The sequence below is a fragment of the Scyliorhinus canicula genome, chromosome 18, assembly GCF_902713615.1.
Source record: "Scyliorhinus canicula chromosome 18, sScyCan1.1, whole genome shotgun sequence".
Taxonomy (NCBI): domain Eukaryota; kingdom Metazoa; phylum Chordata; class Chondrichthyes; order Carcharhiniformes; family Scyliorhinidae; genus Scyliorhinus; species Scyliorhinus canicula.
The window spans coordinates 79,546,865-79,671,136 of NC_052163.1; the positions used below are offsets into that span (position 1 = coordinate 79,546,865).

At 51.4% G+C, this 124,272-nt stretch overlaps 1 protein-coding gene across 3 annotated transcripts; it reads left to right on the forward strand.

Moving 5' to 3' along the window:
* Positions 1–47,353: 47,353 nt before the first annotated feature.
* Positions 47,354–121,129, forward strand: LOC119953323 (procathepsin L-like). 3 transcript variants are annotated; one of them, XM_038777483.1, is made up of 9 exons: positions 47,354–47,425; positions 60,163–60,213; positions 73,036–73,185; positions 86,584–86,706; positions 88,884–89,084; positions 96,154–96,369; positions 98,043–98,208; positions 116,444–116,542; positions 120,749–121,129. In XM_038777483.1, the coding sequence occupies exons 3-9, from the start codon at positions 73,054–73,056 to the stop codon at positions 120,760–120,762; spliced, it is 951 nt and encodes a 316-aa protein (XP_038633411.1). In that variant the 5' UTR covers positions 47,354–47,425; positions 60,163–60,213; positions 73,036–73,053; the 3' UTR covers positions 120,763–121,129. The 3 variants fall into 3 exon arrangements, with proteins under 3 accessions (XP_038633411.1, XP_038633409.1, XP_038633410.1); XM_038777481.1 differs by having other exon boundaries at positions 47,410–47,425; positions 73,035–73,185; positions 116,444–116,546; positions 120,752–121,129; XM_038777482.1 differs by lacking the exon at positions 47,354–47,425 and having other exon boundaries at positions 60,206–60,224; positions 116,444–116,546; positions 120,752–121,129.
* Positions 121,130–124,272: the final 3,143 nt, after the last annotated feature.

Below are 124,272 nucleotides of genomic sequence, written 5' to 3' on the forward strand. Positions count from 1 at the left end.
CATCCGCATACAACGAGACTCTGTGCTCCACCCCCCCCCCCCCCCCCCCCCCGACCCTGAACCAACCCCTTCCATCTCCTTGAGGCCCTCAGAGCAATTGGCAGCGGCTCTATCGCCAGCGCAATCAGCAGTGGGGAGACCTGTCTCGTCACCCAGTGCAGTCTGAAATATTCCAACGTCGTCCTATTTGTCCGTACACTAGCTACCGGTACAGCCTAACCCAGTCAACAAAGCCCCTTCCATACCCAAACTGCTCCGGCACCTCGAACCCTGGTCATGTCACACCGCTCGATCTGTGAGAGGCTATGGAGAGTATTAGCTCCACGCAGGCGGGGAAAGCGTCGGGACTGGATGTTTTCCCGCCAAACCTTTACAAAAGATTCACAACAGCACTGGGCCCACACCTGCGGGAGATATTCAGAGATTCACTGACGAGGGGCACACTGCCGCCTATTCTAGCACAAGCCTCAATCTCACTGATACCTAAAAAGGACAAAGATCCAACAGAATGCGGTTCATACATCTCGCTGTTAAACGCAGATGCAAAAATACCTGCAGGATCCGAGCCAGAAGGCTGGTTGACTGCGTACCAGAGGTGATAGCAGAAGACCAGACGAGCTTTGTCAAGGGTAGACTGCTAACATCGAACATCAGGCACCTGCTGAACGTGATCATGACCCCATCTGCGGAGAGAACACCTGAGGTGATCGTCTCCCTGGATGCTGAAAAGGCCTTTGACAGTGCCGAATAGAAGTAAAGGTACTGGAGCGGTTCAGGCTTGGAGCAAGATTCACCGCCTGGATGAAATTTCTTTACAGCGGTCCCACAGTGAGCATATGGACAAATACCACCAGCTCCACGTACTCCCAGCTGCACAGAGGCATGAGGCAGGGGTGCCAGTTGTCCCTTCTGCTGTTCGCCCTGGCGGTCAAACCACCAGCGATCGTGCTTAGGGTGGCAAAGAACTGGAAGGGCATCTGGAGAGGAGGCAGAGAGCATAGAGTCTCTCTCTACACGGATGACCTGCTCCTCTGCATCTCCGACCTGCGAAGCAGCATGGAAGGAATCATGGTGCTCCTGAAAGAGCTCAGAGCCTTCTCGGGCTAAAAATGTAACCTCAGCAAAAGCGAGATCTTCCCGGTGAACCCACAAGGGGGAGTGGCAGAGCTGGAGGGACTGCTGTTTAAACAGGCGCGACACAAATTCTGCTACCTGCAAATCTAAATTGCTCATTACTGGACAGAGATCCAGAACAGGAACCTGACGAGTCTGACGGAGGAAGAAAAAGCACCTGCAGAGATGGTACACACTCCCACTCTCCCAGGCCGGGAGGGTGCATGCGATGCAAATGAACATATTGCGCAGGTTCCTCTTCCTGTTAAGATCCATCCCGATTTACATCCCCAAGGCTTTTTTCAACTCATTAGACAAACTGATTGTGGAGTTTGTGGGAGGAGGGTAGAACACAAGGATCCTAAAGAGAGTACTGCAGAGAACGAGATCCATGAGGGGCCAGACCCTCCCAAATCTACAACGTTACCACTGGGTGGCAACAGCTGAATGGGTGCCCATGGAGATGTGCTCCTGCAGAGGAACCTCCCTCAGGCCCTGAGCCACTGCGGCACTCCCACCCCCACTGAATAAATATTCAATGAGCCCACTGGTGGTAGCAACACTGGTCATGGAAACAACTGTGACAACACTTCTGCCCAACTGGAATGTCCGGCAAGGCCCCCGTCTGCAACAATCGCAGGGTCTCGCCGGCGATCATGGACGCACCTTCAAAAGGTCGAGGCAGGGTGGGGGGACAGTTAGGGACTTCTACACTGACAACAGGCTGACAACGCTGACAGAAAAGTTCCAGCTGACGGGAGGGGACGAACTAAGGTACGTACAGATCAAAAACTTCTTAAGTAGGGAAACGAGGATGTACCCACAAGCACGACAACAATAACTGCTGGAGGACCTACTGGATGTGGACAACCCAGGGAAAGGGAACTGTGGCGATATGTATGGGTGACTAATAGGGAGGGCTAACGCCCAACTGGACAAGATGACGGAGAAATGGGAGGAGGACCTAGGGATCGAAATAGGGTGGGGATTCTGTAGCGAAGCACTGCACAGGGTCACCTCCACCTGCACATGCGCAAGGCTAAGCCTAATGCAGCTGACCATGGTACACAGAGCTCACTGAACCAGAACCCGAATGAGCAGGTTCTTCCCGGAGGTGGAGGACAAATGTGAACGGTGCCAAGGAGGCCAGGCCAACTATTCCCATGTTCTGGGCATGCCCCAGACTTGCCGGGTTTTGTACAGCCTTCTTTGGGGTGTTGCTCTGTTTACTTGCTATAAATATAGCAATCAATATGGTCGCCTTCCTTAATCCTAATTATGTTTGCTTTAGAGTCACCAGGTATCTCTCGATACCGCCATAAGCTTCAAACCCGAATACCGATCAAAGAGCCAATACACCAGTTAGTTACTTCAAAGTCAATACTATTTATTTACACACACAGTAAGATCTACTCATGCACAGCAGTACTACAAACTAAACACCTATACTTAACTTCCGTCTTAAGGTTATACTTAAGGTTGTCCGTCTGTTAGCGAGCGTTGACCTTGAACTTACTTGCTTCTGGTGTAGCTGGTGGACGGGTCTCTCCGCCTGAGAGCCAAGTCCAAGAGAGCGATTCACTCGTGGGGTTTCCTTCTTATACTTGGAGTGGCTTCACGCGCTTTTAGGCGGGCCTTAAACTTGGCCCCAATTAATTGGGCCGCTTCTCGATCATTGTTATCGATCTTAACCAATAAAGGGGTGGGTGCCCTGATGGCTGGGCATGTCCTAGGTTGCCGTTGGCCTTGCTTTGTTTGTGTCTTTCTGGCGCCGGGATGTCTGTAACAGTACCAACTATCTGAGCGTCTGTCCTTTGGCCCTCGGAGATGGGCCATCAATATGCTAATCGACGACTTCCGGTTGCGGCTATGCGGAGCTAAGCTGCACGTTCGGCAGCTCCCGCCAGGAACGGACTTTTGGGCTCTTTTTAGGGCCCCCAGCAGTACTTGATCAACGGTTCCCGACGTGGGAAGGTGTCAGGAGCAGATCCCCAGTGTTCTATAGTCTAGCCCAGGAGTGGAGCCAGCAAAATAGCGGTGGCAGCGCCTAGGAAAAAGTGGGGGGAAAAAACAAGATGGCGGCCGGCAGAGGCCTCGAGGAATGGAGGCAGTGGGCGCAGGAGCAGCAGGAGACTCTCCAGCGCTGTTTTCGGGAGCTAAAAGTGGAGCTGCTGGACTCGCTGAAGGCGAATGCGGACAAGCTGCTGGCAACGCAGACAGCCCAGGGGGTGGAGATCTGGGAGCTCCGACAACAAGCCTTTGAAAGAGAGGATTAGGATGCGGCCCTCACGGTAAAGGTGGAGATGCATGAGGCGCTCCATAAGAAGTGGCAGGAGCGGTTCGAGGAGATGGAGAACCGGTCGAGACGGAAAAATGTGCGGATCCTGGGCCTCACGGAGGAGCTGGAGGGGTCAGTCCTGGGGGCCTATGTGGTCATCTTGTTGAACTCGCTGATGGGAGCTGGGTACTTCCAGGGGCCCCTGGAGCTGGAGGGGGCCCACAGAATACTGGCCAGGAGGCCCAAGCTGAATGAGCCGCCACGGGCGGTGCTGGTGCGGTTCCACCGGTTCGTTGACCGAGAGTGCGTGCTTAGGTGGGCCAAGAAGGAGCGGAGTAGCAAGTGGGAGAACACGGTAGTGCGGATCTACCAAAACTGGAGTGCGGAGGTGGCTAAGCGGAGGGCCGGGTACAACCGGACAAAGGCGGTGCTCCACAGAAAGAGTGTGTAGTTTGGCATGTTACAGCCAGCGCGTCTGTGGGTCACCTACACGGTCCGGCACTTTTACTTTGAGTCCCCGGAGGAGGCGTGAGCCTTTGTGCAGGCCGAGAAGTTGGACTCTAACTGAGGGTCGGGGGTTTGTAAATAACTGTGTTAACTTTTGGTGGGGGGGTTCTCTGTTTCATGCTGTTTTATGCTGATTGCGTGTTTCTAGGGCGGGTGGGGCGCTGTCTTTTTGGGTGGGTTCGGTGGATGGGCTCGAGTTGGGGGGTAGACTTGGAGTGTGGGGAGCTGGTGGTGGGGGCCGACAAGGGGAGCTAACCTGGAGGAGTCGGGGTCGGGCAGGGGGAAAGCACGGGCTTTTCTTTTGTTTCCCACGCTGAGGGTGGATGGGGGCGGGTCGGAGCTGAGAAGCGCGGGCTTTTTTCCCGCGCGAGAGCGGGAGGGGGAAGAGAAGGGTCTGCTGATGGGCATGGGGGAGGAGAAGTAGCCCCATGTTGGGAGGGGTCGGAGGTGTGGCAGGAGTCGCCGGGGTCAGCAGAAGTTAGCTGGCTCATGGGAGTGCTATGGAGGGAGTAACGCAGCTGGGAGGGGTTCTAGCCTTGGGGGGGGGGGTACCGGGTTGCTGCTGAGCCCGGGTGTTTACACACCTGAAGGGGCTGAAGGCGGACGTGGCCATGCTCCAGGAGATGCACCTGAAGGTGGCGGACCAGGTTAGACTGAGGAAGGGATGGGTGGGCAAGTGTTTCATTCAGGGCTGGATGCAAAGAACCGGGGGGTGGCGATCCTGGTGGGGAAAAGGGTGTCGTTTGAGACGTCAAAGGTGGTGGCTGACAGTGGGGAGAGGTATGTGATGGTGAGCGGTAAGCTGCAAGGGGACCGGGTGGTGCTGGTGAATGTCTATGCCCCGAACTGGGACGATGCGGGTTTCATGCGGCGCATGTTGGGCCGCATTCCGCATCTGGAGACGGTGGGCCTGATATTGGGGGGGACTTTAATACGGTGCTGGATCCCCCATTGGATCGATCCATGTCCAGGACGGGCAGGAGGCCCGCGGCGGCTAAGGTATTGAGGGGTTTTATGGACCAGATGGGAGGGGTGGATCCTTGGAGGTTTGCGAGGCCGAGGGCCAGGGAGTATTCATTTTTCTCCCACGTGCATAATGCCTATTCCCGAATCAATTTTTTTGTTCTGAGCAGGGGGCTGATTTCGAGGGTGGAGGATGCCGAGTATTCGGCCATAGTCATTTCGGATCATGCCCCGCACTGGGTGGACCTTGAGCTGGGGGAGGAGAGGGACAAGCGCCCGCTCTGGCGCCTGGAGGTGGGGCCGCTGGCAGATGAGGAGGTGGGCGGGTGGGTTCGGGGGTGTATCAAGAGGTACTTAGAGGCCAATGATAATGGGGAGGTCCGAGTGGGGACGGTTTGGGAGGCATTGAAGGTGGTGATTAGAGGGGAGTTGATTTCCATCCGAGCCCATAGGGAGAGGGGAGAGCAAAGAGAGAGGGAGAGGTTGGTGGGGGAAATGGTGAGGGTGGACAGGAGATACGCGGAGGCTCCGGAGGAGGGATTGCTGGGGGAGCGGCGTAATCTTCAGGCCAAGTTCGACTTACTGACCACCAGAAAGGCGGAAGCTCAGTGGAGGAAGGCACAGGGAGCGGTGTGAAGGCCAGTAGGATGCTGGCGCAACAGCTCCATAAGCGGGACGCGGCCAGGGAGATTGGTGGAGTAAAGGGTAGGGGAGGAAATGTGGTGCGAAGGGGGGTGGACATTAATGGGGTCTTCAGGGACTGTTAAATGTGGATGCAAAGCTGTTGGCGAAGATCTTGGCCACAAGGATAGAGGACTGTGTGCCGGGGGTCATTCATGAGGACCAGACGGGGTTTGTGAAGGGAAGGCAACTGAACACGAATATACGTAGGCTTCTGAATGTTATAATGATGCCGGCGGTAGAAGGGGTAGCATTAGACGCGGAGAAGGCCTTTGATAGTGTTGAGTGGGGGTACTTATGGGAGGTGCTGGCAAGGTTTGGGTTTGGGGAGGGGTTTGTCAGTTGGGTGAGGCTGCTATATGAGGCCCCGATGGTGAGCGTAGCCACGAATAGGAGGAGATCGGAGTACTTTCAGTTGCACCGGGGGACGAGACAGGGGTGTCCCCTGTCCCCTTTGCTCTTTGCGTTGGCAATTGAGCCCCTGGCCATGGCGTTGAGGGAGTCGAGGAATTGGAGGGGTCTGGTGCAGGGTGGGGAGGAGCACCGAGTGTCACTTACACAGATGACTTGTTGCTATATGTGGCAGACCCAGTGGGGGGAATGCCGGAGGTGATGACGATTCTTAGGGATTTGGGGGCTTTTCTGGGTACAAGCTCAACCTGGGTAAGAGTGAGTTGTTCGTCGTGCACCCGGGGGATCAGGGGGAGGGGATTGGTAGGCTCCCACTGAAAAGGGCAGGGGGGAGCTTTAGGTACCTGGGAGTCCAGGTGGCTAGGAGCTGGGGGACCCTACACAAACTTAACCTCACAAGGCTGGTGGAGCAAATGGAGGAGGAGTTTAAAAGATGGGACATGTTGCCGCTGTCGCTGGCGGGCAGGGTGCAGTAGGTCAAGATGACGGTGCTCCCGAGGTTTTTGTTCCTGTTCCAGTGCCTTCTCATCCTTATCCCGAAGGCCTTTTTTAGGAGGGTCAACAGGAGTATTACGGGATTTGTGTGGGCGCATGGGACTCCGAGGGTGAGAAGGGTGTTTTTGGAGCGGGGCAGGGATGGGGGGGCTGGCGCTGCCCAACCTCTGTGGGTACTATTGGGCTGCCAACGCAGCGATGGTGCGTAAGTGGGTAATGGACGGGGAAGGGGCAGCATGGAAGAGGATGGAGATGGCACCCTGTGTGGACACGAGTCTGGAGGCACTGGTAACGGCGCCGTTGCCGCTCCCTCCAACGAGGTATACCACGAGCCCAGCGGCTACCCTCAAAATCTGGGGGCAATGGAGACGGCATAGGGGGGAGGTGGGGGGCTCGACGGAGTCCCCGATACGGGGGAACCACCGGTTTGTTCCAGGGAGCATTGATGGAGGGTTTCTTCGCTGGCACATGGTAGTTATTAGGATGTTGAGGGACCTGTTTGTGGATGGGAGGTTTGCGAGCCTGGGTGAGTTAGAGGGGAGGTTTGGGCTCCCCCCAGGGAACATGTTTAGGTACATGCAGGTTAGGGCATTTGCCAGGCAGCAGGTGGAGGTGCTGCCCCCACGTGGGGTACGGGACAGGGTGTTCTCGGGGGTATGGGTTGGAGGAGGGAGGATTTCGGACGTGTACCACATAATGCAGGAGGTAGATGAGGCCTCGGTGGAGGAGCTGAAGGGTAAATGGGAAGAAGAGCTGGGTGAGGAGATTGAGGAGGGGACGTGGGTGGATTCCCTGGAAAGAGTGAATTCCTCCTCTTCTTGTGCGCGGCTTAGCCTTATACAGTTCAAGGTGCTACATAGGGTTCACATGACCGGCACGAGGATGTTTGGTTTGGTTTTGGGGGTTATTTTCTTTTTTGTTGTTAATACTGTTTTGTTGTTGGTATTTTCTCTTTTTGATATTGATGGAACCATCAATTCACGAGACACGTGCTTTCAGATATGAAAAGTGGTTTTAATCTACTTACTTCAGAGCCAGCCTGTTACCTGTTGAACTCTCGATGAACTCAGGCTGGCTCTGGACACAGTTATTTATACAGCAGTCTAGGGGGAGGAGTCATGGGCGGAGCCAAGGGTAAAGCCCTGTACAAACTCCTGAGCATTCCCAAAGCTACTCCCCCTAGTGGTTGGATAACACTACTGCGCTTACAATAGTATTGGTAAATACAGTGTGAATTACTAAGTGACATTCGCCACATTCACCCTCCTGCAAAAAAATCAAGTCCGGCGGGTGTGGTGGTATACAAAGTAAGTCTGTCCGGTGGTCGAACTGTCCGCTGTGATCTGCGGAGCACCGGGGTTGCAGCCTCTTGCGGTGGCTGGATGGGTGTTGTATGCTGGGGTACAATGGCGGACTCCAGGGAGGGTTGTGTCCGAGCTTGATACTCTTCCGGATTCGACCGGGGACTGGGGGCGCTGGGGGCTGGCCGGCGTGGGTGCACGGAACTGGTGGAGCAAGCTCTTGGGTTCGGGAGCATGAGGAGGCGGCAGCATGGGATGTAGGGTGAGGGGTCCTTCTGTGGGGGTAGAGGGGGCACTGGATCCGGTGGGTGCCAGATCCTAGAGGGATACTGCGTCCTAGCGGCAGTCAGGGAACTCGACGAAGGCGTACTGGGGGTTGGAGTGGAGCACCTTCTCAACAAGGGGGTCGGTTTTGTGCGCCCTGACGTGTTTCCTCAGGAGTACCGGGCCCGGCGTCCTCAGCCATGCCGGAAGTGAGACCCCCGTGGTAGTGCCCCTGGAAAAAATGAAGAGCCTCTCGTGAGGGGTCTGATTTGTCGCTGTGCATAGGAGGGACCTAATAGCGTGGAGCGCGTCTGGGAGGACTTCCTGCCACTGGGAGACTTGGAGCTTTCTAGACCGGAGGGTCAGCAGGACGGTCTTCCAGACCGTCACATTCTCCCTCTCCACCTGCCCGTTCCCCCTGGGGTTGTAGCAAGTACTGACGCAGTTCGTCGTTCATAAAGGACGAACCCCGGTCACTGTGTATGTAGCTGGGGAAACCAAACAGGGTGAAGATACGATGCAGGGCCCAAATGACTTGTGGGAGGTCATGTCGGGGCACGGGATAGCAAATGGGAAACGGGAGAAGTCGTCTACGACGTTTAGAAAGTAAACGTTCTTGTTAGTTGAGGGGAGTGGCCCTTTGAAATCAATCGCGAGGCATTCAAAGGGCCTAGAAGCCTTGACCAGGTGGGCCCTGACTGGTCTATAGAAGTGCGGTTTGCACTCCGCACAGATAGGGCAATCCCTGGTGACCGCTTTTACCTCCTCGTTGGAGAAAGGCAGGTTTTGGGCTCTGATGTAGTGGGCGAGCCGGGTGACCCCCGGGTGGCAGAGGTCATTGTGGATGACTTTCAGTCAGTCAATCTGCGCGCTGGCGCACGCCCCGCAGGATAGGGCATCCGGAGGCTTGTTGAGCTTCCCGGGTCGATACTTAATATCGTAATTGTAGGTGGCGAGTTCGGTCCTCCACCGAAGAATTTTATCATTCTTTATTTTGCCCCTTTGCGAGTTGTCAAACATAAAGGCAACCGATCGTTGGTCAGTGATGAGGGTGAACCTCCTACCTGTGAGGTAGTGCCTCCAGTAACGAATAGCCTCCACAATGGCTTGTGCTTCTTTCTCGACTGAGGAGTGTCGGAGTTCTGAAGCGGAGAGGGTTCGGGAGAAAAATGCAACGGGCCTCCCTGCCTGATTAAAAGTGGCTGCGAGAGCTACCTCTGAGGCGTCGCTCTCAACCTGGAATGGAGTGGATTAATCCACTGCTCACATGGCCGCTTTGGCGATGTCGTCCTTGATGTAGTTGAAGGCCTGGCGTGCCTCAGCTGACAGGGGAAATCGTGCGGTCCTAAAGAGTGGGTGGGCTTGGTCCACATATTGAGGTACCCACTGGGTGTAGTCGGAGAAGAAGCCCAAGCACCGTTTGAGGGCCTTGGGGCAATGGGTGAGGGGGAGTTCTAAGAGGGGGCGCATACATAGAACATAGAACATAGAACATAGAACAGTACAGCACAGAACAGGCCCTTCGGCCCTCGATGTTGTGCCGAGCCATGATCACCCTACTCAAACCCACGTATCCACCCTCTACCCGTAACCCAACAACCCCCCCCCATTAACCTTACTTTTTTTAGGACACTACGGGCAATTTAACATGGCCAATCCACCTAACCCGCACATCTTTGGACTGTGGGAGGAAACCGGAGCACCCGGAGGAAACCCACGCACACAGGGGGAGGACGTGCAGACTCCACACAGACAGTGACCCAGCCAGGAATCGAACCTGGGACCCTGGAGCTGTGAAGCATTTATGCTAACCACCATGCTACCCTGCTGCCCCAACAGTTCCGGGTCTGGGCCCAGGACTCCGTTTTCCACGACGTAGCCGAGGATGGCCAGTCTGTTTGTGCGGAAAATGCACTTCTCTTTGTTGTAGGTGATGTTTAATTTCTGTGCCGTCTGGAAAAAACGGTGGAGGTTGGCGTCGTGGTCCTGCTGGTCATAGCCGCAGAAGGTGACATTGTCCAAGTACGGAAACGTGGCCCGCAGCCCGCACTGGTCCACCATTTGGTCCATTGCTCGTTGGAACACTAAGACCCCATTATTGACGCCGAAGGGGACCCAGAGGAAATGGAAGAGGCGGCCATCGGCCTCGAATGCCGTGTAGTGGCGGTCCTCCGGGCGGATTGGGAGCTGGTGGTATGCAGACTTCAGATCCACCGTGGAGAAGAGCCGATACTGGGCGATCTGATTTACCACGTCTGCAATCCTGGGGAGGAGATACGTGTCAAGGAGCGTAAATCTATTTATGGTCTGACTTTAGTCGACAACCATGTGGAATTTTCCCCCGGGCTTAACGACCACCACCTGAGCTCTCCAGGGACTATTGCTGGGCTCTATAATCCCCTCACTGAGAAGCCTTTGGACCTCTGTTCTGATAAATACCCTATCCTGCAGGCTATACCGCCTGCTACGAGTGGCTACGGGTTTACAGTCCTTTGTGAGAGTGTCAAAGAGGGGAGGGGGTGAGATTCGCAGCGTAGCGAGGCTGCAGATAGTGAGTGGGGGCAGGGGCCCGCTGAAGCTGAGGGTGAGGCTCTTAAGATTACATTGAAAATCTAGGCCTAGTAAGAGTGGCGCGCAGAGTTCGGGCAAGACGTAAAGTTGAAATTTTGCATAGCTGGCGCCTCGGATTTTGAGTGTCATGGCGGTGCGCCCCTGGATCTGGACAGAGTGGGAGCCTGAAGCGAGAGAGATAGTTTGCCGCACGGGGAAAACGGGGAGCGAACAGCGTCTTACCAGGTCTGGGTGTATGAAGCTCTCAGTACTCCCGGACTCGAAAAGGCATGGCGTGCTGTACCCGTTCATTTGGACCTCTGCCACCGAATTTCGCAGATGCTTCAGGCGCGATTGGTCCAGGGTGGCTGCGCTGAGTTGCGGGTAGTCGGCTGCTCAATCAGCTGTGCTGGAGTGGCCCCGTGATGACTGCCCTCTGGGTTCATAGTTGTACACTTGCAATGAATTGTCCGAGCGTGGAGATGCAGGTCGGGCCCGTGGACCGCATGTGGCGGGCGGCGAGGAAGATGGCGTCCAAGGTGGCGGCCCCCATGATTTGCATGTGGCCGGCCGCATGGTGGAGGCTTTCCAAGATGGCGGCCCCCATGGATCGCACGTGGCGGGAGGGGGCGGGGTCGGGGCATAGGGTGCAGCGTTTCGGGCCCCACGGGCCTGCGTGTGTGGGGAGCGATTACTTTGTGCCGCTGGGGAGTTGGAAGCTGGGGCCCTTTTTGCGAGGCACACTCTCGTGTAGTGGCCTTTCCGCCCGCTGCTGCTGCAGGTCACATTGCGGGCCGGGCAGTGCTGCTGCGGGTGCTGATTCTAGCCGCAGAAATGGCAGGCTGGAGCAACCTGGTGGCTGGGCGGCCACGTGGCACAGGCCTGGGGGAGTCGCTGGTCGGCGGCCCATGATTGGGTCCGCGGGGTCCGCGGGGAACGAGGTGAGGCTGCGGAAAGAGACCTCCATCGTGGTAGCAATTTCCGCAGTTGTTTCTAAGTCTTGGGCACCCTTTTCCGGCAGTCTTTGGCGCACATAATTAGACCTGAGGCCCGCTACAAAAACGAAGCGTACAGCAAGTTCTCTCTGTTCAGCCGCGGTAACCGCTTGATAGTTAGTCATTTGATAAATTATTGAGCTCTCTTAGAAATTCGGCGAGTGATTCTGTAGGCCGCTGCCGGCGAGTCGTGAACACATGGCGTGCGTAAACTTCATTAATGGGCCTTACATACATCTTATCGAGTATCACTAGCGATGCAGTGTATGAACAGGCCGAGTTTAATTGCGTAGAGATTTTGTGGCTCACCCTCGCGTGCAGTAGACTTAACTTCTGTTCCTCTGTTGTTTCGGCTGTGCTCGCTTCTGCCAGGTAGGCCTTAAAGCACCGCAGCCAGTGGGAGAAGATTTCTTTTGCCTCTGCATCCTGTGGGTCGAGTTTCAGGCATCCAGGCTTAAGGGCTGATTCCATGATCGATCCTGACTGTTCTTAAGTAGATTAAATTGATGGAACCATCAATTCATGAGACACGTGCTTTCAGATATGAACAGTGGTTTTAATCTACTTACTTCAGAGCCAGCCTGTTACCCGTTGAACTCTCGATGAACTCAGGCTGGCTCTGGACACGGTTATTTATACAGCAGTCTAGGGGGAGGAATCGTGGGCGGGGCCAAGGGTGGAGCCCTGTACAAACTCCTGAGCATTCCCAGAGCTACTCCCCCTAGTGGTCGGATAACGCTACTGCACTTACAATAGTATTGGTAAATACAGTGTGAATTACTAAGTGACATTCACCACAGATATTTGGTGAAAATCTCAATAAAAATTAATCGCTAATTGCTAATCGACCCAGAGTTTCGATTCCGTTTGGTAACTGCTTCCCAAATATACATTCAGGTACTGTGCCTGTTTGCTGTCTAGCATTGTCCACATTTCCCTACATTCTTTGTGAGCGTCCATTTTGTATTCTGGATGTGGCCATTCCAGATGACGACAGAGGCAATGTTCAAGGTGGTAGGGATGAGGGTAGAGCCTTGCCCAAGAGTGGCAGTTTTTGGGGTCTCAGAACAGCCAGATCTCTTCATAGGTAGGAGGGTTGATGCCCTTGCATTTGCCTCTCTAATCGCCGGCTGGAGAATCCTACTCGGCTGGCGATCAGCAGCACCACCCAAAGCTGCAGACTGGCTGTCTGGCTTATGAGAATTTCTTCAAATGGAGAAAATATAATTTGCCATCCGAGGGTCGGAGCAGGGCTTCCACAAAGTGTGGGAGCCATTCCCTCGGTTGTTCCAAGACCTGTTTGTAGCCAACAGCTAAGAAGTCAAATAATAGGAGAGGGTAATCATGACACAGCTAGGAGGGGGTGGGGGTGGGGCGTGCAGGGAGACATGGAACCCATTCATGCCCAATAAAAAACGTAAGTCGCAGCATCACAGCAACATAACTGAAGCAGGGTACAAGAACAGCTGAGGGAAGAAGGCAAGATAAAGGACCAGGGGGTGGGGGGCTGGAAACGAAAAGGGGAGGGGGAACAGGGGAAGCAGCTAGAATCAAAAAACTATTTGTCAGTATGCTCCTATTATGATCTCTTGATCCGTGGCCATTAAAACCTTCAGTCTCAGCCCTTATTATATAATAATGGAGTATATTCTTTGTGCCTTGCAGAGTATTGTAGGATATTGTACAGGATATTGTAGCCGCCACTGAACATAATGCAAGAAGAAGAATGATGTAAATAATAGAAACCGACCGATGTACAAATATTTTTCTTTATCCTCTATCTCCTACAGTTTGTTCAAGCTTATCTTTGTTTTCTGTATCACGAAATCTCAACAAAACATTAAAAAAAGAAAAGGCTTTACCCTTTGAACGTCCAGTTAATTTGTGATGTCTGAAGGCAAATCCTGCACGTTGTGTTGGGTACCCAGGGAACCTTCACAACTCTTACACTTTGAGTCAGTCACAGTTGCCACAGACATTTGAAGGAATTTGTGATTACAGGGCCAGCTCCTCAGGGGCAAGGGCTACCCTGGAAGACATGATGAGAAATGCCAATTCATCATCCACAGAGTACTTCTGTGGAGACTTACAATGCTGCGCATGTGCTCCACCAGGGCATTGATAGAATAGATTGCAGACCTCATCCAGATAAGGTTCAGATGTTTGGATTGCTGCAGTAGGGCTGTACAATACTCACCACAGGGAATGCCCTGGACTCTCATATGCTGCTGTGTTCTGCAAAGGGAGGATATCTTCCTGAGGGAGACATGGAGGATCAAGATGTCTCCTCAGACAAGGAGAATGCTGAATTGGATGGACCTCATGAGGGCCAAATTGTCAATGAACCACATGAAGCTGCCGCGTGAAGATGCTTTTAGCTTGTGGAGTCTAGATATAGTCTTCGGAGTGAATTGTTGTAACTTTTGAGATAATTTATAGTTCATAGATTTTGATAGTTTTCTCATTATTATCTGACCCACCTTATTGTTTAACAGTAACATTCAACTAGTCACGAACTAGACGTTCTTTGGTACACTAATTCCATCCAGCCATGCACCAGAACCTAACAGTCATGTCTGCCCATGCCTTCTTGCTGAGGTGGGGTGGCCTCCTCTTTCCATCCATGGGCATTAATATGTCCCTCCTGGCTGTGACTGCTTCAACCAGAGTTCTGAAGCAGTCATCCGGGAAATAAACGGCTTGATTGCCACTGGAACTCCCCTCCATCCTGCTCAGTGTCCCAGCGCTCGCCATTGTGCAGGTCGCTATGCCTCAGCGGCCTTTGCACAGCACAGTGTCCAATGGTAGGCTACCACAGGCCTGCCCTCACTAACCCACTGGCCCAATGCAGCCACGATTTACACTGGCTTGTACTTAAGTGACCAGCCAGCGCAATATTGCGATTCTCAATTGTTTTTGGGACCAGGATCCGCGGAAGCTTCTGGTTCTGCCCACCAAGCATGCATGCAGCATATGAAATTCTGCCCTGGCTGTCAAAATGTTATCTAAGCAATAATGATCATGAAACTACTGGGTTGACATAAAAACACATCTGTATCACTAAGGAAACTTGAACTCCTTATTTGGTCTAGCCTATAGTGATGTGGTTATCATTTAACGGCATATCCTGCCCAGTCCATTACTCCAAAGACCCTCTTCTGGAGCAGATCTTGCCCAAATTGGAATCATTGGGCACGATTTAATGGAAAAGATCCTAAGTGTGATAGTGAGCGGGAAATCTCGCGAGCTTCCCGTACGCTTGACCAGCGAGGCCTTCGCTGCTATAAAACATTAATTGGCCCGCTTAACGAGGCCCCATGGGATTCATGCTGTAAATCACGGTTCGCCAGCTGATTTTCCTGGGATCGCACTCGCCAGCCCCCCGACAACAAGTGACAGCAGCACGGTAGTGGCACAGTAGCACAGTGCTTAGCACTATTGCTTCACAGCTCCAGGTTTCCAGGTTCAATTCCCAGCTTGGGTCACTGTCTGTGCGGAGTCTGCATGTTCTCCCCGTGTCTGCGTGGGTTTCCTTTGGGTGCTCCAGTTTCCTCCCACAGTCCAAAGATGTGCAGGTTAGGTGGAGAGCCTGGTGCACGCCGTCAGCAGCATAGGTGGAGGTGTCCAAGGCGTGGCCCACTCGGCCATGACTGAGAGCTTCTGTAGAATGTCTGACTCGCTGGGGAACGTGACGCAGCACCAAGTGGATCTTGGTGAGGTGATGCGGAGCTTGTCCCAGTCTCAGGTGGGCATTGCCGAGTCCCTGCAAAGCATGGCCTAGTCCCTGAGGAGCTGCAGACATTGGGGAGCTACCAGGGTTGACAGAGCCAGGTGATGCAGGGGCAGCTCGGGTTGGACCATACCGAGGCGAACTCCAGGGCCCTATGGGTACTGATCGGGAGGAGGGATTGCTGGATGCCAATGCAGAACCATCCCACGGAGTGCCGTTGGCAGCCACCAGCTCCCTGGGGTCCACCCTTCTGACAATGCAGCATCTCACAGTCAGCACCCAGTACAGTGCGGCATGGCGGGGCATGTGCTGTGGAAAGTGTGCCGGGCCCCTCCGGCTCCAGAGCCCCCCAGAGGATGACCGACAGGGGCATCGAAGGCCATGGGATGCAGTAAGCAGCTGGCTGTCTCCACTTCTAACGTGCATCCTAGACGCAGCGGTGGAGCAAGGAAGGCTAAGCACATCGAGGATTACAGAGGGGGCACTGGGGGGAGGGGGGGGGAAGGGGTAGGTGGGGTTAAGGGTGGGAGTGTGCATTGGGGGAGGGGTGAGGGGAGGGTTGGGAGAGGTGGGGAAGGGGACGGCCCCATCGGGAGAGTGTGGCAGTGGTGGACACTCTGTGAAACCCATTAAAATATCACCACCTCAATCAGTATGAAGCCTCAGGCACTTTCTTCCACTATGCAGGTTGAGCACCAATCCCATGCTCCATCTCCTTTGACATGGGGGTCTTGGTCTCCTGCTGCTCTCCCCACCACACCATTCAGTTAATGGGTGTCAGTGAGCACTCAGCAATCAGGCAGTGGTCAGGCTATTGCACTGAATGTGGAGCTCCGGAGCTCAGCTCCCTGCAATTTATCATCACCCCCCCTGCCACTGGCAGTGACCCACTAGCAGTGCCAACCCAGTCCCTTCACCCTGGAGTGATGTTATTCAGACCCTGAGAGAGTGTGAAATGCTGGGGGGCAGGGGAGAGAGGGGAGGATTGTGATTGATTGACTGATTGATTTGATTTATTGTCGCATGTACCGAAGTACAGTGAAAAGTATTTTTCTGCGGCTGAGGAATGTACATAGTACCTACATAGTAGACACAAGAATAATCAACAGGGAACGTTGACAAATGGTACATCGACAAAACAGTCATTGGTTACAGTGTGGAACAAGGGGCCAAACAAAGCAAATACATGAGCAAGAGCAGCATAGGGTGTCGTGAATAGTGTTCTTACAGGGAACAGATCAGTCCAAGGGGGAGTCGTTGAGGAGTCTTGTAGTTGTGTAGACTTCTGTACCTTCTGCCTGATGGAAGGGTCTGGAAGAAGGCAATGCCTGGGTGGGAGGGGTCTCTGACAATGCTGTCTGCCTTCCTGAGTCAGCAGGAGGTGTATACAGAATCAATGTGGAGGTGGCATGTTTGTGTGAAGCGTTGGGCTGAGTTCACCACAGTCTGCAGTCTCTTGCGATCTTGGACTGAGCAGTTTCCATACCAGGCTGTAAGGCAGCCGGATTGGATGCTCTCTATTGTACATCTGTAGAACTTTGTAAGAGTCGACGTAGACATGACAAATTTCTTTAGCTTCCGTAGTAAGTAGAGACGTTGTTGGGCTTTTTTGACTGTTGCATCAATGTGAGTGAACCAGGACAGACTGTTGGTGATGGTGACCCCCAGGAACTTAAAGCTATCGACCATCTCCACTTCGGAGCCATTGATGCAGGCGAGAGTGTGTGTTGAGCTTCGCTTCCTGAAGTTGATGATCAGTTCCTTGGGCTTTCCAACATTTAGAGAGAGGTTGTTTTTGGTGCATCATGCAACCAAGTGATTTATCTCCCTCCTGTAGTCTGATTCTCCATTGTTTGAGATGTGGCCCACCACAGTCATACCATCCGCAAACTTATAGATTGAGTTGGAGTTAAATGTTGCCACACAGTCATGGGTGTATAGAGAGTACAGTAGAGGACTGAGCACACATCCTTGCGGGCCCCAGTGTTGAGGACTATTGTGGAGGAGGTGCTGTTGCCTATCCTGACAGATTGCAGTCTGTTGGTGAGGAAGTTGAGGATCCAGCTCCACAGGCAGGGGTCAAGTCCAAAATTGCGGAGTTTGGTTATTAGTCTTGGTGGGATAATGGTGCTGAAGGCGGAGCTGAAGTCAATGAACAGCAGTCTTACATAAGTGTCCTTGTTGTCGAGGTGCTTGAGTGTTGATTGCAGAGCCAGTGAGACAGCGTCTGCTGTGGACAGGTTGCGGCGATTGGCAAACTGCAGTGGATCAAGACCGTCTGGGCGGTTGGCAGTGATCCGCCTCATGACTAGCCGCTCGAAGCATTTCATGATAACAGACGTTAGGGCCACCGGTCGTTAGTCGTTGAGACAGGCTGCCTTGTTCTTCTTTAGTACTGGTATTAAGGTGGCCTTCTTGAAGGAGGTGGGGACCTCAGAGCGGAGGAGTGAGGTGGTGAAGATATCTGCAAAGACACTCGCCAGCTGGGCTGCGCAGGCTCTTTGGGACCACCCCATCACCTCCGACCACGCCGGCTAGCTGCAACTCGGCGCGGCCACCCTCGACCAGTCACAACCAAAACACCAGACTTGCTGACTACCACATGGTGTGTGCATTGACTATGTTCACGAGCTCTGACTATCCCAGAGGCTGGATCCCGAAAGAGCGGGAAAGCTGGTGCCCTCTGGCTTTATAGTGGTCGTGTCCTGTCTGGTGATTGGCTGCTGTCTTCTGTGTGTTTACTGGTCATCCTGTGTGTCAATCACTGCCTGTCTGCACTCCATTATATACATAGATGTATATTATGGCAGTCGGGGCCCGTCGCTTTCCACGGATTCACTTTCAAGAAAGCAGCCCTTACCTCTGAGGCTGTAATAGTGGGTATGGGTGTGTCCAGGGCTGTTGGGGCGGGTGGCACTGATACATTGGCTGACTGCTCAAAGCGGGCATAGAACTTGTTCAGATCATTGGGTAGGGATGCTCCAGCCCCAGATATTCCGCCTGGCCTTGCTTTATATCCTCTGAACTTGTGTCGGCCCTGCCATAGTCGTCGTGGGTTAGTGCCATTGGCCTGTTTGATGCAGTATTGTCTTTTTGCACCCCTGATGGCGTTCCGTAGTCATACCTGGATTTCTTATATAGGTCAGGGTCATCAGACTTGAAAGCCTCTGTCCAAAACTTCAGCAGGGAGTGAACCTTTTGGTTGAGCCAGGGTTTCGGATTGGGGAATACCCGTATTGTCTTCTTCGGTACATAGTCCTCGACACACTTACTGATGAAGTCTGTGACGGTGGTTGCGTACTCGTCCAGGTTGGCTGCCGCTGCCTTGAATATGGACCAATCCACAGTCTCCAAGCAGTCGTGGAGGATGACCTCAGATTCCTCGGACCAGCACTGCATGGTTTTCCAGACTGGCTCAGCACACTTCAGATGCTGTTTGTTAGCCGGAAGTAGGAATATCGGCTTCTGGTCGGAGTGTGGTCGGGGAATGGAGCGATAGGCTCCTTTGATGCTCATGTAGCAGTGGTCCAGGGTGTTTGCACCTCTGGTGGGGCAGGAGATATGTTGATGGAGTTTGGATAGAACCTTCCTGAGGTTGGTCTGGTTGAAGTCCCCAGCCACGATTGTCAGGGCTTCAGGGTGATTTGTTTCTTGGTTGTTGATGGTGGAGTGTAGTTCATCAAGTGCTCTCTTCACTTCCGCCTGGGGTGGGATATAGACTGCTGTGATGAGCACAGAGGTCAATTCACGTGGGAGATAGAAGGGGCGACACTTCACACTTAGGTATTCTAGGTCTGGGGAGCAATGGCGCGCTAGGGACACCACATCCCAGCACCAGGAGGTGTTGATCAGGAGGCATGTTGATCATCGCCTTTTGACTTGCCTGAGGCCTTCGTGTGATCCATTCGGTGGATTGAAAATCCTTCGGGTTGGATGGTACACTCTTATGTGGCTGGAGTGAGGCATGTCTCGGTGAAGCAGAGCACACAGCAGTTTCTCACTTCACTCTGGCAGGTGAGTCTAGTGTTGAGGTCATCCAGCTTGTTCTCAATCGCTTGGACGTTCGCCGGGGGTATGCTGGGGAGAGGAGTCATGAAGCCGCGTAATTTAAGTTTCACCTTCAGTCCGGTGCGTTTTCTCCTCTTCCTGGGTTGTTGGCTGCTCTCGGCTGGCAGGGCTGGCTTTGCGTAATGTAGGCGATTGTGTTCGGAGGGGTTGTGGATGGTGGCGGTGTCAGGGTCACTGGAGGGGGTCGTGCGTTTGGGGGGTATGCAGAGGGATGGGAGGGAGGGGTGGGGAGAGGGGGTATGACAGACGAGATCATGCCCTATTTGAAGCGGGCGAATGTGAGGCTTCCCTGGGCCTTTGGACACTTGCAGCTGCCACCTTTCCATGTGAGGAAGATAATGAAAATGTGTGTGGTGAACATATTGTATTAACCATTCACCATGTATTACACTATATCACATTGTTGCCCAAATGGGCTCCACCTATGGACCATTATACGATATTACTTAGAATGTATCAGGTTGGTGCCCTTGTGGGCTCCGCCCCTTGAGGGGAGGTATAAAGAGCAGCAGCCCTGTAGGCGGCTTTCAGTAGCAGAGCAGTCGCAGGCAGGCACTGTTCTAGTCGATTAAAGCCACTGTTCACTTCAACTCTCTGTCTTGTGTGAATTGATGGTCGCATCAATTTCATCGACTACAACACCACAATAGAATCTGCCCTCAAACCTGACCGACTGGAACTCGACCCACAGGCCGCGGAGGCCAAAGGGATTTTTTCGCACTGGTTCCGCTGTTTCGAGGCCTACCTCACCGCCTCCTCCTTGCCTTCCGTCAACAACGATCAGAGGCTGAGCCTCCTCCACGCCCGGGTGAGCCATCGAATCTCTGTACAACTCAAGGAATCCTCCACATACGCGGACACCCTCGCGATGCTGAAGCGCCTATACGTAAGGCTGGTGAACGAGGTGTACGCCCGGCATTGCCTCACCACTCTCCACCAACGCCCCGGGGAATCGCTGGAGGAGTACCTACGCGACCTCAAAGTCCTCGTACGAAGTTGCAACTACCAGGCCGTTACGGCCTCCCACCATATGGAACTCGCCGTCCGGGACGCCTAAGTGGTTGGAGTCAGGTCCAACTACGTCAGACAGCGCCTGCTCGAGAAAGATGCCCTCGACCTAGAAGAGATGGGAAAACTAGCCACCTCCCTAGAAGTAGCATTCCAAAGCCTCAACGCGTTCCCGTCTGATCATGCGACCCCCTCGTGGACCCCTGATCAGACAGTACCCCAGGCCTGGGCTGCGCGGCTACCCGCCCAACCCGGGGGGTACCCTGCTATTTCTGCGGCCAGCAACAGCACCCCAGGCAGCACTGCCCGGCTCGGAACGCGAACTGCAGCGACTGTGGCAAAAAGGGACACTTCGCCAAAGTTTGCCTGGCCAGGCACAAATCCTCTAAGTCCCAGACCTGACTCTCAGACTCACAGGCCTGCAGACCCCGCAATGTGGCTGCGTGCCTGCAGGCTCCGCCCCCTCCGGACGCGTCATCCGCCTCATGTTGTCCATGGGGGTAGCCATCTTCAAGCCCGCACAACATGTGCGACTCATGGGGGCCGCCATCTTGGCCACTGTCTCCCAAGCGGCCCGCCGTGTGCAACTTATGGGGCCCGCTATCTTGGATGGCATCTTCCTCGCCGTCTGACGCGTGCGACCGACGGGGGCCGCCATCTTGACCACCATCTGCAACGCCGCCCGACACGTGCGACTGACGGGAGCAGCCAAATTGGGACCACCCCATCACCTCCGACCACGCCGGCTAGCTGTAACTCGGCGCGGTCACCCTCAACCAGTCACGACCAAAACACCTCCGGAGCTCCATGATGACCGTCCGGGTTAATGGACACGAAACGCCTTGCCTGTTCGACTCCAGGAGCATGGACAGCTTCATTCATCCATACACTGTAAGGTGCTGCTCACTCCAAATCTTCCCTGCACTTCAAATGATCTCACTCGCTTCTGCATCGCACTCCGGGGAGACACTGCCGCAAACCTTGCCATTCAGGGTGCCGAGTACGCCAATTTTAAGCTATATGTCCTCTTCGACCTCTGCGACCCTCTCCTGTTGGGACTGGACTTCCAGTGCAATCTCAGGGGCCTAACCCTGAAGTTCGGTGGGCCCCTACCCCCACTCACCGTATGTAGCCTCCGGACCCTAAAGGTCGACCCTCCCCCGCTCTTCGCAAATCTCACCACCGACTGTAAGCCAGTCGCCACCAGAAGCTGGCGGGACAGCATCCAGGACAGGACGAGGTCCAGCGACTCTTGCGGGAAGGGATCATCGAGGCCAGTAATAGCCCCTGGAGAACCCAAGTGGTGGTCATCAGGACCGGGGAAAAGAACCGGATGGTTGTAGACTACAGCCAGACCATAAACCGGTACATGCACCTTGATGCGTACCCACTTCCCCAGATAGCAGACATGGTGAGTCCGATCACCCACTACCAGGTGTTCTTCACGGTGGATCTGATGTCTGCATACCGCCAGCTCCCAATCCGTCCGGAGGACCACCACTACCCAGCCTTTGAGGCAAACGGCCGCCTCTTCCCTACGGCGTCACAAACGGGGTCTCGGTCTTCCAAAGAACGATGGACCGAATGGTGGACCAGTACGGGCTGCAGGCCACATTTCCGTACTTGGACAACATCACCATCTGCGGCCACGACCAGCAGGACCACGACGCCAACCTCCAGAAATTTCTCCAAACCGCCCAAGCCCTCAACCTCACTTATAACAAGGAGAAATGCGTTTTCTGCACAACCAGACTAGCCATCCTCGGCTACGTCATGGAAAACAAGTTCTAGGACCCGACACCGACCGTATGCGCCCCCTCCTGCAACTCCCCCTCCCCCACTGCCCCAAGGCCCTGAAAAGGTGTCTCGGGTTCTTTTCCTATTACGCCCAGTGGGTCCCCAACTATGCGGGCAAAGCCTGCCCTCTGATCAAGGCTATCATCTTCCCACTGGCGGCTAAGGCCCACCAGGCCTTCAGCCGCATCAAGACAGATATTGCCAATGCTGCGATACGTGCGGTGGACGAGTCCGTCCCCTTCCAGGTGGAGAGCGACGCGTCAGAAGTCGCCCTCGCCGCCACCCTTAACCAGGCGGGCAGGCCAGTAGCATTTTTTTCCCGTACCCTCAACGCCTCTGAAATCCGGCACTCCTCAGTCGAAAAGGAGGCCCAAGCCATCGTGGCAGCTGTGCGGCACTGGAGGCACTACCTCGCTGGTAGGAGGTTTACCCTCGTCACCGATCAATGATCGGTAGCCTTCATGTTTGATAATACACAGCGGGGCAAGATCAAGAATGATAACATCTTGAGGTGGAGGATCGAACTCTCCACCTATAATTACAATATAGTATATCGTCCTGGGAAGCTCAACGAGCCCCCAGATGCCCTGTCCCATGGCACATGTGCCAGCACGTAAGCCGACCGACTCCAGGCCATCCACGATCTCCTCTGCCACCCGGGGGTCACCCGGCTTCTCCACTACATCAAGGCCTGTAACCTGTCCTACTCCACCGAGGAGGTCAGGGCCATGACCAGGGACTGCCAAATCTGCGTGGAGAGTATGCCGCACTTCTATCGACCGGGTAAGGCCCACCTGGTGAAGGCATCCCAGCCCTTTGAGCGCCTCAGTATCAACTCCAAAGCACCCCTCCCCTCTACCAACCGCAACACGTATTTCCTGAACATCGATGACGAGTTCTCCCGCTTCCCCTTTGCAATCCCCTGCCCCGACATGACTGCGGGATGGGAGGGAGGGGTGGGGAGAGGGGGAATAATGGACGAGACCATGCCCTATTTGAAGCGGGCGAATGTGAGGCTTCCCTGGGCCTTTGGGCTTGTCAGACACTTGCCGCTGCCGCCTTTCCATGTGAGGAAGATCATGAAAATTTGTGTGGTGAACGTATTGTATTAACCATTCACCATGTACTACACTAGACCACATTGTTGCCCATGTGGGCTCCACCTATGGATCATTGTACGATATTACATAGAATGTATCAGGTTGGTGCCCTTGTGGGCTCCGCCCCTGGCTCCGCCCCTTGAGGGGAGGTATAAAGAGCAGCAGCCCTGTAGGCGGCTCTCAGTAGCAGAGCAGTCGCAGGCAGGCACTGTTCTCATCGATTAAAGCCACAGTTCACTTCAACTCTCTGTCTTGCATGAATTGATGGTCGCATCAATGTGAAGTGTTGGATTTTAAACAACTGCAATCTTATTAAGAAAATGGGGAACTTCCATTGAGCTCAGATATACAACTATCTCTTCAACGAAGTGGGAAGAGACGGACAGACACTCAAGCGTCCCTGTCCACACTGTCCACCCTGGAGTGTGAAAGACCTGATGGCTTTGATCTCAAAATGGCTCCGGAGCATGGCGACTCTATACGAGCTCTCTCCCACAGATCCTCTTCTCACATCTCTTATACCAGTATTAACCTTTTAAAACTTCATTCTAACACTCTCGCTAACCTTTCTCTTTTATGTTCACTTGCAGGTCCAAATGTCCTCCGATGTCCATGGGCGAGCGCACATGACCTGACACGACCTGACCCAACAGGATCCTGCCAGCAACCCGACCCTGGCCTCAACCTGGAAGCGGGAGAGGTCCGATGGAATGGAAATTGATCGGTATTGCTCGTATGGAAATCGACCAGGCTCCCGGAGCACCCCACCTGGCCTAGGAAGCACCACCTGCCCCCGAAGGACACAACCCGGCTCCCGGAATGCCAAACCAGCGCCCGACCATGAAACCCGGCCCGACCCGGAGAGGCCTGCCCAGCGCCCCAACTTACTGGCAGATGGAGGAGAGGAGAATCAATGTGGAGGCCCGACGAGGCCTACTCTAAGTCCCGATTCTAGGAACGCCCGACCAGACCACCAATGCTGGAACCGAACACGTGACCTGGCCCACCCTGACCCAGGAAGACCCTGCCAGTGACCCAAACCCAGACTAAACACCCAAAACAGCGAAGACCCGACATGAGGATCTGAACACGCCAAAAGGTAGACCGTCCTCGCGGAACCCCGGAAGCCGAACGGATCGCGAACATGATGCCCCCTCCCCGCGAGCCCAAAATTGCAACCAGTGCACGGGACCCCGCCAGACGCAACCACTAACCTTCCACAAGGTCAGACTTCTCCCATCGGACCCCGGTACCATCCAAAAGCAGCCACCGACTTAGGAAGCGAGGGAAACGTGGCGGTGTGCAGGTGAGACTAAAACAACACGGTTTCAAGTCTCCTCTCCCCAGCATCCTCGTGCCAAACATCCAAACGATCGAAAACAAGCTGGATGAGCTGAACACTAGACTTACCTCTCAGAGGGGAATAAGAGACTGCTGTGTGCTCTGTTTTACAGAGACATGGTCCTTCCTCTGCTTCACCGGACTGTGCCAAACGGAAGATCGGTGGCCGTTTTGCGTAGAATTTTCAGTTGTAAAACGCCACTGTTCCCACGCCAGCGTCAGGACATAGAGTCAAAATCGGAGAATCCGGCCCCTGGACTCGCATCGGCTGATAATAGTGGGGTGGGTGGATTTTGGGGTTTTAGATCCAAGGTTAGAGACCTCAGAGCATCATTAGCATGTGGAATCCACTTCCCAGAGAGCAAAGACAGCACTGGGTATATTCACGGCAGAGTCAGATTATTATTTTTTTAATTAAGGGGCAATTTAGCGTGGCCAATCCAACTAACCTGCACATCTTTGGGTTGTGGGGGTGAAACCCACGCAGCCATAAGGGGAATGTGCAAACTCCACACGGACAGTGACCCAGAGCCGGGATTCAAACCCAGGTCCTCAGCGCCATTGGTGGCAGTGCTAACCACTGTGCCGCGTGCCGCCCCTCAGAGTCAGATTAATGTCTGATAGACAAGGAAACCAAGTGGAATGGGGGGGGCGGGCACGAAAGCAGGCTAGAGACCGCAACCAAATCAGCAATGATCCTCTAAAATGGTGGAGCATGCTTGAAGGGTGTAATGGCCTACGCCTGCCACATGTCCAATGTTCCTGTCATATGTTGCTTGGTTGTTACAATACACACACGGTAGGGCAGCACGGTAGCCCAGGTGGATAGCACTGTGGCTTCACAGCGCCAGGATCCCAGGTTCGATTCTCCGCTGGGTCACTGTCTGTGCCGAGTCTGCACGTTCTCCCTGTATCTGTGTGGGTTTCCTCCTGGTGCTCCGGTTTTCTCCCACAGTCCAAAGGTGTGCAGGTTAGGTGGATTGGCCATGATAAATTGCCCTTAATGACCGAAAAGGTTAGGAGGGTTTATTGGGTTACGGGGATAGGGTGGAAGTGAGGGCTTAATGTGGGCCTGTGCAGACTCGATCGGCCAAATGGCCTCCTTCTGCACTGTATGTTCTATGAACACACGACTATTTAAAAAGCTGCAGCTGCCATCTCAAGGAAAGGAACATTTTTTTCCCCGGAGAATTACCAGGAAGAAGATTTTGTGCGGAATTTCGCTATTTTTTGTCAAAGTGTCATCTCAGGCAGGAAAAGCGGAGGGTAACACACCGGCTGCGTTCCTGGGATTTCCTGCCGCATTTTTACACGCTTTACCAAAAAAATGAAAGGAGCGGATCCTAGCGGACATTTGGCTGGCAGAGTGGTCTCTGATTGAGGGGGCAATGCCAGGGAGCAGTGCCAGCACTTCACCCTCTCTCCTTTGGGGGCTGTACTCAACCTGTGTGTCCCCAACAGGTTCTGCTCACCAAGTGAACGCCGTGCCCTCATGCTGAGCTGCCCAGACAATATATCGTGAGAGGATTAATCCTGAAGACCTGACAATAACATGTACATTCACACAAATGAACATTCCGACTCTTAAGGTCAGGATTCACATTATGTCATTGGCGGGGACAATTGATAAGCTAAATCCCGCCAGTGTAAAAGCAGTTTGGGGACTGTTGCACTATTCCCTGCCCCCTCCACCATACCCGCCCCCTGAAATTGGGAGTGGAAAATCCGTCCCTCAGGTCTTTTTGTTATTAATTGCAGATTTTCATCTGAGCATCAACGTGACACTGTCTTCGCGATTTCTGATTCTGCAATAGAACGGCTGCTGCAAGCTGTGGGGAAATGAAGTGTTACAATTCAGGCAACTTCCTAATACTCTTAACATTCGTTAATTTATTTTGTTATAACCTCTAACCACAATTTCCAAACATTCTCCATTTCTTTTGCCAGTTCTCTGTTTGTATTTTCTAGCCTTTCTGTAACTGTTACAATTTCTACCAATGTCATTTGAGCTTCAAACATCAAAGAAATGAAAAGAGTGGAGACGCTGTGCGGGATGCTCCATCGGCCAACACCAAAATCAGGAAAACCAAATGGGCGGAGAATCGGTACCGATGCTAAAAACGTGGCGGGAGCCAATTTCACGCAAAATCGCCAATCTCCATTGCCTCGACAGTGGCATCAATGAATTCCAGAATGCACGTACAATAAACGCCATTGGCATATCATTAGGGGCCAGTGGTTGGGGATGGGAGGGGGAACATGAGGATGGGGCCTCACGGTAGCATGGTGGTTAGCATCAATGCTTCACAGCTCCAGGGTCCCAGGTTCGATTCCCGGCTGGGTCACTGTCTGTGTGGAGTCTGCACGTCCTCCCCGTGTGTGCGTGGGTTTCCTCCGGGTGCTCCGGTTTCCTCCCACAGTCCAAAGATGTGCGGGTTAGGTGGATTGGCCATGCTAAATTGCCCGTAGTGTAAGGTTAATGGGGGGATTGTTGGGTTACGGGTTATGTGGGTTTAAGTAGGGTGATCATTGCTCGGCACAACATCGAGGGCCGAAGGGCCTGTTCTGTGCTGTACTGTTCTATGGATTCTATGAGGGAGCAGAGGCCGCAGTGCCAATTGGGCACCTGTAGCCCGTTGGAGATGGTTGGGCACGGGACTATGCACCACGCTCACATGTCGGCCTTTCACCCCCTGCAGATAATGGATATTGGAATTCAACCAGCAAAGGTGGTCTTCCTCATAGTCGCCACAGCCCTGGGGATTGCCCTGTGGCTGTACAGGTTGGCACTGTTCGAGGGGGAGGAATCTGCAGCAGCAGAGCATGTAGCATGTGCAGCTGTGTATCATTCACTTCTGCGCCCGATACCTGGACAGTGTGCACGGCATCTTCGTCGTGGCGCACAGAAGTGGAGGCGGCCTGCTGTGATTCCCACCCTGTGACCTGGGTCCTGGTTGATGGCCTTCTTCTGGGGCGACCGGGCCTGGATGGGCCCGGCTGCAGCTCAGGTGTCCAAGGTGGCATGGTGCTGTCTCGGTCTGCCCACTGTCCACCAGATGTGCAAGGGAAAGGAGCTGTGGTGTTCCGGCACTTCCCCTGTGGGAGTCATCGGCACGGGCCCTATCACCTCCCCCTCCTTCAGGGTGCCTGATGGTCCCCGGGCTACTCCAATGGACGGGGTTGCAGCTTGAGGCTACCCCAACACTTGGCGCTGCCAGTTCTGGTGGCCCACTCTGGTCTCGACCAGGGTCTGCATGCTGGCGACAATGGAGCACAGGGAATGAACCTTCTCCGCCTGGGACTGGGATGGTGTGTGTGTGGAGGGAGAATTGAATTGCAGCTGCACCATGTCAGCCTCCTGAATGCCAATTGCGAAATCGGCGACTCCCGCACCGTTTCTCACTGGAATCGATTGTGCTCCACGTGGCGCCGGTGCTAGTCCCTTAACGGTAGCTGAATCGATCCAGGTGTGGCGCCAATTTTGCTGTCGTGAAACTCCACAAATTCTGCAGCGGCGTCAACACTTTGTCTGAGAAATGGAGAATCCCGCCCCTCATCTCCTAACACAAGAGGGACAATAAGCGATTTTCATTTCATAATTTCCTCAGGCCCTCTCCCGCTACACCATCATAAAATTAATGATTCCACTGGGGAATAACTCTAGGGAACTTGGACCCCAATAGGGACCTGGCAGAAATTGTAACAGTTACAGAAAGATCCAAAAAATACAAATAGAGAACTGGCAACAGGAATGGGGAATGTTTGCAAATTGTGGTTAGAGGTTATGACAAAGTAAATGAACAAACGTTAAGAATATTGGGAAGTTGCCTGAATTGCAACATTTCATTTCCCCATTTCTTACAGCAGCTGCTCTTTTGCAGAATCAGAAATCACTAAGGCACGGCCAGGATGTTTTCAGTGTACTCTGCACGCAGTACTACCTTTCACCAACACCTGCCGTCCTCCTCCACCTGCCTCTTCCCCCTTCCTAACCCCCCTTCTCCTCCTCCATCCACACTTCCTCCAGTTTACTTATCCTCTCCCCCCCTACCCCACTCATGTACCCCCGCCACTATATTCTTCCTCCTCCCCTTCACTCATCCATGCCTTCCCCTGTATTCCATCCCCCATTTTGACCATCCTTTTTCCCACTTCTCCCCTTCCCGACTTCCCCTTTTCCCTCAACCCATTTCACCTTCCCCATTTATCCCCTAACTTTTCTCCTAACCCTTACCCCTTCCCATTGTTAACATCCCTTCACCCCCTTCCTTTTCACCCCCTCCCTTCCACTTCCTCTTCTCGGGCGCGATTCTCCGCAACCACGATAGGTGGGAGAATAGCAGGTGGTCCGCTCCCGCACCTCCCGCTATTCTCCCACCCCCCCAAAATGGCGTGTCCGGTTTTGCGACACGCCGCTCGGAGAAATGGGGGCCGCCGTTTTTTACGGCGGCCCGCGATTCTCCGGCCCGGATGGACCGAGCGGCCTCCCGTTCCCAACCTGTTCACGACGGCGGCAACCACACCTGGTCGCTGCCGTCGTGAACATGGCGCGCCAGGTAAGTGTGGGGCCTGTGGGGGGCGGATCGGGGATCGAGCACCACGACCGTGTTCGGGAGGGGACGGGCCCGCGATCGGTGCCCACCGATCATCGGGCCCGCGTCTCAAGGGGACGCACTCTTTCCCCTCCGTCGCTCCACAAGATTAAGCCACCACGTTGTGTGAGGCGGCCGAGGGGAAGACGGAAACCGCGCATGCGCGGGTTTGAGCTGCCCAACCCGCGCATGCGCGGCTGATATCATTAGGCGCCGCCGCGGTGTCATTCTTGGTGCGCCGGGCCTTGAAGCCAGGGACAAGGCCCAGCGGCTGAGTTTCCCAGTACGGCCCTCCTATCCCCCCGGGTTTCAAGACGGCGTCGGGCCTTCCGGAGAATTCCGCCCCTCATCTTTTCCCACTTCGCCATCTCCCACCTTCTTCCCTCTCCTGCTTCCCCTGCTCAACCATTTCCCTCCTACTTCCCTAGATTTAGATTGATTGTCACGTGCACCGAGGTACAGTGAAAAGTATTGTTCTGCGTAGAGTCGAGACAGATCGCTGCATGCATGAAAAAACATAGGACATACGGTAAATACATAATGTATAGACATAGATATTGGGTGAAGCATACTGAGTGTAGTGCTATAACAGTGGAGAAAATACGTAGAGAGACCCTGCTGGAATTCCCTGATTTTGAGACTAAGTGCTGATGCCGTTGTGAAAACCGTGGAGTTTTACGACAGCAAAAACAGCGCGACAGGTGCATGTGTTCAGCCACTCCAAAGGGGCTAGCACGGGCATCACAGGAAATGCCACACTTTTCATGCGGAACAGGGGCGGATTCGTCGGTTCCGTGGTTGACGCACAGCTACAGCCGCACTTAAAAGATTGTGTTTCCCCCCCCCCCCCCGCCCCCCCCCCCCCCACGCACACCTTTGCAGCCAACGTGGCAGAAAAGAGAGCAGCGCCGCGCTTCTGTGATGCTGAGCTTGGAACCGCCCTGGCCGCGTGAAGCAGAGGTGGATGGTGCTCCACCCCAAGCCAGGAGGAAGGTCCTCAGGCGGCACCACTCGCCGTGCCTGGACGGAGGTGGGAATCGCCTTCAGTGCCGTCAAGGAAGTGGCCCGGACTGGCATCCAGTGCAGAAAGAAAGCTGCACGGCCTCCTCAGGGCGGCCAAGGTGAGTAGGCAGCGCTGGGCACCTGGCACTTACCCCCCTACCCCCACACACATGTGACCCCCCCCCACATGGGACGGCCGGACCCCCACCTTGCACAACATGCCAGCAGCTATGCGAGCCTCAATGGCCGGGTGCCCTGGCCACTGATGCCATCAGCCGGTGCTATGTCTTTTCGTCCGACGTCATTTCGTCCAACGACACTTCGTCCACGTCTTTTGGTCCAACGTCATTTTGTCCGATGATTTTTTTTGTCAAAGACTTTTTGTAACTTGACTTATATTGCCAGAGTTGATCTCTGCGTGGATTTTTGAAATAGGGATTATATAAACAGAACATTTGCTCAGTCTAAATTTGATCCGGCTCTGTAACTAGCAGTGGGGACATCACTGAAAACCGATGCTGCAATTTGTCATAATCACGCCATTCCTTGTGATACACCTTTCGTATGTGTTTTCTACAAGAGGGGTGTTTGCACTTTACCTAGCAGAGGGTTGAAATCTTATATTGAATAATGTATATTCCGATCATGTACGGATTGATTCAGATTTTGCTGTGTTAGTGTACTTACGGGAACTAGGTTCCTTCCGACAATCAGTTTAATATCTGCGAAACGCAAAGCTGTCATTTCACATTTTGCAAAGACCTTTGCATTAAAATATGCCAGGCGCCAGTGCCCCAAATGATGGATATATTTTAAAATGTCAATCACCGGAAAATCAAGTACACCCTGCATATGCCTCCCTTAATGAACTATCAAACGTTCATTTAACAGAAGTTCACAGGCGAAATGGAGAAACTAATAATCTTCGCGCAGCAGCCCACGCTGTTGGGACAAAATAGAAATAAGCTTTAATTCCGACCTAGAAGTGTTTGTTGCTGACACCGGATGGCAAAAGCGAAAACAATTCAATCCCCAGCACAAACATGTATAAAACGAAAAGTAAGTTTTTGTCACCGGGTTTAGATTTAGGAATGTGCTTCGTAGTTACTAATTTAAATGGATTGGTCGTAGCTGACATTTATCGTTCAGAAATACTTTCTAGTTTCATGCACTTAACAGTCAAATAAGAGCATTCGAACTCTAAACAAGTATTTCTAACAATGTTTGTAATGTTTTCCATATTGTCTGTGTTACTGCACTACATCGAAGATAATTTGCAGTTATTTCTAGTTAAGAAAAATCACCAGGTAAGTCCAGCTAAATTTGTAATTGGATAATTGGACAAAAAGACGTTGGACCAAAAGACGTGGACGAAGTGTCGTTGGACGAAGTGACGTCGGACGAAAAGACGCGACACGCATCAGCCACCCAACCCCTGGGCTGCATGAGCCGGACTGTCTACTAGTTATTTGTGTTCGCCCCCCCCCCCTCTCCAGATCAAGGCCGTGCACAACCGCCGGAAGCAGGAGAAGACCGTAGAGGGACCACCAGACCTGCGGACCCTCACCGTGCCCAAGCAGAGGGCACTGGACGTGGTCATTGGCCCGGAGGAGAGCGAGATCACCGAGGCAGATGTCGGTGGCACGTGACAAAGTGAGACCACCTGCCTAGTTACAGGTCCTTATGACATATGTGTGACCCCCTCCAACCTCCCCACCCCCACTCCTCACCTCAGCTTTCACCACCCCACGCCTCATCACCATTTGGCTGCCTAACCATACAAGACGTCTTGTGTTTTACAGGACATGCCGGAGATGGGGCCAGCCCATCTGTGCAGTCAGAGACCCAGGGACTATAGAAGGAGATGACGGCAGGCTTCCAGCACCTGCAGGGGCAGGTGGAGGAGTCCATACGCTGGCATGACCAGGGGGTGGTGCTGGTTATGCTTGCCACCCAGGCCGAAACCGCATGGGTGGCGTCCGCGGTGGAGGCAATGAGGGTGACAGTATCGGATATGGGTCAGCGTGTGAAAGGCCTGGGGCATTCTGTGCAGGGGGCGGGGGGGGGGGGGGCAGGACAGGGCTGCCCTCTCACAGGCAGCCATGTGCCAGAGACAGCTGTAGATTGCAGCGCTGCTCCTCAGTGTGGCCCAGTCACAGCAGGCCATTGCTGAGTGCGGCGGCGGCAAAGCCCAGGTGCAGGCCAGCATGGCACAGACACAGAGGGAGGTGATCCAGTCCCAGAGGGATGTGGCCCACTCACTGGCTGATGTGGCACAGACCCTCAGGGTGGTGGCACAGTTGCGGAGTGATGTGGTGCAGTCCCAGACGGAGATGGGCTAATCTCTGCGCTCCATGGCCGTGAGCGTTCAGGGGTGTGGGGCCGGCCGTCCCATGGGGAGGGGGGGGGGTGCGTGGGGGTGTCACATGTGCGTGGGGGGTAGGGGGGTAGTGCCAGGTGCCCAGCGCTACCTACTCACCTTTGCCGCCCTGAGGAGGCCATGCAGTTTATTTTCTGCACTGGATGCCAGTCCAGGCGACTTCGTTGACGGCGCTGACGGCGATTCCCACCTCCGTCCAGGCACGGCGAGTGGTGCCGCCCGAGATCCTTCCTCCTGGCTCGGGGTACAGCACCCAAAAAAATTACTAAGAGTGGGATTCTCCGGCCGAGTGCGCCCGGCAACCGGAAATTCCCACCTGAGGTCAATGGACCTTTACGTGGTCCTTGCCCTGCCTGTGGCGATCATGTGGCAGGCGGGGTGGATGAATCCAGCCCAAAGTGTCATTGAATAGCAGTGGAGAACTTGCTGGTAAAGCTGGTGGGAAACTCCCTGAAAAACCTACGACAAATGAAGTGTTTCCGTTGAATCGTGCCCAGATCTTTCTGTGTCATTATCTAAGTCGTTAATGAATAATGTGAACAAGGTCTGAAAGCAGACCCCTGTGGGACACCTCTGGTCACATCCTGCCAATTTGAGTATCTACCCATCACCTCTACTTTCTGTTACCTGCCCACTCAGATAATTTCCCAGCCATGTCAGTAATTTGCCCTCAATTCCTTGAACTTCTACTTCGTTAACAATCTCTTCTGTGGGAATTTATCAAATGCCTTATGGAAGTCCAGATGCACAACATTCCTCGACATTCCCCTGCCCAGTACCTTTGTCACCTCTCCAATAAATCCATTGAGGTTTGTCAGGCATGACCTGCCTGTCATGAATCTCCCTGATTAACTGAAAATGTTCAAGGTGTTCAGTTACCCGATCCTTGATTATAGATCTCGCAATTTCCCCACGACAGATATTAGGCCAACTGCTCTGTAATTCACTGCTTTCCCCCTTTTGTCCGTCTTAAAAAGTGGAGTGACATGTGCAATTTTGCAATCCGCCATGTGAATCCTGAATCTGGGGAACTCTGGAAGATTATGGTTCGGGCATAAAAATAATCTAATAATCTTTATTATTGTCACAAGTGAGGGCAACACGGTGGAGCAGTGGTTAGCACTGCTGCCTCACGGCGCCGAGGTCCCAGGTTTGATCCCGACTCTGGGCCACTGTCCGTGTGGAGTTTGCATATTCTCCCCGTGTCTGCGTGGGTTTTGCCTCAACAACCAAAAGATGTGCAGGGTAGGTGGATTGGACACATTAAATTGCCCCTTAATTATAAAAAATGTATTTGGTACTCTAAATTTATTTTTAAAATATTATTGTCACAAGTAGGCTTAGATTAACACTGCAGCGCTTGTTCGGGTACACAGATGGAGAATTCAGAATGTCCAATTCACCTAACAGCATGGGCTGGATTCTCCATTTGGGAGACTCAGTCCCCTTGCTGGCGTGAAAACGTGTTTTACGCCAGGAAAATTGGCACAAAATGGCCAGCGATTCCCTGCTCCAGGAGAGGCTAGCAGGGAGGCAGCGTAGAGTTCCCAGCTCTAGCTGCCAATATGGCGCGGAGCATTTCCGGGTCCATGGCCGCACGCGCACATGACGGCCTGCCGCGGCCGTACCGTGCAGCCGCACATACACATTACACTCCCCACACACACATCTGAGTCAAAAAGATGGCAACAGTTGTGCTAGAGTGTGCCCATACAACTGATGGGTCATCAGGGGCCAGAGAGCACCCAGGGGCGTGCCAGGGGGATACCTGTACGACCCGTGGCGCCAGGTTTAAAATGGGATGATAGCGGTGTGCGCAGCTGTATGGTAGTGTTGCAGGCTGCGGCAATGGTGCTCCGTGCCCATCCATCCCAACCCCATATCCCACCTCCTTGCCACCCCCTGCTACATGCACCCCCTCCGCCCCCCCCTCCCGGCCAGCGGCACAACTGTCAGCAAACTTTGGTGATGTTGGACACTTTCCGTACCCACTCTCTCTCCCTCAGCAGCCGCCACGCCGGTTTCACAACTTTTAAAAGCACAAGTGAACCACGCCATTGGGAACTCAACCCATCAGAGGTGGAAAATTGCAGAGAACACCAGGTCAGACCCGCTAATGACATGCAAGCTGTGTCTACTGTACGTGCGGAGTGAAACGCATTGACGCTGTTTTTGAGAATCATGATTTGGCATCAAATCGGAGCATGCCGCGATTTTGGCATGGGTAGCTATTCTGCACCCAATCACATTTCCTGATTTCGCCTCCGGCTAACGGAGAAACCAGCCCCAGATTCCTCAGCCCCAATGAGGAAAGGGCCCTGGAGATCACGGGATTGGCCGAGGGCAGATCGGTCACCTGCGTCAAAATGGGACTGCGCCGCAGTCAGGCCCCCACCCAGGTGACCTCTCACACGTGAGTTGCTCATGCCAGGCATAATGATCTTTCCTTCTCACTGAGCGCATATCCATTCTCCCGCAGGATCTCAACCCAGTGGTGCTGGCCCAGCCACTCCTGCTTCCCAAGAGGACACCTCGCAGGAGAGTTCCGAGAATGCCACAATCTATACGTCACGGCAGTCATCCCCACCCTCCACCAGTGCAGAGTGACTCACCTCGGTGGGTCAAAGCAGTGGACAGGTGCACCACACAGTTACCGATGCTCATCAGGTGGAGGAAGGAATGTCTACGGGAGACAGCAGTTGGGGATCCCAGGACCCAGCTGAATCGCAGTCAGGTGTCAAGCCTCTGGATTAGACTATCCCAGCGCAGTCGATAGGGTACAGTTGTGAGATTCAGAGTGGGATGTAAGCAACACTCCAGCGGGTTCATTTCCAATTGGAGGAGCCCAACCCTCGCTTCCTGCCTTCCGCATTTTAACCCTTTGACCTCCCATCCACCCAAACTGACTCTTCAATCCTCCTTAAAAAAAAATCAATAAACAGCTTCCACGTCCTTTGATCCCTCTGTCGATTCCCTCAAAGCAAACTTGGCCTTCTCCAGCCTCACGAATTCTGCCAGATCGCTCTTCCACACTCCTGCTTTTGGCGGCTCCGAGTCCCGCCACCCCAGCAAAATCCATCTCCAGGCTACCAGGAAGGCAAAGGCCAAATCATCGGCCTCTCTCATCCCCTGGACTCCAGGTCTTCTGACACCCCAAATATTGCCACCTCCGGACTCGAACCCACCTCCACACCCAGCACCTCGGACATTACGGGCGGGATTCTCTCTTCGCCGATGCCGAAATCGCAAAACGGGATTGGCCGCAGAATAGCTTCCCATGCCAAAATTGTGGTCGGCACCGGTTTGACACCAAATCGGGATGCTCCGACACCCCGTAAATGGCGTAAATGCATCGTTTGGCGCCGGGTTAAAGTACAGTAGGCATATTATTAGCCGGCCTGACACCCTGGGTGGGATTCTCCGAGCCTCCATGCCGAAATCGCGTTCGGAGCGGGGGCGGAGAATGGGCGTTCACCCAGGAATGCTGAAGCAATTCTCCGGTGCCCGAAGAATCACCGTAAATTGCATGCGCACGGTCTATGCGACGCGGGTAGGGGGCCATTGACAGAGGCCCGCTCTGCGATTCTCCGAGTGCAGCTGGCTGAGTTCCCAACGGTCGTAGATGGTTAGAACCATCAGCTGCCCTGGGGGAAGGGGGGGTTCCTTCACCGGGGTGGGAGGCCTCACAGACGGCCAGGCAAACAATCGGGTGGCACTGATCCGCGGGCGCGCGCAACCTGTTCTTACTTCGTTCATCATGGTCCGTGGTGTGAGTCCTCCATGTCCGCATTTGCGAATTCCCGACCGGAAGTGAGGGCCCCGTATCCACAGCCAAAGCTGCGAGGAGCACTCCGGGGCCCTGCTAGACCCCTGCAGGTAGGAGAATCATTTTGACGCTGGCGTGGGGACATAGCCCCAATTTTTGAGAATACAGCACCCTATTCTCCAGGGCCTCCGAGATTCACTGCCTCCGATGGGCTGTGTTCCACCGGCGTGGTTCATCTGTGCTCTCCAAAATCGAGAACCTGGCGTTGTGGCTGCTGGGCGAGAGAGAGGAGGTCGGAAATGACATGGAGTGGCTGCAGGCTGCCGGCCCAGACACCGGCTGCGTTGGCTGCCAGTGCCGGGGGAAGGGAGGGGTTAGGGGGGGAAACAGGCCGAGCAGCCAGGTTGCCCCCCCCCCCCCCCCCACAGGATACGGACGGTGCCCGGGCACTGAACGCCATTACTGTGGTCATCTTGCTGTGCATCCACTGACTTTCCACCTCGGCCCCTGTTTCTACACAGTGACACCAGACGTATGGATGCGCCCACCCCCGCACCGCCCCCCCCACGGCACAACATGCTCCTCCCTCTGCCCCTGAACACCCAGCTCAATCAGCCACAACCCACTAGTGGACCACTCAGGGCCACACCCGCGGCAGCCCCTCGTGAAGGCAATGCCAGAAAATGGTACCCATGGCAGCAGGGACGGCGCTAGGACCAGGGGCCCTCACAATGCCGTATACCGACAGGGCAGGGGTGCGGGGGTGGGGTAGGGACATACGTGGGCAGGGCCAGCAGTGCCAACCGGGGCCACCATGTAGCCCATGCAACCTGGCGGGGCACGGGAGTATGTGCCATGCTAACATGTAGGGCTTCCATCCCCTGCAGTTTGTAGGCGTTTGGAGTTCAACCAGCAAAACTAGCTGCCACAGCAATGGTCGCAGCTCGGCGAGATGCCCTGCGGCCACCATAGCGGGGGCCGCTCGGAGAGGAGGGGGAAGCTGCAACAGCAGAGCGGGCAGCAGCAGAGCGGGCAGCAGCGGAGCGGGCAGCAGCGGAACGGTCAGCAGAAGACTGGGCTGCAGGCAGCAGGCCACCCAACAGGCCAAGGAGGAGGAGGTGCCCCATGAGGCCTCGTGTGTACCGGCACCGCCTGCCATTCATGGACCCGCCGGACCGGGCATGCCAGCAGAGAGTCAGGATGAGCAGAGAGACATTTCAACGTATCTGCCAGGTGATGGCACCCCTGACACCGCGGGGTTATGGGGGAGGACACACTCTCCCAGTAATCGTCAAGGTGACAGTCGTCCTGAACTTCGATGCGATGGCGTCCTTCCAGTCACCGAGTGGAGATCTGACTGGGATCACACAGGCCTCAGTGCACAGGTGCATCCGCGCACCATGGTGGCTCTATAAGTACAAACGCCTCAATACATCCAGTTCCATATGGACAGAGTCCACCAGGATGCCCAGGCAGCAGGGTTCACTGCCATCGCAGGATGCCCTGGGTCCAAGGGCTGATAGACAAGATGCATGTCGCCCTACGGGTAGCTGCAGATAACAGGCCGCTCTACACTAACTGAAGGGGGTATCACTCGATGAACATCCAGCTGGTCTGTGACCATCAGCTGCACATCGTGCACCTCTGCACCCGATACCTGGGCAGTATGCACAACTGCTTCATCCTGACACAATAACGACACCCATGCAGCAACCAGGAATGGCATTGAGTGTATCGACGTCACAAAGATGTGGTTGCGATGCCTGGACTGCTCGCACATAGTCTTAGGAGGGTCTCCCACATCATGCTGGTCTGCTGGTCCTCCAGAAGATCGTGCTACAGAGGGGGACATCCTGAGGAAGGAGGAAGAGGAACAACAGGCCTCATCCGATAAGGAGGATGGCCAGCATGGGCAGGGCATTCCTTACATGTTCGAGGGGCACCTCCCCCAGCTGAGGGGTTGGTTCCTGGGTGACAGGGTGATGCACTATCAATTGACCACAGAAGCAAAGTTGTTTCCGAACTGAAGGCTTTAATAGACAAGATGTTTCCCCAGCAGCTCAGATACAGAAAGGAAGCTGTGGGGAACATACAGGTTCTTATACCCCGCCTTACAGCTCTAACCAATGGGCGACTAGTGTTAAGTACCATTGGGCCAATGAGCAGCGAGCCTTCTCCACCAATGGTGTCTCGGCATTGCTAGTTACCGTAATACCTCTAGTAATACTACCACATTCACCCCCTGTTGAAAAAGAATCCGGTGGGGGTTGGGGGCGGGGAGGTGGGGGTGGGGGTGGGGGGGGGGGGTTGGCGACTTGGTCACCCGACCAAAACTGCTGGTCTGTATGGGTTGAATAGCATACTGCAGTATGACTGTTGAGGTACTGCGGTACTTTCGTACTGCGTCTGCCCACTGGCCCATAACTATTTACAAAACATAACACAGTTTCACAATTACACAATTGGCCATGTACATGGCACATTAAAACGTCTATATACAGTTCATAGTGAAACAATCAGACGGTCAGGGGCCTTGGTTGTCCTTTGCGATCGACGGAGCTTCGGCGGAGACGTCGGTGGAGCTGCAGGCGTCAGTGATCCGGGAGCGTGGATCTATTCCCCGCAGCGGCTTCAACACCCCGAGATGGCGTTGGTGAGGGTGGCTGACCCGGGGAAGGGGCAGCCAGTCTTCTCACCGGCGCTGGTGGGGGGGGGGGGGGGGGGTTGACTGGCCAGTGAAGGGTGTGTCTGTAGAGTGCTGCGGTGGGCGGGGGGGGGGTCCAGGCAGGGCCTGCGGACAAAACGGTTGTCCAGGGCAGGGGGCAACAGTGAGGTGTGCCGGTGGAGGGGAAGGGTGGGGCTGGTGGCGGGGGTGGGGATCCTGTGGGCGCCAGGTCCCGTAGGGAGACCGTGTCTTGTCGCCCGTCGGGGTACTCCACGTACGCGTACTGGGGGTTAGCGTGGAGTAGATGGACCCTCTTGACCAACGGGTCCGGCTTGTGTGCGCGCATGTGTTCCCGGAGCAGGATGGGGCCGGGGGCTGCCAGCCAGGTCGGGAGCGAGGTCTCGGAGGAGGACTTCCTAGGGAAGACAAGGAGGCGTTCATGAGGTGTTTGGTTAGTTGCAGTGCAGAGCAGAGACCGGATAGAGTCGAGGGCATCTGGGAGGACCTCCTGCCAGCGGGGGACTGGGAGATTCCAGACCGTTCCATTCTCCCTCTCGACCTGTCCGTTACCCCGGGGGTTGTTGATGCAGTTCGTCCCCCATAAAAGAGGACCTCCTATCACTCTGTATGTAAGTGGGGAATCCGAACAGGGAGAAAATGCTGTGGAGGGCTTTGATGATGGCGGTTGTGGTCATGTCGGGGCAGGGGATGGCGAAGGGGAAGCAGGAGTACTCGCCAATCACGTTGAGGAAATACGTGTTGCGGTTGGTAGAGGGGAGGGGACCTTTGGAGTCCATGCTGAGGTGTTCAAAGGGACGGGAAGCCTTTATCAGATGCGCTTTCTCCGGACGGTAGAAGTGCGGCTTGCACTCCGCGCAGATGTGGCAGTTCCTAGTGACTGTCCTGACCTCCTCGATGGAGTAGGGCAGGTTGTTGGTCTTTATGAAATGGAAGAAACGAGTGACCCCCGGATGGCAGAGGTCCTCGTGAAGGGCTCGGAGGCGGTCCACTTGTGCGTTGGCACATGTGCCGCGGGACAGGGCATCAGGAGGCTCGTTTAGCTTCCCAGGACGATACAGGATCTCGTAGTTATAGGTGGATAATTCGATCCTCCACCGCAAGATCTTATCGTTCTTTATCTTGCCCTCTGTGCATTGTCGAACATGAAAGCTACCGACCGTTGGTCCGTGAGGAGGGTAAACTTCCTGCCGGCCAGGTAATGCCTCCAATGTCGCACAGCTTCTACTAAGGCCTGTGCGAAGAGTCGCGGATTTCGTAAACGTGGAGGGTACGCGAGAAGAAGGCCACGGGTCTGCCCGCTTGGTTGAGGGTGGCTGCCAGAGCTACGTCGGACGCGTCGCTCTCGACTTGGAAGGGGAGGGATTCGTCGATGGCGCGCATCGTGGCCTTTGCAATGACTGCTTTGATGCGGCTCCGATAGGGGGAAAGTAATAGTTTGGATGAGAGGATGGGCTTTGTCGGCGTAGTTGGGGACCCACTGAGCGTAGTAAGAGAAGAACACTTCAGGGCCTTGGAACAGTGGGGGAGGGGGAACTCCTTAAGCATGCGTTCTGGGTCGGGGCCTATCACCCCATTTCGCACTACGTAGCCGAGAATGGCTAGGCAGTCGGTGCTAAGCACACATTTATCCTTGTTATATGTTAGGTTAAGGATTTTCACGGTCTGGAGGAATTTTCGGAGGTTGGTGTCGTGGTCCTGCTGGTCGTGGCTGCAGATGGTGACATTATCGAGATACGGGAATGTTACCCTTAAACCGTATCGGTCGACCATTCGGTCCATCTCTCGCTGGAAGACCGAGACCCCATTAGTGACACTGAAAGGAACCCTTAAAAAGTGGTAGAGCCGCCCATCTGCCTCGAAGGCAGTGAAATTGCGATCACTCACGCGGATGGTGAGCTGGTGCTGGGCAGACTTGAGGTCCACTGTGGAGAAGACCTTGTATTGTGCGATCCTGTTTACCAGGTTGGATATGCGGGGGAGAGGGTACGCGTCCAGCTGCATAAACCTGTTGAAGGTCTGACTGTAGTCTATGACCATCCTATTCTTCTCCCCGGTCTTTACCACAACTACTTGAGCTCTCCAGGGGCTGTTGCTAGCCTCGATGACCCCCTTCCCTTAGGAGCTGTTGGACCTCGGACCTGATGAACGTCCGATCCTGGGCGCTGTACCGTCTGCTCCTAGTGGTGACGGGTTTGCAATCCAGGGTGAGGTTTGCAAACAGGTAGGGGGGATCGACCTTGAGGGTCGCGAGGCTGCAGACGGTGAGGGGGGTATAGGGTCGTCGAATTTGAAAGTTAGACTTTGGAGATTACACTGGAAATCTAACCCTAGGAGAGTGGCTGCGCAAAGGTGGGGGGAGAACGTAGAGCCTGTAGTTCTTGAACTCCCTCCCTTGGACCATGAGGTTCGCTACACAATACCCTTTGATTTCAACTGAATGGGAGACAGAGGCTAGGGCGATTTTTTGATTGACGGGGTGGACAGGAAGAGAGCAGCGCCTTACCGTGTCAGGGTGTACAAAGCTCTCAGTGCTCCCAGAGTTGAGTAGACAGGACGTCTCATGCCCGTTGATGAATACCATCGTTGTTGCTGTGGGGAGGGTGTGGGGTCGAGACTGGTTCAAGGTCACCGATGCCAAACATGGCAGAAGTTAGGAATTGTCTTCGGGTGGTGTGTAGTCACCCATGCTGGGGTCCTTGGGGCCTGTCCAAGATGGCGGCGCCCACTGGTCACACATGGCTGGGGGTGGACAAAATGGCGGTGCCCATCCCCCGAACGTGGCGCGGCAGAGCAAGATGGCGGTGCCCGGGGGCCCCACATGGCTCTGGGGGAGGAAGCTGGTGATGCCTTTGGGCCGCTCGGGGCCCGCAGATAGGTTTGGTGCGGCGATCCGCACTCGCTGCCCGGAACCGCAGCGACAGCCCGGGCCTGGTAGACCACCATGAAATGGCCCTTCTTGCTGCACCCCTTACACATTGCCGAACGAGCCGGGCAGCGCTGTCCGGGGTGTTTCGCCTGCCCGCAGGAATAACAATGGGGCCCAGCGGCGTTGCCGGGGCGTCTCGCAGCGCAGGCCTGGGGCGATTCCAAGTCCACTGAGGGGGGATTCCACGCTGCCCAGGGGGCCACCGCACGGTCGGGGGCGTAGGCGCGGGCATTCTGGGAGGCCACGTCCAGTGAATCAGTGAGGGCCCGTGCCTCCTTGAGGCCCAGAGTGTCTTTTTCGAGCAGTCTCTGACGGATTTGCGGGGACTGCATACCCGCAACAAAAGTGTCCAGGATCAATAGTTCAGTATGTTCGTTAGCCAAAACTTGTGGACAGCTGCAGTTTCTCCCTAGCACGAGGAGCGCACGATATAACTCGTCTAGTGACTCACCAGGGCTCTGCCGTCTCATTGTCAGTAGGTGCCGGGCGTAGACTGGGCGGATATAATGTCCTTTGAGTAGTTCCATTGCGGAATCGTAATCTGTAGCATCTTCGATGAGCGTGTAGATGTCCAGGTCCACTCTCGAGTGCAAGATCTGTAATTTCTGCTCCCTTATGGGTGTGCTTTCTGCCATGCCGAGGTAGCCGCTGAAACATGCTAACCAGTGCTTAAAGGTTGCTGCTGCGTTTGCTGCGTGGGGCAAATTATGCGGAGCTCCATCCTTTAAAACTTGTCTATTAAATTGATGCACTATCAATTGACCACAGAAGCGAAGTTGTAGTCCGAACTGAAGGCTTTAATAGACAAGATGTTTCCCCAGCAGCTCAGGTACAGAAAGGAAGCTGTGGGGAACACACGGGCTCTTATACCCCACCTTACAGGGCGGAGCTACCTTACAGCTCTAGCCAATGGGTGACTAGTGTTACATACCATTGGGCCAATGAACAGCGAGCCTTCTCCACCAATGGTGTCTCAGCATTACTAGTTACCATAATACCTCTAGTCATACTACCATACAGGGGTTACCCGCTGCGACCGTGGCTGATGACACCTATCCGGAAGTGACAGACCAACGTGGACACCTACTACAACGTTGGCCATACAGCGACCAGGAGTGTGATGGAGCGGTGCTTCAGCATCCTGAAGAAGCGCTAGTAGTGCCTGGACCGCTCTGGAGGTGCCCTCCAGTATGATGCTGTGAGGGTCGCCCGCATCGTGGTAGCCTGCTGCATCCTCCACAACATTGCGCAGCAGAAGGGCGATGTGCTGGAGAAGGAGGATTAAGAGGAAGGCCAGGCCTCGTCCAACAAGGAGGATGTGGGAAGGGGGACGATGAGCAGTACATGGGGCCTGCAGGCACGGGAGACCGCACAAAGTGATCTGCAGGGCCAACGCCAATGGGACGATCGGATTACCTTCAGGTTCTGGGGGAGGTGGGGTTTGGGGACGTGGAACATGGAGGCTGGGCTGTCAGTGGCCAGGCCTCCTAGTTGACGAACCTGGAAATGTTGAGGTTCCCCCGTGTGTGCCAGCCTCCTGTACCAGCCCAGGCCCCATGCTCTGCCCACGCTGGCCATCGTCCTCATCGGATGAGGCCTGTTGTTCCTTCTCCTCCTTCCTCAGGATGTCCCCCTCTGTAGCACGATCTTCTGGAGGACCAGCAGACCAGCATGATGTGGGAGACCCTCCCAAGACTATGTGCAAGGGCCCCTCCAGAGCAGCCCAGGCATCGGAACCACATCTTTGGGACGTCGATGCACCACTCAATGTCATTCCTGGTTGCTGCATGGGCGTCGTTATTGTGTCAGTCTGGTGTCACCGGACGGGCATCATTTGCCACTTCTGCAGCGGATAACCCTTGTCGCCAAGAACCAGCCCCTCACCCGAGGGGGCATCTCAAATGTGTCGGGTACCGTTAGGTTCACAAAGACGCATGCGCTGTGCACGCTGCCTGGATATCGGGTGCAGACGTGCATGATGTGCAGCAGGTGGTCATACACCACTTGCACATTCAGGGAGAGGAAGCCCTTCCGGTTGATGAAGGGCACCCCCTCATGTGTCGGTGCTCGTAGAGGTTAGAAGTCACAGGTGTCACCTCTCACCCCCTGGACTTGGGGCATGCCAGTGATGGTGGCGAATCCCACTGCTCGGGCATTCTGGTGGGCTCAGTCCACATTGAAGTTTGTATAGTACGCTGTCCGGTAATATAGGGCATCTGCGAAGGTGCAGATGCACCTGTGTACAGATGTCTGTGACATCACAGACAGGTACCCACTCAGTGCCTGGAAGGACCCTGTGGCAAAAGGTTAAGGGCGACCGGGAGTGGGTGTATTCCTCCATACCGCTGTCATTCCAGTCTCTCTAGTTACACAGCTTTTGGTTACACGCTCGGTGCGGCAATTCCTCGAAGGAAAGGTGCCGATTTTATACATGTGGCCTGATGCAACGCCTCCGTTACCTGCCCCCCTTTCCCCCGGCCTGTTGGTCGGCAGGTCCCCGGCCTCACCGGCTGGTGCCTGCTCCTTTGGGACAAGCTCTTGTTCTGCAGGGTCCTCCCAAGCAGCGCCTGTGCCTGCAGTCTCAGTGTGTCTGCGAGGGTTGCTGTGGCCAAGCAGAGGTCAGCCATTCCTGGCTATATTCCGAAGTTCATTCTCTGCAGGGGGCCAAAGGCAGACATGCTAGCAGGGAGCACTCCAATGCCCATCCAGGTCCAACAAGCTATGCACTGGCCCTGGGTTGCACTGCAGTTTCAGCCTCTGCATGTCCCCCCCCTCCCAGTACCACCCCTACCTTTCGGCCGTTTCCTTTCACCCTCCCCCTCCCCTGACACCTTGCCTTCCACAGCGAATCCCTGACCTGGTGACTTCTTTATTTCTATGTGAACCACAAGCTGTTTCTTCTACTGACCAAATGACCACACAACCAGTATATTGGTTCAAAAAACTGTTTATTAATAAACATAAGACTTATCTCTATATGTAATGATACACACGGCTACGCACTAAACTATACCTAATAACTATGATGACCTTTATTTACCTTTGGGGTGACCGGCTCTGTACGGGAGATAAGGCCTTAATCTGTGTCCCCGTGGGTCGGTTGGAAGTCGTCAGGTTTGTGTCGGCTGGGCTCGTCCTTCAGGTAGCGATCGCGGGTCCTTGAACTTGGCTGGTTGATATGTCACAGTTGGTCGCACGCAGGCTGGTCCAAAAGAGGCCGATCCCTAGTGCGTGGGGCTTATTATCCTCCTTCTCTTTCACGTCCTTTGGGGCGGTCCTAACTCCCGATCTAATGGATGGATAGGGTTTCGATCATCCTCTTTAATCCTGGCCAATTAGGGGGCGGTTACCTTAGTGGCTGAGCGGGTCCAAGCTGTCATTGTCCCAGGCACAAATGACTTTCAAAATAAGGGGAAGTGGCGCCGGTTAGTCTGCTACTGTTGCCATTCCTTGATTCGAGTTCTATTGTCTTGGGGATTGACCTTTAATAGGTGCAAGTTTCTGTCAGATCTGGCTTATTTGCACAATACACAGAGGCTGCGTACTTGTCTGTGCCCCAAGTTGACCACAATTCCCACGGTCCTTTTCAGGTGCCAATTTTAGATGGCTACAGGCCCCATCACCAGTCCCTGTTGGCAGGGATACCAGTGGCTGCCGCAACCCATGTCAGTGATACACTCTGTAGCCCCTGTTCTGCCCCCTTCAGTGGGGTCTACAGTGTGTACCCTCCTTGGGTGGGCTGAATGATACCTTGCCAGCAGAGTGGCACTTTGTTTTGTGGTAGGGGGATCCTCTGAACAGCCCAGGCTTTGTAGCGTGTGTGTGGGCAGAGCCCAAAGAATGCGCTTGGCAAGGGGTCCACTGTGCATGCATCCTCTGATCGGGGTGCAGTCTGCACTTCCCTTGCTCCTCCTGCAATGGGGCAGTGCTTCTGATGAGCACACTGGAGTGTGCCAACACCTGGTGGGCCACTGGTTGAGCTTGACCGTGCCCATCCTGCTGGTGGGTCAGCTGGGGTCGGATGGTTCCCACGGGGATGACCTGTGGCATTATGAATATTTACAGGACACGATGGGCAGTCAGCAGAGTGCGCAGCCAGGGGCCTGTAACCTGTGCACAATGGCTGTCTTGCAGACTGCAGCAATGGCGGTCTGTGCCCGGCCACCCCAACCTTGGGGGACATCCTGAACCCATGGTCCATCTCCCAGTCTTTTCCTGTCACTTCCCCCTGCCCCGGCAGACACCCCCCAGCCAGTGGGACACAACTGTCTGCACACTATTGCGAATGTGGAAACATTTTTGAAGTCGTATCTCTCCCTCAGAAACCACGGCGCCTGGTCTCCCCTTTTAAATACCTGTATTAAATCTCACCCGCATGACTTCCGTCTGGTGAGACAGAGCATCGCAGAGGCCCAGAGAATACTGGGCCGGACCCGGGAATGGTATGTTGGCGCATGCAAATGGCGATTTCGCATGCCAACGCTGGCACAGGCCATGTAGAGCATTGTCGCCACCACAGGGCCTCGGAGCATGGCGTCAGTTCGGCATCCGGTGCCAACCTTGATTTTCAGCAGATGCCCGATTCTCCAACCGATCGCGATCGCAGTTCTTACTTTGACTGGCGGCCCTAGCACCCAAATCACTATAACTAGGCCTTCCCACTTCACTCCTCCTGACCCCAACCTCTGCTCCCCCTTCGATCACTCCTCTATGCACGCAAACCACACCCCAAACGTTCAAAATAGTGGCACTCACCCTCTTAATAAAACCTCATTCTTCCAGCTAACGGCCTCCACGCAAGCTCCCATTCTCCTGCTCCCTTACCTTGTTTCCAAAGATCAACAAAGAAAATTGCTGACCTCAGACACAACTGTACAAAGCTGACTGGTGAACCCACATTTAACATGTACACCACTAACTTCATCTTGAAGTTGGGTGTAATTTACAAAGTTTTACACTAAAGAGAATACAAATATTTTACTAACACAAAGAGGATGGCTCACTCAGAAGTGTGTGGCTAATTCCATCTCTACTTCTCTACTTTGCCGGGGAATTGAAATGTAATTTTTTGTTTAAATCAGTCACACAACCTATTTACGCAGGTTCCGAAACCCACCCACCCATTAACCTAGCGTCTGTTGTCTTTAAAAATCTGGGCCATTTATCGATGGTGTCGAAATGCAGGTTAAGGACAGAAAGAGAAAATTACTCAACAATAAAAAGAGGTGGGTATGAGGATATAATATTGCATAGCATTGGAACACTGCATACTTTGAAAAGAGGGATCTTATTCTTTAGCAACATTCTAAAAGACATGAAACAATCCCACTTAATTGGTTTACTAATGTCTTCCATTTCCCAATCAATGATGTCACCACATACCTGAAGAGATGGATTCTGGAAGGCTGTGTGTGTATATAAGCTGGCAGCACACCAGTCATTCAGCACGACTGCCCGAGGATCAGTCCAAGGTGAGTTTGTTTAATATCTCAGAGGTAAAGGAACATAACTTTATTTAACTTTTTATCAAGTCCTGCTGAAGGCAGCCTGTCACTCCCAGTACAGTCCTTGCTGGGAGGACTAACCACACCAGGACTAACCTGCTTTGGGCCAGCTTTTATCTTTGTTCAGAATGAGCCCCAGATGGGCGGCCTCTACCGCCTATCTGGGAAGCTCATACTCCACAAGTCCCATGGAAAGATCAATGACAGTTTTCTCTTGGATCTCCTGGTGGTTATAACTGTTTGTTGATACAAAGTTTCTGTCTCGTTCCTTCCAGTGTTCATTGATTAATTGGGTGGATGGGATGGGTTCAGTTCACATTGTGTGTGTGCGTACAGAAAGAACGGGTACAAATTAACCAGTTTCAGTATTTTGGGAAAATGATTTAGCCTGCTTCAAATCACCAGGTTAATGAGCTCCTTCTCCTCTGTGTTCCTTAAAAATATTTGTTTTCAGGATGTGGTCCATAAGACCATAAGACATAGGAGCAGAATTAGGCCACTCGGCCCATTGAGTCTGCTCCGCCATTCAATCATGACTGATATTTTTCTCATCCCCATTTTACTGCTTTCTCTCCATAACCCCTGATCCCCTTATTAATCAAGAACCTATCTATCTCTGCCTTAAAGACACTCAGTGATTTGGCCTCCACAGCCTTCTGTGGCAAAGATATCCATAGATTCACCACTCTCTGGCTGAAGAAATTCCTCCTCATCTCTATTTTAAAGGATTGTCCCTTTAGACTGAGATTGTCTCCTCTGAATCTAGCTTGTCCTACAAGTGAAAACATCCTCTCCACGTGCACTCTATCCAAGCCTCGCAGAATCCTGTAAGTTTCAATAAGATCCCCCTCATTCTTCTAAACTCCAAATACAGAGCCAGAGTCCTCAACCGTTCCTCATACAACAAGCTCTTCATTCCAGGGATCATTCTTGTGAACCTCCTCTGGATCCTTTCCAAGGCCAGCACATCTTTCCTTAGATACGGGGCCCAAAACTACTCACAATACTCTAAATGGGGTCACAATACTCTAAATGGGGTCTGATCAGAGCCTTATACAGCCTCAGAAGTATATCCCTGGTCTTGTATTCTAACCCTCTTGACAGGAATGCTAATATTGCATTTGCCTTCCTAACTGCCGACTGAACCTGCACATTAACCTTAAGAGAATCGTGAACAAGGACTACCAAATCCCTTTGTGCTTCTGATTTCTAAGCATTTCCCCATTTAGAAAATAGTCTGCGCCTAAATTCCTCCTTCCAAAGTGCATAACCTCACATTTTTCAGTGGTCCAATGTCCAATGTCTATTTTTGCCTCCCTCTAATCTTTTATATATTGAAAAATAACTCTTCCTGTCTTCTTTCATATTACTAGCTAGCTTGCACTCACATTTCATCTTCTCTCCCCTTATTGCCTTTTTAGTTGTCCTCTGCTTGCTTTTAAAGGCTTCCCAATCCTCTGGCTTCTCACTATTCCTCACTACTTTGTATGCTTTTTCCCGAAGGGTTCCTTCACCTTAAGATCCCTAATAAAATCTGCCTCATTACACATCACCAAATCCAGAATTGCCTGTTCCCTAGTAGGCTCTGCCACAAGCTGCTCCATTAAACCGTCTCTTAAACATTCCACAAGTTCCTTTTCTTGGGATCCACTGCCAATCTGATTTTCCCAGTTCACCTGCATATTGAAGTCCCCCATGATTATTGGAATATTGCCTTTTTTACATGCTTTATCTATCTCCTGATTTATTTTCTGCCCCACATCCTGACTACTGCTAGGGGGCCTGTACATAACTCCCATCAGAGTCTTTTTATCTTTGCGATTCCACAGCTCTACCCACAGAGATTCTATGCCGTCTGATCCTATATCGCTCCTTGCTATCGATTTAACCTCATTCCTTACTAACGATGCAGCTCCACCCCCTTTGCCCATCTGCCTGTCCTTTCGATAGGACACATATCCTTGTATATTTAGATCCCAGCCCTGATCCCCATGCAGCCACGTCTCTGCGATGCCCACAACATTATTCCGGCCAATTTCAATGTGCGCAACAAGCATATTTACCTTGTTCCGTAGACTGCGCGCATTTAGGTGCAACACCCTCAATCCTGCATTGACCACCTCCCTTCTCACACTTGTCACCTTTTTTGCTCTGCCTGAAGATGATGATGTTCTCTTATTTTTATTATCTATTTTTTCTTCAGTTATTACACCTTCTAAGCTAACGCTCTGGTTCCCACCCCCCTGCCATACTAGTTTAAAGCCTCCCGAGTGACACTAGCAAACCTCCCAGCCAGGATATTGGTGCCCCTCGAGTTTAGATGCACAGTCCTTGTACAGGTCCTACCTGCCCCGGAAAAGATCCCGATGGTCCAGAAATGGACCATGCTGGTAAGGTCGGCATTTATCGCCCATCCCAAGCTGCCTTGAGAAGGTGGTGGGGAACCTCCTGTTAAAATTGTTGCAGTCCTTGTGGTGAAGGTGTTCTCACAATGCTCTTAAGTAGGAATTCTTCAGGCAATGACAATGACGAGAGAGCAGCAATATATGTCCAACTCAGGATGGTGCGTGACTTGGAGAGGAATGTGGAGCTGGAGTTGTGCCCAAGACACTACTGCACTTGTTCTTGGTGTTAGAGGTTGTAAAGGAAGAAATAACCTTGTTAATTTGCTGCAGTACATCCTGTAGATAGTACATACTGCAGCTGTAGTGTGGTAGACGGTGCAGGAGAAACTGAGTCTTGTAGAGCAGGAGCACCAATCAAGTGAAATGCTCCGACCTGGATGGTGTTGTGTTGTTGTGACTGCACCTTCCAGGCGAGTGGTGATGATTCCATCACACTCCTGACTTGGAGCTTGGAGATTTTGGAGAGACTGAATGGTCAGGAGGTGAAACACTTGTCTCAGAATACCCAGCGTCTGCCCTGCATGTGCAGCCAGAGTGTTGATACGGCTGCTCCAGTCCAACTTCTGCTCAATGGTGTACATTAGAAATTGGCAGAGTGAGAGCATAAGGAGGGTTCAATTTTTAAATAGAGAAACCAAGGTGAAAGGTTAATGGCCATCAAACATATTGTAAGTTTGTGAAAAATAGGAGGAAATGGAAACAAAATCAAGGAGGACTCGACAATCTCAAATTTGCAAAGTATTTCAATGTATTCACATCAAGGGAGATGGAAGATGAAATATGCAGACAAATTCAAAACCTTGGTAATTTATTCTTTCATGGCAAAGCCAGCATTTGTTGCCTATTTCTAATTGCCCTCGAGCATTTCAGGGTCAGTTAAGAGTCAGCCATATTGATGTAGATTTGGAGTCACAAATAGGCCATGTAAGTAGACTGGGTAAGGATGGCAGAGATCCTTCCCTAACGGACACCAATGAGTCAGATAGATTTCTTGAATATTCTGTGTAGTTTTGGCCTCTTTGTTTAAGGAAGGATGTAACTGCATTGGAAGTGCTTCAGAGGAGGTTCACTAGATTGATACCTGGAATGGGCATGTTGTCTTATGAGTGTAGGTTGAACAGACTGGGCTTGTTTTAACTGGAGTTTAGAAGAGTGTGGGGTGGAATGATTGAAGTATATAAGATTCTTAATAGTCTTGAGAAGGTGGACGTGGAAATGATGTTTCCTCTTATGGGTGAATCCAGAACTAGAGAGCACTGGTTAAAAATTGGGGTGATCCTTATAATAGAGATGAGAATTATTTTTCCCTCAGAGAGATGTATGACTGTGCAACTCTCTGTCTCAGGAAGTGATGGAGGCGGGGTCACTGAATATTATTTAAAGTTTCAAAACTAATTCTCAGCTCAGTGACTTTGTGAGTGGGTATCGGGAATCGAACCTCGCTTCATAAAATCTTGTATCATCTTTGACAAGAAGGGATCATAGAATTCTTGATATTGTTTGAAACAAAGATATTCTGGAATTGTAAGAGGACAGGCACAAATTCAGTATTTATGTTATTGTACAGTTATTTGTATATTCTGGCAATCACTAACCCATTAATTGGTCTTTTCTTCATTTTAGGACATGCAATCTGATTCAGTTTCTCTGCCTATTTTTCTATGACCCATGTTCCAAGCAGGACTAGGTTCTAGATTTTTTACAAGCTTGTGGCTCCATGATAAAGTACCTGTTTGTGCATCATTTCACTGTTTCTTGAAGTTCCTTCCTTAGCTTGAGCCAATTTAGTGACATGAGATCCCTACAAACATAAAGAAAACCAATCTTCTGCTCTGCTGATCCTTTGCCCAGTGTGAATGTAGGTGACATGATGGGGTGAATTCTCTGCTTCCCCAGCCACATGTTTCCCGGTGGCACGCCGCCACTGGCAGTGAGATTCTCCATTCCCTCCGCTGGCCAATGGGATTTTCCATTCTAGGCACCCCTACACCGCCGGGAAACCCGCAGGAGTGGGTGTGCTCCTGAAGGAACAGAGAATCCCACTGGCAGAGTCTCCATAACTCATGCAATTGCATTCAATTCTCAGTCCTTTCCATTCTTCAATTATAACTATTCTATAAACACTATTTGTGGCCCAGTCACATTTGCCACGAAAGAGGTCATGTTATTGTAGTTACACTGATAGCCAGTGAAATTACCAAAATTGGTTCAGTCACAGAGGGCAGGATTTATCAAGCATCCCGCTGTGTGTGTCACGGCGGCAGGTGGCAGCCCACCATTGGCCGACTGTGTGATCTTCTCATCCTGCTGTTGTCAATGGGATTTCCAGTTGAATGTATGCCTTGCCACTGGGAAACCTGTGGCGATGGCGCACCATCGGCGGGACCAAAGGATCCTGGCGGTGTTAACGGCCAGATTTTCCGGCCATTGTCCCTACAGGAGGTGGCAATAGTTCCAGGATTTCCCTCCCTTTTTATAAAATGCAGATCTTCAAGGAAATATTCCAGCAAATTGTTAATATCAGGCTACGCATCTGTAACAAAGTGTATTATTTACTCATTCACAGTTTTAAACTGATTAATATGGTACAGCTTTCTCATCTTTATTTCTGCCTTTCACAGGGGGCTGGTTTAGCTCACTGGGCTAAATCACTGGCTTTTAAAGCAGACCAAGCAGGCCAGCAGCACGGTTTGATTCCCATACCAGCCTCCCCGGACAGGCGCCGAAATGTGGCGACTAGGGGCTTTTCACAGTAAATTCATTGAAGCCTACTCATGAAAATAAGCGATTTTCAATTTTTTCAATTTTCACAGTGGTGACACGTTAGCCCATTGGTGATCTGTACACAACTTTTTAATCATGCCTCTAAAGTTCTGTTCCCTCTATCCACCACTCCAGAAAACTGTGGGTGGTGGTTGATGTAAAGTTTGCGTGTGATTCCAAATAATATTTACATTTGAGTCTTGCTTAAAACATGAACCTTGGTCACTATACAACTGCAGTTATAGCCCCACCTACAGATTACCTCAATCAGTAAAATCACTTCCAGAAATATTGCATATTCTAAGTTATTAACGTATCAGTATTCATGTCTCAACTATGAAATCAGATGAACTTAAAAGATTCTCCAGCTTTCTCTCTTTAAAACTGATTCCATTTTGTGGATATTGCTTACTAAAGTGTGATTACTTCCCAGACTTCATGGGCGGGATTCTCTGATCCCCCCGCCCAGTCGGAGAATCCCTGGAGGGGGGGGGGGGGGGGGGGGGGGGGGGGTGAATCCCGCCCCGACGCAGGCTGCCGTATTCTCCGAAACCAGTTTTTGGGTGGGGGCGGGGTTCACACCACGCCGGTCGGGGGCCGTTGGCAGCCCCCCCCCCCGGTACTTCTCCGGCCCCCGATGGGCCATGCGGCCGTCGGTTTCTGGCCAGTACCACCAGCGTGGATTAGACATGGTCCCACACTGCGGGACCTGGCAGGTAAGTCGGTTGGGGCGGTCCACGAGGGGGTGCGGGGAGATTCGACCCGAGGGGTGGGCCCCATGGTGGCCTGGCCCACGATCAGGGCCCACCGATCTGCAGGCGGGCCTGTGCCTTGGGGTCACTTCTTCCTTCCTGGCCAGCCCTTGTAGGGCTCCGCCATGGCCGGCCCTGAGAAGACACCCCACTGCGCATGCGGCAGAATACACCGGCAGTTCTGCGCCTGCTCGAGATCACGCCGGCCCTTTGGCGCATGCGCGGACTTGCGCAGTCCGGCTGGCGCGGCACCAACCCCTCCGGCATCCACCTAGCCCCGCTATTTCCGGTCGGCCCGCCAGTGGTTCGGGGTGTTTTTGACGCCGGTGTCGGGCTATCGTGCTGATTGCGGAGAATCCCCCTGCATTTGCCCCAATCCAAAGTTCATTTTGCTTTAATTTGACTTCCTTGACAATTACCATAGTGTATAATATGATTCAGATTGCTTTAAAGTCAGTTTTTTGATGGAGTGTGTGTCAGTGCCTTGATCATTTCAGGCTGTTGTCTCGCCCGACTGACCATGTTGATCATTCAATGCCAATTGTCAAGTAGCTGCAGATGACTGTACATTGTACAGTACATTGTACAGTACAGTACAGTACATTGCACACAGTATCTCCTGCCCTTTGAACCAGCCCATTTTTGATCTGATTCCCTGCATATTCTGTAGGTTACTTGACATGTTACACATCTGCACGTGAGTTCAGTGTCTCAATACCATGGCTACACATTCTTGACTCTCAGGTGATCTTTTCAAAAGAGTTTGTGTATCCCTCCATATATTATCGCAATGTTTTGGGTTGTGGCCAGATTGTCACATATATTTTGACCTTATAACTAAATATTTCACTGTGGCCAACAGCAAGGTTTCTAGTTTATAACTGAAAATGTTCATTGACTATAAAACACCAAATGTAATTTTGAAAGTTCACCCATTTCAAATTAAATAAAATGTTTATTTACAGTTCAAGCTGTATTTCTGCTGTTTCTCTCTGCAAGGCTAGCAACACAATTTCTGAAAAGGACAGTGCTCTCACTAAACAAAAAATGTTGTGGAGCTCATTTCCTATGCTTCAACTAACTCAACAATCACATTTATGCACAAATATGAACAGTTCTTTTGCATCTTATCCATTCTCTCTCCAATTCCATTTTAAAACTATCTACCAATTCTGAGTGACCCCATTTGATGAATCCCCATCTCATATTCACTTCAAGTGGATGATTGTCTTTCGCTGTTCCGAACTCCCTCATACAGTTTGCCCATCAGCTTGAGAAAGAGGTGCATCTGTGCTTTCTCACTTCTCATTTCACATGCATCTCTAGATATTACGAATACAGGAGTTGATGTTTCCTCAGAGGTAAGTGGGGATACATGACTGAAGGGACTAGGGGAGCCACGGGGTTTACACAAGGCAGTTCAGAGCTGGGTTCTGTTTTTGGTTCTGGGGGAAGATCGAGGACAGGTTCTCCACTCGTTTGCACAAAATAAATTGTACTTTTCCTTATTAACCTGCCATCCAGCTCTGAATGACCTTGCTTAATGCCTGCCCACTGCCTTTTCACATCCAGGGTGCTATCTCCATCATCAATTTTCCCCAATTCTTTGAGACAAGCTTGTACGTCAGTCAGGGAAAGACACTGATTGCACAATATCATTTACCTGCCCATCAGGATTTCTGACCATAGTGCAGGTCACTATCGCAATATGCTTTACTTCTGACTCCTTTACGAAGGGGAGTGAAGGATTTAAGGCTGGCAGATTAGAAGTGGCAGGAGGGTGCTGACGAGGGAAGGGAATCAATGTTTTCAAACACATATCTTTCAAGTTCGCTCCCTGTAACGATATGTATAATCTAAGAAGAGTAAAAGGTTAACAAGATGATGTTCATGTTTCTAAACACTAATAATCTTTATCTTTATTGTCACAAGTAGGCTTACACTGCAATGAAGTTACTGTGAAAATCCCTGGGTCACCACATTCCGGCGCCTGTTCGGGTACACAGTGGGAGAATTCAGAATTCTCAGCTGGCACGGGAATTGAACCGGTGCTGCTGGCCTTGTTCTGCATCACAAACCAGTTGTGTAGCCTAAATCAACTAAATCAGCCCCATGCCTACTGAGTAGTCTTATAAAAGGCTGCGTCTCTAAGCATTCTGGGAGAAACTGATGAAGAAGGATTGTGTGAGGTTGAGTTAGAGTGTTGCTTGTATTAGAGATAATTAGTTACTGTATCATAGATTCAATACTATAATTATGTTAGTTGTTACTCAGTAGAGTGTGCAAACCATTTCAAGTAGTGTAAAATAAACTAGCTTTGGTTTTGACATATAGCTCAATGTTCTTTGTAAACACTATGACTTTGGCTATCTTGGAGAATAATACAAGGAACATTACACTCCCTTCATTCAGTGTTGGTGGATCTGGCTGGGTCCATTCTGACACACATGCTTCAATGTCTGATGGAAAACCTGGAACTGGATTTCCTTGACAAACCACAGCGTTGAAAGCATGTTGCCTTTTCAATCATCATTCTAACTCATATATTTTTAATTGACAGTGAAAATAATCTACCCCACTCGGTGTTACCTTCAAATAATTCAAAGCAATTCTCAAGTCTTGAAATTCTAATTTGAGGCATGTATTCTATTGCTCAGCTTGAGAAAGTCTCTGTTTATGATTCTTCACTTCAACACTTGCTGAGGCTTCCTCTTTCAATCAAACAGATATATGTTATGAACCCCTCTGATGTTACCTGTGAAGGTATCTCAGAACTCCAAAGGATAACTTGAAACGCCGATTATTAGTGGTGCATATTTGTTTGGAATAATGTGAGGAACAAAGTACAAGTGAGTGAGGAACCAGACCAATCGTTGTGTAAATAATTAATAAAGAATATTTACTTAAGTAAAAGAAAAGAAAAAAATCACATGACAAAAGATGAATATATACTCTGGGCACGATCTTCCCAAAAGTGAATAAAGTTCCCGAGTGAGCACATTTAGCCATGTGTTTCCCGGCACTAGCAGTGCCGAGACAAACGTGGCTATTCAACGCAACTTGTGTTGAATAAGGAGCCTAAATGGGAAACATGTGGCTGAGACCGCACACAGCCCCATTTGTACAGCAGCTCCGCTTGCTGGAACTGCTCGTTGTAGCGAGAGATCAGTTCGCCATTTTTAAATGGCGCCCCGATCTCCAAAGCCCCCCCAAAAAAAGCTGACCTCCCCCTGAACGCAACATGGGAGGGCCCCCTGACCCCCGTCTCGCACCCCCAACACCCACGGTGGGCAACCCCGGCCCAATCGCACGCGTGCAAAAAATGCCATCCTGGTGCCTTGGCAGTGCCAACCTGGCAGTGCCCCTCCCAGCTGTCAGCACCACCTGAGCACCTTGGCAGTGCCAGGATGGCACCACGTGGCACTGGCAAGGTACCCAAGTGGCACCAGCTGTGTCAGGGTACCACCCTGCCCAAAAGTTATGCAGCTGAGGGCCTCCGATCCCTTCAGAGCCCCCACAAGTGCTGTTCCATCTGGTTCCTATTTGTGGGGACCAGTACCAAACGGCGCTCACCCGAGGAAAAGGGATTGTATCCCAAAGCCTCAGGTACCTTGCAAATCTGCACATTAGAGTAAGGCTCATCCCTCTGTCTGAATTATGCACCTACACCCTCCTTCTCCAAAGTGAAGTCATATGTGAAGTACTAATTTAAAACTGTAACAATGTCATCTAGCTCAATGCACAGATTACCATTTTGGTCCTTAATGGGCCCTACTCTTTCCCTGGTTTTTCTCTTTCTCTTGATATATTTATGGAATATCTTGTGATTCTCCCCAATCTTGCCCACCAGTGCTTTTTGATGTCCTGCCTTTGCTGTCCTAATTGTTTTTTTGAGTTTCCCCCTGCACTTTCTATATTCCAGGAGGGCCTCAGTAGATTTGCTTACTCTGTACCGGTTAGAAGCTTCTCTTCTCCTTCTTATTCATTCCTGAATATTTCTAGACATTCAGGGTTTACTGGACTTATTGCTCTTGCATTTCACCCTGAAGCGAACATGTTGGATCTGTACTGTTGCCAATTCAATTTTAAACAATCCCACCACTGTTCTACTGTAGATTTACCCAAAGTTAACCGTTCCCAGTATACTTTGGCCAGATCCAGCCTTATCTTATTAAAATCAACCTTCCCCCAATCCAAATCCCTTTTTTGTAGACTATATTTTCCCTTTACCATGACAAATTTAAAATGTATGATGTTGTGGTCGCTATCACTAAAATGCTCTGTTAGTTTTTGTTGCCCAGAACTACGTCCAGCAATGCACCATCCTGTGTTGGACCTTTGACATGTTGATATAAAAACCTCTCAGAAATACATTTCAAGAAATTTACTCCCATCTAAATCCTTTACAATGTGACTATCCCAATTAATGATGGGGAAGTTAGCATCCCCGAATATAATTACTCTATTATTGTTTTTACGCATCTCAGTGAATTGCCTACATATCAGCTTCTCTGTTGCCCACTAACTATTTGGTGGTCTATGAAACATTCCCAGCAGTGTGAATGGCCCCCTTTTATTCTTAAACTCTACCCACTAAGCCCCATTGGAAGACTCTTCCAAATATCATCCCTCCTTACTGCAGTAACAGACTGCTTAATTAATAATGTAACACTACCTTCTCTTTTGCACCCTCCCCTGTCCTGCCTGAAGATTATCCTGGAATGTTCAGCTGCCTGTCCTGCCCCTCCCTCGATCATGTCTCAGTATGCCAACAATATCACAACTTCACGTGACAATACACAATACATGCACTTAACTCATCAGTCTTACTAAGGATACTCCTAGCATCAAAGTAAAGGCCATCCAGGCTTGATTTACTCCCTTGAAAGTATACAATTTGTGGCCCTATTACATTAAAGCTTTGTGCCCCCTCCCTTGCCTAATTAGTTTAAATCCCTCGTAACAGCACTGGCAAACACACTTGCAAGGATGTTGGTCCCATTTTGGTTCAGGTGCAGGCCATCCCCCTTGTCCAGGTCCCACCTTCCCCAGAAAAAAATCCCAGTGATACAGGAATCTAAACCCCTCCCTTTATCTGCAACTCTTGAGCCACACATTCATCTTCCCTATTTTTCTATTTCTGTACTTGCTAGCATGTGGTACTTGGAGTAATCCAGAGTTTAACCTTTGAGGTCCAACTGATTAGTCTAATGCCTAGTTCCCATAACTATTCATGCAAGGTCTCATCCCTCATTCTACCTATATCATGGGTACCAATGTGTACCATGACCTCTGTCTTATCGCCCTCCCCTTCAGGATGCCTCGCATCCACTCAGTGACATCCCTGACCCTGACACCAGGGAGACTTAAATCTGGATCTGCTGAGCCCTATTCATGAACTTCGCTAATTACATAATCTTAAAGATATACCCCTTTACTTTAACTTTAGTATCATTCTCTTAGTCTCTAACTTTTTACTTATCCTTCACTTATCCTTTACTTATGCTTCTCAATTAATCCCTTAATAATCCTCAGTTTTTTGGGTGTTGGTCTGCAACAGCTCCTTCTGATCTGTGAAAGTCTTTGGGAAAGCAAGACAACAGGAAAGAAAAGAAAGAGAAAATCCAACTCACTCACTTACCAAACTGCCAACTCCACTCACTGATCATTGCACTCTGTGCTTGATGCCCTGAGACCCGCTAATTTAAACTCTGCCAGTAACTGGTTTAGTAACATTTAGTATTTAGTAATACTGGTTTAGTTCTAAAATGTCTTCTGGATGAGTTCAAAGTGGCTCCTGAACATGGTAGTTTATTAATTAACATATTGGGCTGAATTCTCCCATGTCCACAACAGTGATTTGAATGGCAGGTAGCGGGGGATGCGGCGGGAATCCCATCTTATTGTGAATGTACTTACACGTGTCCATGTGGAAACAAGCATTGAGGATAGATCAATCTCCCAGCGTCTTGTCCGCGTGTTTATTGATAATTTGCCTGAAGTGTAGTGTAGCTTCTTACAAGGCCTGTCCAGTTTCATGCCTAGGTTACTTTCCCACGGGATCTTCCACTGGTGATGACCATGGTGGATCGGGAAACCCGCTAGAGACCATTGTGAAACTGATTTGCATCCCACAGATGCAGGCCCAACAGGAATATTCCTCCCACACCAAACTCTCTGCGATGCCAGTGGGGAAACACACTGGCCCAGAACACGCCTAAAACAACAATTTATGCAGAAGTTGGAACTCGTCTGAACAATGCCTGGGGCTGTTCCCAGAGTTCAGGATGGAGCTGCCTTGCAACTCTGGATACTGAAACATCTTTCAGGTGTATATTCCAGCTTCAGTATCATCAAGGAGGTCCATCTTCCAGGTTCAGAATGTTCCTGGGGATCCATCTTTTTTTTCAGGAGGTTCATCTTCTATATTCAATTCTGAGTCAGTGATGTTGGGTGCCTTTTAATCATGGCACCCAGATATGACGGTGGGAATATGCCAACCTACCCTCCTTGTCGCAGATGCTAAACCCCCAGGTGCATAATGAATGAGGTTGGGGCGAGAATTTATGACATGGTTTCCGCTCATCCTCCACAATGGGAAAAATTCCCTGCCCCCGTCATCGCCAGACAGCTTTGTGCACGAGCGGTGGGAGAGGCCACATCTGGAGTGAGACACAGATTGAGTTCTAAACTTGGGAATTTGAAGCAGAGTGCAAATTTAGTGCAGTTCGGGAAGAGGTGTTCTTTGCTTTTTCTCATTGCTTTATAACTTTTAAATCTTCAGAGCGAGTTCTTGTCCTGCTGAAGCTGAGGCTACAAGGGAGAGAGCTGATTGGTAAGGAGTGGGTGAGGTTGGTTAGTCTTTACAACTTTTATTACTTATAATTTGAAAATATGTTTTGTGGTTTATAATCTGTAAGGGCTATAATTGGTAGTAACAAGGACATGGAAAAAAGGGCCACAGAGAATTGGATATAATCCAATCGAAAGCATCTTCCAAAGCTTTAATTTAAAAGGGTAAGTCATGGCAGGAGAACCCAAAGTCTTGGTTTGCTCCTCTTGCCGCATGTGGGAGGCCAGAAACATTTCCACTGCCCAGGGCTAGCATGTGTGCAGGATGTGTCTCTGGCTACAGCTCCTGGAAACCCAGGTTGTGAATCTTGACTGGCAGATGGGGACACTGTGGATCATCTGTGAGAGAGTGTCATTAATAGCATGTATAGAGAAGTGGTATACACCGCAGGCTCAGACTGCGCATCAAGAAGGGAATGGGTGACCACCAGGCAGAGCAAGAGAGCTAGACAGGCAGTGTAGGAATCTCCTGTGGCTATTCCACTGCAAAACAAATATACTGTTTGGATACTGTTGAGGCGAATGGGCACTCATGGGAAAGCAGCAGCAGCCAATTGTGTTGCACCACAATTAGTTCTGCTGAGTGGGGAGGAGTAAAAGTGTGGGAATGCAATAGCTATAGGGGGTTTGATGGTAAGGGGAATAGATGGGCATTTCTGTGGCCGCAAACAAGACTCCAAGATGGTACATTGCCTCCCTGCTGCTAGGGTCAAGGATGCCCAGGAGCGGTTAAAGGACATTCTGGAGGGGAAGGGTGATGAAGCCAGTGGTCATGGTACATATTGATACCAATAACATAAGTAACAGAAAAAGGATGAGGTCCTGAAAGCAGAATATAGGAAGTTCAAAGTTGGCAAGTCAGACCTCAAAGGTAGTGATCTCATGATTACTAGTAGTGCCATGTGCTAGTAAGTGTAGAAATAGTAAGATGCATCATATGAATACATGGCTGAAGAGATGTTGTGAGGGGGAGGGTTTCAGATTCATGGGGCATTGGGACCAGTTCTGGAGGAGGTGGGACCTGTACAAACTGGGGGGGGGGGGGGGGGGGGGGCACATGCTAGAGCAATTACAGAGGGTTTAAATTAAAATGGCAGAAGCGGTGAGGATCTATGTAAGGATTCTGAGCAGGGAGAATCAAGAACAAGAGAAAAAGACCAATCCACCTAGCCCGCACATGCGTTGTGGTGGCAAAACCCACGCAAACACGGGGAGAATGCACAAACGCCACACAGAAAGTGACCCAGTGCCAGGATCGAACCTTGGACCTCGGCGCCTTGAGGCAGCAGTGCTATCCACTGCGCCACCTTGCTGCCCTATCCCAGAGTACTTAAGGAAGTGGCTCTGAAAATAGTGGATCCATTGGTGGTCATTTCCAAAATTTTCCGGACTCTGGAATTGTTCCTACAGATTGGAGGGTAGCTGGTATAATCCGACTATTCAAAAAGGGAGGCAGAGAGTAAACAGGAAATGATACATCAGTGAGTTTAACGTCAGTAGTAAGGATGCTGCTGGAGTCCATTATCAAGGATTTCATAGCACAAGCATTTGGAAAGCAGTGGTGTTATCGGACAAATTCTGCATGAATTTATGAAAGGAAAATCATGCTTGACAAATCTACTTGAATTCTTTGAAGATGTAACCAGTGGTGTTAACCAGAGAGAACCGGTGGATGCAGTTTATTTAGACTTTCAGAAGGCCTTCGACAAGATCTCACACAGCAGATTACTTTGTAAAGTTAAAGCACATGAGATTATGGGTAGTGTCTTGAGATGGATAGAAAGCTGGTTAGAAAACATGAAGCAAAACATTGAAATAAGTGTGTCTTTTTCTGATTGGCAGGCAGTGATTAGTAGGGTACTGCAGGGATCTGTGCTAGGAGCCCAACTGTTCATATTATATATTAATATTTGGAAGGGGGAACTAAATGTTATCTTCAAATTTGCAGATGATACAAAGTTGGGTGGGAGGGGGACCTGAGAGGCGGTTGCAGAGATGCTTCAGCGGGATTTAGACAGGTTGAGTGAGTGGGCAGGTGGATAAATGTGAGGTTATCCGTTACGGTAACAAAAATAGGAAAGCAAATTGTTATTTAAATGGATGTAAAGTAAGAGAGGTGGATACTCAGCAAAACCTTGGTGTCCTCGAACATTAGTCGCTGAAAGTAAGGGCATAGGTACAGCAGTAAAGGAGGCAAATGGTATGTTGGCCTTCATAGCAAAAGGATTTGAGTATAGGAATAGAGATGTTTTACGGCAGTTGTATAGGGCATTGGTGAGGCCACACTTGGAGTATTGTGTGCCGTCTTGGTGTCCTTATCTGAGGAAGGATATTCTTGCTATGGAGGGAGTGCAGAGATGGCTGATTCCTGGGATGAGGGACTGTCATTTGAGGAGAGATTACGTCTGTTAGGATTTTATTCATTGGAGTTTTGAAGAGTGAGAAGCGATCTCATAGAAACTTACAAAATTGGAACACGATTATACAGGGTAGATTCAGAAAAGATGTCTCCGATGGTGGGGACATCCAGAACAAGTTTGAGGATAAGGGTAAACCTTCTGGACTGAGGTGAGGAGAAATGTCTTTACCCAGAGAGTGGTGAATCTGTGGAACTCACTACCACATGAAGTAGTTGAGGCCAAAATGTTGTAGATATAGCTCTTGGAACTAAAGAGATCAAGGGTTATGGAGAGAAGGCGGGATCAGGGTATTAAACTTGATGATCAGCCATGATCATAATGAATGGGGGAGCAGGCTTGAATTGTCTCCTCCTGCTATTTTCTTTGTATGTTTCTATGTTTGAATTAGTTCCAGATGATTCATGCGAAAAAATAGTTGTCACACTAAACCTATTGATTTTGAAACGGGACTGTCAGAAAAGAATGAACCAGCTGGATCTCTTTACTCTTGAAGAAAGGAGATACTTAAAATCATGCAAATTTTTGATACAGTGGTAGAGAGAGAATGTTTCCATTTATGCGGAAGAGCAAATCCAGATGCCAGATGAGAATGTCATCAGTAAGTCCAATGGGGATCTCAGAAAAAACGTACTCATTTGAGTGATGAGTGGATGGAACTCACTACCTCACAGATTGTTTGAAATGAATTGTATCAATGTATTTAATGAGAAGTGAGACAAGCTCTTGAGGGAGAAGGGAATCCAGAGTTAGATTGAAGGATTTAGATGAGGAAATTTGGGAGGAGACTCAAGTGGAGCGTTAACACTGGCATGGACTGGTTGGGACGAATGGCCTGTGTCGGAGCTGTATATTCTACGTCATCCTATGTAACCTGATGTAATGCTTTTAATGATACATCATAGAATCCCTATAGCACAGAAGAAGGTTATTCGGCCCATTGAGCCTGCACTGACCCTCCAAAAGTGCACGCGACATAGGCCCACTCCCCCTCCCTATCCCCGTAACCCCACCAACTCTGCACATCTTTGGACTGTGGGTGAAAACTGGAGCACTCCCCCACCCACTCCTCCGGTGCCCTCAGTGAACCTCGACGAGCTTTGCCCTCCTAGCTCTACCAATACGTCTAAGGGCAAGATCTTCCAGCATCGTTACACTCGCGCTGAAGCGTAAAGAGGCAGGTGAATAGCGGGAAGAGGCCAAAAACGAAATCTGCACCAAACAGATTGCATTGCAACCGGCCTGCTCCCGTAAGCGAATTCGGAATCTCGGCACAGCGTGGCGAGAAACGAATTATCACCACTTAAGCCCCATTTCCATACAATTAATGAGAGCCACCTGTCATCCCACGGCCTTGTGATATTCACCGGCCTCCTTAGCAAGTGCTCACGCTGGCGCTGATTAGTACTCCTTTTTTAAAAACATCAACCTGGAAGAAGGGCTTCTGTAGGAAGCCCAGGAGGTGATTAGCAATCTTTGCTCACAGGGGAGCTGGGTTTGCAACCCCAGTGCTCGGCGGGGCGTGGGGGACCCTCCGCAGGGGTGGGCCACCATGGGAGGTCCGGAGGGGGAGACACTGGAGGGCATCTGGGGGGGGCAACTGCCATTCCGGGGGCAAACCTTGTCCCTGCCCGTCTGCCCCACCGATCACCATAATCACACCGACCGCTGAGGCCTCTGGCTGCGCCGCTGAAGACAATCGCTAATATGGAACTGGCAATCGAGGTAAAGTGAGCATTTGACACATGCCAAGTGCGTTCACATGGATAGGCGGGCCATGTAGCATGTCGGAGTCATTGCTTAGCATTCCGGTCGCACCTTGATGCCGAGACACTGTGTGGGAGTCAGCACTGCACACAGCAGCCAACATCCGAACACCCAGGAGTTGGGAAACAGCTCCCGGGACGCGACCATGACCGAAGGGTGGGTGGGTGCCACGGGGAGGGAGGGTTGCCTGGAGAGACAGGCAAGGGTCGGGGGTCAGCCCGCATTGCGGAAGAAAGTGACAGAGGCATCATAATGTTTGTGCAAAGTGCTGTTTAATGTGATCTGCAATACCGCATTTCCAATAGTCCCGCTTAAGTGCCGCTCGACGTTGTTAGCAGGGGGCTGGTGAGAGCGGTACTAGCGAATCAGCTGGTGAGCCAGCACTCGGGGCAAGAAGCCCATGATGCCTCGTCAAGTGGACAAATGAACCTTGAATATCGTTGCCGGCCTCACTGGGTCGAGCGCCAGGAGACCAATGGCAATTTGTGGGTGGCACGGTAGTACAGTGGTAAGCACTGTTACTTCACAGCTCCAGGGCCCCAGGTTCGATTCCTGGCTTGGGTCACTGTCTGTGCGGAGTCAGCACAATTTCCCTGTGTCTGCGCGGGTTTCCTCTGGGTGCTCCGGTTTCCTCTCACAGTCCAAAGATATACAGGTTAGGTATATTGGCCATGATAAATTACTCTTTAGTGTCCAAATAAAGGTTAGGTGGGGTAACTGGGTTATGGCGATCGGATGGAGGTGTGGGCTCAAGAGGGTGCTCTTTCCGAGAGCCGGTGCAGACTCGATGGGCCGAATGGCCTCCTGCCGCACTGTAAATTCTATGATCCTATGAACTCCTGCTCGCTACAGCGCTTTGAAAGTTTGGCCCAGAGCCTCACCCAATGCTGTCACCGACTGCGCAATGCCTTGGACACATTCACTCATGGTGCCGATGTCATGCACCAGGCTCTTCACTGCAGTCGCCATACTAGCAGTGTTGACCTTGGTGTCACGCATTGCTGGTGCCATCTCCTCCACCCCAGCCTCTGGGACTCCTCCAATCAGCAATGGATCTGCTGGAGTGATGCTGACTTCATCCTCTGAATGTCCAGGTTGCTCCCTATCATCTCCATAAACTCCGGGGACCTCTGTACCACAGTCTCAGCATCAGGCTGGGATCCAGCAGACCTCTGACTGCTGTCTCACCTGGGGGTTCCTGTCTCCACCTGATGTGCATCATCAGCGGTGTGGTGCTCACCAGATTGTGCCCCAGAAGTCTGACCACTAACATGCCCCACCGAGGTGTGTACATGTGCGCTGGTGGGGGATGACAGCTGTGCCACGTCTATGGTGGCATCCACGGAGCTCTCTGCCGACGTGTTCTCCTCTGAGGGAGGGGGCCGTCCGTGATGGATGGTGCCCTCGGCTGGAGGACCTGCGGGAAAATGGACAGTGGGAGGGATGGGTCAGTCAGTAAGGCCTGGTGGTTCCTCACCTCTGCAGCGTCCGCCAGCCTCCGTATGGCTGACCAATCTGTCCTCGGCCACCCAGTCACCTCCAGGGCCTGCTCCTCGAAGGAAGTGAGGATTCTTAAGTCCTGCATACCTCCGCCAGTCGGAGTCCTCTACCGACAATTATAGGAGAGCTTTTCCTGTGGAGACACAAAGAGGGCATCGCTAGCCACATGTGTGGTTCACAGTGGTGGGAGAGAGGGTGTGAGGGAGAGTTGGGGGTGGGGTTGTCGGGGAGGGGGTGGAGGAAGTGCTGGGGGTTGCATGGGGAATTGGGGGTGGTTGCTCCCTTGGGGAAGGTGGCCAATGTTGGTGTCGACTCACTCGTGCTGCTCGGTGTAGATCGTTGGCCTTTTTCCTGCACTGAAGGCCAGTCCTCCTGGTCACACTCCCCTAGCTGACAGCTGCCACCACCTCATTTCAGGCAGCACTGGCTGCCTTGTTGCTGACCCTATGGGACCCTCAAGGGAACAAGGCATCCCTCCTGGCATCCACTGCAACTAGGAGCCTCTCCAGATCTGCATCTTCGAACCTTGAGGCCATTGTTGTGAGCTGGCTGGGGTTGGCTGAGCATAGAACATAGAACATAGAACATTACAGCGCAGTACAGGCCCTTCGGCCCACGATGTTGCACCGTCCTGTGAAACCCCTCTAAAGTCCCTCTACACTATTCCCTTATCATCCATATGCCTATCCAATGACCATTTGAATGCGTTTAGTGTTGGCGAGTTCACTACAGTTGCAGGCAGGGCATTCCACGCCCTTACTACCCTCTGAGCAAAGAACCTACCTCTGACATCTGTCCTATATCTATCTCCCCTCAATTTAAAGCTATGTCCCCTCGTGCTGGACATCACCATCCAAGGAAAAAGGCTCTCACTGTCCACCCTATCTAATCCTCTGATCATCATGTATGCCTCAATTAAGTCCCCTCTTAACCTTCTTCTCTCTAACGAAAACAGCAGCAAGTCCTTCAGCCTTTCCTCATATGATCTTCCCTCCATACCAGGCAACATTCTTGTAAATCTCCTCTGTACCATTTCCAATGCTTCCACATCCTTCCTATAATGTGGCGACCAGAACTGCACACAATACTCAAAATGCGGCCGCACCAGAGTTTTGTACAACTGCAACATGACCGCATGGCTTTGAAACTCAATTCCTCTACCAATAAAAGCTAACACACCGTACGCCTTCTTAACAACCCTCTCAACCTGGGTGGCAACTTTCAGGGACCTATGGACATGGACACCGAGATCTCTCTGCTCGTCCACACTACCAAGAATCTTACCATTAGCCCGGTACTCTGCCTTCCTGTTATTCCTTCCAAAATGAATCACCTCACACTTTTCTGCATTAAACTCCATTTGCCACCTGTCAGCCCAGCTCTGCAGCTTATCTATGTCCCTCTGTAACTTGTAACATCCTTCTGCACTGTCCACAACTCCACCGACTTTAGTGGCATCTGCAAATTTCCTCACCCATCCTTCTACCCCCTCTTCCAGGTCATTTATAAAAATGACAAACAGCAACGGCCCCAAAACAGATCCTTGTGAAATACCACTAGTAACTGGACACCAGTCAGAGCCTTTCCCATCAACCACCACTCTTTGTCTTCTTTCAGCTAGCCAATTTCTGATCCAAACTGCTAAATCACCCTGAATCCCATGCCTCTGTATTTTCTGCAATAGCCTACCATGGGGAACCTTATCAAATGCTTTGCTGAAATCCATATTCACCACATCAACTGCTTTACCCTCATCCACCTGTTTGGTCACGTTCTCGAAGAACTCAATGAGGTTTGTGAGGCAAGACCTTCACAAAACCATGTTGACTATCTCTAATCAAATTATTCCTTTCCAGATGATTATAGATCATATCTCTTATAAACCTTTCCAAGACTTTGCCCACAACAGAAGTAAGGCTCACTGGTCTCTAGTTACCAGGGTTATCTCTACTCCCCTTCTTGTACAAGGGGACAACATTTGCTATCCTCCAGTCCTCTGGCACTATTCCTGTAGACAAAGATTACTTAAAGATCAAAGCCAAAGGCTCAGCAATCTCTTCCCTAGCTTCCCAGAGAATCCTAAAATAAATCCCATCCGGCCCAGGGGACTTATCTATTTTCACACTTTCCAGAATCGCTAACACCTCCTCCTTATGAACCTCAAGCCCTTCTAGTCTAGTAGCCTGTATCTCAGTATTCTCCTCGACAACTTTGTCTTTTTCCTGTGTGAATACTGACGAAAAATACTCATTTTGCACCTCTCCTATCTCCTCGGACTCTACGCACAAACTTCCCACTACTGTCCTTGACTGGCCCTACTCTTACCTTAGTCATTCTTTTATTCCTGACATACCTATAGAAAGCTTTAGGGTTATCCTTGATCCTACCTGCCAAAGACTTCTCATGTCCCCTCCTGGCTCTTCTTTGCTCTCTCTTTAGATCCTTCCTAGCTAACTTGTAACTCTCAAGCGACCCAACTGAACCTTCACGTCTCATCTTCACATAAGCCTCCTTCTTCCTCTTGACAAGTGTTTCAACTGCTTTAGTAACCCATGGTTCCCTCACTCGACCACTTCCTCCCTGCCCAACAGGTACATACTTATCAAGGACACGCAGTAGCTGTTCCTTGAACATGCTCCGCATTTCCATTGTGTCCATCCCCTGCAGTTTTCCTCTCCAGGCGATGCATCCTTAGTCTTGCCTCATCGCATCATAATTGCCTTTCCCCTAGCAATAACTCTTACCCTGCGGTTTATACCTATCCCTTTCCATCGCTAAAGTAAACGTAATCGAATTGTGGTCACTATCACCAAAATGCTCACCTACCTCCAAATCTAACACCTTTCCTGGTTCATTACCCAGTACCAAATCCAATACGGGGCCGCCTCTTGTTGGCCTATCTACATACTGCATCAGGAAACCCTCCTGCACACATTGGACAAAAACGGATCCATCTAAAGTACTCGAACTATAGTGTTTCCAGTCAATATTTGGAATGTTAAAGTCCCCCATAACAACTACCCTGTTATTTTTGCTCCTATCCAGAATCATCTTTGCAATCCTTTCCTCTACATCTCTGGAACTTTTCGGAGGCCTATAGAAAAGCCCTAACAGGGTGACCTCTCCTTTCCTGTTTCTTAACTCAGCCCATACTACCTCAGTATTCGAGTCCTCATCAAATGTCCTCTCAGCCACCGTAATACTGTCCTTGACTAACAATGCCACCCCTCCCCCTCTCTTACCACCTTCCCTGAACTTACTGAAATATCTAAACCCCGGCACCTGCAACAACCATTCCTTGCCCTGCTCTATCCATGTCTCCGAAATGGCCACAACATCGAAGTCCGAGGTACTAACCCATGCCGCAAGCTCACCCACCTTATTCCGGATGCTCCTGGCATTGAAGTAGACACACTTTAGACCACCTTCCTTTCTGCTGGTACACTCCTGCAACTTTGAAACCTCACTCATGATCTCACTACTCTCAGCTTCTTGTGTAGTGGAGCTACAATTCAGGTTCCCAATCCCCTGCTGAACTAGTTTAAACCATCCTGAAGAGCATTAGCAAACCTCCCCCCGAGGATATTAGTACCCCTCTGGTCCAGGTGTAGACCATCCCGTTTGTAGAGGTGCCACCTACCCCAGAATGAGCCCCAATTGTCCAGGAATCTGAAACCCTCCCTCCTGCACCATCCCTGCAGCCACGTGTTCAACTGCTCTCTCTCCCTATTCCTCGACTCGCTAGCACGTGGCACGGGTAACAACCCAGAGATAATAACTATTTTTGTTCTAGCTCTAAGTTTCCACCCTAGCTCCCTGAATTCCTGCCTTACATCCCTATCCCTTTTTCTACCTATGTCGTTGGTACCTATGTGGACCACGACTTCGGGCTGCTCCACCTCCCCCTTAAGGATCCCAAAAACACGATCTGAGACATCGCGGACCCTGGCACCTAATAGGCAACACACCAACCGCGAGTCTCTCTCGTTCCCACAGAATCTCCTATCTGTCCCCCTAACTATGTAGTCTCCAATGACTAATGTTCTACTCCTTTCCCCCCTTCCCTTCTGAGCAACAGGGACAGACTCTGTGCCAGAGACCTGTACCCCATGGCTGACCCCTGGTAAGTCATCCCCCCAACTGTATCCAAAGCGGTATACCTGTTACTAAGGGGAACGACCACAGGGGATCCCTGTACTGACTGCTTAAGTGCAGCTTAAGTGCTGCTTGACCTTGTTGGCAGGGAGCTTATGGGCGCGGTCCTGGCGAATCGGCTGGTGAGCCTTCATTTGCGACGAGAAGTTCGTGAGGCTTCGTTAAGTGGGCCAATGAACTTTGAAATGCATTGCCAGCCTTGCTGGGCTGAGGACCAAGAAGCTCGTGACAATTCCCCCTCTCTACCACACGGAAAGAGCTTTCGGGAGAATTGCGCCCTTGCTGGTGGTTAAACCAGTCAGAAACTCCCCAGGGCCCAGAAAGGTGACTAAGTGTCATTGAATGGCGGTGGGGAACTACCTGGCAGAGCCGGCGCAAAACTTCCTGGACAATCCGCCACAAATTAACTTAGACATTTTTTGGAAGAATCTGGCCCCAAGTGTCATTCCAGGCGGGAATCGCGGGGTCATTCTCGCCATTGGGATGGGCGCAATACAGATTGTAGTTCACCCACCGTTAGTATTTAAATATATGCATATCAGAAAGCACACTAGCCAGCCCGCCATCACCGATTTTGGTGCACCACTTTCAAAGGTAGCCCCGATCCCAGCATTCAGGGAAAGGCCTACCTCCCCCACTTAACAGACATTTTAACCCTTCGCTGACAAGTGGTGCACACCCAACCCCTGAGCAAAGTGGAACATCCTTCCCCCAATACTAAAATAATGGATCACCTCTCCCCACAAATGACACAGGCATGTTGGTGACCAGAAGCCATCCTCTTCAGGTCCTTTCTCAGCCATCCTCAGGCCCACCTTCAGGCCACATCCCTTGGCAGTGCCAATGGTGCACTTCCCCTGGCACCTTGGCACTGATTTGCGAGCACTTACACCCTGACCTGGCACATTGGATCCCGAGGGGGGCAAGTAGGTAGGTCCAATGCCCATGTGTCCCTCTGCTGGTACCAAGCTGCAGGTGGTGGGTCCCCAAAGGTCCCTGAGGGTTGGGCTGGCTCAGGTTGGGGACAACAATGGACCTTGGGCATCTCACCTAGGATGGCTATCTCATGGCAGCAGGGTAGCATGGTGGTTAGCATAAATGCTTCACAGCTCCAGGGTCCCAGGTTCGATTCCCGGCTGGGTCACTGTCTGTGTGGAGTCTGCACGTCCTCCCCCTGTTTGCGTGGGTTTCCTCCGGGTGCTCCGGTTTCCTCCCACAGTCCAAAGATGTGCGGGTTAGGTGGATTGGCCATGCTAAATTGCCCGTAGTGTCCTAATAAAAGTAAGGTTAAGGGGGGGGGTTGTTGGGTTACGGGTATAGGGTGGATACGTGGGTTTGAGTAGGGTGATCATGGCTCGGCACAACATTGAGGGCCGAAGGGCCTGTTCTGTGCTGTACTGTTCTATGTTCTATGTTCTATGGCTGGGATGCCCCTTCTAGCCCTGGGAAACCTGAAGATCAGCATTTGATTTCAGACAGCTCTCTGGTCATAATTTCCATTCTTATCTGGGTACTATGAACACTTAAGTGGCCGGGTCACTTTAATCAGCATGTCCCCTGGACACCAGGAAGGTTCCCAAATCACATTAGCATTCCATTCTGCGGAAGGGATTCCCTTTCTCTCAGATGCTGGAGGTGTGAGAAGACCCCTTGAACTGACAGAAGTCAGTCTCACTCAGGGGATTCCCTTTTGGTGCTGTCTGAGCAGCAGGTGCAGCGTGGCAACTTTGAACTGCTCTGCTTTGTCATGATATGCACTCATGCACATAATGAGATACAGACAGACAGTGACAGACACCCAGTACAGCCAATCAACACACAGGACAGAACACAACCAATCAACAGGCAGAACACTAGAGGGGGTTTCCCGCTATAAAACACACGAGGCATCAACACTCTGCCTCTTTCCATTGGTGACAACTGTAGTGACAGTCAGGGTGTATATATCAGTTAGAACTTTCTACACGTGGCTCAGAGCTAGTCTGGTCTAGTTAGTTACAGTAAGCACGCTTCGATTAGTAGAGTATCAAACCCACAGTGAACTGTGTGCACTGCTCAACAAATTCAATAAAGTGTATTGAACCAACATTAGTTTGAAGTCTATTTTCAAGTACAACTGCATCCAGTTGCAGTCCTTGTTACCCCAGGGTGAATAACATGACATGCTTGACAGCTGCATATCAAACAGTTCATTGTTAATACAAGCCAGGAGGCCTCAGGTACTTTCCCTATCTCCACAGCTGCTCACTCAGACCCACGCATGGCTGTGGGACTGGAATCACATCGAGGTGAGTGTCAGTAAGTGTGGTCATTTCAGGAAGAAAGGACATTCAGTGAAAATGATTTTTAAAGGAATCCAACAGGGTTTTGGTCACTTTAATGTCTGCAAAGAGAGACACCAGCATTCCTGACCAGAATGGAGTTACTGTCCCATCAATCACATCTGGAGATCACAATTTTACTGAAAACGGATCTTTTGTTTGTTGTTAAAAAAACACCAGAGAGGGATTTGTTCACATTATTTCCTCAATGAGGAGTTTATGTCTCTGAAGTGTGATCCCAGTAACATCTCCATGAAACTCTGACTGTAGTTGAGCTGTCAACACCCTGAGTCCGAGATTAGAATGCTGCCACTGAGCGAGGGACATTCACCACATCAGTACAACTTAGTGTTTACATGATTTCATCATAACCTGTTATTTCTGATAACATGTCCAACATAATTTAACTTTGCGAAAAATTTATCGGCATGATGATTCCAATCCACAGAATATGACCATGAAATATTTTTTTCTGCTCAGTGAAGCTCAAGTGTAAAACAGTGAGTGATTGAAAACTGATTGAGGAGGATATTATTTATATATTGTGTTATGTTTACAGAATAATTTTACCAAACTGCAATTTTCCCAGTGATCTGTGAATATTGGCCACTCCATGTCTGATGCCATTTGTTTTGCTCCATTAAGTTATCCATTAGGTCCATCATGAAGCTCTCTCTGTTTCTGGGCTGTGTGCTGCTGTCGATTCTGGTTGTAGCTTCAGGCCACACATTTGATTCAACACTGGATGAAGACTGGAAGAGCTGGAAATCACAATATGAGAAGCAGTACACCGAGGTAAAAGGGGAATTTGTCCTAGTGTGGAGCCTATTCCAAATATTCAGCTGACTGTGAAGGGGGAGGAATTCCACACACTTGGTAAATCATTGAGTATTCTAATTTGGAGTAAAAGTGGGAGAGGTGGCTTCCCTGTCGACTGGAATGGATATGTGATACGAAACATCTAACTTACCCAGGTGGCATGGATATGGTCATTCATCATCTCCCCATACTGGGTGAGAGAAACCAAATATCACCCATTTCCATACTATTAATGAGAGCAACCCCATATCCAATGGCCTCCTGTCATTCAGCGGCCTTCCCAGCGATTGCTCACGCTGGCCCTGATTAGTACTCATTTTGAAAAAGTTGAAACTGACGGAAGGGCTTCTGTGGGGAGCCGAGGAGGGGAGTAGCCATTTTCGTTCACAGGCAAAGAGCACGGGGCAGCTGGGCTTGCCACCTCAGTGGGGGGTGGGGGGATCCTCGGCTGGAGGTCCCTCCGCAGGAATGGGCCGCCATGGGGGAGGTGTGGAGGATGCGCTGGGGGTGCAACTGGGGGGGGGGGGCAACTGCTCGTGGCACCACCATGCCAATCCCTGGGACATGTGTACCCATTCCGGGAGCAACCCTTGTCCCTGCCCATCTGCCCCATCGAACACTCATATCCCCCACCGAGTGACGAGGCCTCTGGCATGCGCAGCTGAATGCTATTGCTAATAGAGAACTGGCAATCGTGGTTAAGAGAGCACCTCCCACATGCCGAGTGGATTCCCGTGGTGGGCGGGCCATGTAGCATGTGGGGCTCATTGCCGAGCATCCCAATCACACCTTGAAGCCTGGACACTGCTTCAACACTGCAGGAGGCAACATCACACATGCAGCAGCCAACATCCGAACACCCAGGTCGCAACTCCGGGGACATGTCCACGGCCGGAGGGTGGGTGAGCGCCATAGGGAGTTGGGGGGGAGGGGGAATGCCTGGTGAGATGGGCAAAGGGTCCGGGAGTCAGCCCGCATTGTGGAAGGAAGTGACAGAGACATTATCATGGTTGAGTAAAAAAGGTTTTTAATGTGTAATAGAAGTCCCCACTCTCCCGATGGTGCCACCCTCCACCTCTCAACCACAACCCATTCCCACTCAGAGATCCTCAACGTGCTTGGCCCTCCCAGCTCTGCCACTATGACTATGTGTTCCCCAGGTTGCACATCAGAGGTTGGGGCAGCCAGCTGCTTACATCGTCCCGTGGCCTTCGATGCCACTAGCGGGCATCATCTGGGGGCTCTGGGGACGGAGAGCCCGGGCTCACTTGTCGTGCTGTCCTATTCCGTCTTCTGACTTTGAGACACTGTCTCATCAGAGGGGTGGAATTCAGGGGAGATGGTCTCCATCGCCACTCCATGGGATGGGTCTGGGTTGGCACACAGCTGCCCCTTCTCCTGATCAGTGCTCATAGGGCCCTGAGGTTCACCTTGGGATGGAGGGACAGCTGGTTCAAGCCCCGGCTGCCACTGCATCATTTGGCTCTGCCAGACCCGGTGGTTCCCATGGTCTGCACCAGAGTTTCCACACCTTCAGCAATGCTCCTCAGTAACCGGGCCATGCTCTGTCGTACCTCAGCCATGCTCACCTGCAACTGGGACAAGCTCCGTAGCGCCTCAGCCATGCCCATCTGACAGCAGTGTGATGCTCACCAGATTGTACCCCAGAAGCCTGCCCACTCACATGTCCCACCGAGGTGTGTGTATCTGCGCTGGTGGAGGGTTGGGATGACAGCTGTGCCGCGACTATGGTTGCATCCTCAGGGCTCTCCTCCGAGGTGTTCTCCTCGGGGTCAGGAGAGGGAGCCAACCAGGATGGGCTGGAGCCATCGGCTGGAGGACCTGCGGGAGAACAGAGATGTGGTCAGTGGGAGGGATAGATCAGTCAGTGAGGCAATCACTACTCACCTTTGACAGGTCCTCTGGGTGGAGCCGGGTGGTTACTTACTTCTGCAGCGTCCGCCAGCCTCCGCTTTGGTGACCATCCTCGTCCACCCCGGTCACCCTCAGGTTCCGCTACTCGAAGGAGTTGAGGATTCTTAAGTCTGGCACTCTTCGCCAGTCTGGCCCTCTCCCGAGAGTTATGGGAGAGCTTTTCCTGAGGAGACACAGAGGGGGCATTGTCAGTCAAGTGGTGGGAAGGGGGTTGTGAAGGAAAGATTTGGGGGGGCGGGGTTGATGAGGGAGGGTGTGGGGGAAGGGTTGCTGGTTGCATAGGGAGTTGGAGTGTGGAAGCTCCCTTTGGGGGGGGGGGGTGGTTGGGCGGTGAAGGGCATTGGTGTCGATTCACTCGTGCTGCCCATTGAAGGTCAGTCCTCCTGGTCACACTACTAGAGCTCACAGCAGCGACCACCTCATCCCAGGCAGCACTGCCTGTCTTGTGGCTGGCTCTCCTGCCAAGTAACATTGCAAACCCATTGTGTTGAGTTAATTATCACTAACGACAACAGCAATCTCACTCCAACGATGGAACGTCTGCCCACGGTGGGGGCTCATCGGCATCATTCATGAAAGGTTTGGAAAATGATGTTACTGGCAAGTTCACCTCCACACGGGCCTCCATGGAGAGAGGGTACTTGGAAGCTCGTGGGCCAGGGAGCTGGCTATGGAGCTCGGGGTGCTGAAGGCAGCAGCAGGCATTGCTGCACAGGGTACCTGGCAGCCAAACAGTAATGCGTGTACAAGTTGGTGGGCTGAATGGTGGGAGGGGCCGATGGGCAAGGTATTTGGGTTGGAGGGGGTGATTGTGGGTAAGAGCTGGCAGGGTTGTTAGCTCATAGTGGGAGAGCCAGTGATGGGGGCAAAGGCAGGGGCAGAGGATCTTCGAGAGAAGGGAGAATGAGTTATTCGCTGAAGAGGGGAAGGGCTCTGTCATGTGAGTGTCCCTTTAAGAATTGTTTTGTCTCTTATCATGTGACTTGTAGCACTTTGGGCTGTGACTGTCAGGTGAGAGGATTTTTTTTAAAGATTCAATTTCAGTTTGACTGCTTTACCTATTCCTCCTGGTACACATGAGTAAACTTTACCCACATAAGTAAATTCTTTAAAGAGATCTGCCACTTTCTTATCAATCACCTCTTGATCAGACTGGACGTTCTTTTGCACCTGCTTCACTTCAACTGGGCTTTCCTTTACCATTTTAATGATCACTGTTTTATCCTGTTTTACCACATCAGCCTCCAGAGTGCTTTTCTTAAACCACCAACACTGTGACTTTTCATAGCCTAGTTTATTGCAGTAAAAACACTTTAAACATTTCATGTCTCTTCCACCCTCCTGGATTCCTTTTTTAATCTCAGGTACACTATCCTCATTATCTCCCATCAGATCTCCTTTACCTTTACCACTTGAGTATTTCTCTTTTCCCCAGTTTCTATCCCTCAGAGGCTGAAACTGATGTCGGAAACCAAACTTTGATTTATGAACTAATTCATAATCATCTGTCATTTCTGCTGCTAATCTCGCACTTTTAACCCTCTGTTCTTCCACGTGAGTTCTCACTACATCAAGAATTGAATTTTTAAACACCTCCATAATTATAATTTCTCAGGGTGGCACATGGCACAGTGGTTAGCACTGCAGCCTACGCCACTGAGGACCCGGGTTCGAATCCCAGCCCTGGGTCACTGTCCGTGTGGAGTTTGCACATTCTCCCTGTGTCTGTGTGGGTTTCACCTCCACAACCGAAAGATGTACAAGTTAGATGGATTGGCCACGCTAAATTGCCCCTTAATTGGAGAAAAAAATAATTGGGAACACTAAATTTATATATTTTTTAATTATAATTTATCTAAGAGCTTCATATGTTTGGGACTGTATTCTCCAATTTTGAGGCAATGTCCCCACACCTGCGTGGGAACGGTGGCGTCTTACAACATAAAAAATGGCGTAAAATGGCCACCGATCCTCTGTTTGGCTGAGTGCCAGCATCAAGGCAGCGTAGAGCACCCGCTCTAGCCGGAGAATTTCTGGATCCATGGCTGCGCCTGTGACCACCCCTCAACAGTACCCCCAGCCCCTGGCAAATTCCCCTTCGCCCACGGATCGGCCCTCCCCCGACTGTGGCGATGCTGGATAGAGTCGGCAGCCGCCATGCTGAGTTCCCAACGGATGAGACCACACGGATCAACGCTGTCGGGAACTCGGCCGGTCGGGGCCAGAGCATCAGGTGGCGGGCCTCAGGCAATGTCCTGAGGCCGTCGATACGTCACGTGGCGTACTCTCTGAGTACGCTGCTTTGGACGGGGCATAACATCGTGAAAGCAGCACCGCCCCAATTCGGTCGTGAACGGGGATTCTCCGGCTGATTGCCGAACTCGATTTTGGTGTCAGCGACTGGAGAATCCCACCCCAGGTCTATTTTCAAAGCCCTTATCCACCTATCAAAATTGAACTGTTTGATCCTTTCAAACTCGATGTATGTTTGACCAGGTTCTTTCCTTAATTTTCTAAACCTTTGTCTGTAGGCTTCAGGCACTAGTTCATATGTACCTAAGATGGACTTTTCACCTCCTCATACGTCCCAGATAACTCCTCTGATAGTGATGCAAACACTTCACTCGCTCTACCTACCAACTTTGTTTGAATCAGCAATACCCACATGTCCTGTGACCATTTCATTTGCTTATCCACCTTCTCAAATGAAATGAAAAAGGCTTCTCCATCCTTCTCATCAAACCTTGGCAATGCTTGGACATATTTAAATAGATCCCCACCAATCCTTCAACTGAAAAGCTCTTGCTCTTTCTCACTATCTTCATCGCTATCCTCAGACTGTACTTTTCTCTTTACCTCCGCCAATTTTAACTAATGTTCACACTTCATGGCCAGTTTCTGAAGTTCAAAGTCTCTCTCTTTTTCTTTTTTCTCGCTCTCCTTTCCTTTTTCTCTGATCTGTACCTCCCTTTCTCTCGCTTTTTGTTCGGCTAGGGCTATTCTTTCTTTTTTACTTTCCTCTTTCTCCTTTTGAATGAAAACAAAAATTGCTTATTGTCACAAGTCGGCTTCAAATGAAGTTACTGTGAAAAGCCCCTAGTCGCCACATTCCGGCGCCTGTTCGGGGAGGCTGGTACTGGTACCTCCCTTGCTCACGCTTTTTGTTCTGCTGGGGCTGTTCTTTCTTTTTCCCTTTCCTCTCTCTCCTTTTCTATTCCCCTCATTTTGAATGCAAGCTGCTTTAATTCTTTTTCCGGTTCAAGCTGCTTTACCTGTAATTGAATTCTCGCTATTTCCAATGATTCTGACTGTGTCCCAGGCAATTTTAAATGCTCAGATATCACAGCAACTAGCTCTTCTTTCTGTACTTTGTCAGGCAATGTTAGAATCGCTCGAGAGTCTCTCGTGCGCGTACTGCGTGGCGCTGCTCGGGGGCCATTAACAGAGGCCCTCCCCCCACCCCCGCTATTCTCCATGAAAATCTGGCCGAGTTCCCGATGGCGTGGTTCTTCACTGAGCATGTTAACTCTAGTAGAGAGGCATGACAACAATTCACATTTCTTTCAAACCTTTTGCCTGGGACCCATTTTTACCAACCGGCTATCCTTTGGGACCCACACCAGCCGACCTTCGCGATCCTGAGTCTGAAAATTATTGCACTAGTCTATTCACAGTGATCAAGTTTAAGTGACCATCCTGAGGCTGGAATCTTCAGCTGCTGGGCCTCTGCCTTCCTAGGGACTCTGGGAAAGGAAACCTGGGCTAGGAGTTGGGTGGGTGTTCAGTAAACAGGGCAACTAACCCTTTGTGCACTGACTTCCTATTCGCTGAGTTCCATGTTCCATGTTTTCCCTGCATCATTCTCCTAGAGGGCGAGCACATACCTTCCAAACCCATGACCACTACCATGTAGAAGGATAAGAGCAGCAGATACATGGGAACCACACCACCTGGAGGTTCCTCTCCAAGTCACTCACCACCCTGTCTGGGAAATATAATGCCATTCCTTCACTGTCCCTCGGGCAAAATCCTGGAACTCCCTCCCTAACAGCACAGTGGCTGTACTCAACTAAAGGGTTGCAGCAGTTCAAGAAGGCAACTCATTACCACCTTGTGATGGGCAACTATGGATGGGCAAGAAATACTGGCCTAACCAACGATGCTCAGATCCCATAAATGAAGTCTCGCATTCAAAGTATCATCTTGCATCTTTGACTTTGTCTATATATATGTTTCTTGAACCAACCTCTTCAGTCGTCTGAGGAAGCAGCAGTGCTCCGAAAGCTAGTAATTTGAAACAAACCTGTTGAACTTTAACCTTGCGTTTTAAGACTTTTTACTGTGCTCACCCCAGTCCAACGCCGGCATCTCCACATCAGAACTCTGCTAGGTACAGGATATATATTCGACTACTCTATGGTGCCATCTAGTGTTGACAGACATGAAGATCACCTTGTTAACCCTTTAAACTCCGGACACTATACATACAGCACCCAAATCGCCTCTCCTGCCCCCTTGCCTGGATCGCGAACATCTCACTTTTCCCCATGTTCAATTTATAACCCGAAAACCGGCCAAATTCCCCCAGAATCCTCATAATTTCTTTAATCCCTTCTAGTGGGTCCGAAACATATAGGAGCAGGTCATCTGTGTATAGCAAGACTCTGTGTTCCATTCCCCCCCGGACCAGCCCCTTCCAGCCCCCTGAGGCTCTCAATGGAATTGCCAGCAGCTCTCTGGCCAGCGCAAACAGCAGTGGGAAGAGGGGGCATCCCTGTCTCGTCCTCCGGTGCAGCCTGAAATAGTCCGATGTTGACCTATTTATTCATATGGGAGCCATGGGAGCCTGATGCAGCAGTCTGACCCAGTCAATGAAGCCCCGCCCAAATCTAAACCGCCCCAGTACCTCGCATAGATATTCCCATTCCACCCGATCAAATGCCTTCTCTCGATCCATTGCGACCACTACCTCCACGGCCCTACCCTCTGGGGGCATCATGATCACATTCAGCAATCTTCTTATGTTTACCGCCAACTGCCTACCCTTAACGAATCCCGTCTGGTCCTCCCCAATCACGTCTGGAACGCAGTCTTCAATCCTAGAGGACAAGATTTTGGCCAACAGTTTGGCGTCTATATTTAGTAGGGAGATCGGTCTGGAGGACCAGCATAGCTCCGGGTCCTTGTCCCACTTCAGGATCAATGATATAATGGCCTGTGACATCGTCGGGGGAAGCCCCCTTCTCTCCCTTGCCTCATTAAATGTCCACATCAACAGCTACCCCAATATCCCAGAGAACTTTTTATAAAACCCCACTGGATACCCGTCTGGCCCCGGGGCTTTACCCGACTGCATGGCCTTCAGCCCATCTGCTATTTCCTCCAACCCAATCGGGGCCCCCAGACCTTCTACCAACCCTTCATCCACCTTCAGGAACCTCAGCCCCTCTAAGAATTGCCTCATCCCCTCCGGCCCAGCTGGGGGTTCCGACTCATACAGCCTGCTGTAAAACTCCTTAAACGCCTTATTAACCCCTGCTGAATCTCCAACCAGGTTCCCATCCCCGTCCCTTACTTTCCAATCTCCCTGGCTGCCTCCCTCTTTCTGAGCTGCTGCCCGAGCATTCTGCTGACCTTCTCTCCATATTCATAAATCGCTCCCCTCGCCTTCCTCAGTAGCTGCCTTCCCTGTAGTTAACAAGACAAACACGACCTGTAACCTCCGTCGCTCCCTTCGAACCCCTGCCTCTGGGGTCTCCGCATACCTCCTGTCGAACTGCAGTATCTCCTTTATCAGTTGGTCCATCTCTGCTTTGTCTCCCTTCTCCCTGTGTGCCTGTATCGAGATCAGCTCCCCTCTGACCGCTGCCTTCAATGCCTCCCAGACCACCGCCGCTGACCACATGCCGCAGCACGGTAGCATGGTGGTTAGCATAAATGCTTCACAGCTCCAGGGTCCCAGGTTCGATTCCCGGCTGGGTCCCTGTCTGTGCGGAGTCTGCACGTCCTCCCCGTGTGTGCGTGGGTTTCCTCCGGGTGCTCCGGTTTCCTCCCACAGTCCAAAGATGTGCGGGTTAGGTGGATTGGCCAGGCTAAATTGCCCGTAGTGTCCGAAAAAGTAAGGTTAAGGGGGGAGTTGTTGGGTTACGGGTATAGGGTGGATACGTGGGTTTGAGTAGGGTGATCATGGCTCGGCACAACATAGAGGGCCGAAGGGCCTGTTCTGTGCTGTACTGTTCTATGTTCTATGTTCACCCGTATCGTTGACTTCCAGGTAGTTCTGAATACATTTCCTCAGCCGCCCACACAGCTCTTCATCCACTAAAAGTCCCACGTCCAGCCTCCAGTGCGGGCACTGGCTACTCTCCTTGCTAACCTGTAGGTCGGCCCAGTGCGGGGCATGGTCCGAGATCATGATCGCTGAATACCCAGTGTCCATTACCCCCATCAGTAAAGACCTGTTCAGAATAAAAAAGTCAATCCGGGAGTACACTTTATGCACATGTGAGTAGAAGGAGAATTCCTTCACTCTCTGCCGTCCAAATCTCCATGGATCCACCCCCTCTATTTGCTCCATAAACCCCTTTAGCTCCTTTGCCATTGCTGGCACCCTGCCTGTCCTTGAGCTCGACCGGTCTAGCCCAGGGTCAATGACTGCGTTAAAGTTCCACACCCATGACCAACTTGTGCGAATCCAGGTCCGGGATCTTCCCCAACATCCTCTTTAGAAACTCTACATCATCCCAATTTGGCGCGTACACATTCACGAGTACCACCAGCAGCCCCTCCAGCTTCCCACTAACCATAATGTAACGGCCTCCCACATCCGCAACTATTCTTCCCGCCTTGAATGACACTCGCTTGTTAATCAGGATCGCGACCCCTCTAGTCTTAGAGTCCAGCCCCAAGTGGGAAAACCTGTCCGACCCATCCCTTCCTTAATCTAATCTGATCAGTTACTCTAAGGTGCATCTCCTATAACATTACCACGTCCGCCTTCAATCCCCTCAAATGTACGACTACGTATGCCCTCTTTACCGGCCCATTTAGCCCTCTTATGTTCCATGTGACCAGCCTGGTTGGGGGGCTTATCGCACGCCCCCTCCCCCCCTCGCCGATCAGTCATCACCTTTCTTGGGCTAGCCTCCAGCCCGCGCCCCACACATCCACCAGCCCACACCCAGGCAGCCTCCACCCCGACCTCCTTTTAGTCCCACAGAAAAACTCCCTCCCCCGTCAGCAGAACCTTTCCCCCTCCCCGCCTAGCAACAGCCCTATGTAAAACAACCCCTTCAATAAGCATAACACCTGTTCACCCCCCCCACTGCGCTTCCGTGAGCTAGCCCGCCCAGCTAGCTAGGTGACCCCCGCCCATGGCATCAGACATTCTCCCACCTATTGTTCCCCCCCTCCCCCGCTAGGACACACATATGCAAAAGAAAAACAATCCCAACACAATTGCCCGGAAGAAACACGAAAAAAAGAATTCAAACAGAAGATCCGACATCTAACATTCACACTTCCATCCCCCATCAGTGCAAATGCAAACTTTAACTCACTCAGCTCTGCAACAGGCCCCAAATCAATACCAAAGCCAATACAATTAACATCCGAAAAACAAGAAACTTTTTTAAACATGAGCACTGCAGCAAAGTTCAAAGACCTCAGTCCGCCACCAACCCTTTCCTTCTAGCGAAGTCCATCGCTTCCTAGGGCGACTCAAAATAAAAATGTTGCTCCTCATATGTGACCCAAAGACGGGCAGGACATAGCAGCCCAAACTTAACCTTTTTCTTGAACCCTGGTTGAACCCTGCTCTTCTCCTGGCCACATCCGCACTCAGATCCTGGTAGATACGCAGGATGCTATTCTCTCATTTACAACTCCATGTCTGCCTGGCCCACTGTAAAATACGCTCCTTGTCCAGGTATCTGTGGAATATCACCACCATTGCCCTCGGGGAGTCCCTCACATGTGGCTTCCTCACGAACGCTCTGTGAGCCCTGTCCATCTCCAAGAGTTGGGAAAACGTCCCATCCCCCAGTAGCTTCTCGAACATGCCAGCTATGTATGCCCCAGCGTCCGTTCCTTCGGACCCCTCCGGGAGACCAACGATTCTCAAGTTCTGCCGGTGGGACCTATCCTCTAGGTCCTCCACCTTCTCCAGGAGCCTTTTCTGCTCGTCTCTCAGCATCCCCACCTCCAACTCCACTGCTGCTTGATGTTCCTCCTGCTCAGCCAGCGCCTTCTCCTACTTTCTGGATCGCCTGATCTTGAGCATCCAGTCTAAGTTCCAGCCGCACAATCGATTCCTTGATCGGGACAAGCATTCCTGTTTCTGCTTGGCGAAGCCCTCCTGTATGAATTGCATCAGCTGCTCAGTCAACTGCTGGGTCGTCGATGATCATCCGCCATTCTTTCCCCCGCTGCAGCTTCAGCCCTAGCCTTCTCTGTTCGCCTATTTCTTCCTTTGCGAGCACTTCTGGTCCACCTCTCCATGCACTGATGTAGGAATCCACTTCACAATTGCCTCCACCATCAATTTACGGAATCAAGTCTGACAGAAAACCAGGGGAATAGGTCCAAAAGTCCGACCCGAGCAGGAGCCACTAAAGGTGGGACCTACTCCTTCATAGCCGCCACCGGAAGTCCATCAGTTGCATTCTTGGACACACCCATCTCCATCAAGGATGGATCCATTTTGCATTACATTCATCCCCCACCATCTGGCCTGGGCTTGTGAAATCCTACCAACTGTCTGGTTTGAGACAATTCGCAACTCTTTAATCTGGGGTTACCCCTATCTCTGGATCTGTAAAGACTTAATTACCTGTAAATGCTTGCATTCTAAGCATTGTCTGGCATCTTTGACTTTGTCTATATGTATGTTTCTGGAACATACCTCTTCATTCGCCTAAGGAAGGAGCAGTGCTCCAAAAGCTAGTGATTTGAAACAAACCTGTTGGACTTTAACCTGGTGTTGTAAGACTTCTTACTCTACATATCATTACAACAGAGACTAGCATTTTTCTTCAAAGGGCTCATGCAAATGTCTGACTCTTGTCTGGCTGAAGACAGCTCGCATACTCTCATTGCCCAGCGTCAGTTTAATCTCTCCCGAACTAATCTTCTCTTTGGTTAGGTGTGGCCCTGAGGTCCAGTATCACTCCAGGCAGATGCACACTTTTCACAAGGGTCTGGCCGCTGGGCTCCATGTGCTGAGATCAGACATTCACAATGATTGGTTTGAGTGGTAGCCTCGGAACTTTGTGGGGGACATCCTCACTACCACGGAGAAACTGGCATGACTGATGTGTCCTGTCACTTTGAGAGAACACCAACCAATAAGCTTGCAGCCTTTCAGAGGGCAGGTTGAGGAGGCTCTGCAGAGAGCATCCAGCCTCATGTGGAACGTGGAGACAGTTATCTCAGCGGCTCTTCAGGAAGAGATCTTATGAGATCAGGGAGACATAGAATGGTTGCTAAAGTGAGATTTATTTCAGTTGCAGAGTGGGTGCTCATTAAAATAAATGGTTGCTATCTAAACGTGTCTAACACCCGTTCCCAGGCTGTGCAGCTAGTACTTCTTCACCTATCTAACCCTGCCACTAGGACCTGGTTTATCCCCAGGATCCACAGTGGAAATGGAGGCAGCCTGTTGTCTGCCACCACCCTGCTGTCTGTGTTGGACCATGAAGTAGTAGCTGGGGAGTAGTTCACCTGGAGGATCCCATTGGTGGAATTCATGTACTTATGTGGAGCGCTCCATTGATTGAAAGCTGAGGGCGGGATGAGAAAATCAGAGGCTGCCCGCCATGGATGTGGTTTGATTTCCAGTGAAAAAACATGGCTAAAAGTATGCGGCAAAAATCCGCTTGCCAAGCCTGGGCTAATCGCCACTTTTCCTGCCCAAAACCATGCTTTGACGAAAAATGGGAAAAATTAACCCACTGGTTATTAATGCCTGCTCCCCACTTAGATTGGGGAGGGGAGGGGGGGTCCCATTGGTGGAATTCAGTTCACTAGGGTGATTCTATTGGTGGAATTCAGTTGACTGGGGTGATCCTATTGGTGGAATTCAGTTCAATGGGGAGATTCCATTGGTGGAATTCAGTTGACTGGGGAGATCCCATTGGTGGAATTCAGTTCACCATGGGGATCCAACTGGTGGAATTCAGTTCACGGCGGAGATCCCATGGGTGGAATTCAGTTCACTAGGGTGATCCCATTGGTGGAATTTAGTTAACTGGGGAGATCCTATTGGTGGAATTTAGGGCTGAGATTCTCCACTACCCGGCGGGGCGGGGAGTTCCGGCGGGATGGAGTGGTGTGAACCACTCCGGCGTCGGGCCGCCCCAAAGGTGCAGATTTCTCTGCACCTTTAGGAGCCAAGCCCTAACCTTGAGGGGCTAGGCCCCCGCCGGAGTGGGTGGCATTGCGTCGGCCGGCGGAAAGGCCTATGGTGCCACGCCAGCCGGGGCCGAAGGGACTTCGCCGGCCGGCGTAAGTCAGCGCATGCACCGGAGCGTCAGCGGCTGCTGATGTCATCCCTGCGCATGCGCAGGGGAGGGGGTCACTTCCCCGTCCGCCATCATGAAGACTATGGCGAACGCGGAAGAAAAAGAGTGCCCCCATGGCATAGGCCCGCCCGCCGATCGGTGGGCCCCGATCATGGGCCAAGCCACCGTGGGGACACCCCCCCGGGGCCAGATCGCCCCTCGCCTCGCCACCCCCCCCCCCCCCCCCCCCCGGACCCCGAGCGCGCCCGTGCCGCCTGGTCCCACCTGTAAGGTAGGTGGTTTGATTCCCGCCGGCAGGACCAGCATGACAGCAGCGGGGCTTCGGCCCATCGTGGGCCGGAGAGTCGCCAGGGTGGGGCCCACCGACAGGCGAGGTGTGATTCCCACCCCCGCCGAATCTCTGGTGCCGGAGACTTCGGGAGACGGCGGGGCGGGATTCATGCCCGATTCTTCGACCCGGTGGGGGGTCGGAGAATTCCGCCCCAGTTCACTGGGGTGATCCCATTGGTGAATTCAGTTGACTGGTGTGATCCTATTAGTGGAATTCAGTTGACTGGGGTGATCCTATTGGTGGAATTCAGTTCACCTGGAGGATCCCATTGGTGGAATTCAGTTCACTGGGGTTCCACTCGGCACCTGTTAGTTACCATCGAAACCAAAAATGCAGCTTGCAGACATCATCCTCGTTATGTTGAACTATCAACGGTGATAACTTTCAGTGTGGATCTCTCTGAGTGAGAGTTTAATCCGCTTTATCTTTGTTTGTATATGAGAAAGGGATTGAGTGTAACTGCTCTGAAAGGGCTGAGAGGATGGAAATCCGACTGCAAAATGCTTTTGCACAGGGAGTTTTAAAGCAAACGTATAATTTTACTAATGAAAGATGCTAGAATCTGACTGCCTTCATGTTTTTATTCAGGAAGAAGAGACCTACAGGAGAATGATATGGGAGGACAATGTGAAATACATCGAACAGCACAATCTGGAGTACTCAATGGGGAAACATACATTTACTGTGGGAATGAACCAGTTTGGAGACCTGGTGGGTACAAGATGTCTAGTCTGGAAATAATTAGATACCAGTTATTGTGGTGCTATTACTGAATGAGATGTGATTGGTTAATGATAACACGGCACCTCATGATAACAGATAATCTAACCTCTCTTCCAATTTATGCTTCTGTCAAAACAGAATTTCCTTTTGATTTTAATATCTAAATTTATTGGGCGCGATTCTGTGATCCTGAGGCTAAGTGTTAATGCCGTCGGAAATGCCGTCGCATTTCTCGACGGCGTCGACACGCCCTCAGGATCAGCAATTCTGGCCCCTACTGGGGGCCATCACAGCACTGGAGAAGTTCACACCACTAAAGTTGCTGATCCCGGCGTCAACTGTGCGATGCGGGGTCCGCGCATGCGCAGTGGCACCGGCGCCAACTCGCACATGCGCAGTTGCTCCCTTCAATGCTCCCTTCATGACGCAACATGGCGCAGGGCCGGCGTGGAAGAAAGGAGGCCCCGAGCCAGAGAAGCCGGACCGCCGATCAGTGGGCCCCGATCGCGGACCAGGCCACTTCGGAGGCCCCCGCCGGGATCGGATCGCCCTCCCCCCCCCCCACAGGCCGCCGCCCGACCCTTCCAGGCCGAGTTCCCGCCGGCTGAGAGCAGGTGTGCACGGTGCCGGCTGGACTCAGCTTTTTAACGTCGGCTGCTCGGCCCATCTCAGGCCGAAAATCGGCGGGGGGGCCGCAACGTCGGCACCAATGGGTGACGTCGGGGGGGCGTAGCGCGATTCGCGCTGGTCACGGGGATTCTACAGCCCGGCCCCGGGCTGAGAGAATCCTGACCATTATATTTGCTCTTGTCAGACAGCCAGCACCATATGCTGGACTGCTCGTGTGTCTGCTGTACTTTCTGAATATAAATCATGGGATGGGTTCACCTGCAGTAATCCAAGTGACAATTTAAAAATGATGACAGAGTGTTGACAGTGTTCAACACACCAGCTGCATTAACTTTCCATGGCCCTAATATCCCCGCAGTGAGGGACTAAAACCCAACACTGGGATCAATGGCAATTTCAACTCCAGTGTCACATCTTGTCATTCAAATGAGGGGAAAATTGATGAGAAACAAATTGGAATGTGAATCACAGAATTCATACAATTTACAGTGCAGAAGAAGGACATTCGGCCCATCGAGTCTGCACAGGCCCTAACAAAGTGCATCCTACTGAAGCCCACGTATCTACCCTATCCCTGTCCCCATAACCCATTAACCCCACTTAACATTTTTTGGACACTAAGGGCAATTTAGCATGGCCAATCCACCCAACCCGCACATCTTTGGACTGTGGGAGGAAAGCGGAGCACCCAGAGGAAACCCACGCAGACACGGGGACAACATGTAGACTCTGCACAGACAGTGACCCAGTCGGGAATTGAACCTGGGACCCTGGAGCTGAGAAGCAACTGTGCTAACCACTATGAGTTCAAAATGGCACACCTCCCCCCAAAAGAGGCAATAACTGATTAGAGATTGGTCAATGGACACCCTTTGTTTTCTCAGGCTTGATGTGTGAAAGTCAACAATTCATGTGGGCAGGATATTCGACCATGGACAGCATCAAAACAGCTACTTTCCATTGTGGTCAGAAATGGGAACGCTGCCCAACTTTCTTCTCTACGTCCAAGGGTCCCGAGGCTAATTCTAGCCCAACTGCAGCCTGAGCTGTGAGCAGGCAATTAAGACCAGGCTGGTGATGGAATCCTGATCGGGATGGTTCACTTAATCACCAATAAACTCAGCGATTATGGGGGACCTTACCCACTCTCCTCAATGTGAAAGTGCTCTGGAAGATTTTACCAGAAGATTCTCAAATTGTTTCACACATAATGAAGCACATGAAAATAACTGCTGTCATTTTGCTTGTTGCAACCTAGACCAGAGAGATACTTTATCACCTTCAGGATCTGCACCCACCTTTATCTTGGAGTGTGCAGAAATGGATGGACCATTTTCCTGAATATCTTTATTGTAGTCAAACATTAGGCAGGAGTGTGGAGTATCAGTGCTGCTTGATATTTTAATCTCTCTTTTTGCAAAACTCAGTGAATTGATGAGAATGTGGCTCTGTGAGGTTATCCATCCTTGTCGTGCACATTCTCCATTAAACATGAATAAATTCATCACTGAATATCCCTGCATTTACCTTTCTAGACCACGAAAGAGATCAATGAACACATGAATGGATTCCGCCCAGACAAAGCTATTAACTTGGCTGAAGAAGAATTTGATGAAGGTGATGAAGATGATGTAGATAATGTTGTATTTGATGAAGATGCAGAAACTAATGATGATCTGCAAGTTGAAAATATCGATTGGCGTACTCGCAATTGGGTTACTCCAGTGCAAAACCAGGTAAAAGTTCCAAGTGATCCTTCTCATGATTAAAGCGCAAGGTTCTGAAAAATGTTGAAGTTATGAGGGTCAGCTTAAGTTTTAGATTCATTGGGCACGATTCTCCGCTGCCCACGACGGGTCGGAGAATAGCGGGAGGGCGTCCCCGACATTTTTCACGCCCTCCCGCCATTCTCCACCCCCCCCCCCCCCACGGCCGCCCCACAACACGAATCGCTGCTCGCCATTTTTTACAGCGAACAGCGATTCTCCCCAGGCCGATGGGCCGAGTTCCCAGGCCTTTACGGCTGTTTTTACGGCAGCAAACACACCTGCTTGCTGCCATCGCAAAAACGGCCGCAATATGCCCGTTCTGGGCATCCAGGGCTTCGATTGGCACGGCAGTACCATGGCCGTGCCAAGGGGGGCATGGGCCCGCAATCGGTGGGCACTGATCGCGGGCAGTGCGTCCGTAACGGACGCACTCTTTCTCCCTCCGCTGCCCGCAGGATCAGTCCGCGGGGCGGCCGAGAGAGATGATGGCCCCGCGCATGCACGGCTGACGCTTGGCGCGCGGACTTAGCGACGGTCGCTAAGGCCGCGATGCCGTGGTTCACGGGGCCCCGCTGCTAGCCCTGCCCGGGGGGGAGAATCGGGTCCCGGGAGGGGGCGCGGAGGCTGCCGTGAAACACGGCCAGTTTCACGGCAGCCTTTACGATTCGCCGCATTTGCGGAGAATCGCGCCCATTGTACTCGAGAATGCCTCTCCTGTTTGCTCGTTGCACTTCTTCATGTGTATTGGTTTGGTCAGGCACGGAGTTATTGTGTGAGTGTCATGGAAATTATAATATAGACAAATTCTTCGAGGCTTCGATTCAGGAAATTTATTTGACACAAATATTTGTGAAGAGGCCCATAGTCTGGCTAAGTAGCCATTCCACAGTACTCTGAATTATACAGTTAAAACCATTATATTTATAGTGTGAAATAAACAACTGAAAAGAGATAACACCTTGGAACATACGCAAGACGAAATACAGATATTTGCCCTTGGTTTAAAAACAACTCGAGTACGCATTTTGTTGTCCTTCGGAAGAACACATATTATCATAATAAGGCCAAGTCCAAAATAATAAGCAGTATTTTGTTTACGTTACCTGACCTACTTAGTTTTGTTCAAAAACTGTTTCAAAATATAGACAATATTCCCAGCATGCTTCGAAGTAGGCAACTCATGAATTTCCTTTCCATAGTTCCCTCCTTGTTGATCTTTTGATCAACACCTTTTAATACCTTATCGTGTCCTCCATAGAGAAGGGTGGGTTATAATGTAAGGGGAACAAGTGTATGACAGTTCCCTGTGTGATATGAGGCTGGTACCAAGGAGGCAATGTGGTTAGGGCTGTTCCCATGTTCGTACAATAAAATATCTTACGCAACATTTAAACAGTAACCATACGACACCAAGATTATAATGCCGATTATAATCCAGAACACAATCCTCTGTCCTAACGATCCTAACCACCCAAAGCCAAAGTCCAATCCCTAATTTTTATGTACCTTGTTACCTCTCTATGAATATGATCCACCAGATTATCAATTTTCTCTGAGTTATCAGGGATGTCCGTGCAACAGTCACTTCCAACAACGGCACAAGTCCCTTTGCAGCTGACAAGAAATCAAGGGCCATTCTATTCTGCAGGGCAACCTTATAGCAACCAGGGTTGGGTAGGGCGCTCTTTCCAAGAGCTGGTGCAGACTTGATGGACCAAGTGGCCTCATTTTGCACTGTAAATTCTATGACTCTAAGACCTCAGTTTCTATCTGGCTAGCAGCTTCTGCAGTATTATTATCTACCTGCTCAAGGATGTCTCGTAGTTCGCGTAGTTCGTATGCATTAGTGGCTATTCATAATGGTGGTATCATTATTCCCAGCATTTGTGCCCATGATAAAATACTTTGTGTCGTCCTGTGATGGAGATGGTCCTGCAATTGCTGAACGTGATGCACAAAAGGGACTACATGTCCCAAATAGAAGGAGCCTTCCCAATTTTCTGGTAACCAAGGGTATGCCTTACGGCCACAGATAAAATACGTACCGTTATATGCGGTCAGGTTTCCTTTGCCATCAGCCATCAATATTCTAATTGTATTCCCTTCCCAGGAGCCTCTACTGTTTGATTTTCAACTCCTGACCAATCAAAGATAAATAATCCTTTAGTTGTCAGGTGAAATATAGGGGGTTGTCAATTCAAGGTCTGATCACACTGACTCATGCCGACTGAGTGGGTCCATATGTTTTATGTTTCTTAAAGCATATACTTCCTTTTGGGACTCCAGTGTAATTGGGAAGGTTCAAACAGGACGGTTGACGTGTTAGATTAAACCTAGGCCACCACCATCCCTCAAACCGATCCATATCATATCCAGCTGATCTCCAATCTAACATATTCTGTGTATCTTCACTACTTCCTGTACTATTTCGTCTTAGGGCCCATTCTGCTATCACTTTACTGGTGAATGGGTTAGGTCGCACAGGGATGCCCTCCCCCGAGCATCTGGGAATTTGTGTACAAACCCAACAACTGGATTTATTTACCCTCTCTGCATACGAGTGAGACATGTATATTAAGGTGTTAGTATGCAACTTACCCTCGACATGATGTTGGATTAATATGATAATACATAAGAACAACAGTGCCGTCATTCTCTTCAGGTCAGCGTTTCGCTAGTACTCTCAAAGTTCCGTATGATGTAATTTACACCGAGTTGCGTGGATCCCATCTGACTTTTCATTTACTTTAATGGCTGTTCAGGTTGTTAGCAGCATTGGTAGGGTCCTTTCCACCTAGGAGAAAAAAATCTTTGTTTAATGCTTTCACATATCTCCAGGTTTAAAGGTGTATTTCCCTCTTTTGGTTGCATCTGAGCCTGACGCACCTTTTCATGTTTCTTTTTCAGCGGTTTCGCATATGGCCTGGGCATATTTTAGTGATGCCTCATCTGTCCATATTAAGGCTACTGCCGCTGGAGTCATTGGGGGTTTAGATCCAGTTGTCTTGGGGCGTCCCATTAATATCTCATGCGGGGCTTAGTCCATGTTGCGATTTTTCTAATTTCTTAGGGCATATATTACTGTACGTATGGCATCTGGCCATAGCAGCCCCTTTTGTTGACACACTTTTGTTGTTACTGCAGTTTTGATTATTCCATTCGCCCTATCCACCATTCCTGAGGTTTGCGGCTGATAATATATATCCAATTTCCAATCAAATCCCATGGCTTCTTTTAGGGCTTTGGCCAATTTGCTAGTGAAATGAGTTCCCCTGTCACTGTTAATACCCATTGGTATCCCAAATCTAGGTAATATTTCCTTTAACAGAATATTGACTACTGTTCTAGCATCATCTCTTTTGGTTGGAAAAGCCTCTACCCACTATGAAAACATGTCAACCAGCTGGTTTAGCACAGTGAGCTAAACAGCTGGCTTCTAATACAGAACAATGCCAGCAGCGCGGGTTCAATTCCCGTACAAGCGTCCCTGAACAGGTGCCGCAATGTGGTGACTAGGGGCTTTGCACAGTAACTTCATTGGAGCCTACTTGTGACAATACGTTATTATTATTATTCTGTCCACTATCACCAGCATGTATTTAAATCCTTTAGCCATTGGCATGTGTCATCCCTCCTTTGCCCACATGACCCTGCCATGGGCAAGGTGACACAGAGGCAAGAACAGACATCTGGGGTATACTGCTCGGGTATCTGGGTGGATCCAGATTTGATGTTTGTTCTAATAGCAACACTTTTAGCCAAGAGCGATGCTCCTGTCGCGAGGCTTGCTCCTGTGCCTGTTTTAACTTGGTTCTGTTATGGTGGATGGAATTTCAACTGCAGCTGCTTGTAGTTGTGGCTGCTATTTGACAGCCCATTCTTTTGCTATTTTATCAGCAAATCTATTTATCAGCAAACCAGCTGCTGTGGCCAAACCAGCTGCTGTGGCCAAATGAGCTTCTGTGGCCAAACCAGCTGCTGTGGCCAAACCAGCTGCTGTGGCCAAACCAGCTGCTCTGGCCAAACCAGCTGCTCTGGCCAAACCAGCTGCTGTGGCCAAACCAGCTGCTGTGGCCAAACCAGCTGCTGCGGCCAAACCAGCTGCTGTGGCCAAACCAGCTGCTGTGGCCAAATGAGCTTCTGTGGCCAAACCAGCTGCTGTGGCCAAACCAGCTGCTGTGGCCAAATGAGCTTCTGTGGCCAAACCAGCTGCTGTGGCCAAACCAGCTGCTGTGGCCAAACCAGCTTCTGTGGCCAAACCAGCTGCTGTGGCCAAACCAGCTGCTCTGGCCAAACCAGCTGCTCTGGCCAAACCAGCTGCTGTGGCCAAACCAGCTGCTGTGGCCAAACCAGCTACTGTGGCCAAACCAGCTGCTGTGGTCAAACCAGCTGCTGTGGCCAAACCAGCTGCTGTGGCCAAACCAGCTGCTGTGGCCAAACCAGCTGCTGTGGCCAAACCAGCTGCTGTGGCCAAACAAACTGCTGTGGCCAAACCAGCTACTGTGGCCAAACCAGCTGCTGTGGCCAAACCAGCTGCTGTGGCCAAACCAGCTGCTGTGGCCAAACAAACTGCTGTGGCCAAACCAGCTGCTGTGGCCAAACCAGCTGCTGTGGCCAAACAAACTGCTGTGGCCAAACCAGCTGCTGTGGCCAAACCAGCTGCTGTGGCCAAACCAGCTGCTCTGGCCAAACCAGCTGCTGTGGTCAAACCAGCTGCTGTGGCCAAACCAGCTGCTGTGGCCAAACCAGCTGCTGTGGTCAAACCAGCTGCTGTGGCCAAACCAGCTGCTGTGGCCAAACCAGCTGCTGTGGCCAAATGAGCTTCTGTGGCCAAACCAGCTGCTGTGGCCAAACCAGCTGCTGTGGCCAAACCAGCTACTGTGGCCAAACCAGCTGCTGTGGCCAAATGAGCTTCTGTGGCCAAACCAGCTGCTGTGGCCAAACAAACTGCTGTGGCCAAACCAGCTGCTGTGGCCAAATGAGCTTCTGTGGCCAAACCAGCTGCTGTGGCCAAACCAGCTACTGTGGCCAAACCAGCTGCTGTGGTCAAACCAGCTGCTGTGGCCAAATGAGCTTCTGTGGCCAAATGAGCTTCTGTGGCCAAACCAGCTGCTGTGGCCAAACCAGCTGCTCTGGCCAAACCAGCTGCTGTGGCCAAACCAGCTGCTGTGGCCAAACCAGCTACTGTGGCCAAACCAGCTGCTGTGGCCAAACCAGCTGCTGTGGCCAAACCAGCTACTGTGGCCAAACCAGCTGCTGTGGCCAAACCAGCTGCTGTGGCCAAACCAGCTGCTGTGGCCAAACAAACTGCTGTGGCCAAACCAGCTGCTGTGGTCAAACCAGCTGCTGTGGCCAAACCAGCTGCTGTGGCCAAACGAGCTGCTGTGGCCAAATGAGCTGCTGTGGCCAAACCAGCTGCTGTGGTCAAACCAGCTACTGTGGCCAAATGAGCTGCTGTGGCCAAACCAGCTGCTGTGGCCAAACCAGCTGCTGTGGCCAAATGAGCTGCTGTGGCCAAACCAGCTGCTGTGGCCAAACCAGCTGCTGTGGCCAAACCAGCTGCTGTGGCCAAACCAGCTGCTGTGGCCAAACCAGCTGCTGTGGCCAAATGAGCTGCTGTGGCCAAACCAGCTGCTGTGGCCAAACCAGCTGCTGTGGCCAAACCAGCTGCTGTGGCCAAACCAGCTGCTGTGGCCAAACCAGCTGCTGTGGCCAAACCAGCTGCTGTGGTCAAACCAGCTGCTGTGGTCAAACCAGCTGCTGTGGCCAAACCAGCTGCTGTGGCCAAACCAGCTGCTGTGGCCAAACCAGCTGCTGTGGCCAAACCAGCTGCTGTGGCCAAACCAGCTGCTGTGGCCAAACCAGCTGCTGTGGCCAAACCAGCTGCTGTGGCCAAACCAGCTGCTGTAGCTGTAAAAGTCCAAGTTAGGACCTGTTGTATACAGTCAAAGGTGCTCTGGGCCAACATGGACACTGCCGCCCCAGTATCCAACTCCATGTGCCCATCACCTGTACTGGGACCCAAATGGGGGCAACATGATGTGCCACTGTGTGCCTTCATTTGGTTCATCAACGTGAAAACTTTGCTCTGGAGGTAGATGCCCACCCCAGGGCACCTAAAAAGATGTGACCCTGTTGTCCGTGGTAGTGTCTACCACTGACATAAGGCTCACCCTCCTGTAGTTCCCTGGATTATTCTTGCTACCCTTCTTAAACAAAGGAACAACATTGGCTATTCTCCAGTCTTCCAGGACATCACCTGAAGACAGTGAGGATCCAAAGATTTCTGTCAAAGCCTCAGCAATTTCCTCTCTAGCCTCCTTCAGTATTCTGGGTTGATCCCATCAGGCCCTGGGGACTTACCTACTTTAATATTTTCAAGACGTCCAACACCTCGTCTTTTTGGATCTCAATGTGACCCAAGCTATCTACACACCCTTCTCCAGACTCAACATCCACCAATTCCTTCTCTTTGGTGAATACTGATGTAAAGTATTCATTTAGTACCGCGCCCATTTCCTCTGGCTCCACACATAGATTCCCTTGCCTATCCTTCAGTGGGCCAACCCTTTCCCTGGCTACCCTCTTGCTTTTTATGTATGTGTAAAAAGCCTTGGGATTTTCCTTAACCCCATTTGCCAATGACTTTTTGTGACCCCTTTTAGCCCTCCCGACTCCTAGCTTAAATTCCTTCCTACTTCCCTTTTATTCCACACAGGCTTCGCCTGTTCCCAGCCTTCTAGCTCTGACAAATGCCTCCTTTTTTTTGACGAGGCCTACAATATCTCTCGTTATCTGCACTTTCTTATTAAATTATTCTGCAGTGGATGATGCCTCAAGTCTGAAAAGCAAGATTCCAGACACAGCACTCCCAACCCTGACACTCACTGGTCCCATGAGCTTCCGAGAAACCTCAGAAAGAAGATCAACTAACATCCTCGGTGTAAATCTGTACTCCACCCGACAAGAAGTGGAAAGAAGGTCTTATATTTACATCAGGATGTTTTTAATGTAATTTTATTTCTGTCATTTCCAGGGAAACTGTGGTTCTTGCTGGGCTTTCAGCGCGACCGGTGCCATCGAAGGACAGTGGGCTAAGAGACATGGACAACTGATTTCCCTGAGTGAGCAGAACCTGGTTGATTGTGACAGTGGAAATGATGGATGTAATGGTGGAACTCTCTGGAAAGCGTTTCATTACGTGAAGGAAAATGGCATCAACTCTGAAAAAACTTATCCATACACTGGTCAGGTAAATCTCTTATAAATGTGGTTCCGAATTCGCCAGATGCAATGAGCATGCTTTTCTGGACCAGAGGCCCCCCCCCCCCCCCCCCCCCCTCCCCCCCCCTCTCTGGCCAGGATGGGTCATCATTGGCCGGGCTGGATGATCCAAGGGAGTCATTATTGGCGGGTCTGGGAGATACAGGGCGTCACCATTGGCAGGACTGGGAGATCCGGGGGGGGGTCACCATTGGCGGGACTGGGAAATCCGGGGGGGGGGGGGTCACCATTGGCGGGACTGGATGTTCCGGGGGGGTCATTATTGGCAGGACTAGGAGATTAGGAAGAGTCAGCATTGGTGGGACTGGGAGATCTGAGGGGGTCATTATTGGCAGGACTGGGAGATCCAGGGTGTCACCATTGGTGGGACTGGGAGATCCGGGGGGGTCACCATTGGCAGGACTGGGAGCCCGGGGGGGGGGGGGGGGGGGGGGTGTCACTATTGACGGGACTGGGAGATCCGGGGTTGTCACCATTGGCAGGACTGGGAGATCCGGGCAGGTCACCATTAGCGGGATGGGAAATCCGGGGGGGGTCACCATTAGCGGGAATGGGAGATCCGGGGGTCACTATTGTTGGGACTGGGAGATCCGGGCAGGTTACCATTGGCTGGACTGGGAAATCCGGGGGGGGGGGTCACTATTGGCGGGACTGGGAGATCGGGGGGTCACTATTGGCGGGACTGGGAGATCGGGGGGGTCACTATTGACGGGACTGGAAGATCCGGGGGGTCACTATTGGCGGGACGGCGGGAGATCCGGGCAGGTCATCATTGGTGGGACTGGGAAATCCGGGGGGGTCACCATTAACGGGAATGGGTAACCGGGGGTCACTATTGGTGGGACTGGGCGATCCGAGCAGGTCACCATTGGCCGGACTGGGAAATCCTGGGGGGGTCACCATTAGCGGGAATGGTAAACCGGGGGTCACCCTTGGCGGGACTGGGGGATTCGGCTGGTCAGTATCTTCCTCATATGGTATTCGACAGCAGAGCCCAGTCCAAATAGAATGGAGGCTGACATCCTGCTTTGGATCAATTCTCCCCTGAGGAAGCTGCTCCCAGGTATCCACAAATGTCATCGTCTAACCAGCCTGAGGGAGGGAGAGAGAATCACCTTTCAGGAAGGGACTATCTCTCCCTCTCTCTATGGTTGCAATCCACACCCGGCAACATCTGGTTTGATGAAATATACCCCGACTCCTAACAACAAACTCAATGCAGGGTGTGGGGAGAAGGAGGGGGAGGGGGGCAGAGGGGGGAGGGAGAGGGGGGAGGGGAGGAAAGGGGGGTAGGATTTTAAATCCCACCCTGTGTTCCTGGAGCGGGGTAGGATTTTAAATCCCACCCTGTGTTCCTGGAGCAGCACTAAATGCAGCATTGATGAGAAGGTAACTGAAGGACACACTTTGACCAAAATCTTCCCACCAGAAGGCAAGAAGGAGATTCTTCAATATTTACCACATTGTCCCGTTTTCATTTAAACATGGGAACAAAAGACATGTCTTCAATGTCTGAAGCACGGTATCATTTTTAATAACCAAGGGGGTGTTAAAGATCCTGTAAAGATATCATTGGAACTTCGAGAAACATCACATTGTATTCATGAACTTTTAACTTTTCACATTTTCTTTAACTCTTAGAGTAATTTACAATGCAAATTTCAGAGAAATAAAATTGCTGCCAGAATCAATGGCTACAGATCAGTTGGTCAAACTGAAAAAGCTTTAAAAGACGCAGTGCATTCCATCGGACCAATAGCTGTTGCTGTTGACGCAACTCACAAATCCTTCCATCTTTATCGTGGAGGTAAGAAACAGAAGCTGTAGATGATCCACATCAATCAGCCTGTTAACCAACTCTAGATAAAATATTAAAAATCACACATCCACACACACACTTCCTGTTAACATTTATTATTAATTATTTTTCAATATTTATACTGGGGATGTTTGTACCCCTTCACCTCGTTCATGTTTTATACCCCCTGTTCTCCACACCCTCCAGTGCTTTCAAACATCATGGGGTTAAAATTGGAACAGGCTGGTAACCGAGTGCAGGAATCGTGATGGACAATTGATCTATTCGTAGTGATACAGGCAGCTCAGAAACTTGGTGCTGCTGCTAATTTCACTGGTCATGATGACCAGCTCAGTGCTGACGTGCTGCTGAGGGTCTGCAACCCTCAGCAGGGTCCAGGTTCACTTTAAATCAAAACAATTGAGTTTAAGGTCACTAAAAGCTTAAATATTTTCAGAGCTTAACCTCTGATCCAAACACTCTGACCGAGCCCACCTTCAGTCTTTAAACCCACAATCCCTGCTCTGTCCTCACAAGTCTAAAAAAACCCTCCCCAAACCCACAAGGACACCCAGACACAGAAACTCTCCCTGTCCCTCACCCTCCACTGTGTTGTCACTTTATTATCAAACCACAAGCAGCGAGTATGTTTCTTGTATTGACCAAATGACCACACAACCAGTATGTTAGTTCAAAAGAGAGTTTATTATTGAACACAAGACTTATCTCTCTGTGCAATGATACATACGTCTACGTATTAAACTACACCTATCAACTAAGATGACCTTTACTTAACTTCTGGATGACCGGCTCTGTGCTGGTAGATAAGGCCTTTATCTGAGTCCCCACGTGTTTCGGCTGGAAATCATCAGGTTTGTCTCAGCTGCGGCTCGTCTCTCTCAGATAGTGATCGCAGGTCTTGAACTTGGCTGGTTGTTATGCTGCAGTTGGTGTGGGCACAGGCCGGTCCCAAAAGATGCTGATCTCTAGTGGGCAGGGCCTCTTATCCTTCTTCTCCTCCGCGCCCTTTTGGGCGATCCTAACTCAGGATCCAATGGATCGATGGGGTCTCAATCACACTGATCGATACCGGCCAATTAGGGATGGGTTCCTTCATCGCTGGGCGGGTCTTAGTCATTATTGTTCCAGATACATATGCCTTTCCAAATAGGGGGAGGTGGCATCAGGGAGTCTGCTACTGTTGCTATTCCTTAATTTGAGTCTATTGTCCTGGGGAAATTGATGATTGACCTTTAACAGGTGCATGTTTCATTTCAGTCTCGTTTTCCTTTGCTCAATACACACGGGCTGTGCACTGTCTGTGTCCTGACTTGACCACAATTCCCATTATCCTTTGTGGGCGGCCATTTTAGATGGCCACATATCCATCCTCTTGATCCTGAACGCAAAGCGTGGTGGATCACAGACTCGAGCCCATGTCTATCTTATTGTGCCGGCCACCTGTCAGTTCAGGTCCTACTCTACTCTAAAATTCATTGCACAGTTTACCTAATTCATTACTATTACATACAGTTTCTCAAAATTAATTACATTGCTAATTATTATTTTATCTTTAAATTAAATTCATACCAACATCTCATTTCTAACTAACCTCTAAGCTAACCTACACTCATGCTGCTTGCTCACACATTAAATAACTTTATTTACAACACAGGATTTAAAGCAGCATCACCTCATTCATTCTACTTATCCTTGTAACTAAAGAAAACATAAATGGCTCATTTCAGCAGCAGTTGGTACATTCGCTTATAAATTGACATTCCTAGGATACCTTGGTTTTTATTGAATTCCGAATAGGACAGCTTGGACCATGTAGATCTGAAGGTGGGAGGTTTTTGCCTTCCATTTACGGAGTTGGAATGTGAGGATGACAATATATATTACTGCAATCAGGAGGAGGGTCTTGACTACGTAGGAGAGCAGGTTCCATTTTTTCAAAGTTTTCCCACCAGGTTGGGGTTTTGGTCTTGATCTCGAACTGTTGCTGGGTGGTGTCCTGACTAGAGGTGATCTGTGGGGTGGTGGTGGTGTTTGGGGCTGGCTTCTGTCCTAATCTAATTGTGTGCATTACTAAGTTACCTTTAGTTGGTGTCCCATGGCAGTTTTGTCCGATTCCTAATGTGTTCCCTGAGCTTCTCTTTAAACATCCAATTTCGTGGCAGCTTTCATCCGTAAGTTCCCACCAATCCCGTTTTCCATTTGTGCTGATGCAAGATGTAGATGTGTTCCCGTTGGGTCTTTTGTACGTTGCCTTTTGATTATTACACCCAAATAGGATGCTTCTGTTGGTTTTACCCATAATGTCCCGTCCTCACATTCCTCTGCACTTGATAGAATGAACCACAGGTGTCCAGCATGGAGTAAGTTTGTACGTTGTTGCTCACGGATTTCAGTAAGTCCAGCGATGATCAGTGTGTAGAGTAGGGATCCTGAATTCATTCCGTATGTCGTCTGTCTTTTGTCTTTTTCCGTTTGTTCCTAGGGAATCAAGCATAGTATTGTGTTATTATTTTTGGTTAACATCTGTGTTTTGATGCTCGATCAATGACTCCAGAAGCGAGATTGGATGACAATTGAAGGCTTTATTGGACTAGATGTTTCCCCCAGCAGCGCAGGTACAGAATGCAGCAGCTGGGGATACTCCGCCTTACTGGGCGGAACCAGCAGGCAGGCTTCACCAATGATCTTGCTGTCTCAGGTACCTCCCACACCAATGGTCTTACAGCATCAACCTGCGTACCGTAATACCCCTAATATTGACTCCCACATGTTTATTGATCTTTCTCTCTTAATTCCAATTACCCTTTATGATTGTCACCATGTTTGACTCCCCCATTTTTTTTTCAATAATGCATTTTGGAGAGAGACCAGAAATGCAAATCCAAAGTGCAGAAGTCAGTGTTCGAGTATCTCACAGTTTGTGTGGTCGATGTTTGGAGTGGGTGGATATTTTCTTCGACCAGTCTCCATCTTAAATCACAACCATGGGAGGTTGAGGCTTTGCTTAACTAGCTGAATTTTAGGGTGGCCAGCTTTATAAAGTTTCGTCCCAGGGGCAGAGAGGGATTCCGTGTATAGCTGCAGTAATCAGCAATCGTTGTGACTAACGTGTAAATAGTAGGTGGGAGTGACCGAAGGGGTCTGGAGAAAGGTGGAAGAGAAAAGGGTTTAAAGTGTGGAGCATTGTGGAACACATTCTTGATCCGACAACCAAACAGAGGGAATAGCAAGTTGGACGTGAAGATTAGGACCTGCCCAAGGCAATGAATTGTGCAGGAAACCATTCCAGCAAATTTGAGGGTTACATGGGATGTCTATGGGCCACTGTGCGTCACGAAAGGGTGTGTTCCCATGTCGGGCGGGGGAAATGCCGTTTCTCCACTACCCGAGCTTTACTTGACCAGTTTTTGGAGTCCTCAGGTACGGCGGGGATTAGTGCCGTGTCTCCCCACCTGGGTGACCATGACGGAGGGGAAGAGTTTATATTCGTGTGAATCCTTTCTGCATGGGGATAGCAAGCCTGTGCTCACAGGTCGTGTGTTCAACTGTACAAAGAAATTCTTGAGCGATGTGGTATCGGGCCGACATGAATTGAAACCATGCGTCAAAAAGAGAGGTGAGGAAAAAGAAGAAGCAGCAGAGGGCGGGCAGGCTCCATCAGAAATTGGACACCTTAATTCTTAGTAGGCGTCCACTTGTCATCATCTGGACACCTCAGATATTTGCGTACATCAATTGTTCCATTAAATCATTTCCCAGAAGAGGCTCATTGTCTGAATCATCTGTACCTCCTGGCTGCCAGACTCGCATCTGCAGGTTCATACCGTTACTTTGATGTTTACCACATGGGCCTGTGAATTGTCTGATCCATCAATCGTACCAATCGGCGACAGGGGTCACGGTGCCATAGTGGGGGATCGGGGTTGTGGCGTGTCAGACAGTAGTCATGATCTGAGGTCCTGGAAGTGGAAGCAATGCTGTGAGGGGAGGGCGGTTAAGTCGCTGGGGGGCTCCAGTCAGGCATGGGGCCTAATTGAACCAAGTCATTACTCTGGGGGCTGGGATAGCTGAATTCAGAGAGATCAGTAAGTCACCAAGGTTACTAGTCAAATCCAGGAAGTCATCGTCCGAGTCTAGTTCAAGTGCAAAGACTGCATGTATGGGCGGGGTTAAGGGAGAGGTGTCGTCATGAGGGCGGAGTGGTTGGATCGGGGAGGGGTGTCTTCTTCAGTGGGCGGGGTATCATCATCTCCCATTGCCAAGGTGACGTGGTGGGCGTGGTTACGTTGGGCCGTAGGCTTTGAGTTGGTTGATGTGGAACCAACCAGTCTTACCATTAGGTGCACTATTTTGTAAACGGCAGGGCTTTCTTTGTCAGAAATGGAGTAGGGGCCTGCGAATTTAGGGGCTAGGAAGGAGTTTGGATTGTACAGCGAGATCATAACTTGCTGGCCGACTGTGTATTCTATGGGTGATCCTTTCGTCAAAGCTGGCTTTAATCTGCCTTTTCCTAGCGCCTAGTCAGACAGCAGCAGCCAGTTGTGCTGCTTTAATGTTTTCTCTGACCTGTTGCACTGCTTTTTCGTGGGTGAGAGCAGTTACTGCTGGGTTTGCCAAATCGAGGCCGAATAAATATTCAATGCCTTTCATGAGTCTCCCTGTCATGAGCGTGTCGGGGGTGCAACCTGTGGAACTGGAAACCGTGTTTCTAATGAACATGAGGGTGAAGGGAAGTACTGCGTCCCAAGTGGTGTTGTTCTGCTACACTGTCTTCCTAATCATCTTTTTTAAAGTGCGGTTCATGCGCTCTACTGTACCGCGAGACTGGGGATGGTATGATATGTGGAACTTCTGTTTAATGCCAAATATTGTCATTACATTCTGTATTCTCCGTGCACCAGCGGGGCGGGCCACTCCAACGCCGAGGAGTGGCGTGAACCACTCCGGTGTCGGGCCGCCCCGAAGGTGCGGAATCCTCCACACCTTCAGGTGCTAGGCCGGCATTGGAGTGTTTGGCGCCGTGCCAGCCAGTGCGGAAGGGCTTGGCGCCACGCCAACCGCCGACGAAGGGCCTCCGCCGGCCGGCGGGAGTTGGCGCATGCGTGGGAGTGCCAGCATGTGCTGGCGTCATCCCAGTGCATGTGCAGAGGAGTTCTTCTCCACACCGGCCGTGGCGGAGGTTGACAGCGGTAGGTGCGGAGGGAAAGAGTGCCCCACGGCATAGGCCCGCCCGCGGATCGGTAGGCCCCGATCGCGGTCCAGGCCACCATGGGGGAACCCCCCGGGGCCAGATCGCCCCGCGCCCCCCCCCCCCCCGAGGACCCCGGAGCCCGCCCGCGCCACCAGGTCCCACCAGTAAGGGACAACCTCCAATTTACGCCAGCGGGACATGCATAGAACGGGTGGGACTTTGGCCCATCGCGGGCCGGAGAATCGCTGGGGGAGCCCGCCGACCGGCACGGCGCGATTCCCGCCCCCGCCAAACCTCCGGCGCCTGAGCATTCGGCAGACTGCGTGGGCGGGATTCACACCGCCCCCCCCCCCCACCCCGCTGATTCTCCGACCTGGCGGGGGGCGTCAGAGAACCCCGCCCCAGGGCCGCGATTCTCCGCTCCCCACGCCGAGGGGGAGAATCGCAGGAGGGCCGAGCAAATCACGCCACGCCGCCCTGGCATCCCCCGCCATTCTCCCATCCCCCAAAATGGCATGTCGCGTTTTGCGACACGCCGCTCGGAGCATCGCCGCTCGCCATTTTTCCCACCGGCGTGAACATCGCGCGACAGGTAAGTGTGGGGCCTGTAGGGGGCGGAGAGAGGATCGAGCACCACGGGTGTGCTCATCAGATGTCGGGCCCGCGATCGCTGCCCACTGATCGTCGGGCCGGCGTCTCTAAGAAACGCACACTTTTCCCTCCGCCGCCCAGCAAGATCAAGCCGCCATGTCTTGCGGGGCAGCGGAGGGGAAGACGGCAACCGCGCATGTGCGCGTTGGAGCCGGCCAACCTGCGCATGCGTGGCTGACGTCACTTAGGCGCCGCCGGCCGCGTCATTCTCGGCGCGCCGCTTTGACGCAAGTGTCAAAGCCCGGCACCTGAGATTCGCGTAACGCCACTCCTAGCCCCTGGGGGGGGGGGGGGGGGGGGGGGGGGGGGGGGTGGAGAGATTAGGGGGCGAGGATGGCTTGCGACGCCAGAGTGAAACACTCCGGGTTTCACTCCGGCGTCGACTGTTTCTCTCCGTTTCGGAGAATCGCGCCCTGGTTTCCCGTTGCCTGCACATGGCTGTAGTGACTTGGGGATAAAGGGGCCTTTGTACTGTTTGGCTGTAATGATCTGGTACCCATGTGGGGTCCCTGTATATTGCAAATTGTTGGCTAAAAATGTGTGGGTCTTGGTACGTTTCACAGAGATGTCCCTTCCTTGTAGTAATAGTGTCCAACGAGCTGCTCTGACCTGGCGAACTGAACCGTCCTTTAATCTGCCGTCTAACAAAAGCTGAGTGGGGGTTAGCTCGGTGAGAATAGTGACTGGCTTGAGGACTGTAATATATGCGAAATACTGAACTGCCCAAAAGACTGCAAGCAGGTGTCGTTCACAGGCGGTAAATCCCTGTTCTACGGGGTCTAAAACTCTGGAAGCATAGGCCACTGGTCCTAATCGGTCATGTTGTTCCTGTCGGAGTGCTGCTGATAGTGTTTTGTCGGAGATTGCTACTTCTCTGGCATAGAGCAAGTCAGGGTCGTGAACTTATAAAGCGGGGGCTGGTCCTAAGGAGCGCTTTAAATCATTGATGGCATCTGTGTGCGGCGGATGCCAATTCCAGGGTTCTTTTTTTTTAACAAACATTTTATTGAAGTTTTTCTTTGGCATTGTAACAACAACAAAATCAACTATGTACATAACAAGGAAAATATTAACAAAGTGCAAATACCACCGCCCACTCCCTCAGGTCCTACCATCATTTAACCCCCTAATCTATGCTAACCTAACCCCCCCTCCCCCTTCTCCTGACGATTAATTCTCTGCGAGGAGGTCGACGAATGGTTGCCACCTCCGTGCGAACCCTAACAGAGACCCTCTCATGGTGAACTTAATTTTCTCCAGACAGAGGAAGCCAGCCATGTCTGAAAGCCAGGTCACCGATTTCAGGGACTTGAACTCCCTCCATGCTAGTAATATGCGCCTCCGGGCTACCAGGGAAGCAAAGTCCAGAACATCTGCCTCTTTCTCCTCCTGGATTCCCGGATCCTGCAACACCCCAAAAATCGGCACCTCTGGACTCAGTGCCACCCTCGTATTTAAAACCGTGGAAATGGCATCGGCAAACCCCTGCCAAAATCCCCTAAATTTTGGACATGCCAGGAACATATGGACATGGTTCGCTGCCCTCCCCCCCCCCTCCCCCCCACCCCCACACACTTTGCACACTTATCCTCCACCCCAAAGAATCTGCTCATTGGGCCGCTGTCATGTGAGCCCGATTAACAACCTTAAATTGGATCAGGCTGAGCCTGGCACATGTTGCAGTTGCGTTGACCCTACCCAACGCGTCGACCCAGAGGCCCTCCTCTATCTCTCCCCCCAGCTCCTCCTCCCACTTGTGCTTCAGCTCCTCAATCTGCGTCTCCTCTGAACCCATAAGCTCTTTATATATGTCAGAGATGCTCCCCTCTCCGATCCATCCTCTAGAAACCACCCTATCCTGAATCCCCATTAGCGACAGGAGTGGGAAGGTTGGCACCTGCCTCCGCAGAAAGTCCCGCACCTGGAAATATCAAAATGCATTTCCCCCGCCAATGAGAACTTCTCCTCCAGCGCCCTCATACTCGGGAAGCTTCCTTCTGTAAACAATTCCCCATTCCTCTCAATCCCCGCTCTCCGCCAAATTCGAAACCCCCCCGTTCATCCTCCCCGGGGCAAACCAGTGATTATCACAGATTGGGGACCATACCGATGCCCCCTCTGTGCCCACATGTCTCCTCCACTGCCCCCAGATTCTCAGGGCCGCCACCACCACTGGACTGGTGGAGTACCGCGCCGGCTGGAACGGCAGAGGTGCTGTTACCAACGCCCCCAGACTTGTGCCCTTACAAGAAGCCGCCTCCATGCGCACCCATGCCGGCTCACCTCCCACCAGCCACCTCCTCACCATGGTTATGTTAGCTGCCCAGTAGTAATTGCTGAAATTCGGCTGCGCCAGCCCTCCACCCCCCCCCCCCCCTCCCCCCCGACTCCGCTCGAGCATTGCCCTCTTCAATCACAGGGACTTCCCGCCCCCCACGCAAAGCCCACAATAATGTTATTGATCCGCTTAAAAAAGGACCGCAGGATGAAGATGGGGAGGCATTGGAAAATGATTAGGAATCTCGGGAGGACCGTCATTTTTACCGATTGAACTCCGCCCGCCAGAGACAACGGGAGCGCATCCCATCTCTGGAAATCCTCATTCATCTGATCCACCAACAGGGCCAAGTTCAATTTATGTAGCTGGTCCCAATCCCGTACCACTTGGATACCCAGGTATCTGAAACTGTCCCCTACCAATCTGAATGGTAGTTCCCCCAGTTGCCTCTCCTGACCTATCGCCTGGACCACAAACATCTCACTCTTCCCCATATTGAGCTTATACCCCGAAAACCGGCCGAGTTCCTCTAAAATTCCCATAATTTCTTCCATCCCTTCCATTGGGTCTGAGACATACAACAGTATGTCGTCCGCATACAACGAGACTCTGTGCTCCACCCCCCTCGGAACAGCCCCTTCCAGCCCCTCTTGGCCCTCAGAGCAATTGCCAGCGGCTCTGTCGACAGAGCAAACAGCAGTGGGGAGAGGGGGCATCCCTGTCTCGTCCCCGGTGCAGTCTGAAATAGTCCAAAGGTGTCCTGTTCGCTCGTACACTTAAAACCGGAGCCCGGTACAACAACCTAACCCAGTCAATAAAGCCCCTCCCAAACCCGAACCGCTCCAGCACCTCCCATAAATCATCCCACTCAACCCGATCAAAAGCTTTCTCTGCATCCATTGTGACCACTACCTCAACCTCCCTACCTTCCGGGGCATCATGATCATGTTTAGCAGCCTTCTTACATTCGCCACCAGCTGCCTGCCCTTAACGAACTCCGTCTGATCCTCCACTATGAAGTCCGGTACACAGTCCACAATCCTGGAGGACAAGATTTTGGCCAGAAGTTTGGCATCTACGTTCAGCAAAGAAATCGGCCTGTAAGACCCACATAGCTCCGGGTCCTTGTCCCATTACAGAATGAGCTGTGACATCTTCTGGGGCAGAACCCCTCTTTCCTTGGCCTCGTTAAAGACCTTCATCAGCACCAGCCCCAATATTCTGGAGAACTTTTTATAGAACTCGGCCGGGTAGTCTTCCGGTCCCGGAGCCTTACCCAACTGCACGGCCTTCAGACCCTCCACTAGCTCCTCCAGCCCGATTGGGGCCCCCAGCCCTTCTACCAGCTCCCCATCCACCTTCGGGAAAGTCAGCCCATCCAAGAAGTGTCTCCTGTCCTCCGGCCCCTCAGGGGGTCCGACCTATACAACCTGCTATAAAAGTCCCGAAAGGTCTTGCTCACCCCCGCCGAATCCATAACTCAGTTCCCATCCCCGTCAGTAACTTTCCCTATTTCTCTAGCTGCCTCCCTCTTTCTGAGCTGCTGTGCAAGCATCCTGCTGGCTTTCTCACCATGCTCGTATATCGCCCCCTTCACCTTTCTGAGCTGTTCCACTTCCCTCCCTGTGGTTAACAAGCCAAATTCCGCCTGTAGCCTCCGGCGTTCCCTTAAAAGCCCTGCCTCTGGAGCCTCCGCGTACCTCATATCAACTTGTAGAACTTCTTTTGCCAGTCGGTCCGTCTCTGCCCTATCCGTCCTGTCCCTGTGAGGCCGGATTGAGATCAGCTCTCCTCTCACCACTGCCTTCAGCGCATCCCAGACCACCACTGCTGAGACCTCCCCCGTATCATTTACCTGCAGATAATTTAGCATGCACCTCCTCAGCCTCCCGCACACCACTCCGTCCGCCAACAGCCCCACATCCAACATCCATTGCGGGCGCTGCTTGCTATCCATACTAACCTGCAGGTCCACCCAGTGCAGAGTCCGAGACCGTAATCGCCGAGTACCCCGCGTCCACCACCCCCGCCATAGGGCCCTACCCAAGAGAAAGAAATCGATCCAGGAATACAACTTATGTACGTGGGAGTAGAGAGAAAATTCCTTCGCCATCGGCTGCCTAAATCTCCATGGATCCGTGAACCCTTTCAACTTCTTTGCCATTGCTGGCACCTTGCCCGTTCTCGAGCATGACCGGTCCAGGCCTGGATCAATAACCGTATTAAAATCCCCTCCCATAATCAGCTTGTGCGAATCCAGGTCCGGAATCTTCCCTTGCACCCCCTTTATAAATTCCCTATCATCCCAATTTCGCACATATACATTGACTAGAACAACCTTCCTCCCCTGCAGTTTACCACTGACCATTATATGGCGACCTCCCACATCCGAGACTATTCTTCCCACCTCAAATGCCAACCGCTTGTTAATCAGAATCACAACTCCTCTAGTCTTTGTATCCAGCAACGAATGGAAAACCTGATTAATCCAGCCTTTCCTCAAACTGACCTGGTCCATTACTTTAAGGTGCGTCTCCTGCAGCATTACCACGTCCGCCTTCAGTCCCCTCAGGTGCGCAAACATACGTGCCCTCTCTACTGGCCCATTTAGCCCCCGAACATTCCAGGTGATCAGCCGAGTTGAGGGACAAATTGCCCCACCCACCCCTGCCGATCAGCCATCCCCTTTCTTGGGCCCGCCTCCAACCCATGCGCTGCACCTCCTCTGGCCCGCCATATGTTGGCCCCCACCCCCGACCCCCTCAGTGTCCCTCAATCAAAGTCCCTCCTTTGTCAGCAGAACCCATCCCCCCCCTCCCCCCCCCCAGCAACACTACTCTAAAACCCAACCCATCTAGTAAACTAAGCATATACACACCCCCCCACTGTGCTTCCATGAGCTAGCTCACCCAGCTAGCTTGGTGCCCCCCGCCCCCCGGCGCCAAGATTATTCCCTCGCTCCCCTCCCCACGCTCATACAAACAAATTACCTGATCCAACAATCCACAAACAAACACCTAACAGCAAGAAAAAACAAAAACAAAAGCACCACCCACCGAAACACAAACAGGCATGTCTCCATCCCACAAAAGTGCACGTCAATAAAAACACAAAAAGGACATTGCCAACATCTACCAAGAAAAAGAACCCAAAAACGAAAAATTGACTTCCCCCTCCTGCCTTTTCTTCTAAACAAAGCTCCAAAAACAAACACAAAACAATGAGAGAAGGCATAACCAATTTAAAAACCAGGAAAACAAAACCCACGATAAACCAAGGGAGAGAAAAAAAACACAGAAAAACAGAGAAAAGCGGCCTAATATAGGCCAACAAGTTGTCTCTAAGTCTGAGAGTTCTCAGGCCCCACCAGTCCTTTTCTTTTAGCAAAGTCCAGCACCTCATCGGGTGATTCGAAATAGTGACGCTGGTCCTCATGCGTGACCCAAAGACGCACCGGATACAGCAGACCGATCTTCATCTGTTTCTTAAAGAAAATAGCCTTGACTTGGTTAAAGCCTGCCCTCTTCCTCGCCACCTCCACGCTCAGGTCCTGGTGCACCCGCAGGATGCTGTTGTCCCACTTACAACTCTGCATGCCCTTGGCCCACCGAAGGATGCGTTCCTTGTCCAGGAACCTGTGGAATCTCAGCACCATTGCCCTCGGATGGTCCCCCGCTCACGGCTTACTCGCAAGCGCTCGGTACGCCCTGTCCACCTCCAACGGTCAGGGGTATGCCCCCTCCCCCAGCAGCTTTTTGAACATACCCCAGCGTCTGATCCCTCAGCCCCCTCTGGGAGCCCGACAATTCTTATGTCCTGCTGGCGTTACCGGTTCTCAAGGTCCTCCACCTTCTCCAGGAGCCTTTTCTGCTGCTCCCAAAGCATCCCCACCTCCAGCTCCACCGCTGTTTGATGCTCCTCTTGTTCAAGCAGCGCCTTCTCCACCTTCTGAATCGCCCGATCCTGGGCGTCCAATCTGTGCTCTAGCCGATCAATTGATTCTTTGATTGGGTCCAAACATTCCCACTTCTGCCTGGCAAAACCATCCTGAAAGGCCTGCATCACTGGGTCCATTGGTCACTGCGCTGCCACCCCAGGGGTCCAGCCCTCAGCCATACTGTCTCCCACAGCAGCTTCAACACAGCTCGTGACTAACCTTGTTTCTGCCCTTTCGTGTACTTCTAGTCCTTTTCTCCATACACCGATACGTGGAAACGGTGCCCAATTGCCTCAGCCTTCAAATTTGCTGTTTAAAACCGGAAAAAAGCCCGGGGGAAAGGTCCAAAAGTCCACCCAGAGCGGGAGCCACTAAATATGCGACTTACTCCTTCATAGCCACCACCGGAAGTCCCAGGGTGCGTTATTTTTCAAGAGCTCTGAGAGTGGGGCGGCTTTGGCGGCAAACCCATCTATGTGATTCCTACAGTATCCCACTAAACATAGGAATGAATGGAGTGCGGTTACATTACGGGGCAGGGGCAATTTAACTATGGAGTCTATTCGCTTCTGTTCAATCTCTCTTTTGCCGTGAATTATAATTGTCCTGAAATAGACTACCTTCTCCCTCAGTATTTGAGCCGTTTTGGGTTTTACTTTACATCTGATGGACTGGAGCAGGGCTAGAAATTCGGCCAATAAAGCCACGTGCTCTCCCTTGGTGTCAGTTTGCAGGAGCAGGTCGTCTATATACTGAATTAGGCATTCAGGGTGGGGGAATTTAGAGCGACCAGCGGCTAGCTGTCTGTGGAAAATGGAGGGGGAGTTATGAATCCTTGTGGGAGACATGTCCATGTGTACTGTTGGCCTCGAAGCGCAAATTTGTATTGGCAAGCTCAGTCTAGATGAATGGACCAGAAACCATTGCTAATGTCCAGCACAGTGAAATATCTCACTTCACTCCCTGTTTAAACATGGTTGCGGGACTCATGGCAATGATAGGGGCTGTTAACGGGTTAACCTTAATTAATTCGCGGTAGTCAATCGTGACTCGCCATGAGCCGTCTGGTTTCTTTACTGGCCAAATCGGGGCACTGTTAGTGGAAGCTACGGGTTGAATTACTCCTTGTTTCAGTAGGCTGCTGATGACGTTTGAAATCTAGCTCTTAGCCTGCTGGGGAAAGCCATACTGCCTCTGGGGTTTGGGATCGGGACCTCAAAACATAACTACCATAATCTGCCCACAATCGTGCTTGTGCTGGACAAAAACACCTTTGTGTTTGGTTAGCACCTCTCTAATGGTCGCCTCAGTGCTTATTGATGAGGGATTAAACCAATAGTCCCCGATTGAGCAGATCCTGTGTGCATAATATCCTACTGATAGCGTTGTGGGGGCCCTCGTTGCTTTAGACATCTGCCGTACACACCTATTTACGGGGTCAAAGGAAAGGTTATTGGAGTTCATGAAGTCCATACCGAGAATGTGTTCAGCAGTTGGGGGTAGCTCAACTAAAACGACATGGTGCTTGGTGACTATGGTTCCAACATGGACTGGTATAGGGGCTGTAATGTATTCTTCCCGCATGTGCCCAGTGAATCCACTTATTGTAATGGTGTCTGTAATTGGCCTGGGGTTTTCTAGGAACAGGGTTGAGGAATTTAGCGTGGTCCGGAATACTCCTGTGTCCCAGAGAAAATCAAGGGAATGTCCCCGGACTTTGCCTGTGACTACCGGCCTTCTGACATTATCCCAGCACCTGTCACAGACCCAAGTTGGAGACTCCGGACACCATCAATCAAGGGAGTTGTATACGAGGTTACCTGAGCGGGCATCTACTGCATGCATGGGGCACGGGTTTCCGTCTAGCTGGCGTGGCTGGCGATCATGATCTGGCGTATTGTTTCTAGCCAGAGGGTTGTGTTGCTCCTGTGGTCTCTGGTATCAGTAATTGGGTGGAGTATTGTGTCCACAATCACGGGCGAAGTGTCCGTTTGTCCACAAGTGTAACATGACCCTCGTGGCGTGTGGGGTGTACCTTGTGCTCTGGGATACTGTTCTCTGGGGTACTGTGTGTGATCTGCCAGGTCATAGTTTGCACAAGCCCTTTTACCTGCTTCTGTTGCATGCGAAACTAAAGTTCGGGACCATTTAGTGGTTTCTTCGTCATCTAGGTTAGTGCGGTTTAATTCCGCAAAATCTGCTTTGAAATGGATCCAGAGGCGACCGGCATAGGCTGTCGGGTGCTTTCCTTTCTTTTGCCTCCACTTATTCAAACCCTCTACTGGATCGCCTTTACTATACCCGATAGCAGCTAATATGTAGTCCTTCATTTCATCGACGGTTCCTACCCCTACATTTTGGGGTTCAGGTAATGCTGATCTTCCTGACTGGCAAAGGCTCATTACTATTAACTTTACTTCCTCCCTCTCATCCAATCCAAACATAACCTTTGTTGGCGCACCTCCTCAAAGAAGCTATGTGGGTCTGCAGTGGGCTTAAATGGTGTTATCTTATTGCAGGCATCCCTTAACTGGGTTATCGCGAGCAGGGTGGTGTAGGTGATAGGTGGACCTATATGATTCCCTATCCTTCTTTCTGTAGTGACAGATTCATGGGTACTGGGGCCGTTTCACTACTCGTTGGGGTTGGTGCTATTGTTCAGTCAGGGATGCTGGTGTTTTTCTCTTTGGTATGGGTGGCAGTTGCTTTTGACCTTCAGTTCTATCTACGTATATATGCGCGCTTTCTTTCAACCCTGCCCAATCGGCCATCATTTCCTCCTCTTTCCCTACTGTTCCTCAGGTACACATAAATCCATTCTGAACTGAAAGTAATGGTTGGAGTCTGTCTATCTCTCGCTGGCACTTGGTACTTTGCTTTTGCTCCTTCGTGGCCTGGTGGAGCTCCCTTAAAGCTGCCTGTAAATAGACACATTTGTTTGTTAGTTGAGTGACCTTTTGTATTCACACTAATCCCAAAAAAGGGGAAAGATCCAGTGGAATGAGGGTCGTATAGGCCCATATCATTATTGAACAAGGATGTGAAAGTATTGACTACGTTGTTGGTGGGGAGGATGGAGGATTGTGTCCCGGGGGTGGTTGCAGAAGATCAAACAGGCTTTGTGAATGGCAGGCAGCTTGCGAGTAATATAAGACGGCTGTTGAATGTGGTGTTGAATCTGTCGGGGGCTCTGGCACCGGAGGTGGTGGTGTCCATGGACGTGGAGAAGGCATTTTATCGGGTGGAGTGGTGGTACTTATTCGAGTTTTTGGACGGTTTGTGTTTGGGCCGAGATTTGTGGCATGGGTGCGGTTGCTGTATGTGGCACTAAAGGCAAGTGTGAGGATGAATGATATGAACTCACGAAGCTTTGACTTAGACGGGGTACGAGGCAGGGGTGCCCGCTGTCACCGTTGCTGTTTGCACTCACCATAGAGCCATTGGTGATGGCTCTCAGGGGGTCAGCGGAGTGGCGGGGGTTTATGAGGGGACAGAGGGAGCATCGGGTGATGCTCTATGCCGATGACCTCTTGCTATATGTTTTGGATCCGTTGGAGAGTATGGGAAGGATTATGGACCTGCCAGGGAGGTTTTGAGGGTTCTCATGGTACAAACTGAATGTCGGGAAAAGCAAGGTATTCCCGGTGAATGAGCTGGGTCAGCGGGCTAATTTAGGGGGGATGCCATTTACGGTAGCGAAGGATAGGCTTAGTATTTGAGGATTCAGGTAGCGAGGAAATGGACCGGGCTCCATAAGTGGAACTTAATGAAGCTGGTGGAGGAGGCCAGGGAGGTTCTTAAGAGGTGGGATGCACTGCACTTAACACTGGCAGGGAGGGTCCAAGTGGTGAAAATTAATATTCTGCCAAGGTTTTTGTTTATCGCTCAGGCTCTCCCGATCTTTATACCAAAGGCCTTTTTTCGGAAAGTGGACACAATCATTTTGGACTTTGTCTGGGCGGGGAAGGTACCGAGGGTGGGGAAGACCCTGCTACAGAGGCAGAGGCAGCAAGGGGGGGTTGGCATTGCCGAACTTGCTTCATTATTATTGGGCGGCAAATGTGGACAAGGTGCAGCAGTGGTGGGACGGAGAAGGGGTAAAGTGGGTTAGAATGGAGGAGGAATCTTGTCAAGGATCGAGTTTGAGGGCTATGGTGACTGCAGCGTTGCCAATGGCTCCGAGTAGGTATTCAGGGAGCCCAGTGGTGCAGTCCACGGTGAAGATATAGAAACAGTTGAGGAGGCATTTTAGGGTGGAAGGGATGTTAGTTCAAACGCCGCTGTGCGAGAATCATGGGTTTGAGCCGGAGGGATGGATAGTGTGTACAGGAGGTGGAGGGAAGTGGGGCTGGTCAAGACGAGGGTTCTGTATTTGGAGGAAGGGTTCACCAGTCTGGAGGAGCTAAGGGAGAGGGTAGAGCTGCCGAGGGGGAATGAGTTCAGGTATCTGCAGGTTAGGGACTTTGCGCAAAAGGTCTGGAGGGGGTTCCCTAGGTTGCCGGGACACACCCTACTGGAATGACTACTGCTTCCGGATGTGGAAGGGGAGGGAAGAATTGGGGATAGCTACAAGGGACTGGGGGAGCAGGGACGTAAGCGGGTGGTAAAGATCAAGGAGAAGTGGGAAGTGGAGTTGGGAGGGGAGATCAATTGGGGAGTATGGAGTGAGGCACTGTGTAGGGCAAACAGGACCTCCTCTTGAGCAAAGATGAGACTGATACAGTTTAAGGTGGTGCACAGGGTGTATGTGACCCGGGCGAGAATGAGTGGGTTCTTTCAGGGGGTAGTAGATGAGTGTGAGAGGTGCGGGCAAGGGCCAGCGGGAGTGTTTGCGGTCTTAGCTGGGATAGTGGAGGAGGAGGTGGACCCGGACACTTTGGTGGCGATATTTGGGGTTTCAGAGAAGCCGGAGCTCATGGAGAGGAGGAAAACCGATGTCGTGGCCTTCGCCTCTCTGATTGCACGGCAGCGAATTTTACTGGAGTGGCGGTTGGCATTGCCACCAGCCTAGCAGCTTGGTTGGGTTACCTGTACGACTTCCTGCTGTGAGAGAAGATAAAGTATGAGTTAAGGGGCTCAGGAGGGGGGGTTTGAGAAAAGATGGGGGATGTTTGAGACCTTATTTGAGGGGCAGTGTGTCGCAGTGTGGGAGTGGGGGGCGGGGGGGGGGGGGGGGGGGGTAGGTGAAAAAATCTGTACAGACTGTATAGTTGATTGCTGGGAAGTATGTTTCCCGGGTGTTTTGATACATGTTTATTATAAAATCCTTTTTTAAAAATTGCTATTTCTGGGAGCTTGCTGTGTATATATTGGCTGCCACGTTTCCTACTTTACAACAGTGATTAGACTTCAAAAACATTTCATTGGTCTGAAAGCACTTTGAAAGGTCTGGTGGTTCTGTGAGCCACGATTTAAATGCAATTCTGTCTTTCCTTTTGAATTTACAGAACTGCTTTATACCAGAATCTTAACAGATCCCCAGTAAATTGCCCCCAGTGCTGTCTATGGTCACTTGATAAATATAATATATACAATGGAGTTTAGAGATTCAGAAAGTGACGCCACCGAAACTCTGAGTGATCAGGGCCCAGAGCCCACTGCTACATTGTAATGTGTGACAGCAAAACTGAATGGGAAATGGGGGAATGAAAAACATTGACTCAAAAACATGAACAAACATTATAGCAAATGGAAATGTATAACCCAGGCATGATTTATAATAACATATCAGTCAATGCAAATGCTGAATGTGTTTCCAATTGGGGTTAAAGTTGCACAGAATAAAAACAGAAAATACTGCAAATAATTAGCAGGTCGGACGACATCTGTAGAGAGAGAAACAAGAGTTAACATTTCAGGTCGATGATCATAACTGGGAAAAGTTAGAGATGTGACTGGCTTTATACAAGTGGAAGGAGGGAGTGTGAAAAAAGGAGAAAAGGGAAGGTCTGGAAGGTCAAGTAATAAAACAAAAGATGTGCCTAGAGGAGGTGTGAATGGCAGAGTGTGGACATTTGGAAAATTAATAAAAGTTTCAAAACATGTGATAAGAAGAAACAAAGATTTGTCGAGAGAATTGTAGATAAGAAGATCGAGGAAAGATGACAAAGGAATAATCATTGTTTATTTTTGAATAATATTATATGAAAAATGTGTCTGTTTATAGGAATCTACTATGAACCAAACTGCAGCTTTCAACTAACCCATGCAATGCTGGTCGTTGGATACGGAAGTGAGGAAAGAGATAGCTATTGGCTGGTTAAAAACAGGTATGCACTTTATAAAAACAACAAATGCCTAATCACATCTGGGGCAGTGACAGGAGAACTGGATTTACTCTCAGTCTTCCTGGGAGAGGGAGGGAATCATCCACCAAAATTCCCCCTGCTGATTACTATCCAAAGGCACCGGGGAAGGTGCAGAAAAGATTCACAAGGATGAAACTGGAACTGAGAGGTGAGATTTCTCAGAAAAAGCTGAACAGGCTTTTTGCTCATTGCTTCAGAAGAGACAAGGTTGAGAGGTGACCTGATTGAGGTCTTTAAGATTATGAAAGGATTTTATGCGGTCGGTATCAAGAAAATGTTTCCACTTGTGGGGGTGTTCAAAACTAGGGGTGATCAATACAAGATATTCACTAATATCTGAAATTCAGGAGGAACCTCTTTATCCAGAAGATGGTGGAATTGGGGAAAGTGTTAGCATGAGGAGCAGTTGACAGGCATAACCCAGATACATTGAAGGGGAAGCTGGATAAGAACATGAGGGTGAAAGAAATAGAAGAATATGTTGATAGGGTTGAAGAAAAGGAATGGGAGGAGGTTCATTTGGAGCAGGAACAGCAGCACAGAGCAGTTAGATCAAATTTCCTGTTTCTATGCTGCAGTCTAGGGGCAGCACGGTAGCATGGTGGTTAGCATAAATGTTTCACAGCTCCAGGGTCCCAGGTTCGGTTCTCGGCTGGGTCACTGTCTGTGCGGAGTCTGCACGTCCTCCCCGTGTGTGCGTGGGTTTCCTCCGGGTGCTCCGGTTTCCTCCCACAGTCCAAAGACGTGCGGGTTAAGTGGATTGGCCATGCTAAATTGCCCGTAGTGTCCTTAAAAAGTAAGGTTAAGGGGGGGGTTGTTGGGTTACGGGTATAGGGTGGATACGTTGACTTGAGTAGGGTGATCATTGCTCGGCACAACATCGAGGGCCGAAGGGCCTGTTCTGTGCTGTACTGTTCTATGTTCTATGTTCTGTGACGGGATTCTCTATCCCACCAGCACCATTTTCCGGTGCGGTGCCCCCGCCAGCAGCGGGATCCTCCGTTCCGGCAGCCTGCCAATGGAGTTCCCATTGTGGCCATCCCACACCATCGGGAAATTGGCAGTGTGGGTGTGCTGCTGGCGAAGCAAAGGATGCCACCGACGGAGAATCCCGCAGTACGTGTCTATGCGATCAGCGCTGAATAATGTGTTTATATGGATGGGAAGGGTTAATGGAAGAGTCATGTGGGATGATATCAAGCTCGGAGTTTGTGGTGACAGGAATGGGTGATAGAAATGCTAAATTATGTAGTATCACGGGTTGATGGCTGAGGACAAAGTTGGATAGGATGAGCGGTATCAGGGTTGGATGGGGTGAGTGGTATCAGGGTCCGATGGGGTGAGTGGTATCAGGGTTGGATGGGGTGAGTGGTATCAGGGTTGGATGGGGTGAGTGGTATCAGGGTTGGATGGGGTGAGTGGTATCAGGGTTGGATGGGGTGAGTGGTATCAGGGTTGGATGGGGTGAGTGGTATCAGGGTTGGATGGGGTGAGTGGTATCAGGGTTGGATGGGGTGAGTGGTATCAGAGTTGGATGGGGTGGGTGGTATCAGGGTTGGATGGGGTGAGTGGCATCAGGATTGGATGGGGTGAGTGGTATCAGGGTTGGATTGGATGGTATCAGGGTTGGGTGGTGTGAGTGGCATCAGGGTTGGATGGGGTGAGTGGTATCAGGGTTGGATGGGGTGAGTGGTACCAGGGTTGGATGGTGTGAGTGGCATCAGGGTTGGATGGGGTGAGTGGTACCAGGTTTGGATGGTGTGAGTGGTATCAGGGTTGGATGTGGTGAGTGGTATCAGGGTTGGATGTGATGAGTGGTATGTGGCATCAGGATTGGATGGGGTGAGTGGTATCAGGGTTGGATTGGATGGTATCAGGGTTGGGTGGTGTGAGTGGCATCAGGGTTGGATGGGGTGAGTGGTATCAGGGTTGGATGGGGTGAGTGGTACCAGGGTTGGATGGTGTGAGTGGCATCAGGGTTGGATGGGGTGAGTGGTACCAGGTTTGGATGGTGTGAGTGGTATCAGGGTTGGATGTGGTGAGTGGTATGTGGCATCAGGGTTGGATGGGGTGAGTGGTACCAGGGTTGGATGGTGTGAGTGGTATCAGGGTTGGATGTGATGAGTGGTATGTGGCATCAGGGTTGGATACGGTGAGTGGTATCAGGGTTGGATGGTGTGAGTGGTATCAGGGTTGGATGTGATGAGTGGTATGTGGCATCAGGGTTGGATACGGTGAGTGGTATCAGGGTTGGATTGGATGGTATCAAGGTTGGGTGGTGTGAGTGGCATCAGGGTTGGATGGGGTGAGTGGTATCAGGGTTGGATGGTGTGAGTGGTATCAGGGTTGGATGTGATGAGTGGTATGTGGCATCAGGGTTGGATACGGTGAGTGGTATCAGGGTTGGATTGGATGGTATCAAGGTTGGGTGGTGTGAGTGGCATCAAGGTTGGATGGGGTGAGTGGTATCAGGGTTGGATGGGGTGAGTGGCATCAGGGTTGGATTGGATGGTATCAGGGTTGGATTGGATGATATCAGTGTTGTATCGTCTGGCCTAGTGGTTCTGCAGGTGATGGCCCTGCCTCTGAGTCAGAGCTCTGAGTTTATGACTCACCCCAGGACTGGTTTTCCACTGAAGGAGTGTTCATGATTCAGTTCAAACAAGTTGATAATCATCCTGTAAATCATTCTCACATTTCCATACTATTCACCAAAGGGAAAAAGGTGTGTGTGCAAATATGCAACATGCTGGTTCAGATAGTTAGTGTCAGGGTTTCAAAGACAGGCAGAATAATTCAGGGAGGTGGGTGGGAAAAGGGGTGAATAAGGCAACAACATTTGGAAGCAGGTTATGAGAATTTAATAATCTTGGAAGACAGGGGGCGAGATTCTCCCAAAACGGGAGAAATCGTAAAGCTGCCGTAAAACCCGGGCGGGTTTTACGGCAGCGCGCCCCCTCCCGACGGGGGACCGATTCTGGTCCCCGGTCGGGGCTAGCAGCCCGACGCCGTAGGCTCCGGCAAGACGGGCTTAACGAAAATCGTTAAGCCCGCTTACCGGAGTTAGCGCCGGCTGACGCGTCATATGACGTCAGCCGCGCATGCGCAGTTTGGAAGACTCCAACCCGCGCATGCGCGGGTGACGTCATCGCGTTTTGCGCGAAACCCGCGCATGCGCGGGCCGGGTTGCCCCTCAGCCGCCCCGCGAATGGATACTGCGGGGCGGCGGAAGGACAAGTAGTGCGCGGGCATCGGGCCCGCTGCCCGCGATCGGTGCCCACCGATCGCGGGCCCATGGCACCCTTGGCACGGCCGTGGTACTGCCATGCCAATCGGTGCCATGGTTATAAAAAGCGAGTTTGTGACGCCATTTTTACGAACGGCAAGACCAGGTGTGTTTGCCGTTCGTGAAAACGGCGGAAAGGGCTGGGACTTCGGCCCATCTAACAGCTGAGAATCGCTGCCGGCCGTAAAAAAACGGCGGCAGCGATTCGGGTCGGGACTTCGGCGGGGGGGCGGGAGAATAGCGGGAGGGCGGCAAAAATGTCGGGAAGGCCCTCCCGCTATTCTCCCACCCGTCGTGGGGGGCGGAGAATTTCGCCCAGGGTGTGTGTAACAAGAATGGACAGGCACCTGGCACCTCCCATACCATCAACTCATCCTCTATGGTCACACAATCTCCTGTGGGAGACAATCTTCGGATGATATTGGTAAAAATTCTGGAAAATTTTTCATCCCCAGAAGGGTTATAGGCAACCTCCAGGAGACCACAGTAACTGATCTCACTCATCCCCATTAACCACCTACCTGCTATAGCTCGAGTTTTTTTCCACTCACAGAATCTACACTAACTCCATTTTGAAGGTTGTGGTGAATCAACACTCAGCGGACAGACTGGCAACTTATGTCAGAGGTCACAGTGAAGTACTTCCTGGTACCTTATCTAACTTGTTTCACAACTCGTACTGCTGGAGTCTAGTTCTACTCAGTGATCTGACTCAAATAACCCATGTGCTTGGACAGAGTCTAATCTCTCAATTAGCGTAAAGATCTCAATCACATCCCCTCAGAATCCATGCATTTCTAGTGTAAAAAGCCTCAGTTCTACAAATCTGTCACTTGAATAGAACAGCGATATTAATGGCCTTTTTTTTCTTATTTTCCAGTTGGGGAATAGACTGGGGTCTCAGCGGCTACATCAAAATGGCTAAGGACAGGGGGAATAACTGTGGAATTGCCAAAGATGCAGTCTATCCAACAGTGTCAGCGTCACAGGTTAAACCAGAGGTTTATTGAACTCGCCCTGAAAGAATGACAGAAATATTCCTGCTGTTGCTGACTCATTCTATGCCATTGCTTTAACTTCCTGCTGCAATTTTAAAAAGTGGAATAATAAGAGCTTCTAAACATTTTTATAGCTTTGCTTGAAGACCAATCCCATTGTGTGTTTAACGTATGTAACCGCATCATCCAACTTGTGCAGAGACAATGGGCTGAATGTACTGGTGATGTTGAGCAATTTAATAAACACTGTCTGCAATCACTTTGAGAATTTTTTAGTTCAAAAGAACAATCTTCTTTTCCCCTGAATTCTCTAGTTAACCTAAAATGATAAATGTCTTACAAAAAAATCTGTAATGTGATGTTGGCTTGGACTGGGGTGGGTACAGTAAGAAGGTTTACAACACCAGGTTAAAGTCCAACAGGTTTGTTTCAAACACTAGCTTTCGGAGCACTGCTCCTTCATCAGGTGGGTGAAGAGGTGGGTTCCACAAACACATATATAGACAAAGTCAATGATGCAAAATTATACTTTGAATGCGAGTCTTTGCAAGCGGTGTGACTGGAGAGAGGGGTAATCACAGGTTAAAGAGGTGTGAATTGCTTCAAGCCAGGTAGGATTTTGTAGACCCAGACCAGGTGTTGGGGGGGGGGGGTGAATGTACTCATGCCTGCGGAACTTGGCTATCAGTTTCTGCTCGGCGATTCTGCGTTGTCGTGCGTCCTGAAGGCCGCCTTGGAGAAGGCTTACCCGAAGATCAGAGGCTGAATGCCCTTGACTGCTGAAGTACCAGGCAGGAATGTTCCTTTCCAGTCGGAGAACCACCGCTCTGCGATGAGCTCTGATGCTCCACATTGTATGACAACACCAGACTCATCATGCCCACAGTAGCACCTTCCACCTGGGTGATCCCTGCATGCGAACTGGCCAGTCCATCACAGGGTCCTGTCGAATCCCTGGGGTGGGGGTGCTGGGGACAGTCGTGATGCGAGTCCTCCCACAGGGCCTCCACTGGTGACATTCCCTGCGCCCCCCCCCCCCCCCCCGCCCCCGCCCCGCGCCCCGGACCAGCCATCTCCTCACCCTTCAGACAGGTTATTACGGTGTTAACAGGTGTTTATTGTGAGGACATATATACAGTCTGTGCCCTGACCCCATAACTACACTGTGCCCTGCACCCATGCCAACCTAACTGGTGGGTAACATTCTGGCCTGACGGCCCTAACATCACGCCTAGGTGGTTCCCCAGATGATACAGCAGGTCTGGAGGCGGACTGCTGTGACTCCTGCCCTGCGACAAAGGTGCCTGTTGGCGCTCGTCTCCTGGGGTGACCCGGCCTGGATGGGCCTGGCCGCTGCTCGGGTGTCCCGGGTGGTGTGGTGCTGCACTATTCAGCCCACTGCTCACCAGGGGCAGGAAGGGGGAAGTCTGAGGTGCTGCGGTGTTCCGGCACCTTCCCCGCGGGAGTCACAGGCACGGGCGCCATCACCTCCTTGTTCTTTGGGGTGCCCGATGGCCCCCTGGCTACTCCTTGGGGCGGGGCTGCAAGCGGAACTATCCCCTGAGGCCCCCCCCCCCCCCCGCCACCTGGCACTGCCAGCCCTGGAGGTCTCTGGTCTTGACCAGGGCCTGCATGCTCGCGGCCATGGAGAACAGGGAGTTGACTATCTCCGTCTGGGACTGCGCCACATCACGCTGCGACTGTGCCACCACCCTGTGGATTTGTGCCACATCAGCCAGTGCCTTGGCTACCTCCATCTGGGTGGAAAGGGGGTGAGAGGGGTGAGTGGGGTGGGAAGTGGGGGAGATGTGTGGTTGAGGGGAGTGAGGGTAGTGTGGGGCAAGGGAGTAATGGGGTGAGAGGGTGAGGGGGCATGGGGCGAGGAGGTATGGGGAGTTAGGAGGGTGTGGTGCGAGGGTGGGTGAGGAGGGTGTGGGTGGTGAAGGGGATGGGATTGAGTGGGGTGAGGGGGATGTGGGGTGAGGGGGTGTGGGGCAAGGGGGTGAGGGGGATGTTGGGTAAGGGGGTGAGAGGGATGTGGGGTGGGGGGGCTGTGAGGTGAGGGGGGTGGAGGGTGTGGGGTGAGGGGGTGAGGGACATGTTCGGGTGAGGTGGGGGTGTCCACATACCTGTCATGGGCAACTGCTACTCAGCGAAGTCTCACTCAGACCGCTACTCAGTGAGGTCTCACTCAGACCGCTACGCAGTGGGGTCTCACTCAGACCGCTACTCAGCGGGGTCTCACTCAGAACGCTACTCAGCAGGGTCTCACTCACACCACTACTCAGCAGGGTCTCACTCAGACCGCTACTCAGCAGGGTCTCACTCACACCACTACTCAGCGGTGTCTCACTCAGACCGCTACTCAGCGGTGTCTCACTCACACCGCTACTCAGCGGGGTCTCACTCAGACCGCTACTCAGCGGTGTCTCACTCAGACCGCTACTCAGCGGTGTCTCACTCAGACCGCTACTCAGCGGGGTCTCACTCAGACCGCTACTCAGCGGGGTCTCACTCAGACCGCTACTCAGCGGGGTCTCACTCAGACCGCTACTCAGCGGGGTCTCACTCAGACCGCTACTCAGCGGGGTCTCACTCAGACCGCTACTCAGCGGGTCTCACTCAGACCGCTACTCAGCGGGGTCTCACTCAGACCGCTACTCAGCGGGGTCTCACTCAGACCGCTACTCAGCGGGGTCTCACTCAGACCGCTACTCAGCGGGGTCTCACTCAGACCGCTACTCAGCGGGGTCTCACTCAGACCGCTACTCAGCGGGGTCTCACTCAGACCGCTACTCAGCGGGGTCTCACTCAGACCGCTACTCAGCGGGGTCTCACTCAGACCGCTACTCAGCGGGGTCTCACTCAGACCGCTACTCAGCGGGTCTCACTCAGACCGCTACTCAGCGGGGTCTCACTCAGACCGCTACTCAGCGGGGTCTCACTCAGACCGCTACTCAGCGGGGTCTCACTCAGACCGCTACTCAGCGGGGTCTCACTCAGACCGCTACTCAGCGGGGTCTCACTCAGACCGCTACTCAGCGGGGTCTCACTCAGACCGCTACTCAGCGGGGTCTCACTCAGACCGCTACTCAGCGGGGTCTCACTCAGACCGCTACTCAGCGGGGTCTCACTCAGACCGCTACTCAGCGGGGTCTCACTCAGACCGCTACTCAGCGGGGTCTCACTCAGACCGCTACTCAGCGGGGTCTCACTCAGACCGCTACTCAGCGGGGTCTCACTCAGACCGCTACTCAGCGGGGTCTCACTCAGACCGCTACTCAGCGGGGTCTCACTCAGACCGCTACTCAGCGGGGTCTCACTCAGACCGCTACTCAGCGGGGTCTCACTCAGACCGCTACTCAGCGGGGTCTCACTCAGACCGCTACTCAGCGGGGTCTCA

Excerpts from the sequence above, each read along its gene's own strand:
- LOC119953323 (XM_038777481.1), top strand. The coding sequence starts at position 73,054 with ATGAAGCTCTCTCTGTTTCTGGGCTGTGTGCTGCTGTCGATTCTGGTT. Across the intron at positions 73,186-86,583 it reads ATGAGAAGCAGTACACCGAG|GAAGAAGAGACCTACAGGAG; the intron begins GTAAAAGGGGAA and ends GTTTTTATTCAG. Across the intron at positions 116,547-120,751 it reads TATTGGCTGGTTAAAAACAG|TTGGGGAATAGACTGGGGTC; the intron begins GTATGCACTTTA and ends CTTATTTTCCAG.